This window comes from Mus musculus, chromosome 12, assembly GCF_000001635.26.
Source record: "Mus musculus strain C57BL/6J chromosome 12, GRCm38.p6 C57BL/6J".
Taxonomy (NCBI): Eukaryota; Metazoa; Chordata; class Mammalia; order Rodentia; family Muridae; genus Mus; species Mus musculus.
In genome coordinates this window covers 81,711,687-81,843,421 of record NC_000078.6, presented here as the reverse complement: position 1 = coordinate 81,843,421, position 131,735 = coordinate 81,711,687, and the positions used below count along the sequence as shown (strand labels likewise).

The following is a 131,735-nucleotide window of genomic DNA, read 5'->3' as shown; positions in this document are numbered from 1 at the left end:
TAAATCATAGAGGTTCCTACAGATCATTCACACAAACCATCTTATTTTGTTCCTAGTCTCGTTTACTACCCTACAATCATGCCTCTATTTAGAACTTACTAGCATAGGGGTTTTGCTAATGATGCCTTTGGTGAGGAATTCTCTGTCAGTAAATTGCCATGATGTCTTTATAGAAAGTTCCAGCTTAGTAATCAGATACCATCAAAATGCACTTATCCGTCGAAAGGCTGAGACAATTCCCTTTCTACACCCAGAAAGACTGAACACACACACACACACACACACACACGGGGGGGGGGGGAGGGGAGGGGGGAGGTAGAAGGAGGGGGGACAGTGTGATTAGCTAGCTCTGTCTGGAACATCAAAATGCCCCTAAGCTGGAATGACAGCATCATTTTATTGATGCTGAAATAGAAGGTGATAAGGCAAGTCTCTGCAGGCAGAGCAGCGATGTGTAGCTTTTTGTGATTCATATTTCAAAAATGACGCCATGGGACTAAAAATGCAAAGCAGAGCTTGTTTGTATTGGCAAAAAAAATATGTCGTGAAGGGCAGTCACTTTAGCTGTGCCTGTTAAGCTCTGATGGAAGCAACACTGCAAGCAATCCCCCTGCATACAACAGTACCCGCACCTCCAAGTTGCAACGGACACTTGGCTTTTGCTACCATAATGATTTCACCGCACTCTATGTGATGAGGGGCTAAGAAGACTGTGATTTCCCCCTGTGTCATAATCGTCCTATAGAGCTTTCGAGATACAAACAAAACTGCATATACTGGCAGGAGTGTGGGAAAGATGAGTCAGGCAGAGGTGGTATGGCTAACGACAACTAAGAAAATATGAGAGGCCTTATGGAAGGAGACCCACTACTTTGTAAGCTGATTTAAAACATAGTTTTCAGAAGGGGCATGTACTCTACATGGATGGTAGATGCTTTTCCCAGAAGACATGGGGAAATTAAACTAAAATCTTAGTGTCAGATATATGAAAACCTATGAGTCATTGGTCACAGAGACCTCAGAGGACCCTCAAACAACAGAAGCTATTGCCATTGCTCCAGCTTGCCCACCATAACTATGCAATAAGACTGTCTTGCTGAAGACACAGCCCACTCTGGTTGTAGGACACAGAGAAATCCAGTTAGAACTGAAAGGGAAACTTCCTCCCTGCTGGCTATAGTACTGAAGGGTGCAATTCAGGCTGCTCAGGGCGAAAAGCCATCCATCTTACCCAGAAGTAGACCCCTACGTGCTACAATACTGACCTTCCAAGTAAGGTCACAGGTGCAGTGCTAGCATGACAGTCACAGAGGTAAGCAACTGCCTTCTGGTTAGATTTAAAGCCAGCTACCTAGCAGGAATTCCTGTCTAATGTTGTAAACCTGGTCAAAAGCCATAGATGATAGGCCCTAGGGTGAACTGTTGTGCCTGTTTCGTGAACCGCAAAAGACCACCAAGGAGTCAGGTCTAATGTAATTGCACTAGGGTCTTTATTCAAGCTCAAGCTCGGACCACATCACCATCTCTGACACAGCAGGAAGAGGGGCAAAGCCCTGAGCTCTCAGCTGGACAAGGTTTTATAGGAAGTGGCAAGCAAGCGAGGGGTTTCTAGCCTGGCACACATCTGATTGGAGGACCATTATGGAATTTTGTTGCCCTTTAACATAATTGGTTGGTGCTGGGAGCCAACCCATAAACCTAACTTCTGCTTTCCTCCTGATTGGTGGTTGTTAGGAAGTGAAGTGTCAGGGGCGGGCTTGTCACCTGGAAACTAGTGCCAGGCACCAACTTGTTGGGAAGTGACCTGGAAACTTGTTAGTTAACTCGAGTTTAACTTTCAGTCAGGTTCTCTAAGATGAAGTCTGAACTCAAGATCTGGCCTCTCAGAACCACGTTGTCAAGCTGCCTCCTAAGTGTTTATGTTTATCCTCGTGGATCTGTGTAACAGAAACTTTTATTCGCTTGATGTAATTGTTGTCCCCGAGACTTACTGCCTCTGTCTGCTAACCTCGGCCCAGACATGGAAGCCTCTAGCCCAATCTAATCTAGGCCTAGAATGTTTTCAGCCTCTGAGACTTGCTGCTGAATGAGCTCAGCCCTTTCTTGTCCTTTCTGATCTCCGGCTGGATGACTCAACTTAACTGTTCTGGCTCAAACGCTTCTCCAAGCTGACTGATTCAATATGTCTTCTCCCCCAGCCTCTGACTGATTTGCTCTGATTGACCTCATACTAACTTTGGCAATATGTTCTAATCTTCCGGCTTTTCTCATTCCCTGACTCATTCTGTCTTCATCTCTGTCTAGCTTGTTCTCTCTCTACAACTTGTCTCTTTACAACTGTCCTGGTAAAATGGCCTCCTTCTTCTCTCCCTCTGCACTACTCCCTCTTATGTTGTCTCTCTTTCCTCTCTGTTCGCGTCAGAGTTGGACATGTCCTATTCATCACTTTGTCTGCCACTCAATTAGACATCACTTTGAAACATGGGTGCTTCCTTCTACAAACTAACTTTATCTTTATTGTTTGAGACTAAAGGTGTGTGCTAAGGGCTGGTCTGTATTCCTGCCAGAGGAATTAAAGTTGGGTGCTAAGGACTGAGCCACGCCCCAACTAAACAGTTTTGTTTGTTTGTTTTTTCAGTAAATAACACAATCTCTGGGTTCACAGTGTAATCAAATATCCTGAAACACATCTGTGTCGCTCTCAACCCTTGCCAGGGCAACAGTTAGTATAAAGACTCATAACTGGCCGGGCAGTGGTGGCACACGCCTTTAATCCCAGCACTTGGGAGGCAGAGGCAGACGGATTTCTGAGTTTGAGGCCAGCCTGGTCTACAAAGTGAGTTCCAGACAGCTAGGGCTATACAGAGAAACCCTGTCTCAAAAAAAAAAAAAAAAAAAAAAGACTCATAACTTGGTCAAGTACTGAGAATGGCCAGCTCTAAATGTGACCACTATACCATCTATACCAACATCTATACCAACCCCATGGAGTTTAGGGATCATTGCAGAAGAAGTGGGGGAGATGTAAGAGTCAGAGGCATGTAAAGTGCTACAGAATGCTGTCTTCTGGATGTGACATGGCTACTACATTCATGAGCTCACAGCAGCTGCAGTTATCTGCACACAATCAAGCCACTCGATAAATCCAGCACAGGAACAGGGCTGGAGGGGCTTACAAGGTTCTACCACTAACTGAAGAGCTATCGGCAATTGGTGGCCACTTGGGGAGGAGGAGTCTCAGAAGTTATGAAGGTGGGAGATGTCTGGAGATTATTGGAAGGGGATTGGATGGATATTATCAAGATGTAGTGGTGTGTGTGTGTGTGTGTGTGTGTGTGTTAGCTATTTTTCTGTTGCTGTGCTGAGACACCATGACTAGAAGCAACTTAGAGAAGGAAGATTTTGGGCTCATAATTCCAGAGGGAAAGGATTCCGTCATCGCAGGGAAACATGGTAGCAAGTAGCAGGCATGGTGGCGGGAGAGCCGAAGAGCTCACCTCTTCAAACACAAGCAGGAAGCAGAGAGAGAAACTGGAAGTGGCAATCTCAAAGCAGTGATGTAAGAGCTCACCTCTTCAAACACAAGCAGGAAGCAGAGAGAGAAACTGGAAGTGGCAATCTCAAAGCAGTGATGTACTTCTTCCCACAACCTCCCACATCTAAACCTCCCCAAATGCGTTTGGGACCAAGTGTTTTAATGTCTGAGGCCTATTGGGGGCATTTCCCAGGCATACTACCCTATGTATGGCATGCATGAAATCATCAAAGAATAAATAAAGAGCAGTTTTTGAAGAGAATGTAAGTGAAAAAGAAAATGATATTGAGCTACTATAACCACTACTGTATCCTACTTAGGTCTACCAGCTGGTGGACCACTGCAATGGGCTAGATGCCAGTCTCCCCAAATTCATATGTTGAAACCAAATTCTAAATGTGACAGTATTCAGAGTTTGGCCTTTTGAGGCGATGTTGATCATAAGGTTGGGGCTGTGCTTCACAAGATTAATGCCCGTATGAAAAAGACCCAGCCAGTTCCGCTGCCCTTTGGGCATGTGGAAAGAGTTGTCTGTTCTTCCAGGAGTTAGACCCTTGCCAGATGCTGTATTTATTGGCAGTTTGATCTTAGATGTCTCAGCCACCATAACCGTAAGAGATACATTTCTGTTGTTTATAACACAGTCTGCTACAGTGTAAGTGGACTAACATTACCTCCCTTCTGAAACCCAGCAGCAGTAGGGAGGGTGTATTGATTCTCCCTTGGCTCTTACTGGGCAGAAAAGAATTCTCCCCAAATATAAAAGTTCCTGGGAATGCCTCCCCTCCTCCACTGCCTCAGGTTTCCAGACTTCTTTATCTGACTTCTTTTGGAATCCAGGGACTAGAGGAGCTACAGTGGACTTTTGTTTACTGTTCTTGGTTTTTTTCTCTCTCTCTTTTTTTTGTTTGTTTTTTAATGTTTTGGGTTTTTTTGTTTTGTTTTGTTTTGTTTTGTTTTTTGAGACAGGGTCTTCTCTGTGTAGCCCTGGATGTCCTAGAACTTGCTCTGTAGACCAGGCTGGCCTCAAACTCACAGAGATTAAAGGCACAGACCACCACCACCGGCGTAATGCTGGGCTCTTTTAAAAACCACATAACCACAGGGTGCACTGGAAGAAAAGGGGCTACAAGTCAGAAGAGATGGATCCCATTCTTCTCGTCTTAGTTCAGTACTTGACATTAGGGTAGCTAAAGCTCTCTCTCTCTTCAGAACTCAAGCCCCGGTGTTTGTGGGGTCCTGTGATCTGTGAGCATCTGTGAATATAAAGAACTAGCTATATTTGAACATGCCTGCATCTGGACACTCTTTCCAAGGACCTAGCGAATGATTCCCTGAAGAGCCCCAGATGACCTATGGATCAGTTGCAGTTTTACACTTTCAATTTATACAACCAACAAGAAAAGGATGCACAGCTGGATTTGCTGGAAATTGACAGTCTGGTTTTATTTTGAAACCACGGCTGGTAAATTGTACACTGAAGGCTTGGCTTACAGCAAATGAGTGTATGTGAAAACAGAAGCGGGTCAGCCGATAGTCTCAGTTTCTACAACTCTAACAATACCGATCCGTGGATAACAGCTCAGCTGAGAAAAGCAGAATGCTTGGTGTAGGCAGAATTCTGGGAGAGGCTGAGATACCTTGCCTGGCAGCTCAGGAATCTCTTGTAAGTTTTCAGTCAAAAACCACTGTGGCATCTGTCGAGAAGACACTTGCGGTATAAATGAGCTCTCACATCTGTTAACATGGGGAGACTGGATGGACTTGACCTAACCAAGAGAGGAACTCAACAGAAGAAAGAGTCTCTATATCAAAGCTAGAAGAAACAAGACAAGAAACAGAGCTAAGAATGGGTACTCCATGGTGGAGTGTCGGCCAGGAAGTACACTTTGACACTAGCTTGGAGTTAAATTTGGGGCAGTCTGAAGAAATTTGGACAAAGGTTCCAGAAAGAGCACAGCCAAAGAGGTCGACACACATACCTGTATTTCTATCACCTGGGAGGTAGAGGTGGGACGCTCCTGAGTTTGAGGCCAGTCTGAGACTGTGTAACACACACACACACACACACACACACACACACACACACACAGAGCGAGAAAGAGAGAGAGAAAGAGAGAGAGAGAGGAAGAGAGAGAGAGAGAGACTGGCTGACACACACTTTCATTCAACCTTTGTGACGAACATGGAGCAGAGAGCTAGGTCTCTGGGTTGCCATGGTTTTTGTGGAAAAACTGTGAGAAAAATACATGGGTGTTATTGAAGGTGCTAAATGTGTGGTGATTTGTTACTCAGTGCGGAACTAGAATTCACGATTTATAAATGCCTTCTTCTCCTCCTCCCCCCCTTCCTCCTCTCCCTCCTCTCCCTCCTCCATCTCCTTTTTCTTTCTCTGTGCTTGGGGTCCAAGTACCCTACGACTGAACTGCATTCCTACACACCATAAGTGGTTTACAGAAAGCCCTTTTGTCTAAAAGACCAAACCATTCTTTAAAGAGAAGCCTACCAATTACTGTGGACGAAACCTACCAGGCAGGCCCCTTGCTACTCAAAGTATGGGCCATGGGGTCATCGGCATCCACCAGGCTCAGTGAATCATTAGAAATGGTGCATCTGGAGGGACTGAATCAAAGCCTTCATGCTAAGAGAGTTCCTGGTGGCCTGCGTACCGTGTTAACGCTCAGGAAAAGCAGTAAGCGTCTAAGTCACCTCCGAAGCTCTTGATTCAGTAGGACCCAAGCCTCACACCCAGGTTTTATCAGCTGTGTGACTCGAGACAAATCGCTGGGCCTCGCTGAGCTTCTACTAAAACAGAGCAAGCAATACTGACTGCAAAGGATTGGGGGATGGGCTCAACAGAGCAGCTTTTAACTTATCATTAGCCTAGCACTGACTGAGTGAAGGCTTAATATCATGTGGATATTACTAACGGAGATAACAATGCACGTGGATATTATTGGATTGGGCACTAATAACAAGGTCAATTAAACATTAAAGGAGTAGGCCAGCTATACCAATTGGAAACTGGTAGTCAGCCCCCTCATCTGGGGACATACTGATATTGACTCCTCAGGGACCATAGAAGGTTGTGACCTTAGAGTACTAGCCCTCAGAAGTCATCCCTTACACCAGACAGGGTCAGTCATGCATGGCCCTCAGAAGCACCCATACCCCGCACCCCCATGTCGCCTGTCAGCATTAACTCTACTGGGCTTGACCCCACTTAGCTAATGAGTTCTGTCCTCAGACCACAGAGAAGATTGTAAAGCTTGGGGCAGGTGGTATGTGTCCCTGCTCTCCAATGACAGCTTCCCCATAGAAAAGATGAAGGGATAAGCTGGGGCGGTCGAGCCATGTGGCTGGTTTCGCAGAAACCTGAGATTCCATTTTTTGTCTCGCTTGTTTGTTTTGTTTTAATGTTGGAGAAGGCAGTGACACGGGTATTTGTGTCACCAAGGATGAGAATAGGCACTGAGGCTGACAATTCCAAATGACTTATGCAATGGCATCTATGATCCTTTCTGGAGAGGTCCAGCTCCCCCTCCTGGCTTCCCTGTTCTCAGCAATGTTCCTGTGGCTTCTTCATCATCATCGTCTCTCTCTCTCCCTGAACCAGTGCGGTGATCTCTATGGCTCAATACAAATGACAAAGATGATGTGGGTAATGACAGCAGTTCTCCTTTACGGAATGTCCCCAAGTGCCAGGCACTGCTCATGCATTATTTAAGTCCTTGTAATAACTCCAGGAAAGAGACATTATGCTCCTTTTTAGTCATGGAAAACTGAGGGCCCAGAGAGGTTAAGTGGCTTGCCCAAGCTTACACAGCAGATAAAAGAGCCTTGGATTCAACTTGAGGCTCCTTGACTCTGAGGCCTGTGTTCCTCTCTGTTGTCCCTATCATTTTCCTCTCGATGCTTTTTTGTAGTAGGCCTTCCAGGCCACTGCCCAGTCAGCTTTTGAGTGATCTTCTCTCCTGCCCTTCCCAGGACTGCACTACCCACCTGTCTGGCTCCTGGATACATGTAGCACTCACCTTGTTCTGAGGCACAAGTTTCCCAGTCTCCCTGCCCACAGGAGTATCAATGCCATCTGGGTGACAGCGGTGCACGCCTTTAATCCCAGCACTCGGGAGGCAGAGGCCGGTGGATCTCTGTGAGTTTGAGGCCAGCCTGGTCTACAGAGTGAGTTCCAGACCAGCTAAGGCTACACAGAGAAATTATGTCTCAAAAAAAAAAAAAAAAAAAGAACGACAAAGTATCTGCTTCTAACCAGCAAGGCATAGCCTAGAGATTCCAGAGTCTGAGAAGGCCTGCTCTAGTCAAGGTTACACGGGTAGATGTTTTGAAAGGAAGCTTATTAGGGAATTGGCTAGTGCAGTTAGGGTGGCTGAGAGGTCCTGAAGGCTTACTCCCTGGCATGCTGGTAGTGTGGCTCAGTTCAAGCCCAAAAGTATCCAAAGAAGGGAAAGGGAAAGTGTAACTCTTGGTTTGAAGCCTAAAGGTTGAAGTCTAAAGTATCTGCAGAAGGGTCCTCAAGAATAAGCACTGAAGCCCAAAGGATGGCAAGCTTGGGTTCTAATGGCCAAAGCAGAGATGAGCGGGTCGCAGGCATTTGGGTAAGGTACCAGCTTACTTTCAGTGTTTGCTCTCCATGTGTCTACCTACACTGTCTATCTGTCCTCCCCTCCTTGACTATTCAAACTCACATGCTAATCTCCTCTGGAGACACCTCGACAACTGTACCCTTAACAGAGAGATTCCTGATATTTCTTAGCCTAGTTATGTGGAACCTAAAATTAACCATCTGCAGCAACTGCTGGGCTCAGGGCTGTGATGACATCATTGGCAGAGGCAGCTAAAGAGGTAAAAGGTGATTTGGGCTCATGGTGAGAGTAGGGTCCATATGGCCGGGAATGTGCAGCAGAGTTCACGGTGACCTCCTTCCACCCAGCCAACCCTCATATCTTAAACAATCTGTGCAGTGGTTCCCAGTCTTCCTCATGTAGTCCCTCATGTTGTGGTGACCCCCAACCATAAAATTATTTTTGTTGCTACTTCCTTACTATACTTTTGCTACTGTTATGAATCGTAATGCAAATATCTGTGTTTTCTGATGATCTTAGGTTACCTCAATGGCCAGAAGGGTCTCGACCCACAGGTTGCAAACCACCGTTCTAGTCGCCTCAAACAGCTGGAGGCTGTATGTGCAAACAGATGAGCTGAGGTGTCTGTGTGTCTGTCTGTCTGTCTGTCTGTCTCCTCCCCACCGTGGTGTGTGTGTGTTGGCTCTCTTTCTAGACCTACCTACCTCAAATTGAGGGTTATATGCATCTCCCGCCCTTGCTCATGGTTGCAGACCCCCTGCTCCAGGTGCTTCTCTGCTCCTGCTGTGTTCTCTTTTTATGCTTCTCTTTCTCTCAAAACTACCTGGTTGTCCAGACCTATCCTGCATCTCAGAGTGATGCTTTGACCTGCAATTATAACCATCCCCCTCCCCATCTGGCTTCTATGACCCTTTCAAATTCCAGCCCTAATTTCCAGCCAAAAAACTCTTCCACTCTTGGTGATATTTTGCTCAGCCTTAGCTTCTGCCCTGCTCTGCTAAGAATGTTAATTCTCCCATTTCTCTGCAATGGTTCTACAACATCCGAGAGAGGGGTTTCAAAATCCATCTTCTGTACAGAAATGGCCTTAATCTTTCCAAGTGACCTCATGCTTTGTTCTCCTGTGGTGCTTCATCCTAGTGACAATCACGCCATGCATTTCATCACAGAGAAAAATGTGCATATTTCTCTCTCCTCTCAGAGCTATATGTGTTTTGAATTTGGATGGTTTCTCCTCCCCACCCCCCTCCTTTGAGAACCTTACACTTTCAAACAAAATGGTTTCCTCTCATTAAGGGCTTGACATGAATCCATTGACCCATCATCAGCTGGCTGGGTGGCTGGACAGGAGGTCATAGGCACTGAATTGCTATCTAGGCTTTGACAGTCAGGGAACCATGGCAAGAGAAGGCTGAATCATTCAGGAGAGTAGCTGTCATAAGCACAGGGAGGAAGGATAGTCGGAGCAAGTGATCCAAGCTGGGGATCCTATCGGGCTGTTTGTACGCACACTTTATCAGTAGAACACCTGAAAACATAGGTAAGCGATAGATAATCCAGTATAATCTGAAAACTAGCTACCATCATAAATATATCCATTGGCTTAAATACAGAAAGCCGGGGTTTGGCATATCCAGTGTCCTTTCCGCGTATGTATTTTTTATTTATTTGAATGCCACACAATCTTGCCTATAGGGGATCTGATGGAGAAAATATATCAATTAAAGTCCCTCTTCCAAAGTGACTCTAGCTTGTTAAGCTGACAAAACAAAACCAAAACAAAACAAAACCAAAAATAAAAACAAAAAACCCCAACAAACCAGCAAAAAAAAACCAAACCAAAAAACAAAAAACAAAAAAACCCCACCAAAACCCAAAAACCAAACACACACACACACACACACACACACACACACACAAACAGCCCAAAATCTAGCAAGCATACAATGGACACTTCCCCCTCCTAATTTCATCTCCTCTCCTTCCTCTTTTTTTTTTTTTTAACCACTGAGTCCAAATTAGTGCTGCCTGTGTGCCTATATGTACATGGGTATGCGGTCATTCACTGGGACATGGACAACCTACCAGTGACATGACCCAGCAGCCATCAACTGCTAATAGCTCTTTAGCTACAGGTAGGGCCACATGAGGCCTTATCTGTCCATGTGAGGATACAGACTGGTTCGATCTTCCACCTGTCTCATGCAGACAGTCATAGCTGCTAGGAGTTCATGAGTACAGTGTCCATGCCAAGCCCATAAGATAGCATGACCTTCCTTCCCATCTCCTAGTCCTTTCTTACACTTTTTTTCTTCTACCCATCTTCCTTGATATTCCCTTGGCTTCAGGGAAGGGTTTGATACAGATGTCCTATTTAGAGCTGAGTATTCCGTCCCTTATTCCCAGTATTGATGACTTATGGGTCTCTGAGGCCTTAACCATTACCTATTGTAAAAATCGAGCTTCTCTGGGCATGGTTGTAAGCAGCACAAAGCTGTAGGTTTAAAATTAAATATTGAGAAGGCAGTTTGGCCGTTTCCCAGTTATTGTCATTGTTTGCTTGTTTGCTTTGTCAATTTGACCCAAGTTAGAGTTGTCTGGGAAGAGGGAACTTTAACTGAGAAAATGCCTCTATCATATTGCCTGTATGCAAGTTCATAGGACATTTTCTTGACTAATGTGTGATGTGGGAGAGGTCAGTCCACTGGGGCTGGTGCTACTCCTGAGCAGCTGGAAGGAGGCTTAGTCGCCCATGGGAGCAAGCCTGCAAGCACCGTCACTCCGTAGCTTCTGTTTGAGTTCCTGCCTCTAGGCTCCTCCCTTGATTCCTTGTCCTTGCTTCCCTTGGGGAACAAACATGACTTGAGAGTTTTAAGATAAAATCAACCCCTTTGTTGCTTTTTGGGCATAGTGTTTTATCACTGCAGTAGAAACCCTAAATAGAACAGAGAGCATGGCCATCTAGCAAAACAACTATACTGGGTCCCCTTCTACATCTACAGTCTCGCAGCTGCTGGCTTCTGTCAAGCTTACAGTAATGGGTATCAAATTCCTTCTGTGGCACAGGGCTCTAATCCTACAGAAAGTGATTGGTTCCTCCCAAATCACAAGAGCCAGTGGCCTTTCTAGCTCTCTGCTGTGTTAGTTGCAGTGCTGTCTTCATCCCCGGGAAAGCCTCCTGGGTTTGGAAGGCTTCTACTAGTGATCAGGCTAATAGTTTTTTTCCTCCTCTTCTACTGGAGCCCTGTGGCTTTTTCTTTGTTTTCCCATTCATCTTTTATCTGTTTGTATTAATAGCACAAAATAATTGTTTTTATCATGACATTTCTACCCATGCCTATATTTTGGTCACATTCACCCTCCCATTACCCTTCCTTGTTCCACCCTGCCTCCCGCTGATCCCTCTTCTATTCCTAAATATTCCCCCTTTTACATCATCTTAGGTTTTTTTTTTTGTTTTTTTTTTTAAATCTGGGCTCCACATCCAGAGAAGATATGTGATTTTTGCCTTTTAAAGACTCACTTATTTTGCTGTGATTATCTCTAGTTCCATATATGTCTATGCAAAGGAGACATTTTTGTTTGAAAAAATTCTTTACGGTTGAATAAACTTCTCCCATGGTTGCTTCTCATAGGCAGGTAAACGTATATTTTCCAGAAGTGTCTAGAAAAACTCATATGCTTTACTTTTTTCACATGTTGCTGTGACCAAGTACTGGACCAAAGCAACTTAGGGGAGAAAGGGTTTATTCTGGCGGACAGTTCCAAAGGGGATGCAGACCGTCATGACAGGGACGAGGTAGTGAAGGGAGCACAAGCCTGGCTGTTCATGCTGCAGTGACAGTTAGGAAAACAAGAGGACAAGAAACGGGACTGGGCTATAAAGCCTCAGGGCAACCCCCAGTGACGTGCTTCCCTCATCAGTCCTGCCGGCTTCTCAACCACCATCAGCCAAGTGTTTACCCGTGTGAGCCTTACGGGAGACACGTCACATTCAAACCACAACACCGTGTTTGTGACTCACTGATCCAGTCAGCCTAGGGCTGCCTAATCCAGACAGCCGGGATGGAGATGGGACTCAGACCATCAGATAGGCTTCCTTGGATTTGTGGCAGAGCCCATTCTGTGGATCCTACTGGACTCATGCCCTAGGAACCAGTGTATGGGGACTGTGCTTGTTCGGGGCTGGGTTTTGACACCTTACTGTTTGAGACAAGCAGTCAACAATAGAAAGCATGTCATCCAAAAAGTCTCAGCTCCACAGCTCTTGCAATCACCTGCTGGCCTGAGTGGTTCTTGTGCAAAGCTACTGCTTGGTCAGTAGAGCTTACTGAACACATGCCTGTTAGGTAGCATTGCAAAGATAAAGACAAGGAGACAATGCGGTGAGTTAAAAGTAAACAAACAGACAGGGCATGTGCTGGGCAGATGCTTTTCTTTAAAAAAAAAAAGATTTATTTATTTAGCATACAGTGTAGTACACTGTACTGTCTTCAGACACACCAGAAGAAGGCGTCAGGTCACATTACAGATGGTCGTGAGCCACCATGTGGTTGCTGGGGATTGAACTCAGGACTTCTGGAAGAGGAGTCAGTGCTCTTAACCACTGAGCCATCTCTCCAGCCCTGTGCTCCCCCTCTGAAGGCAGTATTCATCATATCAAGTTGCAGGACCAACTGGAGTCCTTTCCTTCTTACTCAGCTCTCCATTTTCTTACTCACTACTTTTCTCCTTTCTTATTCCTTACCCTTGTCTGAGTTCCAGAAAGCCACGTAATAGGAATTAAGAATCTAGTATCTGAAGGCTGTGTCATAGCTTTGTGGTAGAGCATGTGCTTAGCATACACAAGATTCTCTCTATGTTCAATCCCAAGTGCTAATAAATGAATAAAAATGAAGTACTTACATACATAAGAATGTAGAATCTAGAACTGAATTTCTTGTGTGGGAATTCTTATCTTGAGCCACAGCAGTGACTTTTTTTTATTTTATTTATTTATTTATTTATTTTGGTTTTTTGAGGCAGGGTTTCTCTGTGTAGCCCTGGCTGTCCTGGAACTCACTCTGTAGACCAGGCTGGCCTTGAACTCAGAAATCCACCTGCCTCTGCCTCCCAAGTGCTGGGATTAAAGGTGTGTGCCACCATGCCCGGCAGCAGTGACTTTTAAACCATTACTTCATTTTTCTTTAAAAGCTTCTGTTTCTCACCATAAGTCATACTAACAATCATGTCTATTTTCCTGAGAGTTTTAAAGTAGTGTGGATCAATATCAATAACAGCTGCTTAAACTTTCTTTGATGCTATTGCATGTGTAATACATGTGTGTGTGTCCATGTGTGCATGTTCATGTGTGTGTGCGTGCACATGCATGCGTGCATATCCTACTGTGTGTGGGGTCTCTTCATCAATTGCTCTCCATCTTGTCTATGGAGACAGGGCTTATCGCTGCGCCCAGAGCTTGCAGATTCTAGAGCGTCTGTATCCATTCTGTCCTGATAATCCCATCTTTGCCTGCCAAATGCTGGTTGGCAAGTTTCACAAGTGGCAGCCATGTTTGTCTGATTTTGAAGTGGGTTCTGGGAGTCCAAAGTTTGTGTTCATGGGGCAAGCATTTATCCCTAGAGCCACCTCCCCCACCCCATCTTTTCTTCTCTATTCATTCTCTTTTAATTGGGCCACGCCTTCATCCTCTTCTGTCTTGCCATATTCCAGAGTTAGAGGTGCTAGGAAGTAAGTGGAATTGAAATACGTGGATTAAACATTCCACTGGGGAATGGAACAGAACCATTTTAGTTCCTCTGCTTCTCTTCGTTTTAATTAAAGTATTTAAAGGATGCTATATGAATAGAATTAAGACAGAGATGGAAATGCACAAAACCAGTTGAGAGGCACACATATGTGGTACATATGCAAGAAGAGTGAATGTTCTGTTCTGGGTAAAGAAACTCTCAGCTATTTCTAACTTCATCTTGGCCTGGTGTGTTCAGTTAGTTAGTGTAGTTTCCGATGAGACCAAGACTATGGCTTCAGTTCCAGAAGGTGGCAACCCTACTTTCATTGTAGAGCTACAGCTGCTCTCCTGACTCTGGCCAGCCACCTGTAAGTCTCTCGGAAGATTATGAGTTGGAAGAAGTTGAAGCAGACCAAACCTATCACCTTTGGAGGGAACAGCACAACAGTAAATACATGCTGTTTTTCTGGATGGGTGTCAGCCATGCTTTTTGATTTGAAGAGCACATAGCCTATGGTGGTAACCAACTTGATTGAATTTGGAATTACCTAGGAAACCCACCTCTTGATGACTCTATGAGAACATTTCTGGGAGGATTACCTGAGAAGAAAAGACTTACCTTGAATATAGGTGTGTGGTTTGAATATGCTTGGCCCCAAGGAGTGGCACTATTAGGAGGTGTGGCCTTGTTTGAGGAAGTGTGTCACTGGGGAGGTGGGGGTTGCGGCTTTGAGACAACTTTCTCCTAGCTGCCTGGAAACCAGTCTTCTCATGTTTGCCTTTGGAACAAAATGTAGAACGTTCAGGTCCTTCTCTAGCACCATGTCTGCCTGGATGCTGCCATGCTTCCTACCTTAATGATAATGGACTGATCCACTGAACCTGTAAGCCAGTCCCAATTAAACATTTCCCTTTATAAGAGTTGCCCTGGTCATGCTGTCTCTTCACAGCAATGAATACCCTAACTAATGAATAGGTGATGTCATCCTTTGAGTTAGGGGCCCAGACAGCTGGGATAATGCCAGATGAACAATGGCATTCTTCACTCTCTGCTTCCCAATTAGTGTCAAGGACCAAGCTGCTGGCCACCATGCCTTCCTAGCCCTGGTGAATTATATATAGTTCTTACAATGAGGAGGCACAGAATCCTCTCTCTCCCTTAAGTTCCCTTCTGTTAGGTATTTGCACACAGCGATGAAAGGCCTACGACAGCATAGTAACAGCCTTTTTGCTATTTTGTGGGTTCTTTCTTCTTCCACCCTTCTCCACCCCTTTTCTACCCTCTCAACCCCCTAACAGTAGATAGGAGAGAAAAAAGGATTGAGAGCAAAGGGGGTGACATTATTATTAGACTACTTCCTGTTGATTAGGGGCCTCATGTTCCTTGGGGCTAGTTTGATCTTTGCTATCAGGATATCTAATTTCTTCTTCTTTCTTCTTTACATATGACTACTTAACAAACCATGATCAACAGCAACCAAACAACAACCAACAACCCACCTGCTTCTTGGGGCACTAGCATTTATATATTCTCTGAACTTCAGCTGGCAAGACCATGGCTGTCTTAGTCAGGGTTTCTATTCCTGCACAAACATCATGACCAAGAAGCAAGTTGGGGAGGAAAGGGTTTATTCGGCTTACACTTCCATGCTGCTGTTCATCACCAAAGGAAGTCAGGACTGGAACTCAAGCAGGTCAGGGAGCAGGAGCTGATGCAGAGGCCATGGAGGGATGTTCTTTACTGGCTTGCCTCACCTGGCTTGCTCAGCCTGCTTTCTTATAGAACCAAGACTACCAGCCCTGAGATGGTCCCACCCACAAGGGGCCTTTCCCCCTTGATCACTAATTGAGAAAATGCCTTACAATTGCATCTCATGGAGGCATTTCCTCAACTGAAGCTCCTTTCTCTGTGATAACTCCAGCTGTGTCAAGTTGACACAAAACTAGCCAGTACAATTGACCCCTTGTCAACTTGACACACAAAAACATCACTAGTAAGCCTCAACCCTTACAATCTTATTCATCCCCATTCTAAATAACTTTAAAAGTCCCACAGTCTTTACATATTCTTAAATTTTCAATCTCTTTAAAATATCCATCTCTTTTAAAATTCAAAGTCTTTTTACAATTAAAAGTCTCTTAACTGTGGGCTCCACTAAAACAGTTTCTTCCTTCAAGAGGGAAAATATCAGGGCACAGTCACAATCAAAAGCAAAAGTCAATCTCCAACTGTCCAATGTCTGGGATCCAACTCACAATCTTCTGGGCTCCTCCAAGGGCTTGGGTCACTTCTCCAGCCAGGCCCTTTGTAGCACACGCGTCATCCTCTAGGCTCCAGATGCCTGTACTCCACTGCTGCTGCTGTTCTTGGTGGTCATCTCATGGTACTGGCATCTCCAAAACACTGCATGACCCCTTCAGTCCTGGGCCATCAATTGCAAATGAGGCTGGACTTTCACCAATGGCCTTCCATGGCCTCTCACAGTGCCAAGCCTCAGCTGTTCTGCTCAACTCCTTCATGCCTTCAAAACCAGTACCACCTGGGTGACTCTTACACATTACCAAGTCCAGCCACAGCACAAGGTACAACTTTGGCTATATCTGGAACACAGCCACTGTGCTCTCAGAAAACACTTCCCAGAAGATGTCACCTCAATGATGCTGGTCTCTTCTTAATCACCGCTAATTTCTTAGCTCCAGCTAACCAGCATCAATAGTCCCAGTAATGCAAAGCTTTTGCTTCAGTAGTTCTGGTATCTTGTTAATCACAGCTGATTCTTCAGCCCCAGCTAACCAGAACTACAGAATCTTCACAATCAAAACAGAAATGGCCCTGAAAAGAGTCTTTAATTTTCCCTCTGAAATTTCACAAGCCAGGCCTCCATCTTCTGCACTGTTCTCAACATTATCTTCCAAGCTCCTACACAACATCCCACAGAGCTCTTAACAACAAATGGATCTTCAAGACCAAAGTTCCAAAGTCCTTCCACAGACCTCCCCAAAACATGGTCAGGTTGTCACAGGAATACCCCACTCTGCTGGTACCAATTTGTCTTAGTCAGGGTTTCTATTCCTGCACAAACATCATGACCAAGAAGCAAGTTGGGGAGGAAAGGGTTTATTCGGCTTACACTTCCATGCTGCTGTTCATCACCAAAGGAAGTCAGGACTGGAACTCAAGCAGGTCAGGGAGCAGGAGCTGATGCAGAGGCCATGGAGGGATGTTCTTTACTGGCTTGCCTCACCTGGCTTGCTCAGCCTGCTTTCTTATAGAACCAAGACTACCAGCCCTGAGATGGTCCCACCCACAAGGGGCCTTTCCCCCTTGATCACTAATTGAGAAAATGCCTTACAATTGCATCTCATGGAGGCATTTCCTCAACTGAAGCTCCTTTCTCTGTGATAACTCCAGCTGTGTCAAGTTGACACAAAACTAGCCAGTACAATGGCCCTGACAGAGCGTGAGGCAAATTATAGTCCGATACCGTGACAATCTGAAGCAGCACCACATCCCACATTTGGGATTAAAACGAAGATATATTCTTATAATATTTCTGTGTTTTTCGAAGAAACCAAAACTCAAAAATTCTCACTAAACATCATTACAGAATTAATGGAAAAAGCAGTAGGTACATGATAGGCTCCACAACACTTGACAAATTGTCAAAAAGATTGCTATACTCTCTGTCCTGTGTGTGTACAGGAGCCATTGGGATTCAAGGGCAGAACCTTGTATGTGGTAGACCAGTACTCTATCACAGAACTACATCTTAAGTTCTCTTGCTGTCTTTAATGCCTCAGTTCTGCCTAGAGTTCATATGGAGAATGTCCTCTATGGATTAGAACAATAGCCAGCAATGCTTCATACAGGAGCTTCCTCACTCCTGTTGTTTCTCCTTTTCCCAACATAGCTTTTCTCTAACAGCAATTAGACAGCTATGCAACTATCAAGTAGCCAGGGATCCAGAATCAGAGACTGACTGTGTTACTTTCAGACACTAAAATAGTTAGAAGAGTTGGGGTTAGAGGGAAGTGGTAGCTCTAATCCAGATGGATACAGGACATTTTCCACATGGTGTCTAGGAGAAAATGGATAGACTACTATGGAAGTCCTGTTGGTTTACATATGCATTTCACAGCCAGCTAATGCCTTCAGTGAACAAGGTGAGCTTTTCCAGATTTGTACAAAAAATCCTTATCTTTTGGGACTGCATGAGCCTCAAAAATAAACTAAGCCAGACATAGTAGGATATGCCTGTAATCTCAGCACTTGGGAGGTAGAGGCAGGGGGATCAAGAGTTTAAGTCCAGCTTCATCTTCATAGTTAGTCAAGCCCAGCCTGGGTTACCTTACGATCTTATCTCAAAAACAAAAACAAGGGCCGGGGAGATGGCTCAGAGCAAGTGAAGGAACTGGGTTCAGATCTACAATATCTTTGTGGACGCCCAGCTGTGGCTGTAAGTGCCTGCGGTACCAGCACTGGAGAGACAGAGAAGAGGAGCCCTAGGGTTTGCTGCACAGCTCTGTAGCCAATTGGTGACCTCTAGGTTCCGTGAGAGTCTGTCACAAGAAAAGAACTATGGAGAAGTTGTTAAGGAAAAACCCACTTCAATCTCAGTCCTGTCCACATGCCCATATATGGGAGCAAGAAAATGTGTACAAACACACACAAACACACACACACACACACACACACACAATGACTCATTTCATTAAGCATAATATCTTCGAGGTTTAGCCTTAGTAGAGCATGCTATAGGGTTTCCTACTTTTAAATCTGAATAATATTCCGTTATATGTATAGACCTCATTTAAGTTGCTTCAACCTCTTGGTATTTGTGCAGCTTTGAACATGGCTGTGAAACCTTTCAATCTCTTGCCTCTCTCTTTGCTCATTTGTAATATGTAAGCTTTTCCAAAGGGACAGATGAGCCACGCTGACATTGCCCAATCTAGAATGTTCCTCTTTGCAGAATATGTCATTGGCTTTCTCTAACTTAGTAGTCCTGGTCACAGAAGATACAAAGAGCCCTTTCTGAATCCAACCATCTGTGTCAACATCATTGGTTTTGATTTCTCCTGGAAGTTGAAATGGTACCCAGGCATCCTTTCCTTAAAATAGCAGCCATAAGGTGCAGACTTGGAGAGTGTCTGTATCAGTTTGTCTCGTGTAACTTACCTTTGGGTATGCTTTCCTCTCTTGGCTTCTTGGTCTCTTGTCGAGAGAAAACTGGGTCCAGCTTGCAGCACCTATGAAGCTGACAAGCATAAACAACAGTTGAGGTCCTCCTTGGCTCGGGTTGTATACAACCCTCTTCTAGTAAGAATGTATTTGGCAGAGCCCCCTTAACCTATGTGTGCTGTGTACATATCATCTTTAAACAATGTATTTAGCAAGACAAGATGCACACAGACACTCGAACTGAGCCACACACACACCCCTCTCTACATAATGGAGGAACTTTCTTCTCCCCTAATGACAGTTTAACTCTGACATATCCTGTTCAATCTTATTCTTGTCACATCTGGGTAGAAAGATGGAAAGACGTAGCTAGCCTGAACTGCTTTGAGATATGTGAGCAATAAGATGAAACTTTATTATTTAGTGAACTTTTAGGGAGAAATCCCTCTTTACCATCTTATATCTATGTGTATGTTACAGGAAGGGTCATGTAGAGAAATTATTGCATGGCCTATTAGTCAAAACAGAGAGCCACCCAAACTATTTCTATCCTTATAACCTGGGGGCCATTTACATGCCCACTATTCCTTTGTAGCTTTATTCTGGTGTGTGTATATGTATATATGTATATTCTGGTATATGTACATATACATCTCAGTATATACTTTCTGTGTTATTTCACAATCTATGTGGCTTTCATTTCACTATTGAATACAACATTAAGAATGTGGAAATACTCAGTCCAAATAGTGACCCCAACTACTGGTAGCACCTAGGTCTGCTCACGCTGGCTACATATGCTAGGGTGTCCAGCCAACCACAGCAGGAGCCTCTGAGTGAGGTTATAGAGACAAATAGATATTGCCAGAAACCATATCCAAATAGCTCTCAGGTTGAAAGGGGGTGAGTGTTTCATTTTTCTTTTCTTGTATTTTTAAGATGGTCCTGCCTTGTAGCTCCAGCTGACCTCAAAGTTGCAATTCTCTTGTCCCAGCCTCCCAGGTATGTGCCAGCATGCCCAGATGGGAGGGGCTATTTTCCCTGGCTAGCTGGGAAATGCCATGCTGAGCCTCCATCCTTGTTTAAGGCTGTCCTCCAAGCCTCTCCCTTGCTCAGCTCTCTGAGATGGTACATGTGACAAAGATCTTCGCTTACAGTAGATCCATAGGCAGACTGCATGAATGGCTGACCAGAGACACCACTTCAACGAAGCAAGGAAGAAGAGCAGGTAGGTGAGCATCACTGGGCTTCATCCTGTAACCTTCAACTTAAATGTCAGTTCCCTGAATCTTCCATCCAATTGAGTCGCCTGTGTCACACTCTCTTTGAACCCCAGGCCTTTCCAAGCAGAGCTTATGAAAACTTGGCCATTGATCAAGCTCTCCTTTCTGATGGACTCTTTATTCTTGGCTCTGAGGGAGTCTGGTGGTTTTATTTCTACCTTCGCCAGCTGATGCTTCTTGGCATCATCTCACTGCTTTCTCATCTACCCCTAGATCCCTAAGTGTTACCCACCCCCATTCAATCTTGGATTTTTCTCTCTGTGCCCTGCCTCTTGGGGTCTCACCCAGGTTCATATCTCTAAATACCACCTCTATTCTCATGGCCTTTCAGTCCACACCTCTGAACCCTACCCCACCTATGCCACAATCTGATAGACTGTCCACAGTATTAGTTCTGGCTAATAAGGGCCCAGCCCAGTTCATTCTGCTTCTGAGACCAGCTCCTTTATTCTTCAACGGCAGTGACATCTCCCCTATTTCTCAGAAACCATCTTGATGGTATCTGTGATCCTTCCACCCACCCCCTTATTCATTTTTAATTTATTAGCAAGGCCTGTCCACTCCAATTTCAAAATGTATCCATAACTCACCCACTTCTTACCACCCCATTGCTTGAGCCACTGTCACATTCTGCCCGAGTTATTGCGACAGCCTCCTTCTTGGACGCTTGACTTCTGCCCTTGGTTTCTGGCAGTCAGAGTGATGGGTTGAACACATGGGACAGATTATTTGATCCCTCACTTAAGCTCCCTCAGTGTTCTCCTTTTACAGCCCCAGAAGAGCTCTCTCTCTCTCTCTCTCTCTCTCTCTCTCTCTCTCTCTCTCTCTCTCTCTCTGAATCATCCGACCTTGGTTACACATTTCCTCCAAGCTAAGTACCCATGGGTTCCCACTGACTGCCTTCTTTTCCTGGATGTTTTAGGTAGCCACAGGGCTAAAGCAGTTCCTTCTTTCAGGCTTTTACTGGTAAGAGTGACTGTTTCTGGGAAATAGTAGTTCTTGCCTATAGTCCCAGCACTAGGAGGCAGGAAATAGGAAGATCATGAATCTAAGCCAGCCTGGGCTACATAGCAAGATTCTGTCTTAACAAGCAAATAAATAACAACAAAGCAAAACAAGGCAACAACAAGAAAAAACACAAACAACAACAAAACAAACAAAGCAGCAATAGCCACAATAAAACCAGCCTTCCTCAAGATAGGCTTTTGGGCCTTCCTATCCAAAATAAACTGTTCTTACACCATTTACAATCTCCTTTTTATTTTCATTTTGTGTGTATGCATGAGTGCCTACATGCATACACGGTCAACACATATATCTTATGTCTGGGAAGGCCAGAAAAAGATGTCAGGTCCCCTGGAACTAGACTTAGAGGCAGTTATGAGCCACCTCATGTGGGTGCTGGGAACTGAACCTGGGTCCTCTGGAAGGGCAGCCCGTGCTCTTAACAGCTGTGCCCTCTTTTCAGTGCCTAAAATATCCTTTTTGATCTAGTGTTCTCCCCTCAGGATTTGTATGTATCTACAATGTGGCTTACATATTCATCTGTCTTTCATAAGATCTCCTACAGTGTGGTTTTTAAATTTTTAATATGTCACCCCAACACTCTAATATGTCTCATCACATGACTGGCTTTTAATATTAATATTTATTGATTGGTGACTGTATACATTCTTGTGACCAACTGATCAATGTTTCCTATTACTTACGTGAGCTCCACAAGAAGACGCAATATCAAGCCTTGATCATTCTAGTATTCTAGATGAGCAGAGGTCCCAGTGGGTCCCAGAGAATCAGTAAGTGGTGTATTTTTTTAACTAAACAATTGGAAATAATTGGCAGATGGAATTGATTGGAATGGAGCAAGATTACACACAGATGACCTTACAGTTACAATGCTGTGCAAACAGCCCTTGCGTTAGCCTTAGTGTCACATAGGATTTTGCTGAAAGTCATTCCTCATAGACCCTCAGAGTCTGTTGAGTTGAACGACACACAGTAAAGTGTACAGGGACGGATGTGAAACTCAGCTTGGAGTTTGGCTTCTAAAGTCAATATGGATGGTGATACTTATGTATAGAAAGAGTCACTGGAAACCCTTTGAATCACCCACATGGTGCAGATCACACCGTTTTATGCATTCTGTGCCATCTCACTAAGTTCAGCACAGCCAGCTCTCCCTCTGAAGTCTAACAGATGGCCCAGGCTGTGTCTTTGGTTGAGAACCAGCTGAAGTCTTTGGCTTGAATTTAAGGGCCATATTGTAGGAATGGGGCGGGGGTTACAGCTACATGTATATTCATCTGGATTTTCTTTTGCTGAGCATATAGTTGAATTCAAACAACTTAAATGTTTCTGTACTGTAACTCCATTGTACCATTTGGTATAATTGTTGTCAGGTCCCCTTCACGTTTGTCATGGATGCAAGGCCTCACCCGGGGAGGGAGGTAGAAAACAACCCCCTTGGAGCCATTGACACAGTTGGTATGACAACTAGCAGAATGTCACCATAATGATTCTACAAATTAAAGAAAGAAGGGGGAAAAAAAAAACCAGTCTCAATTGTACACAGGCTGTAAATCCCTGAAAAGAAAGAAAATGTACACAATGCTAACACTATGCTGACTGCTAGGTATTCGCTCTCTGTCTCTGTCTCTGTCTCTGTCTCTGTCTCTGTCTCTCTCTCTCTCTCTCTCTCTCTCTCTCTCTCTCTCTGTGTGTGTGTGTGTGTGTGTGTGTGTGTGTGTGTGTGTGTGTGTGTGTGTGTTTGAAGAGGGTATCAGAATCCCAGCCATCCTGTGGTGATTCTTTAGAACATCCAACCAGGCAGGCATATAGGTTTGGCCCATTGACTGAACAAACACACTGAGCCACAACACAAAGAAGACACTCTGAGCCCAGCATCTGATGGGACACCCTTCTCTTCTTCCCTAGAAGTGTCTTTCAGGCCATACAAGTCTGCCTTGCTGGGATGCTGGAGACCTCTCTGTCTACCTCACTGAAATAACTAGTGTCTTTATCTAGGGAGAAAAAAAAAACAGTAAGAGTAAAGCAACTGAGCCAAGAGTTCTGCATTATGATTCTTGCTTTATTGGCAGGGTTGGGAAGATAAATTTCAATTTCAGCGGGGCTTACGAATTATCATGAACTACCCAGTCAAAGGGTAGAAGTAACTGTGGTCACCTCCTGTCTCTCTCTTGAATACATTCTTTACTTGGTGGCTTAGTTCCTACCTTTAATAACTGCTTTCCCTCAGCCAGTTTTCCCTGGGAGGACACCTTCATTTCCTGGGACAAGAAGACTGGAATATTCCATCTCTCTCACTGTGTACTCTTCCTCGTGTTTTATGTTTTCTTTTAGCTTCATTAGGTCTCTCTCTCCCCCCCCCCTCTCTCTCTCTCCCTCTCTCTCTCTTTCTTTCTCTTTCTCTCTGCTACTTCCACTCACCCCCAATCATATTTGACTATTGACCATACCACATGTAGCCAATATTTATGTTTTCTGGTATTTCCCCTTTGTCTAAGTTCCTTTTCTCTTGCTGTGAAGATCCATCATGACCAGGGGAAGTTAGAAAAAAGAACATTTAATTGACGGCTGGCTCACAGCCTCAGAGGAAGAGTCTATGACTGTCCTTGTGGCAGGGAGCATGGATGTAGGCAGGCATGGCGCTGGAGCAGTAGCTGAGAGCTTACAGCTCCTTGAAGCCTTGCATGGTTCTGTGTACAGACCAAGCATTTGTAATTCATACTGTTGATAATTTGGGGGAATGCAGAAATCTCAGAGTTGCACAGCGGAATGAGACAGTAAGGCTGGCACAGGCTTTTTAAACCTCCAAGGCAGACACATCTCCTCTGACATAGCCACACCTTCTAATCTCTCCCAAAATAGTACACCAGCTATTTTAATAGTACACACACTCAAATACATGAGTTTATGGGGGCCATTCTCATTCGGACCACCACACCGGACCTATCTTTTCTGTCTCCTTTTCCCAGGATCCTGGTTTATCCTACCACTGACATCTGTGTACACAAGGAACAAAGGACTCCAGGTTGACCACACTGATGGCAGAGAAAGAGGAAGAGGTGTGGCATTTCTGTAATTCACGGTTCTATGTAACAAAACTGGTTCTTGGGATCTCCCTTTAGCTTTCCTCTTGGGACTCAACTAGTAAGCAGCATCGCCAAGAGCTGCATCTGGGACAGGTAGGCTCCAAACCACCTACTGGTTCTGTTTCATCCCACCACGCACTGTGTACAGCAAAATGTCATTCAGAGGAGGTAGTGGGCAGCAGTAATGATCATCCATTGTTAAATGGTCTCATGTGTGAATAGATAGATCCCATGAATGAGTCCTCAAGATCTGTGTGAATGGATAGACTCCTGTATGATTCTCTATGTGGGTCTGGGAGTGTGACTTTGGAAAGAGGAGCCAGACCAAATAAAAGAGTCCCCCCCCCAAAAAAAAAAACAAACCATCAACGTATGAATTACAAATGCTTTTGTCTGTGCACAGAACCATGCAAGACTTCAAGGAGACCAGACCATCCAATCAGATGACACTTAAGAGACTACATGTGTTGTAACAGGCAGGACACCTCTTGGCAATACAGAGTACACTTACACTGGACAACTTATTAAGATGTTCAGGGACTAATCTTATAAAAGTGACAGAATGGATGGAAAACAAATGTGCAACTGTGTAAAAACCCAACATATGGGGTGAGCAGAAAGGCCAGGTTGCTGTTGCAAGAAGAGTAGGCTGCAAGAAGATGTTCCCCTCCCCTTACTGAAGTTGTGATCTTCAGTATGGAGAAGTAGCCAACCATGGTGACCCATCATCAGGAATGGCCACAAAGATAAGCATGTCATTCTTTGTATTTTCTCATCTCTTGAAGATGCTTGCAGCTAGCCCCAAGCAAAAGATATTTAACCCATAAAAACCAGCTGCCCAGACACAGCAGGGAATGAAGAAAGCCAGAGTGTCTCTCAAAGGGCAAAGGAAAGACCGTGTTGTAAACTGACACACTGTGGGCTGGAGAGATGGCTCAATGGTTAAGAGCACTGACTGCTCTTCCAGAGGTCCTGTGTTCAATTCCCAGCAACCACATGGTGGCTCACAACCATCTATAATGGGAACTGATGCCCTCTGAAGATAGCTACAGTGTACTCATAGAAATAACATAAATAAATTTTTAAGGAAAAAAGAAAGTCCAAAAAAAAAAAAAAAGAAAAGAAAAGAAAACAAACCAAAAAAACATAAAACCAAAACCAAAACAAAAGCTGGGTATGGTGGTGCATGCCTTTAATCCCAACACTTGGGAGGCAGAGGCAGGCGGATCTCTGAGTTCGAGGCCAGCCTGGTCTACAGAGTGAGTTCCAGGACAGCCAGGGCTACACAGAGAAACCCTGTCTCAAAAAACCAAAAACCAAACCAAACCAAACCAAAATAAAAAACAAGAGAGAAGGAGAGAGAGAGAGAGAGAGAGAGAGAGAGAGAGAGAGAAAGAGAAAGAGAGAAACAGCTTTATATATATATATATATATATATATATATATATATATAACCTGATGCACTCTTGTTTAGGTATATTTTAGCGGTCACAAATGGCAAGAGTAAATGATTTGTTTAGTAGTATTCTCACTACGCAGTAGCATGTTTATACGTCATGATCTCCTTTTATTAGGTTAGAGTCACATGAAGCATTGAACTAGCCTGGCTCACACTGGGTGAGCTGAGCAGGAGGGAGGAGCATTGCTTTCAGCCCGCCCCCTTTCTGCTGAGCAGGGGGAGGAGCATTGCTTTTTGTCCGCCCCCTTTCTGCTTTGGAGCTTTGCTCCACTGACCTGGATTTTTCTCCGTGCCCAGTTCCATCATTTTAAAAGACTCTTACTTTTCCTCTTTCCTTTCTTCCAACAAACAAACAAACAAACAAGCAAACAAACAAACCCAGAGCAACAGCAACAACAACAAAAGGCTGGACTCACACCTCCATTCACACACGCTTGGGAATACTGCATCTGGCGGTGTTTCAAGGATCCCTGCCCCCCACCCCCTTCCGCTCTCTAGAAAGAAAACCAAAAGGGTAAATGTGGGGGAGGGATTGGATAAGAACACTGTCTTCCTGGAATTTGAAGCTCTTTGTGGATCGCAGAAGTCACTGGGGAGAAACAATGAGCTCAGGGACTGAAGGAAATGGTTTGGCTCCCATCTGTCCCCAGTCATCCAGGGAGGAATGTTTGTTTTGTTTTGTTTTGTTTTTTTAATTTTGTTTCCATTGTTGTACAGGTCGCTACCAAAGATGTTGCTTTTCTCCTCAGAGATCATATGGGTAAGGCAGGGAGTCGTGACAAACTCACACCGCACTAAGCCAAGGAGGCAATGGTAAAACCCAGGGGAGAAAGGCAGAGGCAGAGAGAAACTGATCTTTGGTTAGGACCCAGCACATTCTCCGGGTTCTGACTTGAACAAACAGCTCACAAAAGGCTTTTCTGCTAGGAGTCTGTGGGATTGGGTGAGCCAATGGGATTTACATTTTCACTCAGTGGGCAAAATCAAGATGGGTTTTGTATAGACACAGGGAGCCGGTTAGTGAATGAACAAGACTTTGGCTTCTCTAGCCTGAAAGTGTGGGGTTACATGCTTGAGTATGGCTGCCTGACAAACAGACCCGTGTGTGTGTGTGTGTGTGTGTGTGTGAGTGTGTGTGTGTGTGTGTGTGTGTGTGTGTGTGTGTGTGTGTGTGTGTCTGAGCTCCTGAATTTGTATTCCTGGCATTGTAAAGAATCCCCAGGAACATTCTTTCTCTACTGCATTGGTTCTCAACCTTCCTAAGGCTGTGACCCTTTAATACAGTCATGCTGGGGTGACCTCCAACCATAAAACTATTTTGTTGCTACTTCATAACCGTAATTTTGCTACTGTTATAAATTGGAATATAAATACTTGATATGTGGGATGTCTGATATGCAGCTCCCATGAAAGGGTTTTTAAATCCTCAAGGAGGTCACGCCCATCAGGGTGAGAAACACTGCTTTGCTGGCTATTGTGTGCCGCACAAGAACAAGCTAGTGGGGTTCCTATCCATGGTCCTTCCTCCTCTTTTTTTTTTTTTAAAGATTTATTTATTATCATATCTAAGTACACTGTAGTTGTCTTCAGACACAGATGAAGATCTCATTACGGATGGTTGTGAGCCACCATGTGGTTGCTGGGATTTGAACTCAGACCTTCAGAAGAGCAGTCAGTGCTCTTAACCGCTGAGCCATCTCACCAGCCCTGCTCCTTCCTCTTACAGGTGGTTCAATGTACATGTTGTAAGGTCTTGTGTTCTCTCTCTCTTAAATTAATCTATGAATTGAATGTTGTTCCTACTAAAAGATGTTGACGTCTCACCAGGTGGTGATGGCATACAACTTTAATCCCAGCACTGGGGAGGATCTCTGAGTTCCAGGACATCCAGGTCTACCTACACAGGAAAAAAAACTCATCTCAAGGGAAAAAAAGATATTGAAGTCTTAATCTTCAGAACCTATGTGTCTTCATATTTATTTTGGGTCTGGAGAGATGGCTCAGTAGCTAAGAACACTGGCTGCTCTTCCAGAGAAACCAAGTTTGCTTCTCAGCACCCATATGGTGGCTCACAAACATTTGATATTCCTATTCCAAAAGATCTAACATCCTTTTATGGCCTCTGCACACACATGGTACATAGGCACACATGCAGCCAAAACCACCCATACACATAACATAAAAATGAGACAATAAAAATGGAATCTATATAGAAAATTACGTCATGATGAGATTGTCAGAGTTGCTCTTAATCCTATACAAATGGCATCTTTACAAAAAAAATTAAAAAGCAGAAATTTATACAGAGGGAGAGCAACATGAAGCCATAGGCAAAAAGGTGTCCATCTTTACAAGCTAAGGAATTCCCAAGGCTGTAGGAGCCAGGAAAGTACAAGAAACAGATTTTCAAGGCCCTCAAGAGAGAGCAAGCCTAACAGCATCTTGATTTCAGACTTGTAACCTCCAGAAGTACAAGGTACATAAAATATCTGCTGGCTAAGCCACGCACTTTATGAGTACTCCATGAAATAGACCTGGGAAGATAACACAATTGAAGTTGGCGAAACCCAACGTAGTCCTAATGTCTCCAAGTGCAGAGACCAAAGCTCAAACAGTAACATGACTCATGCAGTCATAGAACTAGTTGGAATTCCCAGATTACCCTTGACCCGTGGCTGGTCTTATTAATCTCAATAGACTTCCATCGTTGGGTGAAAAAGATGGAGAAATGCTACCCCTGCCTTGTCACCTACAGTCCCCTGCTAGATTTTAATCATTTAAAGCAAGGCTTGGCTGTTCAGATGGTGCTAGTGTGCTGTGCTCTGACTTTCAGAGAAAATGCACTTATTTGATTTGTGTTCAGTTCAAAAGGCCACCAGAACTTGGTGAGGTTTCAGTGGGTTATGTATCCAAGTTATTCCTTACATTTGGAAATGGGAGTACGGGGGGGGGGGGGATACTTCTTGAGAAGGCCAAGGGCCCATTTCATCTTCATAGGGTGCCTTCTCTTAGCAGAGTCTGACATTTTGGTGAAGTTGAGCTCCTGAGCCAAAGTTGTAAATAGTTACCTGCGATGGTAATTGTCAACTTGATTGCATCAAGACACACTTAGAGTGTTAGTGTTAAACTCCAAAGTGTTAAAAACACCTTTGGGTGTGTTTGAGTGTGATGGTGTCTCTTTCCAGCCTGGGAGGGGAGAACCTGCCCCTAATGTGGGCGACATCATCTCATGTGCTAGGATCCCAGGCTACCTGAAAAGGGAGAAGGAGGAAGCCAGCTGTCAGCATCCTCTGCCTCACGCCCCTGCTGCCACACTCTCCAGCAAACCTTCCCCTACACAAAGATCCAAAATGAGTCTTTCCCTCTACATCACTTCTGTATAGTATTTTGTCATAGCAACGAGAAGACTAATTGAACTAGTATCTCGCTTGCCCACTGTTGGTTCTCTATCAGGTCATGTGAAGTGTTGGGTGTGATGGGAGAGCATCTCTGATACAGTCTTCACAACTGTAGAATTACATCCTAAGCAGGAAAGAATTCAGTCTGCTTGCCTGGTTTTCCATCAGCTTCTCCCAGGACCCAACCTGCTGCCTGTCACTGACCTCCCTGTGGAAGGGGAGGGTCTAGTCATCTCTTCACACCTGACTTAGCTTTGACCCCGCCTTGAGTCTCTCCATCTGACATAGGAGAACCCTTCCTTCCTTCCTTCCTTCCTTCCTTCCTTCCTTCCTTCCTTCCTTCCTTCCTTCCTTCCTTCTCTCTCCCTTTCTCTCTCTCTCTCTCTCTCTCTCTCCCTTCCTTCCTTCCTTCCTTCCTTCCTTCCTTCCTTCCTTCCTTCCTTCCTTCCTTCTCTCTCTCTCTCTCTCTCTCTCTCCCCCTTCCTCCCTCCCTCCCTCCCTCCCTCCCTCCCTCCCTCCCTCCCTCCCTTCCTTCCTTCCTTCCTTCCTTCCTTCCTTCCTTCCTTCCTTCCTTTATTTTCTGTGGATGTTAGGACACCCAAGCTTCCCCCAGACTTCTCCATATACCTAAGAAGGTGGCTGGGTCAGGCTATGAGAAATGCTTAGTGCTTGGATTTGAATCAGGAGAGAAAGAGTGTAGATATTAACATCATTTTCTGAATTGGGCGAATCAAAGAAAAACACTGCACTAATTAAATTAATTAATTGTTATTTAATTTCTGCATTAGGCTTCAGGCTGAAAGGCCATCACAGCTAAAAGCAAGGACAGCTTGGAGAGGGTCATTTGTTTGCAGACTTGAGTTTTGCTTTAAAATCTGAGAAGTCTAGAGGGATCGTGGAGGAGGAGGGGTTATGGAGAGGCCAGAGCTGCACGTCTGATCTGGTTTGGCCCCTTCTGACTGAGTGGTAGACAGTTAAAAAGCTGACCTAGTTATTCCAGAGAGATTTTGTAAGCTCCCGACACACAGAAAGCTGCTTTGGGAAAAAGCTGCCTTATGATTTTAAAAGAACCTGGGGTACATTTGCCTTTTGGAGCCCTTCTTCCACATACAAACGTTGGGAAGTCCTGCTGCTAAGGTTGAAGTCTGACATGACCAGACAGCCCCTGAGCTGTACAAAGCTTCAGACTCCCTTTGTCAGCAGGGCTGCCTCTTCTCTGAGGGATCCCAGACACCACATTGTCTACCTGAGAAATGTCACGCAGTCCTGCACCTGAGATTTCTGGAATGTCTCCCCATACTCGGGAGACATCTCAGGAACCTTAAGACTTTAGCCAATGACCTCTGCCCACCCTGGATATTCTCACCACCTCCCCCACAACTACATAACCCTTGGGTCACCCCTAATACAGTATGCATACAAGCCCTCTTCAAATGAAGGTATATACACAAGCTGAGATTGTCTCTGAGAGCTGTTTTATTGAAGATCGGCAGAGAAGGGAAGAAGCCGTCTTCCCGCCTCCACTCGATCCCAGTCAGACTGGGATCCTGCCCTCTTTGGACCCTGCTTCATCCTTCCAGCCCGGTGTGCTCCAGTGTCTGGACACCCGGAGAAGGAGAAAGCAGATGACATGGAACCACAACACAAAATAATTTTAAGCATGCATTTTATAACTATATTTGTACAAAGGTGAATGTATTAATATCACATATTACTTTAGTCAACTTCCAGATACTATAACAAAGTGCACGGAGTCATCAAGTTGCAAAGATAAAAGGTCCACTTTGGGCTCACAGTTTGGGCATGCTTGAAATTAGACAGCACATAGAAGGGGTGTCTCAGGGTCACGACCAAAGCCAATTGGAGAGGAAACCTGGAGTCTGAACCTGAGGTATGGAGGGATGCTGTTTACTATTGACCAAGTCCTTGCTCAGCCTGCTTTCTTATATCATCCAAGACCAGAATCTACCCTGGGATGGCACAGCCCAGAGTGGGCTGGGCCTTCACAAATCAATCATCAATCAAAAGATGTCTTCAGCCTTTCCTACAGACTAGTTTTATATTAAGATTCCCTCTCCCCAGAAGTTTCAGTTTGTATCAAGTCAGCCAATGCAGTGGGAGTATTTGTATGGTGAAGCAAAACTGTCCGTGTCATGAACCACAGAATGGGCTGTGGTCCCGTTCTCCTCTCCAAGGACAAATTCCAGTGACCTAAGGACCTCCCGTCAGACCCCACATCTCAAAGGTGCCACCCCACTTCCATACCTCCAACTTGGGGAGTAAACCTTTAGCACTTAGGCCTGGGGAAACACTCAATATCTGAGGTATAGTACGTGGAAGTGGGTGTCTTTCTTCCGATATTAGAAGAAATTCAAAGTATTTCCTGGGTCCGCAAATGTGTAACAAGCTCTCGTGTAATATCACTGTAACTAATGGAGTCAGCCGAAGAGCAACATGGAGAGCTGCGCTGGACAGAGGCCTCTTACCCAGCTCTGCACAGAGCCAATTCTACTCTGACATCTTCATCATGAAGGATGTCACAGGTGCAACCACCGCACAGACCTTGACATCCTCGGCGTGAGTGACAGTGTAGATAAGAGGCTCAGCATGCTCAAACAAGTGGGGACTAAGGCAGGAGGGGACAATCAGGAGGGACAAATCACGAGACTGTAGTGACAGGTTGAGGTTGATGACGACGATGACGATGACAATATTTAATCAAAGCATTGTGATTTTTCAATTCTTCCTATCTTTACCCTTCCCTCGTGCTAACTAATACACATTGCTGCAGAGAACCAGTGTAGTGTTTCAGAGACCAGTGTCCCCCTGTCCTGAACTACTGTTTTGTTTTTAATTTGTGTGTGTGTGAGTGTATGAGCATGTGTGTGAGAGTGTATATGTCAGTGTGTGTGAATGTGTGTGTATGTGTGAGTATGTGTGTATGTATGAGTGTGTGTGTATGTGTGTGAGACAACAGTGCATGTGGGAAGGTCAGAGGACAAGGGGAGAGGAGAGTCTATTCTTTCCTTCCACTGTGAATCCAGAGACTGAGCTCAGATCATCAGGCTGTGCAGCAAGCATTTCAAATCACTGAACCATCTCCTATACACACACACACACACACACACACACACACACACACACACACACACACACAGAGAGAGAGAGAGAGAGAGAGAGAGAGAGAGAGAGAGGTTCTTTTTTTATTATTAAGGCTGATCACTTTTGCTATTGAATGTCCTCCTGTCCTAGTTTTATTTCTTTTGCTGTAATAGGGGAAAAAAAAAACTCAACAAAAAAGTAGCTTGTGAGAGAAAAGGGTTTATTTCAGCTTGCAAGTCCAGGTTATGGGTCATTGTTGTGACCCTGAAGTGAAAGCAGGGACTTCAAACAGCTCGTCACAGCACATCCACGGCCCAGAGCAGAGAGAAAGGAACGCACACATGCACACGCACTTGCTGCCTTGTGTTCAGCTCAGTTTGCCCATCTGTGTACAGTGAGGGGCCCCTTGTCTAGGAAACGATGCCACCCACAGTGGCCTGAATCTCCCCACATCAATTAACTGAGACACCTCCCCACAGACATGCCTTCAGTCGACAGTGTGATGATTGCTCTGAGGCTCCCTTTCCGTGTGGCTGGAGGTCCCTGTAAGTTGACAGTTAAAGCTCTCACACACCCCAACAGTGCATGCGTTTGCAGCCTGTACTCTTGGTGCAGCAGTGTTGGGAGGGAGGGAGGGAGGGCCTATGCAATGTGTTTGGGTCACAGAAATGGAGCCCACATGAATGGACCAGTGCTCTCCTCTCGCAGATGAGAGCTACCACCTCCTTCATAGCTTCTGGTCGTCTTTTCTCTTCTCACCATAAGCTAAAGCATCATGAGGCCCTTGCCAGAAGTCGAGGAGATATGACATCGTGTTCTTTGACTTCCAGCCTCCAGACTATAAGCCAAAAAATAAGCTTTCTAAATAAATAATCTATGCCTCGGGTCTTCTGCTATAGATATAGAAAATGGATAGCACAGATCTATTTATAGTAAAATTTATTCATAGTAAAAGTCACTTTATTTAATGTACAGTTATGAGGGGTGGTTTTTTATTCACTTTACATCTCAATATCAGCTTCTTCTCTCTTCCCAGTACTCCCTTACCCAAAACCTCTCCCCATTCCTCCCTCCCCTTCTCCTTTGAGAATGGTGATTCCCCCTCTAGGTAGGACCCTCCTGCCTCCCCCTGCCCCCAGCAAATCAGGTTTCTGCAGGACTAGGCACATCCTCTCCCACTGAGGCCAAACAAGGCTGTCCATTTAGGGGGATGTGATCCACAGGCAAGCAGACAACAGATTCAGGGAGAGCCTGCTCCTGTTGTTGGAGACCAAGCTGTGCCAGTTCTGGGCTTTAACAAATGTACACAGCCATGCGAGCTTTGCTACAGGCAAGTGTCATACTCCTCCTGACTCCCCAGTATCTTTTGATGGTCAGCCCTTGCCCAAGTACCAGTGCCATACAACTTATACTTGTGTAAGCATGCCATGCCTAGGACATCACACAACACATGGTCTTGTAACTGTCTTCTTTCACTCAGTAGGATGTATCTATGATTCATTCACATGTGCAGATCTTAGGTTTTTTTTTTAAATGTGGTATATATGTGTTCACAATTTTAAAGTATACAATTCAGTGGTACTAAGCACCACTGTTAGAGAATCTGGACTCTAATCTACGCACTCCAGACAGATGTAACATCCAGCTCACAGCAGTTGACTCTCAGCCAGGAAGTCCAACCAAGTGTCATTGTCAGAGTTCCTGCTATCTAAGCACTAACCAGGCCTGAGTGGCACTGCCCAGCTTCTGAGATCTGCGACTGCACCTTCAGGATGGCTTGGCTGGTTAGAGTGTCTCCTGTCTCACTTCATGGTCATAGAGGCATGAGGCACCAGTCCTGCAATCAAACTCAACTTCCACCCTCCTCCCTCTAACCTCCCCTCTCCACCCTTTTCCCTCCATCCTCCCCTCTCCACCCTCCTCCCTCCATCCTCCCCTCTCCACCCTCTTCAATCCATCCTCCCCTCTCCACCCTCCTCCCTCTAACCTCCTCTCTCCACCCTCTTCCCTCCATCCTCCCCTCTCCACCCTCCTCCCTCCATCCTCCCCTCTCCACCCTCCTCCCTCCATCCTCCCCTCTCCACCCTCCTCTCAAGCTCGATTGTTGACTCTCAGCACAAGCCCAAGGCTCCAGCTCTCTAACTGCATGGCTGGTCTTTCCTGTATGAACAAATGACATCTGTATCATGTCATTAATTCAACTCAAGCAAGGTCCCAGGGGCCTTTGTGAATGGCAGACACAATGGGATCACTGGGGAAATCCTGAAGACTTAATTTGCTCCCTAGGAAAGAGGTGGGGGAGAGGATGGAATGAATTCTTTGTAATGATATACCACCTAACAGGCTTGTTGAAAGAATAACAGATTTATGCAGGTAATCTTTTATGACATACAATCATTGGACATCGAGTTTGATTTTGAAAAGGCCTTTGTATCATGCGTGTCTAGGGTCACATGTAAAAGGACAGACACCTGATAGCACAGTCTGCTGAGGAGGTGGACACTCTCTTATTTTATAAACATCTCTTTTTGCTAAGGCTGAGAATTACATGTGAAATTGTCACTGGGGTCTCTTTTCAAATAAGATCTTTTAACTGTGAGAGAAATGATTAAATAGGAAGAGACTGCTGGGCATGGTGGTGCACGCCTTTGAACCCAGAGCTGGCAATCTGGACAAGGTTCACAGGAGGTATGGTAGAGAAACCATTCTGGCGGGGGGCGGGGGGGGGGCGACGGTAGCCTTTTGCTCCGGTTGAGCCATCAACAGACTGGGCAAGGCCTACTACAGGCTAGAGACTAATTGCTCTGTTCAAAGTCCACCAATTTAAATGGAAAGCTTATCCAAAACAACCCTCACAGAAATGCCCAGCTCGGCTCGTCCGAGTTGGCAGATTAACAAAATCGTTATCTCCAAAGCCTGCTCACCAGAGGCAATGGGATTGGCCCAGAGTGGTTCCAAGGAACAATAATTAAAAAACAAAAAGGGGGAGGAAATGTCCCAGATGCTCTGGGAGATTGCTCTGAGAGGGGAAATTAGGATCGTTTATTATCTTTCTTGCGCTCCTGGCTTGAGGAAAGACCTGGTTCGAAGAGGAACGGAGTGGGGGGGGGGGGGGGGGCGGGGGTATTGTGATCCACTTCAGACGCAGACAACTACTGGGACCAGAAAGAATATGTTGGGACTCTGGCAGAAAGATTTCTCTGAAAGGTACAGAGATAAGAACTCGGAGATCTGAGGCTTCTTCACCAGGAATTTAGCATCCATCAAACCTAAAACCGAAAAGACGGGAAGAAGAGAGACGTGGAACAGAATCAACTAAGCGGGACTCCCAGGGGTCTACAGAGGCTGAAGCAGCCACGGTGGAGCCTGCATTGGTCTGCGCTAGGTTGTTTAACTTGGGGGTGTTTGTGGGACTCAACAGTAAGAGTGGGGGGGTCTCTGACTCTTTGCCTGCTTTTGGAACCCCTTTTCTTCTCCTGGGTTGCCTTGTGTCCAGCCTTGACTTCAGGGTTTGTGCCTAGTCTTACCGCATCTTTGGGTTTCTGCTGTGTTCCGTTGGGAGGAAGCTGCTCTTCTCTGAAGGGAAAGGGAGGGGCAGTGGATGGGAGGGGCGCGGGGTGGAGCTGAGAGGAACTGGGAGGAGGAGAGGGAGGGGAGGCCACAGGTAGGGAGGACTGTAAGAGAAAAGAAAAAAAGAGGAGCGTGGAAGAGATTAGAAAAGTGTCACCTAGAGGCTTGTTACAACACAGAGAGACCTGTTCACATCAAAGCCTCTTAACGCAGAAAACATGGTCTAAAAAGTCAGCCCCGCCAGACAAGCTGACGTTTATGTCTGCTGTTCTCCTAGCTTTTATCTTTTACCAGTGTTTCCTTTTAGGCTCTGATGGAACATTAGCTTCAGCGACATTTTGCTAAATGGATGAGCTTCAGTGAACTCTATTAAATCAGCTTCATAACTCAGCCGCCTGGTCCTTTATCATTCTCCTGCTCTGGCCCGCACGGCTTCCCGCTTATCTCCCTCCAGCTTGCTGTTATCCACGGCTGAACACAGTGTCCTTGATGGCGCAGGCTGGCTCCTATCTCTCTTCATTCCTTCCTCCTCGCTCCTCCCTTCCAAGGTCCTCCCTAGACTGTTTCAGACACTGTTTGGTGCTCCCAGACAACGCTCTCAGCCAAATCTTATTTACCCACAGGCTTGGTGAATTTCCAGGAAGAGGGACTGAGGCCAGGGTACTCCTGGCCCAGGAAATTGTCAAAAGTGTCAAAAGGATGGGGATGTTGGAGGAGCTGGAGGAAGTTGGTGTTATCTCAGGGGTAAGTTTAGACAAAAGCATGAAGATGCTGGAAGCTATCTTCAGACCCACAAGTTCTCTTCACCCTCAGATCTCCTCCAAGGTTTTGATGCCTGCTGCCTCTTTTCTAGAAGGTCTGGTCTCCTGAGCCTGCTGAACCTGGAACTGACTTCCACGCTACCGTTTATTCAAACTTACATTTAATTAACTCGGAACCAATCACTAAAAGGCAAAAGATTTGAACAGATAGTTCACCAAAGAATATAGGAAGATGATTTTAAAAGTCATAAAAAGCTGACTGATGCCATGAGTCATTAGGAAAATGCAAATTAAGCCCACTACACAGTCACCAGCATGATCACAATGAAAAGGGAAGGTTGGCAAGGATACGAGGTCACAGCTTGTTCTCTGCTGGTGGCAACGCCAAATAGCTACCATGGAAGGTTGGAAGAATCCATTGGTTTCTTTAAAAGGTAAATGCACGTGGGCGATATAGCCTGGTCATCCCACTTTTTATGTAAGTAAGTATCCCAGAAGAAATGAAAGTTCATCTCCACACACACAAAACTTATTCTCAAATGTTTTAGCAGCTTCAGAGGCCTGGACTGTAGGAGCTTGATTAGGTTTCTGCCATAGCAAAATGCCACAGGTCACATGGCTTAAAAGACAGAAATTGCAGCTGAGCATGGTGGCACACCTTTGATTCCAGCACTTGGGGGTAGAGGCAGGCGAATCTCTGTGAGTTTGAAGCCAGCCTGGTCAACAGAGTGAGCCAGGGTAGCCTGGGCTATATACAGAGAGACCCTGTCTCAAACAACAACAAAACCAAAGAATAAAACCCAGAAATTAATGTTCTCAGTTTTAAGAGTCCAAAAGGTTGAAGAGTCTGACAAAGTCTTTGTTCCAGGCCTCCTCATGGCTCCACAGATGGCTTCCTTATAGGGCCATCCCTCTGAGTGTGTTCTAGAAGAGTGGCAGAGACCTGGTAGCTTCTGAAAGATTCCTCCTAGCTCACTCCTGCAACCACGTGAGACAGAACCAGGCTACCGAATGACGTCAGCTGAGAGGAACAGCTGATGGCAGCAGGCACAAAGACCTCAAGCCAGCAAGTCAGGGCATATTAGACAACCCTGATCCAGTAGCTCCAGAAGACAGCAGATTCATGAGGGATGCTGGGCAAGACTTGGGTGAGCCAAGAGTACAGAGCCCTAAGCAAATGCATGGTTATTGTTCTAAGTAGTGAGTGAGTTTTGGAAGGGCTAATACGCAGTGATGCATAGCTCCTATGGGCTTATCATTTATGAAGTCAACGTCAGGTTCCCAGGAAGACCCCGAAGAACCTGTGTCTAGTATTCACATCACCTCGCTCCAATAATGGGGAAACTGCTTGCCATCTGCATCTCAATTAGTTTGCTTAAAGAATGTATTTCTTAGCCAGGCGGTGGTGGCGCACGCCTTTAATCCCAGCACTTGGGAGGCAGAGGCAGGTGAATTTCTGGGTTTGAGGCCAGCCTGGTCTACAGAGTGAGTTCCAGTACAGCCAGGGCTATACAGAGAAACCCTGTCTCGAAAACAAAACAAACAAAACAAAACAAAACAAAACAGAATGTATTTCTTTGGGGCTGGAGAGATGGCTCAGCGGTTAAGAGCACTAATTGCTATTCCAGAGGTCCTGAGTTTCGCAGCAATCACATGGTGGCTCACAACCATCTATCTGTAATGGGGATCTGATGCCTTCTTCTGGTGTGTCTGAAGATAGCGACAGTATACCCACATACATGAAATAAATAAAATAAGTAAAAAATGTATTTCTTTATTTTAATTTTATTTTTATTTATTTTATTATTTTATGTGCATGCGTGTTTTGTCTGCATGTATGTCTGTGCACCACATGTGTAGTCACAGTGCAAGCAGAGGTCAGAAGACAGCATTGGGTGTCCTGGGACTGTACCTCCCAGATGGTTGTGAGTCACCATGTAGATCTGGAAATTGAACCAGGTTCCTCTTCAAGAACAAGTGCTCTTTTTTGTTTGTTTGTTTTTGTTTTGTTCTTTTTGGTTTTTTGAGACAGGGTTTCTTTGTGTAGCCCTGGCTGTCCTGGAACTCACTCTGTAGACCAGGCTGTCCTTGAACTCCGAAATCCGCCTGTCTCTGCCTCCCAAGTGCTGGGATTAAAGGCGTGCGCCACCACTGCCCCTGGCTGAGAACAAGTGCTCTTGAACACTGAGCTAACTCTCCACCCGTGTTCTTTCGTTTTGATAGGGCCTTACTATGACAATCCCCCTGCCTCAGCCTCCTGAAGGCTGTGGTGACTGTCATATGACACTTTATCTGCTGAGTTTATTTTTCAAACAGGAATGTCACTGTGTATCTCACAGTACATTAAAAAAAACATTATTTCTGTAGGATGTTTCTATATGGGGCTCAGTGGGAGTGAGAAGTCTGGCTACATATTTAGTAAGTGTGTCTATTTTGATAGCTTTGGCTAATAAGGTTTCTTTGTTGGGGCTGTCCTTAAATAGATTCCCTGTCAGGCTGTGCCGGTGTGACTTGCAGATACTTTCCAGACTTCTTGTGACTGCCTCCTCTTTCCTCACATGCCTGGTCCTCTCCAGCTTCCCCTCCCCATGCCCTTCCTGACATCTTGGGGCACCCTGTGATTAACATCTGTGTTGTCCTTTGTCCTTCTCACTTAGACTGTATTTGTTATTCTTGTCTTGGGCTCCTCGGAGGACGCTGCGTGGCACTGGGGCTGTGTGTGTGCTGAATGAATTAGACCGGTCAGCCAACTTGGAGTAGTAGGCCTCAAACAGGGTAAAGATTTAACTACTTCATTACAGGGAGCTTTCTGCTGGAGCTACTGTCTGGAACGGGCTCAGATTCTGTTTTGAAGAAGTGCGCCCATTGTTGACTGCCCACTGCCCTGGAGGAATACAGCAAGCAGGGCAAATTGTATGGCTAAGGTTGATTTCGTCTCTGGTATGTGATTAACTTGGGGAGAGGGAGAGAGAAATATTCACTGGGAACAAAGAATTCAAAATGAGTGAGGTGGACCTAGTGACAACCACACTACTTCCTACGTGAGGTTTAATACGAAGTGATCCTTTCTGATGCCTGAATTTGTCCTAGCAGGTAGCAAAGAATGTCTAGACTCCCCAAAAGGCAAGATAAGTCTACAGTAAGAAGTACCTGGGATGGGGATTTGGCTCAATGTACCTATTAGAAAGGCCAGTATGGTCAGAACTAAGGCTAGACACTCTCCTGACCAGCATCTAGTCCCTGGAGTGGGCTTTGGAGCAATAATCATCTGACCCAAGGTAGAGTTTCAGGAGCGCAGGAGTCTGGAGGTGTGATGCCCCACAGGGTAGCAGCCAGGAGCTGAAATCTGGCCCACTGGAATGGCTTGGTGAGTAGCCTTCTTCTTCATTCCTGTTATGGTTGAGACAAAGCTTCCTTCCAAATGGGTCATTGTGAAGCTTACTCTCTTGCTAACTAGTGGGTGGAGCCACTCACTGAGGGGTGATTGTGTTGTGGAGGCTCTGACCTCAGTAGGGTTCAGAATTTGTTGGTATTAATGTTAGGTGTGTCACCGCTGACAGGGTGTCTTGTCCTTAGCTTCTCCCCTGTCTCCTGTGAGGCTCCTGTGAGGTGGCGCTCTGCTCTACCAGGCCTTCCTGCTATCATGAGTCCCACACCAATGGAGAAATCCAATCAGAGACCAAGACCTCCAAGGCAGGGAGCCAAAGTAAACCTTTCTTACTTTATACCATTTTCCCCTCAGGTTATTTGTTGCAGCAACAGGAAACTGACCAACACCATCCTGTACACTGTGGCTCTTCCCTCTGATGAGAAGTGTGGGGTGTGGAGCTGAAGCCTCAATGTCTAAGACCACGTTCTACCAATTACCCACATATAGACACGCTCCAAGGCCTGATGGGAAGGGCCATCTGTGTATCTTGCTTAGAACAGCAGCTGGCACTGTGTGGAAGGTCAGTGAACATTGGTGATGGGGTGTTTGCTTGTCCTAGAGTCAGGCTCTTGTGCTGCAGTTCAGGCCAGCCTGGAACTTGTGGCAATTCTCCTACTTCAGCTTCCAGAATTCTGAGACTGTAGACCATGAGCCAAGACTCCTTGCTTGGTCATGACCCCCACCCACAGGATGTCCTACTGCCTAGGACACTGTGTCAGGGCATGTTCTATCCTGTGCTGTGACACTAGGTCTTTGTCAGCCTATCTTAAAACCATCAAAAGGGGGGGGGGTGGTGGGGAGACTTCAGGGGTGCTCTTCAACTTCAAGGTAGCTGTCTTTGTCACATGAGGATGATTTCTCACATGAGGCCGATTTGCCATGGTTTATCTTGGTTCTCTGCTTGACTAAGTCTGGAATTAACTAAACCCAGGCGGCTAGACACACCTGTGAAGGCGTCTTCTTGGTTGGATCATTTGAGGTTAGAAGATCCACCCTCTGGGGGCAGCCTCTATTAATGACACGGAAGGAGGAAGCTTCTGGGTTTTGCCTGCTTTTTGCCTTCACTCTCACTGTCAAGCTCTTCTCCCCTGTCCCTGGGGCATCCCTTTGCTGGTGTTAGAACCTACTTCTTAGCTAGTGAAATGTACACTGAAACCCATAGCTCTCTAGGACTTCGCTGGGACTCCAGCACCAGACTGGGACTGCCAAGACATCCGGTCCCATAGGCTGGATAACTACTAGACCCTTTCTACCAGCCATTGTTGGGCTACTTGGACCAGAGGCCAGAAACCATTCTAGAAAATTCCATGTGTTCATTCTGTCCATTGTTTCTTTAAAGAACAGTGACTCGGGCTGGAGAGATGGCTCAGCGGTTAAGAGCACTGACTGCTCTTCCAGAGGTCCTGAGTTCAATTCCCAGCATCCACATGGTGGCTCACAACCATCTGTAATGGGATCTGATGCCCTCTTCTGGTGTGAAGACAGCTACAGTGTACTCACATACATAAAATAATAAATTTTTTTTTTTTACAGAACAGTGACTCATACAATGACCTTGAACTTCTAATCTTCCTGCATCTACCTCCAAGTGCTAGGATCACAAGCATATACATATATATGTATATACATATACGCTTATACATATACATGTATAAGCATATAGAAGTAGCTGTGTGTGTGTGTGTGTGTGTGTGTGTGTGTGTGTGTGTGTGTGTCTGTCTCCCTCTCCCTTGCTTTCTCTCTCGAAGTCTCCAATGCTGTGAATGAGCTGTGAGTTCCTGTATTCAGCCCACCTTGTCCTTCTCCAGGACTGTGGGCGTACACCACCGCACCTGGCTTGGCTCTACCTTTCAAGTCCAGCTTTGCATTCTGGGTTCTGACGTTTTTTCCCTTTGGAGATAAGCACAGGTGGCCTGGCAGGAGAGAGAACAGGTGCAGAGGAGGCCGACGGGGGGCTTCCTACGAATACCAGACGCACTGTCCTGAAATAAGCTTCAGCCGTCAGCCAAATGACTTGTGTAAATCTCCATGAATAAAAATGTAAAAACAGTGTAAATATAGCTCCATTAAAGGGTCTTAAAATAGGAGCCTGGCTGTGGCAGCAACTTGGGTAGGGGATAAGATGCAACGTGGCGCTTCCACCCTTCCCTTCTTTCTCGTCATTTATGAGGGAGAATTTTTATTTAATGTGTAAAGGTTAAAAATAGCTTATTGGTGCTGGGCAGTGGTGACTCAAGCCTTTAATCCCAGCACTTGGGAGGCAGAGGCAGGTGGATTTCTGAGTTCGAGGCCAGACTGGTCTACAGAGTGAATTCCAGGACAGCCAGGGCTACACAGAGAAACCCTGTCTCGAAAAACCAAACCAAACCAAAACAAAAAATAAAATGAAAATAGCTCATTGGCTCATTTGTGTCAAATGATGTTTATCTTTCGTGTGATGACTATAGATTTAAAGGAACAACTAAGACCAGAAAAAGGGACTACTTTGTCTTAAGGGCCCAAGTCCAGAGGTCTCCATATTTGCTCCTCTGTTCAGCTTGATTCAGATTCCCTCGAAAGAGATTTTAGTTGACCAGTGTGGGGTCTTTTTTGGGGGAGGGGGGTACGGTTAAAGATTTATTTTTATTTTGTTTTATGTGGATGAGTGTTTTGCCTGCATGTATGGATGTGTACTGTGTGCATGCTTGGTGCCCTTGGAGGCTGGAAGAGGGTATTGTACTTAGAAGGCATGGCTGCTTTTGTTCTCACAGAGAAGCACCGGGGAAACCCGGGATGAGAAGCATACAGGGTTGTTCCTCCCTTGAAGGAACATGCTTTTTTAACCTGGTGGCCTTGGTGCTATGCGTGTGGCCAACTTTCCTGACACTGCATCCTCCCTCAGACCCTCATTATAAATTTGTTGTTCTCAGTCAATCTATAGAACCTATCTTTATGGACTTTACAAAGAATCTCAATGTAGTTACATCTGATCTTTATTTAGCTCACTTTGTTCCTCAAGGAGATCTACATGTCGTTTGTCTTGCGTGTAGGATTGAGTTAATTGTCACCAGGACCATTTTCACCAAATTGTGCTGTGCTTAAATATGCCTGAAATAAAACTACTCAGAGTAAGACTTTAGAAGACTGACCCAGTACAGCTGCTGAGTCATGTTGAGCTGAGTTGCCATTTTGCCCCCTGCAGTTCGTCCCTCTGCAGCCCATTACGGTTGCAGAGACCCCCACGGCCGGTGCGTGACGTGGGACATGCTCAATGTGGGACTTGACCCTTGGAAAAGGTAAGAAAATGTTTTCTTTAAGTAGAAGCAGAGGGTAGGGGTTCAATCCTCTCACAGAAGGGGTCACAGCTGTAAGTGAGACAGGGAAATAGCACAGGTTTTTCCCAGTCCTCTGAGGTAACGCATCTTATATGATTATCTGAGCTATCTGTTAAGACCCAGGGGAGCAAATATTTAAAAACAAAACAAAACAAAACAACAAACAAACAAATGAAAAACCAGTTCTGCAACTTTGTATAAGTGAGTGTAAAATTCCATCCTGGGTTTCCTGAACAAGGAACCATTGCTATCCACAGTTGGAGTCACATAGACACGAATGTGAAAAGACCCCATGAGAAGGAGGGTGAGAAGCCCTGTCTGTTGTTTTGCAGTCTGGACTGCAGTTATATATTGCTTGAATGCTCTTTAGAAGGACCATCGGGATCCTCTGGACACACCTTGGCAGGGTGAGTTGTTCCAAGGGGCCAGGTGGCTCGCAAAGCTGCCCTGAGGCTGCCCCCAGCACTCCCATCCCCCCCAACCCCCAGCCCCACCCAAGATTGTTTGCCTTTGCCTATGATGTAATAAGGGAAAACATAGAGCTAAGGAATATGAATCCAAATTTGACAGGGATGATAAGCTTTTAAACTCCCAATAGAGCAAACCTAACCCCAGGATCAAAGGGAAAATTGATCCAGTATGGATTGATCAGTGGCCCCTTCATAGAGAAAAATTAAGATAGACCCAATTCTATTAGAGGAACAATTGCAACCTGGACATATAGAACCTTCAGTGAGACCTTGGAATTCCCCTATTTTGGTAATTAATTACATTATAGTTTTGTAAATAAAAAGACAAAAAATAAATTTCAGCTGCTGTATGATTTCAGGGGCATAAATGTTCCTGTGAAAACAAATGGAGGCTCTGCAGCTGGGGCTCCCCATGCCTACTGTGGTTCCTCAAGGACACTCCACTATTTAGTATCAGTGGAACATTTTGCCACAAGCGATGAACACATTGTCAAACTATGTGACAATATTACGTATGTAGGCACTTAATGAAAACATTGCCCCACTGTGTGACAATATTATGTATGTAGGCACTTAAGCTGGCGCAGCCTAAAGCCCTTCAGGCATTGGTCACTCATTGTATGAATGTATTCTCTGCTCATGCTTTCCTAATCAATACTTAAATGGATGCTTAACTTTCATGGTAAATGAACTAAAAGAAGAAAATGTAGGGGCTGGAGAGATGGCTTAATGGTTAAGAGCACTAACTGCTCTTCCAAAGGTCCTGAGTTTAATTCCCAGCAACCACATGGTAGTTCACAACCACTCGTAATGGGTTCCAATTCCCTCTTCTGGTCTGTCTGAAGAGAGCAACAGTATACTTCTATACATAAAATAAATAAATCTTTAAAAAAAGAAGACTGGGCAAGGGTGGCATACACCTTTAATCCCAGCACTTGGGAGGCAGAGGCAGGCAGATTTCTGAGTTCGAGGCCAGCCTGGTTTACAGAGTGAGTTCCAGGACAGCCAGGGCTATACAGAGAAAACTTGTCTTGAAAAAGAAGAAGAAGAAGGAAGAGGAGGAGGAGGAGGAGGGGGAGGGGGAGGAGGAAGAAGAAAGAGGAGAAGAAGAAGAAGAAGAAGAAGAAGAAGAAGAAGAAGAAGAAGAAGAAGAAGAAGGAGAAGAAGAAGAAGAAGAAAATTTAAACTTAACTCCAGATAAGATACAAAGTGGTCACCATATAATTATTTAAAATATATTCTCACTCAACAACAAATTTGCCATTATCCCCTCTCAGTCTAAATTTTCCGAAGCAATGTACCCTCAAATACTTAGAAAAGATTTTGGGCCATGTCAATTGGATGTGTTCTTAAAGCCCATGTCCACAGTGACACATCTACTCCAACAAGGTCACACCTCCTAATAGTGGCACTCCCTGGGCCAAGCATATATGAGCCATCACAGCAACTTGTGCCACTTGTTAGTAGAGAGCCTACAGAAATCACTGTGCCATTAAATAGAATTCTGGCTGATTATTTTGTTCCACGATGATCACAATTGGCAGGTAGCAATCACATGTTACTTGGGATCTATAAGTATTAGTTATCCTAAAGATCCCTTTAAGAATTGTTTAAGATACCCCATGGGTGTTCCTTAAAATTACATCTAGAGATCCTATAGAGATCACTGTTAAAAATGGCTCTTCAAAAGCACGGGAGCTTATGTCTTATATACAAGTTCCACACCCTCCGCATACACCCAGCCCTGGTTGTGCAGCTCAACAGTCTGAACTTGCTGCAGCCAACCAACTTTTATTTGATGTTTCTCTGCATTGGATATTTTAGCACACTCTCCATTGGTGCTCAAATTGTTTCTGTTTTAGAAACTGTAAGACTAAGCCAGGCAGTAGTGGTGCACGTCTTAAATCCTAGCACTTCAAGACTTAAACTTAATCCCACCACCAATGCTAGTGCACAGTTAGTTCTGTCCCTATGGGCGCCTATACAACAACCACCTCAGCATTTTTTCTTTTCTTTTCTTTTTCTTCTTCTTTCTTTCTTTCTTTTTTTTTTTTATTAGGTATTTTCCTCATTTACATTTCCAATGCTATCCCAAAAGTCTCCCATACCCTCCCCCGCACTCCCCTACCCACCCACTCCCACTTTTTGGCCCTGGCGTTCCCCTGTACTGGGGCATATAAAGTTTGCAAGTCCAATGGGCCTCTCTTTCCAGTGATGGCCGACTAGGCCATCTTTTGATACATATGCAGCTAGAGTCAAGAGCTCCGGGTACTGGTTAAGTTCATAATGTTGTTCCACCTATAGGGTTGCAGACCCCTTTAGTTCCTTGGGTATTTTCTCTAGCTCCTCCATTGGGGGCCCTGTGATCCATCCAATAGCTGACTGTGAGCATCCATTTCTGTGTTTGCTAGGCCCTGGCATAGTCTCACTAGAGACAGCTATATCAGGGTCCTATCATCACAATCTTGCTAGTGTATGCAATGGTGTCAGTGTTTGGAGTCAGCATTTTTTCATAACTCACATTCACATGCATTCTCATATGCCAGACCTGGTAACATTCGCTAGTGCTCAAGCAGATGCCCTGGCCTCCTCCTCACCTCTAATACTTTCATTTCAGGCTGCTTAAAAGACTCATGAATTTCTTCATCAAAATGCAAAATTATTACAAGTGTAGTTCTCTACCTCATGAACAAGCGTGCCTGCCCTCTGTGTTCCTTGACCACCACTGCCCCCTGCTGGAGGAACTAATCCTTGCGCGTTAAACTCTAATGCCACTGGGGCAAACAGATACTACTCAAATCTCTGAATTTTGACATTATGCTCCTGTAACAGTTGATACTTGGAAAGAATACGATTGTTGCTTCTGTCTGCAGAACGATCTCGGATGCTGTCATTATTTATTATATACCTTTCCCTTTCCTGGACATCCATTGCAACTAAAAACTGGTAACGCTCCTGCTTATATTAGCAAACAACTTTTACAATGTATAAAATATTAATCATGTTGCCGGAACCCCTTTCAACTCACAGTGTCAAAGCTATTGTGGAATGACAGCGTTAACTACTTAAACAACAAATTTTAAAAATAAAATTGGGGACTATATCTTCACCTTAAATGCCTAGTGCTATGGGCATTTAAAATTTAAGCCATGGTTTTTAAAAAAATTTTTTTTTTACTTTAAAGGATAATGCTTTCTCCACTACCCAAAAGTGGAGGCACAGACATGGACACAGTATATGTTAAATGAAATATCTAGGAACCAATCAGTGGAAAGGGCCCCAAGTTCCTCTACCATCAGGGCAGGGTTACGCTCGAGTCTTTTCAGAAAATGAAAGAAGTCCCAGATGATGTCTGCTCCCATGACTAAGACAGCATCCCAGAGACACTGGACACATGAAGCATCTGAAGAAAGATAACAAGCACACCAAGAGGAGGCATCCCAAGAGGAAGAAGAAGTTGATGACTTGGGGGAGGCATCGAGACTTTAATTCATCAAGCTGAGACCTTGGAGAGACAAGGACCCAATGCTACTGACCCCCAAAATGATGATGCTATGTTTATTGACTATATTATAGGCTAATTCTCAGATTGTACAGAATCCAAATACTTTCCTTTCTGGAATGTGTTGTTTTAATGTGTCAAGATACTGCTCATATTCACATTGATGATCTGCATAAAGAGAAAGACACAATCTCTCAAGTGACCTTTGAAGGCCATCTCGATTAAGGTGGCTCTCCCTTTTCTTGGTCCTCTGCTGGCTAGTCCTATGGCTTTGTTAGACCAATTCTGCAGGCTATGCAGTCAAGCTTGGCTTATGCTATTACAGCCACAAAATTCTCTTTAAAAACTCAAAAGGGGGTGAGATAGGAAGTATGGCTGTCTTTTAAACACCAGAGAAACCCAGGATGTTAAGCACGCAGGGTTGTTCCTCCAAAAGAAGGAGTGTAGTGCCTGTTATCTGCCCAGAAGGCTAGAAATGGACATGGTTTCTGACCTAGTGACCTTTGCGCTATCTGTGACTTTTCTGGCACTGGATCACTCCCCTAGACCCTTATTGTAAAATTGTTTTTCCCAGTCAACCTATAGAACCTGTCTTTATGGACTGTACAAAGGGTTTCATATCTGATCTGTATTTAGCTTGTTTTGTTCCTGAAGGAGATTTGTGTGTGGTTTGTTGTACACATAGGATTGAGTTAATGATCACGAAAATAGTTTTCACCAAATGTGCTGTGTTTAAATATGTTTAAAGTAAACCACGTGGAATCTAACTCCAGTTTAAACCAACATCAGCGACTGAGTCATATGAGTCATGGTAAGCCAAACTGACTTCTTGTTTCTGGCAGCTCATATCTCTGCAGCCGGTTAAGGTCACAAAGACCCCTGTAATCGGGTCCCCCAGAACCAATGCTAACAACAGCGGTGAGCCACAATGTGGGTGCCAGGAATAGAACCTAGGTCCTCTGGAAGATCAGCAAGTGCTCCTAACCATTGAGCCATCTCTCCATCCCAGACCAGTATGAGTCTTACATCGACAATGCTTAGGGTGGGGACATTGCCTGAAGAACACAGAAAAGGATGAGGGAGCTCCCCAAAGTGTGTACGGTGGGAGTGGCTGTTACCCCGCTGATGAACGGAGCAGCAACATCATATGTAAGGCAACAGAAGTTCTCAGGGATGCTCACAAGTTACAGCTTCAAGTGTCAGCCAAGAGTCTCCCAGGGCAAAACTGGGTGGTTTGGGGAATCTTGAGAACAAGCTGGCCAGAAGGCTAACACCCAGCGACTAGCTTATACCACTGAGAGTGAATCTATCTCTTCTTCACGGAAGGCTTAGACACAGATGGCAGCAATGATAGTCTTTGACTGAGTAGCACAGCTCTTAGCATGAGCTCCATGTAAGCTTCAACGTGTTTGTTTAGAAACTGATTACAAACCTTCTGTTAGGACTGCACGAAGCACACCCCAGCTACCCTGAGCAAAAGATAGCCTCTTTGGGGATATTGTTGGTAGCAGGCAGGGGCAGACATGAGGCAGATCCGGGAAATCTGTGTGTGCTTCCTGTTTCTCTTCCTCTCTGAACCTTCCTGAGCTCCATCTTTCTCCTGATGTGGCTGCCTGGCATTTTTTAATTAATTAATTAATTTAAAAAATTTCATCCCACCCAGACCGAGACTGGATTCCCTCCATCCTGTTCCAAACCCAGAACAAGGACCCCCAAGGGGTTCAGTTTGATTCTGCACTCAGAATCCCTCCCCCCAACCCCCAGCACTCAGCTCAGTCAACCACGTGGCCAAGATGACACCCGGTGGGAGGTACTTCTGTTACCTTGTAGATTCAGTTGTGGGAGCTTTTTTCTTTGTAAAGAGATTCAGCCGAGTAAGGGGATAGTATTTGCTTACACCTGTATAGAGCTTTACATACAAGTATGTATCCTTTCTTTCATCTGATTCTTGGAGTAACCTCAAGGAGTGGGAAAGCAGGTATTCAATTAGTGAATGTGACTGGGCACTATGTTGCCCAGGCTGGCCTCAAATTCCCTGAGTCAAGCCTCGGACACTGGGATTAGAGGGGTACACACTGTGTCCAGCTAGGACAAGTCTTCCCTTCTAGGTCAGTCTTATTTCACCCCTTAGGTTCTACTTTTCTTTTAAACCCCCTCTCTCCTGTTCACTTGGAATTTGGGGGGGTGGGGAAGAGACCATCTCTCACCTTTGCCCCTGGATCTCTCTGCTACAGTCTCTGCATGAGTTAAGCTTTGATTAAATTGAATTTGTTTTCCAGGTGAATCCAGTAAGGCCTAGAGCACGAAGTGCTTTGCTTCAGGGGATCCGGCCAAAGAGACAAGGTGAGGTGGTTCCATAGCGGAGTCTCTAAGATTTCCAGGCAAGAAAGTGTCCCACAAGGTCTCTGACATCGCAGTAGGGTTGGGCGTGTTTTCAGGAAGCGGGGAAATTCTATGTAGATGATATGAGGGGATGAGGAGATGCAAGCCTTCCCGTGAAGGTGCTGCGGCTGCATTTGGCTGCATTTGCCCTGATCTCAGGGCTCCAGCAGGGCTCTCTTTACACCTCAGACTCTTAGGCTTCTTTTCCTTGGTAGCTGGCGGCGGCTACTTCACCGTACATCCCTGACTTTTTCTCAGAACTAGGCAAGACCTCGAGTGTGGATCTGATGCAGTCCTGTGCACCTCAGGTGTGGATGGGGGTCACCGTGCTACAGATGAGCCAGCCTCCCCAGAAAGCGGCTTCTCTTGCTACGGGGAACCACCTGAAGGAAAGAGATGCTTTCTCTGCTATGGGGATACAACTGTCTGCTGTCATAGCCCCAGGAACAACGAGAGAGGAAGCCTTAGCAGAACAGGACAGCAAACCCAGACCCAGCTGGGGCCTAGGAGCTACTGCAACTCCCCACTGTCTGTGGAAAGAGCTGGGGGGAGGGTGAGAGCCAGTGTGGAATTAGTTGGAGTGACAGGAGACAAGTGTGAGCAGTGTGGGTTATTAATAGGGACGAGGACATATATTTACAACCAGTGACCCCCAGTGAAGGTTAGAACAGTTACCTAGATGTATCTGAGACCCACACAGAAGACACCCCAAGCTTGCAAAGTGAGCTTTCTCATCCCAGAGTCCCTTAGGCCAAGGGGCTTGGGCAACAGAAGCAAGAACCTTGACTGTGTCTGTGTGTGTGTGTGTGTGTGTGTTTGCTCAGGCTGTGTGCTGCTGTTCTAGGGGAGGGAGGGAGAGAAGAGGAAGAGGAAGAAACCGAGGAAGAGGGGAGGGTGCTAAACGTAAGCTTAGCCAGCTGGCTCTGTGGTTTCCATTCTCCCTTCTACCTCCAGCTTCGTGGGGGAGTAAACTGTCCCCTTTAAGTGACATTTTTCTTGTTCCATCCTGGCTTGGAAGATTTGGGCCTTGAAACCTGAAGGCAAATAAAACACATACTCTGGTCTGCCTCCTAAGAGTGGGTACAGGGTGTTAGGGGCAGGTACGATCACTAGTCAGGGAGCATGAGGTGGGTCAGATCTGACAGGTGGCCCAGCTTGTCCCCACACTGGCAGAATTTAGTTGCTGAGGACCCTAAGGTGGGAGGGGAGGGCTGGGTCCGGGGTGTGCTGTCCTGTAGGTTTGGGGGGCAGGGAAGGGTGGGTTCTGGGATTAAGGCTGGTCGGAAGGTGTGACACCACAGTTGGCTTCTAGTCTGGCTGGGTTTGGGTTAAAAGGCTGCAGAGCAATTCAGTCCCTCCCATTCGTGTGACGTTCTGAAAGGGGCCTCTGGAGTACACGGTGATTTTCACAGAGCTCAGCTATGGCAGGTCAAGCTGCTTTTGTCGAAACCCTAGGACGGGTCAGAGGTTGCTGAGTTCCCGTTCTGATCCTGTTCATACCACTCCTTTTCCTGAACTGCTCTGTGTCTTAGTCAGGGTTTGACTGCTGTGAACAGATGCCATGACCAAGGCAAGTCTTATAAGGACAACATTTAATTGGGGCTGGCTTACAGGTTCAGAGGCTCAGTCCATTATCATCATGGTAGGAAGCATGGCAGCATCAGGCAGGCATGGTGCAGGCAGAGCTGAGAGTTCTACATCTTCATCTGAAGGCTGCCAGGACAAGACTCACATCCAGGCATCTAGGACAAGGGTATTAAAAAGCCCACGACCATAGTGACACACCCACTCCAACAAGGCCACACCTGTTGGCATCAGGACCTCCCAAACCTATGACATCACATAGGCGACAGCGTGACCTGCAGACCTGTTGCCAACAGGCACCGTAGTCCCAGAATCCACTTGGCTCACCTACTACCTTTACCTGTGTTACATCATTTTCCATATAAATAAGGGGAACGCCCCTCCCCCCTCTCTTTCCCCCTTCTCTTTCTTTTCTGCCACCACTTTCCCCCACCCCCACCCCTCCCAATAAACCTCTCACATGTGAAACGGTTTGGGCCCAGTGTGCTGTGTAGAGACATGAGCAGCTATTTTAACACATCAACACCCACTCCAACAAGGCCACACCTCCAAATAGTGCCACTCCCTGGGCCAATCATATACAAACCATCACACTCTGTGTCCCACTTTTAATTGGAGTTAATAAAAGTACTTCCTACATAGAGTTTTGGTGATCAGAAAAGTATGTGACATGTTTGGTACCGGCCTGACACACCGACTGGGTGCCCTCCAGAAGGTGAATTTTTCTATCATTCCTCACCAACTCCAGCAATTTTTTTTTCACCAAGACAAAGGCAGTAGGTAATAGCAGATAAAGTAGGTGATATTTGATAAAGCTCAGCTTAAGACAGAATGAGCACTCTCAAAGGGTGCTCACTTGCAAACTTGTTTTTGCTGCTGTAACCAAACACTATAAGCTGAGTAATTTGTAAAGAATGAAGGCCGAGTCAGCTCGAGCTTCTGAAGACTGAGCAACTCATGGTAAGTGAGCCACATTGGTGACTTTCTGACTTGTGGAGACTGTGCAGTGTCCCAAGGACATCACATGGGGAAGACAGTCAATGTGTCAGAGAGGGCGGGCTGGTCTTTACAGCAAAGCCTCTCCCTTGGTGGCCCATCGATGTCTGAGTGAACTAACCTACCCTTCGTCTCCAAATGCCAGCTAGCGTGTCACTCAGAGGGGTAAGTCTTAACATCTGAATCGGTGGGAGTGGGGGTGGAATTAAAACTACTGCACATTCTACGTGGGAAAAGCATGAGTCAGGGTGGGTTCCCCATGGCCCCACGTATGCTTCTAAAGCATATAAACAAGACCTAGAAAAGCAGGTCAATTCCAGCAACTGGGTCCCAGAGCCCAAGCTTCTGAGTAGCACCTATTTATGAAGGGGTTTTCTGAACTGAAGACACTGCTAGAATGCTGGTTGTTATTAGACTAGTGGGGGCTGAGAGGAGAGTGGCTTTGTCTTTTCAGACTAACTGAGGGGATGTAACTGCTGCCTGGTCCTCAGTAAGCTGGAGTTCACTGTGCTACCCTGGGTAATACACTAGGAGAGAGGACATTACACAAGTGGAAGCTATGGGCCTGACCTGGACATCAACAAAATGCAAAGGCAGAAGGAACAAGGGTCTTCAGGTCCGTACCTCTCCACCCTTAGTGAAACATAAGCCACAGGATCTATCCAGATGTCCAGGTGACAGAAAGCATCCTGAGAGGCCAGCCAGTGTTAGGAGATTCATGTCTGGGTAGTTTAAATAAGAACGGTCCCCGTAGACTCATATATTTGAATACTTGGTCTTCAGTTGGTGAAACTGTTTGGGAAGGACTAGGATGTGTGCCCTTTTGGAGCAGGTGTGTCACTGGGGTTGATGCTTTGAGGCTTAAAAGCCCAGGCCATTCCCAGATGGCATTCTCTCTCTCTCTCTCTCTCTCTCTCTCTCTCTCTCTCTCTGCCACATGCTGTGGATGTAAACTCTCAGCGACTGCTCCAGTGCCATGCCTGCCAGCAGCCATACCCCTTGCCACGATGGTCATGGACTCTGACCCTCTGAAACTGTGAGCCACACATAAATGCTTTCTTTTAGAAGTTGCCTTGGTCCTGGTGTCTTATCAGAGCAATAGAAAAGTAACTAAGATGAGTTTTAAGTCTTTCTGCCGAGAGAGGCAGAGACATTTAAAATCACTTCATTAGGGAGAAGGATGGAAAAGCACACACTAACATGCAAAGTTTTTTATTATTTGAGTCAGAAAATGTTCTAATCAGTATTGTGCCCATGGTAGCCAGTGTCTTCCCTGACTGCAGTGTTATGATTCATCAGTCCTTGCCTGAACTCCAGACCTACATAATCAACTACCTATCTGACATGCTCAGTTCTCTGGGGTCTGTATTAACGTTGCTTTGTCAAGAGGACTTTTATGGTCCCCCTGAAAGGTAATATGTTATGTTTTCCATCCCCACATTTTTGCTGCTTTTCACATACTCTCTCTAACACTTGTATGTCTCCCTTTGGAACATTGTAGGCTCTCCTCTGATGAGTTTTATGAATTGTTTGTGGTGTATGTGTGTGCGCGCGCGCATGTGACCCTTTTATTCGCTATTGTTAAAAACAAGTGCTTTTGTATCCACTGTATTCATGTGTATAAATATCTGGTAAGTGAATGAATGAGTACCATAAAAAATGAGAGACCTGGACCCAGCATGACAGGCAGTCGCCACCAAGCCAGAGGACTTGCACTGGGTCCCTGGAACCCACACAGTGGAGAGAGCTGACTCTTGCAGGATGTCCCCTGACCTCCACATGGGTGCCAGCACACATATAATAAATAGAAACAAAACTGGGAAGACTCGGCTAATTCCATGACAGGCTTCAAATCGGCAGTTCAGGAGAAGAGGCTTAAATCTCTGTTTCCAAGAACTGGGCAAGTCCAGGCAAGTCCAGGCCTCAGAAGTTGCTCTAAAGGTCCCTCCAGGCATACCCGAGTTAAGCTGAAAATCTGGGAGCAGTTGCCATAAAGGTGAAGTTTTGGTTCAAGCTCCGACAGTGTTTATTGCCTGTCTAGAACTTGATTTCTAACAAACCGAAAGGGTGCCACCTAGTGACTGCCAAGGTTACTGGTAGAACTTCAAATTGTAAAACCAGAAAACAAAAACCCCAGAGAGGTGCCATATCCTGTAACGCCACACGGCGGCGCTGTTGTCCACTGCTGTGGCTATCATGGTCTTGCTGTGCCAGGTCCGTTATGAAACAGCTGTGGCCACCCTAAAATGCGTACAGAGACAAGTGTGAGACTTGCTGATTCATCAGATTGTATTGGTTTGTTAAATAGCAAATAAAAAAAATCTTTAAAGTAATGTTGCAACCCTAAATCTCATAACCAAACAGTAAGTTGATGTTTAAAACTTGCCCTACACCCTACAAAACATCATGATTTAGAATCAAGGTAGGAAAAGCTGAAAACTCCAAGGAAGTTCTGTCAGTATCAAGTGATCAATGATACATCATGTTAAATTAGCCCACACATCTCTGCACACAACCAAGCGCGTTTGTTCCCTCTATGAGGCATGAGGTTTAGGTAAAGGGCTGGAATGGAGAGATGGCTCAGCGGTTAAGAGCACTGAGTGCTCTTCCAGAGGTCGTGAGTTCAAATCCCAGCAACCACATGGTGGCTCACAACCATCTGTAATAGGATCCGGTGCCCTCTTCTGGTGTGTCTGAAGACAGCTACAGGCTACTCAATTACATACATGTAATAAATGAATAAAATTTTAAAAGAAAAGTTCCAGGGCCATTTGTTCTCCTGTGAGACTGACTGATCAGTTAAAAAAAAACAAATAAAAAGATTGTGAAGACGTACATGACACCCAGTGAGCCTGCAGTCAGTAGTGGCTTTTGCCCACGATTTTATATTACTGCCATAGTGTTATTTATTGCTGATTTAATATTATTAGTGTCATTCTTAACTGGGCTGTTTTTCTTTCTCCACCTCTTCTCGAGCTGACAATGCTTTCTTTCAGTATATACAGACAACACTAAAAGTGATTTTGTGGCGCTTTATTCTACGTATACAAGTGTTACATGGTTATTTTAGCTATATGGAAAATTTGTAAAATTTTAAAAGTTAATTCAGAAATCTAAGGTTTTGTTACTACACATGTGGTCTTACACAGTATTTCTTCACTAGTCTTTAGTGATCATATTGTGCACATTGCCATGTCTTTTAAGTGGTTTATAATAATTAATAATATATTATTCCTTTTGGTGATAGTCTCTCTTTTCAAAGAGGGAAGGAAGGAAGGAAGGAAGGAAGGAAGGAAGGAAGGAAGGAAGGCAAGCAAACATTTATTTATTTGGGTTTCTATGTGCAACCCTTCCTGTCCTAGAACTTCTATGTAGACCTGGCTGGCCTTAAGCTCAGAGATCCAGCTGCCTCTGCCTTGTGAGTGAAGAGGTTAAAGGCGTGTGCCACTATGCCCAACATCTTTAAATTTTATTAGTGTTTAAGATTATGTAAGGGATATGATATATACAAGAGTGCAGTGCCTGCCATGTCCAGAAGAGGGCGTAAGAGCCGGAGTTACAGGCAGTCGCGAGTCTATGAGTCTTCCGGTGTAGGTTCTGGGACCCCGACTGGTTTTCTTTAACAGCAGATTAGCAGCCGCCTTAACCTCTGAGCTCCCTCGTCAGCCCCCATCTCTTTTAAATATTCAATTGACAAAAACGTCTATACTTAGGATGAGCAACATACGCTGCGCTTTGTAGAATTTGAGGACGGGGTAAATCGGATTAGCACATGTGTATTCTGCCACACACACACTTGCCACTGGTGAGAACATAACACAGTCAGCCATTTCAAGTATACAGTGTATTGTTATTAAGTAATATTCACCCGGCTTTATAGTAGATTGCCCGCTCTTTTGTGACAGAAACCGGACGTGCTCTGACCAGCCTCTCCCTGACTCTCCATGCTGTTTCACGAACGGAACTGAGTCCACATGGAATGAGATCATGGAGGTCTGTGTGTTTCAGAGTCCAACTTGCTTTTCTACTTAGAAAAGCTGCACATTTCAACGTAGAAACTACTAAATAAGGCAGGCCGAGGAAAACGGTCGCTTCCAACCCCCTTCTCTAGATGTCATTCGCAATCAGAAGGCAGCTGCAGTTCACTATCATTTTTTTTTTAAATTTTGTGATTATTTCTCCAGGCATTACATCTTCATTCTGATTAATTATGGGGTGTCTTCTGCACTGGGTCCTCCCTCCATTGGATTGAATCTATTTAACTGAAGGGCCTACATGAAGTTCTACCAAACCAAGTATTTCATTTCATAGAGAGCTATCCCAGGGGCTGGCTCCGTCATGAATCTGGACAGAGCATGCATTCGGTTTGATGACCACTCCCTGATAAAGGCTCTGATCGTTGGTAAGAAGGGGTTCTGGGCGGGAGAAGCGGCAAGTGAGCCCACTCTTGCAATCAGTTCCCTTTCTTTTCTTTTTTTTCTTTAAAGATTTATTTATTTTATGTATGCCCCTACACTGTTGCTGTCTTCAGACACAACAGAAGAGGGCATCAGATCCCATTACAGAGGGTTGTGAACCAGCACATGGATCCTGGGAATTGAACTCAGGATCTCTGGAAGAACAGTCAGTGCTTTTAACCACTTAGCCAATCTTTCCCTTTCCTAGACAAAGGTTTTTGGGGAAGAGAAAGGAGAAGAAAAGAAGGGAGATTTGTTACCAGTTGGAGATTCAAAGAGCATTAATTCTCAGCAGACAAAACAGAACACACTATCAACCTCAATGAGATCTCTGAGCACTGTCCCGAGACCCCTGCTTTGTCTACAGGAGCTGTTCTCAACCCTTTAGAGGGTCAGCCCTTTCACAGGAGTCACCTAAGACCATAGGAAAACACAAATACTTACATTATGATTCACAACGGTAGCAAAATTGCAGTTAAAAGTAGCAACAAAAACAATTAATTTTATGGTTGGGGTCAGCACAGCATGAGGAACTATTAAGGTTGCAGCATTAGGAAGGTTGAAAGCCGCTAATACAGAAATCCTATTTTATACACCTGCCAGTGAACAAAAGTGGGGGAGGTGCCTCACAGGACTCATTCCTGTTCAGCCAAGAGTCTGAGCCTGGGCCTGCATGACCCCAAACTTCTGTCCCATAACCCTGCTGTACTCTCTCTCAAAACATGTGCTTTAAGTCACACTCAGGACAAGTCATTTCTGAATTCAGAGCTAGGAACTCCTTCCCTCACGTGAGGGCACAGGGGGAGTGTTGTGGGCTGTGTAATGGATGGTCAATGTCGGCTTGAGGGATTTAAGCATCAAGATGCTCATTCAAAAACATTCTCCCAGCTGGGCGTGGTGGCACACGCCTTTAATCCCAGCACTTGGGAGGCAGAGGCAGGTGGATTTCTGAGTTCGAGGCCAGCCTGGTCTACAGAGTGAGTTCCAGGACAGCCAGGACTGCACAGAGAAACCTGGTCTCGGAAAAAACAACCAACCAAACAAACAAACAAACAAATAAATAAACAAAAAAAACGTTCTCCCAGCACACAGTGCTGGTGGGAATGTAAATTGGCCCAGCCCCCTATGGTAATCAGCATGGAAGCTTCTCACAGAACGGAGAGCAGAGCTGCTAATGCAAGCAGCTTGTACATCCTGTCTGTTGTAGCATTATTCGTCACAGTCAATTACCAATCAATTGTCATGTCCACCAAAAGGGGGACAGATAAACAAAGTGTGGGATATGCACACAGCAGAGTCCAATTTAACCATACACAGAACCAGGTCATTTTCAGGGCTGGTGAGATGGCTCAGTAGGTAAAGGCATCAGCTATGCAAATTCATGAACTGAGTTCGATTCCTGGAACCTGCATGAAGGTGAACAAAGAGAGCGGACTTCATAAAATTATCCTCTGACTTCCACGTGTGACTGCGAGCACACACACACACACACACACACACAGGACTTGAAGGCAGAAGGACGATTGGGAAAGACAAGAGGGGAGGGAAGAGTAAAGAGAGGGTGGGGTGACAGATATGGTCAAAGGTACATGGTATCCTTGAAAACAGAAGCCAAAGCCCACGAAGCCCATCACTATGTACAATGGGTATTTGCCAATTAAAGTAAGATGTCCCCAAAAAGACCTAGGGGGAAGGTGACAGTCACTTAGTAAACTGAATTTTAGGATCAATGGTGATAATTAGGTGCTGGATTCTGCACTAAGTATAAACCATACATCCTGTCCCTTAGTCTAGGAGGCCGGAGAAATCGTATTATTCTTTTCACAGGAGGGATCTAGGATACAGGGATTTAACTTGCCAATAAGCATCAATTAGAATTCGAATGCAATCCCTTGTTCCCTTATTGGCCTTCCTCTAACCTCCCCCCTCTTCTTTATCTCTTTCTTTATTCCTGCCTCCCTTATTTTTCAACTCTAGTTTAATTCTCATTTTTTGAGAGCGACCCTAGTTTCCAGTCAAGACCTACTACGTTCTAAGGTGCTGCTAAAGGGTGGAATCTGAGAAAAAGAAATACGGTCGCTGACGCTAAACAGCATGCTTTGAGAGGCTTGTCTTGTTTAACTCTATAACACCCACGGAAGGCATGTTCTGCTACCATACAATTGAGGAACCAGCACCAAAAACTTGTCTTGCTGTTTTCTTCAGTGAGGTAGCCAGGGAAAGGTGCTCGGACTTCTGTAAGTAGTCCTCATGTTCCTGTAAGCAACTCTAAGGAGACTGAATAGGTCACATACACACACACAAACACACATACCACACACAAACAAACACACACCACACATCATACACCCATACCACACACATGCACACATGCACACACACACACACACACAAAGATGAATATAGAAGCGAGACTAGTTGGGAATGGGGAGGGAACAAGAGAGGGTAATGGAGATTGATGATAAAAATATATACAAGTATGAAAGTGTCATAAGGAAACATATAAATATTTAATGGAACAAAATATAATTACTTAGTGAACATATATAATTAATGTATAATTAACAACAAGTAATAAAATCTTGTCTCGTACAGAGGTAGATTGTTTTTCGGGATACAGTCAGGATCTGATCTAAGTTTAATGCTATCACTGATGGACACCTGTCTTTTCCTGCTTGATGCTCTTCTTTCCAGTGTGGTAGAGAAAATGTTGCTTTTCTGGCTAACATTCCTCAACTCCCAGCTGAGGAACGCAAGGGTGGCAAACTCTCAGTTATTTTACCCCAAAGCCCTGCTCATAGCCTCCTAATGATTCAGCAAGGATGGCCAGACAGGGAGGTCTCAGCCTGTCTGCTCTACAGTGCTGGGGTTACAGGCACCCACAGCCACGGCTAGCTTCTTACACAGGTGCTAGGGATTTGAACTCAGGTACTCATGTTTGTGGAGCAGGCACTCCTACCCAGTGAACCATTTCCCTGGCCCTGTGATAACCTTGGTCTGCTAAACAAAACCCAGACTTCCTAGGCTTATAGCCAAGCCAGCCACCAGGTGTGACTGTCCAGAGAGGTGACTAGCTATGTGCCAGGCGTTCTGAGACGCCAGGAAAGCTATAAGGAACAAGTCAGACCGGTTGCTGCCCTTATGGCAAACACCTTTGTTATTAAATCATTTCAAATGATCAATTAAATAATTATTAATGTGAATCAAATAGCTACCAAGCCTTCTGCAACCCAACCTCAGTAGGTTTCCAGCATTCTTTCTTATCCTCTTCCCCCCCCCACCCCCCGTACCTCTCTGGGACCGGTTCTGTTTCTGCTTCTCTACCATGAAGCCCTGCTAGGCAACTGTGGTCTGAAGGATCTTCCCTAGTTTGAGTTCTTAGCACTTATCCATTCAACAAATATTTAGAGAGTGACTTTTTGGAATGTTTGGTGAGTGACTCTTCATGAGGCTCTAAGCACTTGCTGGAGCATTAAATATTTAAATTGAGCAGGGCATTCTTTTTTTTTTTTCTTTTACTCTTAGGGAGCCAGGACTATTCTCATCTGCTCCTCCAGGGAGAAGAGGTGTGTGGAAATGGCCACGCGTGAGTAGGGGAGAAAAATGACAATTCAAAAAGCTGCAATCCATCAATAATTGTACGACTTGAAGACCCAGTTAACATCCTCCTTTCCAGTTTTCATCTTTGTAAAACCATTCTCTGTGCTTGAGTGCTTTGCCTGTGTGCGCGCCATGTGCATTCCTAGTGCCCATAGAGACCAGTCAAGTATGTCATTTCCCCTGAAGTTACAGGAGGTGCCATAGTGGGGGATGGGAACGGAATCTGGGTCCTCTGGAGAAGTCAATGCTCTCAACCACCAAGCCATCTATCTCTACAGCCCCTCCAGGGTGTGTGTGTGTGTGTTATCTACTTTGTAAGACTCCTTTCTCACACACATGAAAATTTTATTAAATAAAATATTTGTTTAAACACTATTTTCCCTTTCCCATCCTCTTGTAGGCAGAGTGGCTTCTATCAAGAGAATCTATCCAGACTCACGCATGTATTTCCCAGTTTACTGACCCTCCCAGGAATTGAACATGTTAGACCCTCCTATAAACTTGACTGCGTTAGGGGATTTACTTCCGGATCTCCGTCCCCAGGACTGTCTGGATGCTCCTTGAACAGTACCATCTCATCCCTTTCCCAAGACCTTAAATGTGCACAGTGTCTCCCTTTACAATGTAGTCACAGCCCCTTGCAAATCACTGGATGTCCAAAACTAAAACACAGGAGGCTTTTCCCTCCACGGTCTTCACTTCAAGGATAAACAGATGGCACCTGCCCAAGGTCATGTAGCTGCCTCGCTATTTTTTCAAATTGCTCCAGTTTGCCTAATATTAAACTTCAAATTAAAATGAAACAAAAATGGTCTGGTGGGGCACATTGGCACACGCCTGTAATCCCAAGACTTGGGCAGTTGAGGCAGCGAGATAATGAGAGGCCAGTATGGCCTACCCAGTAAGATCTTGCTTCAAAACCACAAATGAGCAAATAAACAATGAAGTACTGACTCTTGTTACACAAATCACATCAATGCCTGTCTTGGAAATACAGTTTGGTAGTTACCATGGCTGAAATATGGAAGCCATTGCTATGACAGGCTTAAAAACATGTAAAAGAGGTTAAGGTCCTTGGGGGTGGTGGCGGCAGGTAACAAAAAGACATAGCATAGGTCAGCCCTTGCCCAAGAATGGCAGGCAGCACCCGCCTTTACTCCTTTAGTCTTTGGAAACTGGGTATCCAGTCACCAGGGTCCTAGATATAGCCAGTTTCACAAGGCAAGCGCAAACTAGCTGGTTCCGCATGACTTCCCGAGCCTGCGGAAGCCCCACTAGGAGACCTCCCCTTTCGGAATTCTAATAACAATGGCCAGGAACTTCTTCTTACAAAGATGAACACAGTCTTCATTAAGGCCAGCAGAGCAATCGAAAGAGTTCTTCCATCGCTAGCCATAAGGTTCCGGGGTGTGAGTGTGTGCGTAGCGGCGACAGTGGACGTAAGCTGGTCCCCGTGGCCAAATAGGGGAACAGCAGATCCATCTGAACCGGGAATTGGCGCAGCCCGTAGGACCAAACGGCGCGGACAAAAGACAGAGGGCTCCGCAGCCCGCTCGGACTGTCCGAACGCACGCTGGGTCTCACCTTCGGGAGCCACCCAATGAGGTCTCAGCCACCCTCAGGAGACGGACAGCCGCGGCGGGCCAATGGGAGGATGGGTTGGCTGTGGAGGCGGGCCCATCCTGGAGGCCCCGCCCCCGGGTCCGCAGGGCTGGGGCGGAGCCAGGCTCGCGTCAGGTGGTCCCGGGCGTGCGGGAGGCGGGGCGCACGGGGCGGGGAGGGGAGGGAGCGGCCAGCGGGCGGCGGGCACGGGCGGCACGAGCAGGTGGGAGCCGCCGAGGGGCGAGGCCGCCCGCGGGGGCGCCAGGCGGCCGGGACTGCGCCGCGCCCCTGTCCGCGGTGCGCGCTCGCGGTGCGCACCGGGCGTCCTCGACTCTCGCGCGCCCAGCCTGCTCGGGCCCTACCTGCGGCGGCCGTCGGGGGCGCGGAGCCCCCAGCGCTGCCGAGCCGCATGAACAATAGGCGGCGGCGGCTCCCGCGGGCGGCCGCCCCGCACCCTATGGACCAGCCGCTCCATGGAGTCCTCCAGATCGCTTCTCGGCTGCCTGGCGAGTGCCACTGCCGCCCCGCCGGGGGACGATGCCACGGGCGCTGGGGCCGAAGAGGAGGAGGACGAGGAGGAGGCGGCGGCCGAGCTGGGATCTCACGCCGCGCTGCCCTACTGGACGGCTGTGTTCGAGTACGAGGCGGCGGGCGAGGACGAGCTGACCCTGCGGCTGGGCGATGTGGTAGAGGTGCTGTCCAAGGACTCGCAGGTGTCCGGCGATGAGGGCTGGTGGACCGGACAGCTGAACCAGCGGGTGGGCATCTTCCCCAGCAACTACGTGACCCCGCGTAGCGCCTTCTCCAGCCGCTGCCAGCCGGGCGCCGAGGACCCCAGCTGCTACCCGCCCATTCAGCGTAAGAAGGCGGGCACCGGTGCCCGGTGGGGACGGGGGGCTGAGGCCTAAGGATGGGCGAAGAGCAGTCCCGAGTGGGGAGCGACTGGCCCGGGCATGGGTGGGCACTTTGGCTGCAGGGGCTTTAGCTGGTGCTACCCAGAAGCTCCAGAGTCGCAGGCCCTGCCTGGAACACCGGGCTTCTTCACCGTCATCTGACTCGCTCAAGTAGCAACTCTTGAAACCCTAGCAGGAGTCTCCTTACGTCCCAACCCCTTACCCCCCCCCGCCCCCCCCGCCCCTTGTGCCCCTCCAGATCTGGAAGGGTTTTGGAGAGCAGGTGGTTACTGTCACCAGTAACCTTAGTTCCCTAATCAAGGACCCGGCGGACCTTTTCTGTTTCTTGTCTCCGCCTCTTAAAGGTATTTGTCTAGAGAGGAGTGGAGGTGCCTCCCGCCTGCCTGGGCAGGTTCACAAGTCCCGGAAGCGTGTGTGAACTCAGGAGTCAGGTGCCTTTGAAATCTCGTGTTGGTTTCTTGGGTTCTCGTACTGTATTTCAAAGTTGTACCCTGAGGAATCTTGCCGAATATTATGTTAGGAAAGGTGTGTACAAGGGGAGGGGGCAAAGTTATGAGTGGAGAAATAATTAGAGGGAGAAAGTATGTCTGTCCCTCGTGGGAGTTCAGGATCAGCAGGTACAGTGGCTAAGTCCTTGTCCCATACAGCCATACTGTTCACACAACACATTTTTTTTTTCCACCCTAGATCCTTGCCTATATTTGGCATTGGCCAAATCTCAGGGGCCAGGACCAGGGTTCCCTCCCAGGGCCTTTCTCCCTGTGTCCTGGTTTTCACCAATTTCCCAGGAACCGTTCCATGTTCCTAGCAAAACCCACCCACTCTCTCTCTCTCTCTCTCTCTCTCTCTCTCTCTTTCTTTCTTTCTTCCTTTCTTTCTCTTTCTTTCTTTCGAGTTAAATTGCCATTGTAATTTCTTAATCACTTGTATATTCTTGATTGGTTTAGAAGATGGCAGTCTCTCTAAGTGCAGTTTATAGCGTTTAAGAATTTCCATAATTCCAGTTAGAAGGCATTCTTACATATATGGTAGCAGTTTGTTCCTTGTCTTATGTACTTGATTTAAAAAAGAGAAGCCATTACAAAGGGCTAACTTTGAGTGTTTAGTTTTAAATTTTCATCTATGATAGTTATCTGTTACTTATTTTTACATGAACAATTATTTTAATGAATAATTACATTACTTTAAGATGATTTTGAAATAGAATGGCAGCTTCTTGTTTTCTTCTTTTCCCTTTGGCCTTTTGACTGTCAAGCGATTCAGGTCTTTAGTTTTCCTTAGACATATCCCCTTTCATTCAGTTTCTTGTTTATACATTTTGATGTTTATAATGCCCAAAAATGGCAGGCAAGTTGTTTTAGATTGCTTTTGAGTGCTACAGATTTTTGGCAATGCTGGTAAGACAGAGACCAATGAAGGGGCCCAACATGGTGTTTGGAATTAGTGCTGGAGATGAGCTTGACCATATGTTGAAAGACATGAATAATCTGATATATTAGGAAACACAGTGTGTTGGTTTGTTTAGTTTTGGTTTTCTGAGACAGAGTTTCTCTGCCTAGTACTGGCTGTCCTGGAACTCGCTCTGTAGACCATGCTGGCCTCAAACTCAGAGATGTACCTCCTTCTCTGCCTTCTGAGCGCTGGGATTAAAGGCGTGCACCACTACCTGGCTACAGCATCCTCCAGCTGAGAGTGGGTGGAGTTCAGTGATGCTGTTTTAGGGACAGCTAACATGAGAATGTACAAGTTACGTGACGTTCATGAACAACAGCCTGTGTGGTTTCCTCAGCGTCTTGTGCTCCTGGCTGTCACAGCAGTCAGGAGCCAACATGACTTAGGTTAAAAGAACCTTTCCACGGAGTGCCAGACATGTCAACAGTGTGCTTCATTCAGAGATGAATCCCTGTAATGTGGCCAGGACTTACCTGTCATATGTCAGTGCATAGGGTGGATTCCTGAATCTGGATCCCAGATGGGAGGACCTTGTGCTTGTGGAAGGAATTCACTTGAGGAGCTTGGCGTGGAAAGCTCTGGTGAGGGTTCTACCTTCAGCTTACTTGTGACTGGCCTGCTTGAGAGCTCATGAAGCTCCAGTCCAAAGCTCTTTCCTCAGTAGTTGCTGAGTGGTGGCTACTAAGTATCAAGGATGGAAGGAGTAAAGGGAGGCTAGGAGTGAGGCTAGTCAAGGAACCATAACATCACAGTGGTGCTTTGAGAAGGCAGGAGTGTCTCACCTGCTTGCTCTTCCCACCAGTTGAGTTTGTGTCACTCAGAAAACAAAGATGATTGACAAGCTTGTCCCCCGGGATCAGGAGTAGAAAAGCCTGATGACAGGAACACGTCCCCAGAGCTGCCCTTTTGAACTTCCCCTCTGGGGCTTACAGCCTGTGGTAGGTTCAGAACTGTGAATGGAATACCTAAGTCTAGTCAAGCAGGGAGAGTCAGGCTTGGTTTTATGGTATTGTTTTCACGTGAAACTTTTGCTTCAAGCTTTATTCAGAATAGAAGGGGAAATTAATCTTTGGTCAAAGAAAAAAATATTCTCATGATACCTAAGCTATTTTACATTCTACTTTTAACCCCCACCTGGTGTAGGTACCAGGGGTTGGCTGTCCATGGATGACAAATCTATATAACCTGGGTGCCCTCTCATCTCTCAAACTTTGTAATACAAGGTGAAAAATATAAAGTCCTAGTTAGTCACCCATGGAGATACATAACTCTTAACATGTTTCATCTACTCTAGTGTTAGTCTATTTGCAACACAGAATTAAGGCCACTTAATTTACATTTGTTTTTCCTGAATTCCCTACAAATGTAAGGATGTATTTTTAGATATGTCTAAGGCTTGTGTGTTTATGTGTTTGTGCATATATATATGTATATATATATATATATGAATGGTGTGTGTACATGTGTTTGTGCATATTCATATATATATATGAATGGTATGTTCATATATTATGCTTTTATATATATATTATATGGTATGTGTACATATGTTTGTTCATATTCATATATATGAATGGTATATGTACATGTGTTTGTGCTTTTTCATATATATGAATGGTGTGTGTGTACATGTGCTTGTAATATCCATATATAGATGAATGGTATGTGTGTATGTGTTGTACTTATTCACATATATATGCATGGTGTGTGTATGTGTGTGTACATTGTCTGTACAGATGCATGCGTGCATGGAGGATGCTGGGTGTCCTCTAATGATCTCTGCCCTGTCACCTTGTGAAGGTCTCGCACTGAATCTGGAGATTTTCAGCAAGGCCCCAGTGATCCTCCCATCTCTGTTCCCTACCCTAGCACTGAGGTTACAGGTCTTTTGGCCATGTCAGACTTTTCCTGTGGGTGCTGGGGCTCTAAAATCAGGTCCTCAGGCATGCACAGCAAGCTCTCTTACCCCTGAACCATCTCCCTAGACTAGGTACTTTATTAATCTACTTTACTTTTTGAAACAGGAACTCAGTGCATCCCAAGCTGCCGTTGAACTTGTAATGCTCCTGCATCTAGCTCCTGAGTGCTGGGCTTACAGCTGAGTATCACACGCCTGGGTCTTTATATAACACTTTGAAATGAACAAAGTAAATCATTGCCGTGCCCCCAAGTCCTCAGGATGGTCCTGGCATATAACTCTATGCCCCAAGCATACAGTCTGCAGGAAATAATGTCTTCACTCCAACATGATATTCCTGGAAATAGCCTACCACAGAAACATTTTCAGAAAATGTGCTGCATGCAAGTTGACCTGATTCTTGCTTAAAACCAGGTCTTTTTTGGAGCAGAGAAGGACAGGAGAGCTGCATGCTTTCTGCTTTGCGGCTGAAGGTCTAGTCCCTGTAAGTCCATCCAAAGGACTTCTTAGCAGGGAAAGAAAAAGAAAGTTGTTGCTCCCCCTTCCAGGTTGTTCTGTCTATGGTAAAGCTGTTTTGCCGGCCGGCTTAGTTATGTTTCTTAACTTAGCAGGAAAAAGCTGAGATCATAGCTTCTACACTGAAAGTCACCACTTTCCCTTCTGCTCCAAGCCTTTGTCTCTGGACAGCTGCTGCTGAAGGAGCTGTCCTTTTCAGCACCGAGACCAGAGTCCTTGCAGAGCCTTCTATAACCTCAGGCAGTTAGGTAAACATTGGAACCCTACTGTGTGTTGACCACTATGCTTCAGAGCTGAGAAACAGAAAGTGAGTATAAGAAATATTATAGTTAAATAATTCAAAGACTTAGTCAAAGAAATAGAGTGACCAAAACAATTAATTGAAGAGGCACGGAGCTTTTCATTTGTGTAAGGGCTGGTAGAAAACAGTAAAAAGAACATTCCTTGCCTCCAAAGACCAAGTAGACCTGTATTTTTCAAAGGGGTTTCTAATTCCTCTTTACTGTGGGCATGTTTCCTCATTCATGTGGATGACATCAGGCAAAAGTTAGTAATTAGTCAGGATTCATTTTTAGGACTCAGAAACATTGAAGCTATTTTAAGTAAGAAATGGATTCAGCACAGGAAATTGGGTGCTTACAGACTTGTTGGCTTGGAGAAGAGGCTCTTATGAGGAGCGTTCTGGGCAATGCAGAGCTGAGCCACCAAGAAGTTGGCATTGTTCTCACAGAGGAGGCCCAGCTTTTGGAGCCGCTGTTGAAGATGGCAGCTTCAGGAACATCCTGTTTTGTCTGCAGGCTGGAGAATAGGCTGCACAGCTACAGAGCTGGTGACTGGACAGTGCCATGCCACTGCAGACAGCCATACTTGCCAGGAGAGGCAGCCAGAAAATAGTTTCCATCTCTATTTTGCAAATCTGTGTGTCCTTTTGCCATAAGGGATCCTGGGATTTGTGGTTTCGTAGTTCTCAAGCCTCTCTGGTACTAAAAGGTGAGGTGCTAGAAGGGTGGGTGCTATTGGGGTGGGTGCTGATTGCTGTCCTACAGCTTCTCCCAGGTCCTTGGCTTTTTAGGAGGCTCCTCCCCCTCCAAGAGACAATAACACCCCCCCAGGCCATCTTTATTTCATGATATCAGGGACTAGAGCCAGGACTTTGCAAATACTAAGCGCGTACCTTTCCTGCTGCCCTTTGAGCTGCACTGCATCCTCCAGGGCTTACATAGCCTTATGGGACTTTGGGAGTCAAGATGGACTCTGCTTCTTGTGTACATGAAGACAGTTCACCTGAATTTTCCTGAGCGTTTCTTTGGTACAGATCGACAGTCCCGTTGTGAAATACAAACAAAGGCCAGTCCTGGAGAAGATTGGAAGTGCTGTAATCAAGCAAGAACAAAAATGTGACTCCCATCAGGGGCTAAATGAAGAGCAGGGTGTGATGGGGCTGGCCCAGAAGGAAGAACAGCCATCCAGTTTGTTCTTGCCAAAATCTAGAAATACATCTTTGTTTTCTTAGGTTTGCTTGCCTGCTTGCCTGCCTGTCTGCCTGCCTGCCTTCCTGCCTGCCTGCCTGCCTTCCTTCCTTCCTTCCTTCCTTCCTTCCTTCCTTCCTTCCATTCTTCCTTTCCCTGATAGTGTGACTCTCTCTTCCAGAAGTCCTACCCACTCCTTTTAAACAGATCTAAATTTGTTTATGCCTTACTGAGGTATATTCCTTTTGCTGGTCACCCACTAAATATTAGGCACAGCGAGCACAGTGGTGGCGGCAGACAGAATCTCCGTTCTGTGGTTGTCATGGTGTCACAGGTGATAGGCAGTGAATGAGTGATGGATAGCCTCTGTGAGTCTTGGAGTTAGCTGCTAAGGCGTTTGATGGGAGCTTGCCCTCATTTGGTCTTGAGGTTAGGAGAAGTTTCTGTATGGAATTGGCTTTAAATCTAATCAGTCAAAGGGGAACAGAGAGCAGGGCTTTAGGAGAGACACATGAATCAGCACTGTGCTCTTAACATCCTGTCTAGCCTGAGAGCTAGAATCACTGGTAGCCACTGTCGTCTCTCTGTGAGTGGTTTTTGCAAATGCTGCTGAGAGTATACCAGATACCTCAGGCTCAGATTCTTGCTCTCAGCAGCAGAGTGAAGGCTGAGGTGACTGTCAGGGCACCTGAGGCACTGAGGTACACTGGAGTGAGATGTTCCCCACAAGACTCCTTTCCTCTACTTCTCGGGAACCAGGTCCTGGTAGAACCAAGTTCTGGGAGCCTTTCACATTGACTAAGTAAGTTCTTTCCATGTTAGGTACCTCTGAGGCGGTGCAGGCCTGGATCACTGTAAGGGCCTCCTTAGCGGTTCTTTCTTTTGAGATGGTGTCTCCTTTTAGACCAGGATGCTCTCAAACTTGCTTTGGAACTTAGGTTGACCTTGAACTTATGATTCTCCTGTCTCTGTCTCCTTCCTTTGGGGGGTTGAGTTGCCTTTCACGGGAGTCACATGTCAGATACGCTGCGTATCAGCTAGTTGCATTGCAATTCATAGCAACAGCAAAATTACAGTTATGAAGTAGCAGTGAAAATAGTCTTATGATTGGCGGTTAGTCTGCATTAAAGGGTCATAGCATTGGGAAGGCCGAGAATCACTGCTCTGGACTTTCTTTCCATTATATCCTGTATGGCTGTCAGAGTAGGTGTCCTTTCTAAACCACACAACTCCCCTTCTAAAGGGTACATAAATGGCCTCTCTTGCTTATAGGGTAACTTTAAGCCCTTCAGAATTGCTCACAAGTTATTACCACCTGGTCACAAGTCTCATCTCTTATCCCGTGCATGCAGTCCAGCGGCTGTGGGCTTCCTGATGTCCTTCAGGTGTCATGTGCCCTGACGCCCATGTCACTTCTCACACCGTCTCTCTGCCTAGATTGTCCTTCACCCCATCCCTTTCATTGTCAGATAAGATTCCCCTCTATTCTTCTCTAGGGCCCTTCTCACATGTCTGTTCTCCACTTATCGCCCCTCCGCCCCCCATCCTGCTGAGGGAGTTAGTACTGATCCACTGATCATATTTCTGTGGACGCTGTTTGCACACCAGACTGTAGCTGCTGTGTGTGCTTCCCCTGGGTTGTTGTTTCTTACCACCAAGAACAAATAAACCTAAGAAATTTTCAAAAAAGATTGTCCTAGTATTCCCTAGAATTCAAATGGGGTAGCCTTGGTACAAGATTCTAGGATAATCCAATTAGGATCTACTTTATAGACTCATGGAGTGTCTGCTACTTGCTAATCACTAAGAATAATGCACATGAAGTTAACCACAGTCTCTACTTCTGTGGAGTTTACTTTAGTAGTGGGGAGCCAGGGAGGTCCCGTTTACCTACCATGGCTTGTCTGCCCATCCGGGGGAAGCATGCTCAGTTTTATGGTGTTCCCAGTAGATTGCTGATATGCTGCTCTGTTTTCTTCTTTCAGTGTTAGAGATTGATTTTGCGGAGCTAACCCTGGAGGAGATCATCGGCATTGGGGGCTTTGGGAAAGTTTATCGTGCTTTCTGGGCGGGCGATGAGGTGGCCGTGAAGGCAGCTCGTCACGACCCTGATGAGGACATCAGCCAGACCATAGAGAACGTTCGCCAAGAGGCCAAGCTCTTTGCCATGCTGAAGCACCCGAACATCATTGCGCTCAGAGGGGTGTGCCTGAAGGAACCCAACCTCTGCTTGGTCATGGAGTTTGCTCGTGGAGGGCCTCTGAACAGAGTATTGTCTGGGAAGAGGATTCCCCCGGACATCCTGGTGAACTGGGCCGTGCAGATCGCCAGAGGGATGAACTATCTACATGATGAGGCGATCGTACCCATCATCCACCGAGACCTTAAGTCCAGCAACAGTACGTATAGCGAGCTGGGCTGGGCTGTGAAGAACAGCCATAGCCCCTGGCTGAGGCTTTGGTAGGGGTAGTCATGGATTCCCGGTGGAGCCTTGCATCAATGCGTTTGACCATTGTTGAGTGGCGACGTGGGGAAAGAGGAATGAGACACTTGAGCGGTCGGGGTAACTGTGAACTGCATAAGTGGGCAGAGTCATCAGTGTATGAGTCTGATAGATTTATTTCCTACGTGTGGGAAATGTATGTGTAATCACCAAAAGCAGACACCCCTTTTCTGGAGCAGTGGAGAAGGTAGGCCTCTCGTTTTACCCCCACACCTCGGCTCACTGGAGACAGAGCACTGGGAGAAGGGCTGTGTGCTTAACTGGGACCCCATGGAGAGCATGACCTGCCTAGTGCTTTAGACCTCCTGTTAGCTCAGGGCTGCTATTAATGAATTCTATAACTAGTGTGTAATTGCAGGGAATGGAGAAGTAACTGTGTATTAAATACATGGAATCCATAAACTGGGCTGTAAAGTCGGTGTTAGGTATAATTAAATGGTGAGTTGGTAGAGACTTCTCGCCTTACACGTGGGCAGAACAGCTAGGGATATACTTCCTGGTGCTCTCGCTGGTCCAAACTAACTGCAGAGAGGACCCAAGTGATTAAAGGTGTGTGTTTAAGATTATTTTGAGGACCCTGAGAGAAGGGTATTTCAGGTGAAGGACGTGGGTTTGTGTGTGTGTGTGTGTGTGTGTGTGCGCGTGCGTGCGTGTGTGTGTGTGTGTGTGCGTGCGTGCGCGTGTGCGTGTGTGTGTGCGTGTGTGTGTGTGTGTGAGTGTGTGCGTGCGTGCGTGCGTGCGTGCGTGTGTGTGTGTGTGTGCGTGTGTGACTTAGGCCTTGGGGCTACTCTCTGTATCTGTCTACTTTGAGTCCAGAAGTTCTTCAGATTTTGACTTTCATCTGAGTGGTTCCTAACATGGCGTATTTTTCTGTGGGTGCTGTTGTGAGTCCACTTTCCAAAATGCATTTGTAATTGTCTATGTAGACTTTTTGTAGAAAATGCAAAAGAAGAGAGGCAAGTATTTTTAATTCTTTTCCTTAGTGAGAATGGGTACTTCTTTTCTTTTCTTTCTTTTTCTCTTTCTTCCTTCCTTCCTTCCTTTCTTTCTTTCTTTCTTTCTTTCTTTCTTTCTTTCTTTCTTTCTTCCTTCCTTCCTTCCTTCCTTCCTTCCTTCCTTCCTTCCTTTCTCTTTCTTCCTCCCTTTCTCCCTCCCTCCCTCCTTCTCTTCTCCTTCCTTCCTTCCTCCCTTCCCCTCTCTCTCTCTCTCTCTCTCTCTCTCCCCCTCCCTCTCTCTCTCTCTCTCTCTCTTTCTTTCTTTCTTGAGACAGGGTTTCTCTTCTCTGTGTAGCCCCGACTGTCCTAGGACTTGCTTTGTAGCCCAGATTGACCTCAAGATCAGCCTGCCTCTCCCTTCAGTGTGCTGGCATTAAAGGTGTATGTACCACTGCTCAGCTGAGGACAGGTGTGTCATTTGACCTATTCTACCAGACATTTAAGAAGCATGTGTACGTGTGTGTGTGTATATATGTGTGTGTGTGTGTATATATATGTATATATATATAGAGATAGATAGATATAGAGAGAGAGACTTTGCAATTGCTTTAAAATGGCCTTTATTTCCTTTATCCTTTTGGTCTGTACTCTCTTCCCCCTTAATAATAGAAAACTTTCTTTTCTGAGAATATGAACAATTAGGTATAGATTTCAATGGTGAGTATGAAAGATTTGATTTATACGAGGTAAAAATCTCATTTCTCCCTCTTTGCTGTGATTTTATGTTTTTATCATCCCTTCTCCAAAATTTTGTTCTTTAAATGCATCAACCAAATTGAAACTTTTGATGATTGATTTCGGCCCAGAGGTTGGTTGCTTTGCGTGGCGGGATAAGAGGCAGCAGATGCATTGGGAGAAAGTGTGATGTAGAGACTGAGTTCTCTTTAACTTCTCTTACATCCTTACCATTCTGCGAGAGCCAGGCAGGGCACAGTAGTGCTATAAAATTTGTCCCATGGAGAAATCTGGGCCAGGATGGTGGAAGTGTAAAAGCTTACAAATTTTTTGGTCAAGTTTAAACTTTGACCATGATCTGAAGCTAGACGTATAAGGTTTTACCTTCTACACAGTTACTGTTGTGAATACAGCCTCCTGGGAAGGAGACCTTGCCTTGCTAATAAGTCAGGCTGTTTGCATGAGAGGGCAGGAGACTGCATGTCTGCTTTCCAGAAGCCAGGGTACTGGTTCTGTCTGTCCTTGAAAGTGGAGAGCTCTCAGGGTTTCTCTTCTCTGTGTAGTATTTTAAAGGACTTTGTCAAGGTATAACATGGTATCTCCCTGTCGGTGCTGATGTCGGTATAGGCTGAAGATCTTAGACGTGAGCAGGAATTGTGTGTGTGTGGTGTTTGCCTGGGATTGTGATGGCATCATGAGCCGATGGCAACATCATTGTCCCCCCCAACCCCCAACTGCAGTCCTTTCAGAAATAGGATGCCACCATTTGGCTCATTGCCGCCATCTTGGGAATTGTGACCGTTTGTTCTGTAGACATGGGGGCACTCTTCTGTTTTCTTTTGCTAAGGGTTACAGAGGGTTGGGTTTTTGGTCATGCTCACATGAGGTCAGAATACCAAAAAGTGTATGTTAGCCGAGTTTGATCTACTCAAGAACAGACTATGGCTGTCTGTGTGGGAGCCGTCACATTGTTAGGAAGTCTCAGGAGAAGGTGGCTGACTAGGATGTTTTGCTCTCTTGGTCACCTGTTTCAGTCATTTGCCATCACTGGCAGTGGGATGTGTCTGGGGTAGAGTATTCTTTGCTAGTATGTAGTTGGCATTGGGTGTAGGTTGGGCTCTGAATGACAGCAACTGAGAGACACCCTCACTTGCCTTTGAAAAGAAGTCTGAGGATTCCAGGGCAGCTGCACAGTGCGTGCAGAGCTCCAGGCTCCTATTTCTTATTGGTACCATTCCAGCACCTGGCTTCCATCCTCTCTGGCTGCTCTGGTCCAAGATAGCCATGAAGGGCATCCATTATTTGATCCAGATACAGGCCCGAAGGAGGAGGAAAGGCGGAAGCACAAAAAATCTGCCTCCCTCAGCTGAGTCCATGCCCAGTAGCTTCCCAGAGGCCCTTGTTAAACCCACTTTCTTACGTTAATTGGCCAGAATGTGCTAGCTGAAGAAGGGGCTTGGAAATAGAAAGGTTGCCCACTAATAATCAGGCTCTGTTAGCACAGATGAGCATAGGTTATTGAAGCAGCATCCAGCAGCCTTCACTATGGAGATGTTGTATCGGAAACACCCCTTATCTTAGCTGTTTAGTATCATGTCAAGGAAGTTAGCCGGGCCCTGAGATGGGAGACAGACATCTTTTCAAGTTAATGACTTGTGCTTCTAGTACTTGTAAAAAGCCACTGGCTATAACCGTGGGTCTGTGTCACTGGGGAAGACCAGCTACTTGTTACCAGAGGTACCGGAGAATGGTGATCTGTTAATGGTGTCCTGTCTTTTGGGGTAGGTAGATGGGTTCGAGGATTTTGTGTGGTAGGTGATTTGGCATGAAGGCATTCAGCAAAATCACAGTCGACTGGTTCCATAAAAAGTAAGCTAGAGGGTGTGGCTGGTAAGGTGGTCCAGCAGGTAGTGACACCTGGTACAACACTTGATGATCTGAGTTCAAGTCCTGGGACCCACATGGTGAAGGGAGAGAAATGACTCCCAGAGAGACAGACAGATACACACACACACACACACACACACACACACACACACACACAGAGAGAGAGAGAGAGAGAGAGAGAGATCGAGAGAGAGAGGAGAGAGAAACAGAGAGACAGACACAGAGATACAAATGAACACAGGATTGGGGCTGTGTGCATGGACTTTGAGTTGCAAGAGAAGAAGCCAGTCAAATTACACAATGTAAACAGGGCTGACAGTATGAGGAGCTTGATAAGTATTTCAAAGTCCCTACATACATACACACACAGACACACACACACACACACACACTCCTGTGTTCATGTGTGTTTCATACTGCTTCTCTTAGCGTTCAAAAGCTCAGGAAGCTGAAGAGTTTTCTTACAGCATGGGAACTCAACAGCTGTCTTCTCCGTGGCCTCACCCTGGAGTGGACCTGGGCTAGACATTAGTCAAAATCTCTGCCTGAATTTGTGTAGGACTTTCTATGGCTGAGAGTTTGCTGGCTGATCCACTATACTTGACTCCAGCATTTTCCTATATTTCTGATAGGTAACATTCGTACCTGTAGATGGAGCAGGTAAGGCTCAGGCACCCTGGACAGGTTCAGTGTGGCCTCACACTTGCCTGTAAGAGGATGGGGACTAAATGCCTGGTGATGGTGGCACATGCCTTTAATCCCAGCACTTGGGGGGCAGAAGCAAGTGGATCTCTGAGTTCAAGGCCAGCCTAGTTTACTAGAGAGAGTTCCAGGACAGCCAAGGCTACACAGAGAAACTGTGTCTTGAAAAAAAACAATATCAAACAAAGCAGAATTCCTGTAGCTGAGTAAATAAGAAACCACACTCTCTTGGGAGTGGCTATGGGGTGCAGCAAAGTGTCGTGTGCCGAGGCCTCGTCTTCCTGGAGAGGTGGGCAGGTACCCCTTGTATAGGGGATTTGCCTCAAGAATGTATATATACATGCAGGCAAGATAGCTTAGCATGTAAATGTTCTTGTGACCCAAGCCTAACCTGAGTTCTACCATGTGAAGGTAGGAAAAAAAGGAGCTGACTCTGTGCACTTTGTCCATGCATAGGGGGTATGCACACGTGTGTGCACATACATATACACATATGGAATACATACTAATACATAATAAATCTTAAACAAAGCAAAAGAGCACATCCACACTGAGGTGCCTCAGTGCCACTGCGCACATGTGCCTGGGGACCTCTCTCTGTTCCTCTCATTGGGGTTCATTGCTACACTGAACGCCCTTTCAAGGAGTCAGAAAATACCAGATTTTTATGATTTTACTGGGAAAAAGTATACAAATAGTAAGAAAACTTGGACTTGTCTTTTGGTCACAGGGAATTGTATTGAAGTTTAGCTAGTCGCTACCAGGCATATTCCAGGGTATTGTGTTTGGTTGATGGGAGGTACTTTCTGCAGCCAAACTAGGTATGTAATCAAATAAAGCCACGTGAAGCGAGTGGCACGCCAGGTGAACATGACTGTGCAGAAGAAAGAAGTGTGGCCAGTGGCCCAGTCCTTCCTGACTCTCTCCTCCACAGAGCTGCCTGCTTCCCTGCTTCCCATCCATCCACCCTTCTCCCTCTCTCCCTCCTCTTTTGCTTTGGTAGCTCTGGAGACTGAACCCAGGACCTTGGGTAGTACTTTACCACTGAGCCTCACCTGTAGGCCCCGGCTTTCTTCGGGTGTCAGGGATATATTAGTAAGCTGGAACACAGGCTTAGGCTCTGCCCTCAAGGAGTTCCCTGTGGGGGCAGAGAGAAGGACCTTGATTAAACCAAACTCACACAGAAGTTTAAAGTCAAAGCTAGTGGGTGACAAGAAGGGCGGTGGGTACAATGAGAAAGATGATCCAGACGCATGCCTCAACAGGGGCTTTGTGGGATTTCCTGGGCACCTTTTCCTCAGGAAAGTGATCTGAGGAGGAAAGAGCAGTTGACTAGAAAGTGGGGGGTGGGTGGGTGTGAGAAGGTTCTGGAAGGAGAGACCCCCATACCCATGAGAGGTTGTAGCTTGGGAAGTTGAGTGGTGCCATTGGCAATCCCTTTGGATTCTTTAGTCCTTAACTGTGACCAACAGAGCTGAGGCCAATGGGGCCTCAGTGGGGACATTGAACTCTTGGGACCCTCGCCCTCTAGAACCCTGCTTGTTTTCCTTTTCTGGTTCATTCTTCAGAGGCTTCTTTGCAGGTTTCACAGAGAGCAGGGAGTAGTTTTAGGTGTTGGGCATCAGTTAGGCACTAGTAAAGCCTGCACTGGAGGTGGGGTGGAAGGTGGCCTTGTGAGGAGGATGGTGGAAGGGATTTCTGGGCATCTATTGGAGACTCTGATTTCAGGGGACTTTTAAAACTCTTTCCCTTGCCTCTCTGTCTTTAGATTTAAGCCACTACTGCCTTGAGTGGTAAAGATACTATTTCCATCCCATCCCTATATTCTTTATAAGTAGAACAAGCAGTAACTAATAGTGACCGCCATTTTCTAATGACCTATGGGCTTGTCGTCGCTCAAAGTCAAGATTGATTATAAAAAAGGAGCCTGCCCCTTTCTCTCCTTTCCTTCACATTTCCTGGGTAATTTCCAATCCGTAACTTGGTGCTCCAGTGTATTCTCTCTGTGATGTAGTTAGTTCACTGTTGCTTGTGGACACAAAGCCATGAGATCATCTGTCTGGTGCAATCAGAAAAATAGAGCCTCTTCCATAGGCCCAGGGATTACATGGAGCCTCCAGTGGGACTCTAGAAGTGATTTTCCTGTAGAACTATACTCTGTTCTTCCCACTAAGTTAGGATTGTTAACCTAGGACCGATTTACTTTGGAACCTGTGTAGTTTTAGGCCGAGAAGGTTTAGGTTTTATTAATACAAGTATCACAGAAGGTCACAAGTGATCATTATTAGAGAGACCTTAAAGTTGGCATCTGTTTTAGAGGTGGCCTGGGACAGTGGAGGAAATGTGAGTGCTAGTAGCATCCTTGAGCTAACAGGCCAGGTAAGTGTTGTTGAATGCATCTTGCCATGTACCTGGAGACCTCAAACTCCTCTGTAACCTGAGAGGTTTGGCCGAGATAGTGTCTGAGGTCCTTCCCAGGATTAGAGTGAATGTCAGTGTTGTGGGAGCAGGTAGTGACTATGTGGCTTACCAGCATTCACACAGCAGTCTGCAGTGTGCCCAGGTTTGCCCGTTTCAGGACTCCTTAGCAGGGTCTGGGTCCCCTTTGCTGAATAGTTTAATAGATAAACAGTTGACAGGAGCCCCCATCTGCTCCTCTGTCCCCATTGCTGCTCAGGCTGTGACAGATGGCCTTGCTGAGGCCGAAGATGTTCTCGTCACATGAATCATGGTGGGATTTACAACAGACCAAGGACAGTTGTCATCCTAAAAGCAGGACGCAGTGAGTTGACTGCCACTTCTGTCCTTGGAGCAAAGCAAGGGCCGTCGGTAGCTCAGGTTAGCTTTGCTGTGACTTACATTTGCCTCTTGCACTCTGAGTCAACTCTGGCCTTCCCTGACCCAGCTCAGGATCATACACATGTTTTAATGTGTTTTTCTGTATTTTTCATCACCATAAGTTCTGGAGGACCTGGGGCCCTGTGCGGGGCACTGTGGGAGTAACAGGAGTTAGATGTATTATAAACTGATGTGTGGCTTCCTTCCTTTTCTTGCCTTCCCAGGTTTTACTTTCTTTGTGGGAGATGGAGGTTCAGATGGAAAGACCAGTGGCTTGGGAGTCCGATAGATTTGGAATTATCTTGATTAAATTTTTTTTTTTTTTTTTTTTTTTTTTTTTTTTTTTTGTCAGCTTGACACAAGTCAGGGCTGTCTGGGAATTTCAATTTAGAAAATGCCTCCAACAGATTGGCCCTTAGGCACATCTGTGGGCATTTTCTTAATTAATGACTGGTGTTCTAGGTGCCAGGCCTCGGCAGGCGGTCCCGGGTTATGTAGGAAAGCAGGCTGAGTAAGCTGAATGTAGAACAAGCCGGTAAGCGCTGCTTCTCCGTGGTCTCAGCCTCAGCCCCTGCCTTCAGGTCCCTGCTTTGAGTTCCTGCTCGATGTTCTCTTGAGGATGGACTGCAGCATGAATGTGTAGCAAACATAAGTACTGATGCGGTCCAGGAATCTTACCTCTAAACTGTGGGCAATGTAGAAGACAGTAGCGATGTGGAATATGATGGCTGAACCCAGCACGGGCACCATGCTCAGTAAAGTGTTTTTTTCCCCCAAGAAGTAGGAGAAACTCGCCTCCACCTGTGCTCCTTTTAGGCTGACCCAGCCTGTAGTTGGACCCAGGACATAGTTTTGCATCATATAACCACAAGAAGGTTTGTTTTCTCAGAAGCCGCAGGAAGTGCTAGTTCTCACTGCCTCCTGGTGATGGTGCAAGGTCCTCTTGGGGAAGGGCCCATGATTCTTGTTTCTTCTGGACTCAGCCTTAACCTGAGTTCTTGGTCACTCAGGTCTTGTCTGTTAGGACCTTTGGTTTATGGAGCGGGATGGCTGGCCACTTTCTGGCTCTGCTGGACCCTCATCTGATTATTACATTCACTCCAGGACAAAGGCAGGGTCTTTGCTGCTGTAGTCTACTGCTGAGGTCCAAGAGAAGGCCTATTTTCACATCTGGCACTCCCACCTATTTTCACATCTGGCAGTCCCGTATAGAGCGGGTTCTACAGTCTCTGAAGACTTGGAAATAGCCAGGGTGGCTGAAGCTCTGTTGCTTTCATTATTTTTGTGGTCTTATTCTGGAAGGGAAGGGTAGTGTGTTTGGCTGTTTTCCTTCCATGTGTGTGACAGCTCTGTGTCATACAGTCCTCCCCAAGTCTGTGTGTGGCACAGTATCTACAGGCTCCTCCAGTAGTGTTCGTAGTTGTGAGCACTGCAGAGTCCAGTCCTGTGTGTTTTCCCCTGTGTGCTCCACACAGGGACATTCTTCAAATTTGCTGTTTTTCTTAGAGCCCCGTCTTACACTGTGAACCCCCTTTTCCTGTGGAGATGACTCACATGAGCTGTAGCTGAGTCTGACTTTGTATTCCCTCTGGCTCTGCTAGCTGAGGACCTTGTACGGAGGACGTAGCCTGTGTGGCTTTGTTTTTGCAAATGTGGAATAGGGCTAATTATAACATCACCTGTGTGATTGTACTGGGTGGAGGTGAGGATGAGCTAGGGCTGCCTAGTGAGTTTATGGAGTGCCTGACACCCAGTGAGCTCTGCCTCGCCTCCCGTGGACCATCAGGCCTGCCCCTCAGCTGTGGCCTCTGCTTCCCAGCAGCTGGATCTCACTTCCTGCAGGTGCCTTTGGAATTCTGTCTTGGTCTTTGACTTTCCTGTTCTTTGGTGTGCTCTCTCCAAGACAGCACAAAAATTGACAAGCAAAGAAATCAGTCACTATCCCTCCTAAACCCCAAGTTTACTTCTAAGAAATAAATTGGAGTCAAATTTTCCATCTCTTTTTGATAAACTTTTTTTTTTTGGTTTTTCGAGACAGGGTTTCTCTTTATAGCCCTGGCTGTCCTGGAACTCACTTTGTAGACCAGGCTGGCCTCGAACTCAGAAATCTGCCTACCTCTGCCTCCCGAGTGCTGGGATTAAAGGCGTGAGCCACCATGCCCGGCCTGATAAACTTTTTAAATGAAAATGTAAGTAAGAATTTTAGTAGGATTTGTTTTTGTTTTTTGTTTTTTGTTTTTGTTTTTGTTTTTTCGAGACAGGGTTTCTCTGTGTATCCCTGGCTGTCCTGGAACTCACTTTGTAGACCAGGCTGGCCTTGAACTCAGAAATCTGCCTGCCCCTGCCTCCCGAGTGCTGGAATTAAAGGCATGCGCCACCACGCCCGGCTAGGATTTGTTTTATCATCTTTGTTATTTTCTTCTTTTAAGAATTTCTAAATCCGAATTCTTGACAACAAATGCATTCCCCCTTCCCTAGTATTGTGTATATTGTGTAGCAGCTGGCACACAGCTGTCCTGCTGTTTAGCATCATCTATCCAGTGTCCTTAAGAAATCTTACTCCTACCTCTTTCCCTAGTTCCTTTCTAGCTTTGTCTGTCTGTCTGTCTGTCTGCTGTCTGTCTGTCTCCCTCCCTCTCTTTCTCCCCCTTTTTCTCCCTTCCTTTCTCGCCCTCCCCCTATAGTCTCTGTAGTCCTGGCTAGCCTGGAACTTACTATGTTTCAGGCTAGCCCAGTCACAGGCATCCCCCAGCCTCTGCCTCCTGAGTGCTGGGATTAAAGGCTTGCCACTGTGCCTGGCTTGAACCTTTCATAAACTTTTCGGGAGCCTGGGACGCTGAGGAATGTGTTTCTTGGATTGCCTTGTGTAGTCATAAGCCTTAGTGCTCACCTCTTGTCTTGCCCACAGGGCAAGGTTGTTCACACATCCCTTAGGGCCTTCTGGGTAGCAGGGCACGGTACCTCCAATGACTAATCCTGAGAACCTTCATCTGTGAGACTTTGTGATGTCTTGCAAGTGAACGTGCCATAACGCAATGAAACAGCCAAAAATGTCCATAGGAATCCAGAGGGCAGACCCTACTGTCTGCATCTTTACATGAGGTTCTCCTGTTCCTGTGTGTATGTCTCATCTCCTGTCAAATCATAGGACACTTGCTATCTGAATATTCAGTTTCTGGTTTCTGCATCCTGTTAATTTTAGGAAGAAGAAGAAGAAAAGGACTATGGGTAGGGGAAATAGTGATAATTCTTAGTTTTCAGTCATTCTTCTGTTTATTGATATGAGTAGTTTATAGAGCCTGATGGTGGTGATCAGAAGATGAGTGACTTGCCAAGGTCATTCAGGTGGCAGTTTTCAGTCTCATGGTGTTACTTTAGATTTTCTAATTAATTGATTAATTAAATGTGTGTGTTTGTGTGTGTGCCTTGCCTGCACACGTAGCTGCCTGCAGAGGTCAGAGAAGTTGTTGGAGTAACCGATGTCTGTGAGCCTTGGCGTGGGTACGGGAACTATACCTGAGACCTCTGCAAGAGCAACAGGTGCTTTTCCCACTGAGCATCCCTCCAGCCCCGTCCTTTCAGTCCTGTTGTGCTGTCTGGGGCACAGCTAGGTCCAAAGTGTTGCTGCTGACAGTGGAAAGAGGGTCCATGCCCCACTGAAAGTGTAAGGCCTCATAAGGCCAAGGTCGGCTTGGGGAATGAAGTGTCTGTGTCCTTGGTTGTGAACACAAAGCTCGTTGCTTTCTTTACTGAGCTCTGTGGAAGGTCAAATGTTCATTGCTCTTGTGGGCAGTATGATGCTTATGAAGAAAGGTTTTAATTGTTCAGGCAGTAGACTCCTGGCTACCTATACACAGGGACAGGAATGCAGGGGCAGAGGAGTAATTGTCTCTCAGCTGTTGGCTCAGTTGTATAAAGAGCTGCTTCCCCTCTTAAGTGCCATAGACGGCCTGCGCTTCCAATTACAGTTAATAATAAGGCCAGTTTGCCTTTCCCCCTGCACAGCTGCTGGCGAAAGGGAAAAGATACAACACATTGAGAGGGCGGCAGTGGAACTCCTGCTGCAGAGGCAGGTTTTCCCCAGAGATGTTCCCTTCAGATAGTGTGACATTATTTCGATTCTCCTTAGCTTACCAGGCAGACAGACGATATTAAGCAGGATAGTCTGGAGACGGGGGTGAAGAATAACTATATTTTGTATTTGGTTCTTTAGGATTTTACCAGAACAGTTAGGTGTGGTGGCACATGCATGAAATCTCAGTACTTAAGAGGTAAAGGCAGGAGTTCAAGACCATCCTCAGCTTCCTAGTGAGTTCTAGGTCAGCCTGGACTACATGAGACCACATCTCAAAGCAACAGTAACAATAAAACCTAAACAAACAAACAAACAAACAAAAAACATTCTTATTTGAAACAGTATCGACCTGAGATACTTCACACTAAGACAGCTGGTAGTTTCCTCATTTTAGATCAGAGAAAACTGAGGTTCACTGGCTTTGAATACTTTGCCTAAGAGCATACAGCGAGATAATGGCAAAGCCTGAGTCTGGAGCTCTTACCTGCCTGGATAGAGTTCCTCTATGCTCTGGAGCAAGGCGTAATAGGAGGCTGTGTAGGCGTAGAACACACTTCTGACCCAGAATCCAGTGTGATGTAGTTTGACCTGGGCCTTAAAACCTAGTCTTGGGGCCTCTGTGGTGTTGTTTGTTCTTACATTAGGAACTACAGGAGTGCCCCTCTCCTCCCCAGAGACTTCTGTCACTTTCAGATCATGGTCCCAAAATACAAACCCTCACATCCCCTTCTGCCCAGGCCCCTTGCCCCTGGCCCCTCCAAAAGCACAATAATGAATCTCAGTTTTGATTTTGTTTATATTTCTTCTGGACCAAAGTTGCTCGTACAAATGGCTCTCCAAAAGCTAGGCTAACGTTTCTATGTTATGTCACTTCTGTCCTTACTCTACTGGGCTCTTGTTTTCACTTGAGTTTCTGTGGATTTTTATTTTTATTTAAACCAAGAAGGTATAGCTAGGTTTCAGATAATTGTTTATGGAATTAAAAAAACAATAACCGGAAAAGAAAATGTAAACTCTGAGCTGAGTTTGGCCACCCTTGTTAGAGACTGGGGTCATTCAGACGTCTGCGGTGGGGAGGCAGCCTCCTGGGAGCAGTGTCTTCTCAGGCCAGTGTGGCTGTGCTTCAGAGAGGAGAGCCAATGGAGTGTGCCCTGCGGTGCCCACTCACATGTTTGGTTTAATGCTGTGAGAGAAAACTTTGACTTCAGCATTCATTCCTAATGCTTCCATTTGGACTGTTGCTGGTGAGACAGCACCCTGCTGTCAGCAGAGACATCCTCAGCTGACAGCCGAGGCTCATGGGGAGAATCTTGGCCTCGATGCTCTGCAACTTTTGAACTTCTGTGGTGGAAGGAAAAGACTGGGAACAGAGACTAGAATCCTGTGAAATTGGCGTGGCAGAGGCTCTGCGTGTGTAAGTGTAAGCATCCATGTCTGGGCTTTGAACTTAGGGCCTCTCAGGTGCTGTGTCCATAGCCAGCCCTGGAGACAGTCTTTCAAGGACTTTGAGCTGGCAGTGGAGGACACTGAGTGGGGTTTAAAGGGAGCATCGGAAGCCATGTTTCTCTGGATGCTGAGGAAAAATGAGAGTCAGACAAACTTAATTTAAAATGCCTTCCCTTTCCTCCTGAGTGGACACAGCTCTGCCCTGGGGTTCTTGCGTGTGAGTTTTTAGTTTAGGTGAGACTAGGTTATACGAGCCATGAATCTGTCCAACTGTAGGCTCCTTACAAGCTTTTTGGTGCTGTATTTGGTGTGCAGTTGGAGAAGAGGCTGACTTTCCTGAAGAGTAAAGTTCAGCCTCTGAAGAATAAAGTTTTTCTTGGGGGAAGGGGGACAGTCATCCACTTTTATTTTCCAGCTAATTACATAGCTAATTACATGTATTCATCAGCAGTTTCCTAATGTATTTTATCCCCCACCCATCACTATGCAGATTCATATATTTTTTTTTAATTTTGTGCCCCACTGATTTTAACCAGGACTGTGTGTGTGGCCATCCACTAGGAGCTATGCCTCACTGGTCGGTACACAGCTGAAGGCAGTAAATGCCCGTATCCCAGAATCTGTTCTTAGCCAGTCGTTCATCCTTAAGGGGCTAAGCTTTTTGAGCTCCTCGTGGACCCACACCTGCCTGTCAGTGAGCCCAGTCTGGTGCAGACCGGATGACACAACAGCAGCTGGTGTCAGTTCGTGATTGCACATGTTGTGGCTTACCCAGAAGATAGAGTCTTACTGTCCTTCTCCATGTCTTCCGTTCTTTAGATTCTGTGTGCCCTCTCTTCTGCAGTGTTCCCTAGCCTTAGAAGGGATGGCATAGCTGTGCTGCTTAGGCCTGGGCAGTCAGCACTGCCTGCTGCGCTCCATCTTTGCAGTCACTGTAAATCTTCTGGAGAGAAGAGTTCCCTGATTAAGGCTGAGAGCAGCACTTGTCTGCGAGCATAAACAAATAGCTAGAGGGCAGCTCTTGTTGGTTTGCTTTTTACTGGGTTTATAAATCCAAGCTTGGGTTTATAGCCCACAGCCAGGCCTTAAGTCCAGCCAGAGAGGGATTGGTTACACTGAGAACGCCTGTTGCCAGTGTTGTTGAGTTGTGTATGCTTTGCTGTCAGTTTGCTACCGTGGTTTGTAAGGTTCACAGCTGGTCCGACTGCTGATACCTTTTCTCTCTCAGCAACTGCTGATAGCTTCTGCCACCATGACAGCCAGCAGGGAGAAGCTTCCGTGTCTTCCAGCTGGACTTCTTTATTCTTAATCTCAAGGTGAATAGTGTCCGAGGGAATGGAGTCTAACTGTCTAGTCTGGTGGGTAACCAAGAAGGGTGGCAGGAGCCTCTAAGACTTCTTTAGCCGTACCTGGAACTGAAATTTTTGTTTAATTATCAATGGCTTCTAGATGCAGCATTATTAATAGAGCCTTTCAGGGTATCTATATGTGCCTGTTTGTGTATGTATCTTTTAAAATTGGGTCATAAGATACTACATTTTACTAAATTAAATAAAAATTCATCTGCTGAAGAGACCCTGATATAGCTGTCTCGTATGAGGCTATGCCAGTGCCTGGCAAATACAGAAGTGAATGCTCACAGTCATCTATAGGATGGAACACAGGGCCCCAATGGAGGAGCTAGAGAAAGCACCCAAGGAGCTGAAGGGAACTGCAACCCTATAGGTGGAACAACAATATGAACTAACCAGTACCCCGGAGTTCTTGACTCTAGCTGCATATGTATCAGAAGATGGCCTAGTCAGCCATCATTGGGAAGAGAGGCCCCTTGGTATTACAAACTTTATATGCCCCAGTACAGGGGAACGCCAGGGCCAAGAAGTGGGAGTGGGTAGGTAGGGGAGCAGGGTGGGGAGAGGTTTTGGGGGACTTTCGGGATAGCATTTGAAATGTAAATAAAGAAAATATCTAATAAAAAAAATCATCATTCCCTGCTCCCTGTTCTCCCTTCAGCTTCTCTCACGCTCCACCTCAAAGTTTTTGCCTTATACATATGTGTACACACGTATGTATACGCCCATAAATATATAAATAAAGCCTTCTGAGTCTGTATAGTGTTGCTTGCATGTGTATTTCAGGGACAGCTTGGTATTGGATAACCAACTGGGGGCTTATCCTGGGGAAAATCCATATTCTCTCTCTCTCCCTCCCCCATTTCCCTCTTCTCCTTCCCTCCCCCTCCCCCTTCCTCCTCTCCCTTACACACACACACACACACACACACACACGCACACACACACACACACGCACACACACTCGCGCACACGCGGAGCAGTCACTGGTTGCCTGTAGTTCTTTTGTTTGGAATGGGAGCCTGTGAGATTTCTGCTTTCCACATTGGCATGTCCATTGGTGGTGTCCTTGTTTGGGTCTTGTTTAGGCAGCCATATTACTTAGATATTAAAGGTACAGCTTCCCTGTTATTTCTAGGAGGCATAGTCTCACAGCAGATTTCTTGGTCCTCTGGCTCTTAAAATCTTCCCCTTTTTCCTAGACATCCTGAGCTGTAGGTGCCAGTGTTGTGTTGTGTTGTAGTTGCATCACTGGGGCTGGGCACCCCATGGTCAGTTAGTTGTTCTCTCTGCTTTGAGCAGTTATGGCTTTCTGAAGTGCTTTCTCTCCATATTACTGTAAAGAAAACCTTCTTGATGACTGCTGGGAGCTTTCCTTGCCTGTGAGCATGGGATAGATATGCAGACTGCAGTTACACATCGTGCTGGGTTGGTAAAGTGGTAACAGGAGTTTCTCCTCAAAGATCCATGACCTTACTAGCCCTGGGTAGTAAACCGGATTTCTAGTACCAGGCTAAACCGGATTTCTAGTATCAGGCATAACATATTTCCCTTTTGTTGAGTGGGCCTTAAGTCCAGTTAACTTCTGTTGCTTGCTGCCAAGTTAAGGGTTCCACTACTACCTTTAGGAATCTCTTGCTATGCTGTTATTGTCCCTGTGCCCTTTATATCCTCCCTCCCTCCCTCCCTCCCTCCCTTCTTTCCTTCCTTCCTTCCTTCCTTTCTTATTTTTGTGACCTTCATCCATGATTCATCCCCTTACCACTAAGAGAAATATTTTAAGACTCCTCTCTTCACCTGGGAGTTCATTATGGACAGGGAGTGAGGCATTAGAACCCTTCCTTAGCAGTTTGTTAGGCCTAGTGCATTCCCACAGGAGTAAAACACAGACCGTCCTTCCTCTGCCCCGGACACTCCACCTAAAGAATCCATATGGTTCTGAGTTTGCCCAACCACACAAGTTGGACATTCTGGTTACTTATGGTATGTCTCCAATAAGGAAGCAGATTGCTCCTCTGGAGCTGAGCTAAGCCAAAACACTCAATGCCTCCTGACCTGCCCACATCCAGGGACTGCCTCTTGAGAAACAGGGCTTGCCATGGAGATGTCATGGAGATTCCACAGCATAATGTGAAGGACAGTGAGTGAGAAAAGACTGAAACTGGCCTCCTTGCTCTTGGACAGAGAAGATAAGGAGAATTCATAGGAACACTTACTCTGTATCTCACATCCTTCCACAGCCATTAAAGACACATAGTGGTTCAGAATGGTACCTCCCAATGTTTCGAGCCTTTGGGCCTCCTTGCCCCCAAGGTCTGTGGTATCTGTGGTATATGGTGCCGCTTCTGCGGCCTTCAGATCCTTTCTCTTCTCCATATCCTGGGTGTTGTGCAGGTGACAGCCTGGAGCGTTTGCATTGTGCATGAGTTATGGTTCTTAACCAGTTTGATTACCTGGCAAGTTTTAATGAACATGGGGTGTGCTTGCTATTGTGTTGCTGTTGTAGGAATTTCAGTGTGTCACCTGTCTTCTGCATAGCGTAGGCATTCCTTCCATCCCACTCTTTTAGTCCTCTGGAGGCCGACTGTGTAAACACACTCAGACAACCAGAACTATGTGGCACAGTACAAAACAGTTTGCTAAAGATATATGGCTTTAGAGATGGCAGAAGGAGAGTTCAGAGCAAGGCCTTGATGGGACAAGTAGGTCTTTGCAAACTATGGGGTAAGATTTAGGAGGTATTGGTAATAGGGTGGGTAGGTAACAGGGAAGGGGACTTGCCCCATCAGTGGTAGGGCTGTGTTCTTTGATGTTATGCTGCAAAACAGGAAATTCCCAAACAGGAAATATTGAGCGAGAACATATTCTTCCACATAGATAAGTCTTTTATGTAGACAACTTGTCTTCGTGTAGCCCGTTTCAGTGCTGTGGGGTCTCAATTAAGTAGTCTGGCCTTGAGCAAAGCTCTCGATCTCTGAACTCTTTTTTTTTTTGTTTTTTTTTTTTTTTTGTTTTTCTGTAATGAGGACAACCCTACTATTGTGGCTGTAAGCTATTAACGTAGTACCTGGCACCAAGCTAATGCCGCTTTCCTACACTACAGATCGTGTTTCTAAGAGCACCCGCTTCTCTAGTGGCAGCAGCTAGAACTAAACTTTCCAGTTGCCATCCACTGTTTTCATTCCTGCTGCCAGCCAGAATGAGAGCCTTTCATTATGCTGGCGGGAACTTGGGTCAGGAATCTGTAAAGGCTCAGGAGGATGTCTTATCCCTACTTCTTGGTGGCCTAGGCTTTAGCCGCAGAGACTCAGAGTGAGGCCACAGGTAGAGAAACTGTTTCCTGTCAGTCTGGTGCCTGGGCCAGGAGGCTTTGAAGGCTAGGATCATGGCGTGGCCCTCTCAGGGCCCTCCACCTTCTGTGGTAGCTCAAGGCTGCCAGCAAAAGTACTCAGAACAAGGTAGGAACTGCACTGTCTTTTCTGTACAGAACTTAGAAGCTGTACAGAACCATTTCTTCAAACTCCATAGTTATGAGGAGCCTCAGGCCCAAGGAGAGTCCAGCCTGCAGCAGAAATGCTGAAATCATCCTGCAGAAAAGCACAGGTGGTGGGGGGCTCATGTGAGCACGAACCATGCATTCTTCTGTGCTCACCAAGGAAGCAGAGCTTAGAGTTGCTGGGGAGTCTGTGCAGCAGCCACACACCGTGTCATCGTGCCAGGAAAGAGGAACGTGCTGACAAAACCAGCAAGGGTCCAGTTTGCTTCCTCTTTCATAGTTATTCTTATCCTGTTTATAGCTGGGTGTGCCAGGGCCGAAGAATCAGGCTGGCCCTGCTCAGTCCGAGCTCAGAAAGTGGGAGAAGGAAGCAGGGCAGGAAGGTGTGTGAGCTGATTCTTCACCCATCCCTGCCCTCCATTAAGACAGCGGCTGTTGGAAGCCCTGCTTCTGTTTCCCACTAGTGATGCTTGTATCCAGCTGGGCTCAGGGCTCAAGCCCCAGCTGAGTTATCTGGACTTAATTTACACAAAATAGCAATGGCTGTAGATGTCTAAACTGACATCTTTTGGACCAGTTATATTTTGGGATGAGAGAGGGAGAGGAGACGTGCTGGGAGACTTGAGCTGGGAGCTGGCACTACCTTTTCTGTTTGGATCACAAGCAGCTTTTTCTCAGCAAGGGTGGGAGCGATGGGAAGGGCTTCAGAGGCCAGGGAGATGAAAGTAAAGTCCCCATGGGAAGCTGGGACTGGCCAGGCCCCTTTTCAAGGCTGATGAATTTCGACCTATAAATACATCAGTTCCCTATCTTGTCTCCTCTTGAGAGGAGAGGGGGGAGGGAGAGCAAGAGAGGAGCCACCAACCAAGAGAGGCAACCTGGGGCCAAGAGGCCAAGAGGGCTGCATAGCCAAAATGGCTGGCTTACACAGGGTCAGTAGGGAATGAGAGATGGGTCAGTCTTGTCTTGAAGCCTAGGGTCTGAAGAACTGATGGGAGAAGATTCTGGAAGTCAAGATGGAGGAGGTCCTGGATTGATGATGTATGTTTGATCCTTAGCTGTGTGAGGCTTGCAGGTTGCACATTCTCATTGTGTGAGTGACCTTCTCGTGGAAGAAGACGGCTTTCAGGGTCCTAGGATCCTCTGCGTTGTTCCATCTTATGCTTGCCTTTGTCAGCATCTCAGGTTTGGCAGCCAGTACAACACTGATGTTCCGATGGTTTGCATGCATTTGACAGTAGAGCAGGTCATGTAGAGTTTGCAGGATCTGGCATACCACTCACAGCCAACCTCAGACCTCTCTAATGGCTTCACCGCTGGTGTGAGAGCCTTGTTTGACCTGCCCACCAGCACTGTTGTTCTTATTCAAGCTAATGTCTTGCCTTGACCCTACTGCTTTTAGTGCATACTTGTCCTGAATAGCGCCTGGATGACTGGAGAAATGTCTGCCAGCAAGCGTTCACCACTGCACCTGGACAGATTGTCCTTATGAGACTTACAATGAACCTAGGTAGAAAAGGCTGACACCAAAAGTATTCTACTAGTTTGCTTTTAGGCTAAGATCCCTAGAGTTCCGATAGAAGGAGATCTGCCCTGAGGAGCAGAATCAGGGTCAGTAATAACTTCGGTAGTGTCTTAGTCAGGGTTTCTATTCCTGCACAAACATCATGACCAAGAGGCAAGTTGGGGAGGAAAGGGTTTATTCGGCTTACACTTCCATGCTGCTGTTCATCACCAAAGGAAGTCAGGACTGGAACTCAAGCAGGTCAGGTAGCAGGAGCTGATGCAGAGGCCATGGAGGGATGTTCTTTACTGGCTTGCCTCACCTGGCTTGCTCAGCCTGCTCTCTTATAGAACCCAAGACTACCAGCCCAGAGATGGCCCCACCCACAAGGGGCCTTTCCCCCTTGATCACTAATTGAGAAAATGCCTTACAGTTGGATCTCATGGAGGCATTTCCTCAACTGAAGCTCCTTTCTCTGTGATAACTCCAGCTGTGTCAAGTTGACACAAAACTAGCCAGTACAGGTAGTTTCTCTGATACTTTTCTTCCTTTCTAAATGCAGGTTTTCTTTCTTTACCACATCAATGAGAATCACCTGTCACCTGGACAGTGCTATGCAGAAAGCTATCTGTAGGGGTGGTGTGTCCAGCAGGGGTGGTGTGTGTGTCCAGCAGGGGTGGTGTGTTCTGTGGGGGTGGTGTATGTATCCAGCAGGGGTGGTGTGTCTCACAGGATTGGTGTGTGTGTCCAGTGTGGGTACTGTGTGTGTCCAGCAGGGGTATAGTGTGTGCCCAGCAGGGTTGCAAGCACCAGTTTGTTTAGATTCGAAACTTCAGGATTAGAGGAGGTTTCTGCCCAGTTTTATATAATCTGAGACTATCCCATGCCAAGAGGATGGTCCCAGTGCTGTACATAGACAGAGGGTATTGTAGAGACATAACTGCTCGGTATTGACCTGTGTGGGAGGAGCACTGTAGGGTGCTAGGGGAGCACGGCCTGAGGCGCCAGAGTGACATTCCAGGCCTGGCTCTCAGATGTGGAAAAGATACTTTACTTTGAGTCCCAGCTTTCTCATGGGTGAAATGGTGATGCTATGCAGCTTGCAGGGATGCCAAAAAGAGTGATCCAGCACTACGTACAGGAAGCTGTGTAGTGTCCCTGGGATACTGAAGGTGTGCAAGAAATAGTAGCCACTGCGATTATTATGTGACTTAACACTTGATGGTAATATAACTACATGTAGAAATGTGATGAGTTAGACAGTATGGATAAACATAGAGAAAACCTGTCACCTGGACTCCATTACACAGAGATCTCGTGTTAGCATTTAGCTATATGTCTTTCAGATGCTTTTCCTGTGACAGAAGACAGACAGACAGAATAGTCAAAATTTAAATTGAACTTTATTTTTTGCATACCACTGTTTTATAATGTAGTTATAATTAGTATTAAATTGCCGACTATATTGTGTGTGTGTGTCTGTCTGTTTTCATTTGTATATGTGGATGCACATGCTTGTCGTGGTGCACGTGTGTGTCAGAGGATAACCTCGGGTGTCAGTCTTCGCCTTCCACATTATTTGAGATAGAGTCTCTTGTTTTTCTACTGTATGGGCCAGGTGAGATGGCTGTGAGCTTGGGGTCCTCCTGGCTCTGCCTCCCATCTTCCCATAGGAGCCCTGGGGTTACACATGCTCGGGCTCTGTGTCTCCCCTTGGCATGAGTTCTCCGGATTCAGACTCAGACCCTCTTAATTTCATGGCAAGTACATTCACCCACAAGCCACCTCCCCAGCCCCTACTACATCTTTTGGACATATTTTTTATTGTTGCTGTATTGGGGTTGAAATTAGGGCCTTGTGCACAGTAAACAAGTGCTGTATCTATCCCCAATAAAAGAATTTTAAGTAGCACGTGATGATCTAAATTAAAGAAACAAAGCAGGTCACTGATGCTTAGGTATCTGTTTCACATCAATAGCATAATTAATTAAATGTAAAGCTTAATATCGCAAAGTCTCTTTAAGGCAAAACAGAACTGTAGGCAGGCACAGTGGCATGCACCTGTATTCTCAGCTGCTTGGGAGTCTGAGGCAGGAGGATTTCAAGAGCTGAGGAGTTAAAGGCTAGCTAGTGTTCCCTGGTTGACAGTAAATAGCCTTCTCCAAAAAGGACGAAGGAGACTGAGCATATCAATTCATGTCTGTAATCCCAGTACTTCAGAGGCAGGAACAGAAGGATCTGGAGGTCAAGGCCGTCCTTGGCTCATAGTGTGAGTTAGAGGCCAGCCAGGGGCACACTGGGTTCCTGTTTAAACCAAAACCAAAACCAAACCACACCACACACACAAACAGAAGGAAAGTTAGAAAGAACCAAAGCACATATGTGGCTTATACGAGATAGCGAAGGTCTCTGGCTTTCTCCTGCTGGTTAAACATCTTTATGAATTCTAGTTTAGTTTCCTTTTCAACTCCCAGGGCTTAGCATGGTGCCTGATTCATTTGTATTTTCAGTATACAGACTTTTTCATGCAAAAAGGTTTATACCAAAACTTATTATAGATTGTGACATAATGCTTTAAAAATATACACTGCAGCATATGTTTCAGGTTGGTTCACTTCACGGCAGCACGGGGGGGGGGGGGGGTGGCTCTGCACATCTCTGTACTAAGATCTTGTGTTCCAGGATGTTGCTTTTGTTTAGACGTGGAGCTTTAATCCACATACACAGTGGTTTGAATGTGAAATGCCTCTCACAGGCTCGTGTGTTAGAACATTCAGTCTTCAGCTGGGGTGCGGATACTGGACCACAGGGCTAGGGCTAGAGACGTATATCCTAGTCCTGGTTCCTGCCTACTAGGGGTGGGTAAACATCAAGGGCCAAAGGCCCTCAGCTGCATACCAGTGTTAGTTAACACCGATAGTTAACTGGCTATCTTTGGACCGACTGCATTATGCTGTAAGTCGCCATACCCTTCTGGAACTGTGTATCAGTGGATCCTGTTACTCTGCAGGGAGAGAGGACACTGAGATGACAGCAGTGGGTCATAGATGTTCAGGCTTTTCCTGTCATTACTCCCGGCCTTCCAGCATAGGCTGCCAGACCACTGGTGCCTCAGTGCATTTCTGCTTTGGTTTCAGTTTGGCTTCTTTCACTGACAGTGCTGACTCTAACCCTTCAACCCTTACTTAGAGCTCACTCTCATCTGTTAGTGCTGCTAAAGTTGGAGGCCTAGGGACACCCGTTGATGGGAAAAGGCCTGAGTAGACAGGTCACTGCCTCAGGGGCTGTGATGCGCTGCTCAATGGCTGTATGTCTGTAGAAAGCACGGCTAGTTCTCCTGTTTTTCACGTGTGCATAGGTGCTGGTGTATTGATGGATTGTGAACTCTGCTTACCTGTTCTCTTAGGGGCTGGGCATGGTGTCACACATGGTTAATCCCAGCAATCTGGAGACGAGGCAAGCAGAGCTCTATATGAGTTCCAGGCCAGCCTGATCTACAGAGTGAGCTCCAAGATGCCCAGGGCTACACTGAAAAACCCTGTCTCTAAAAACCAAAACCAAAACCAACAACTACAAAAGAGTGCCCTATTGCGGCTGCACACTGTAGCATGGTAACCTGGAGCCTGGACTGAGGACTTGGTTATATCTGGCTTCTGCTTTTCCTGTAGACCAGCCTGTGTGAATCCCAGGCTCCATATTTGAAAGTCGGCTTAGTGATACACCTGCCTTTCTGTTTGTTGAGAGGATTAAAGATGATGATGAGTGTAAATCACTCAGTGCAGAACCTGGCACTGAGGCCCCGGAACCCTTAGCTGTGACTGCTTTCTCTAAGTCAGTGTACACTCTAAGTTAAGTAGCATCATAAAGACATTTTTCTAAATTGTCTAGAAAGGACATAGTTTATATAAAAAATTAGAAACCACTAGTATAGCTTCTCGGGGACTAGTGGAGGGCCCTAGAACAAGTATTTGCAGCTCAGTGCCTGAGGAGATTTAAAAGAAACATTTCATGATCCCTTGATTGTGTTTGACTCAGTCAAGACATGCTTTCATCAAGTACCCTGTGGTCCATGCAGGAGAGGCCATTCCACTTCAGCTTTGCTCCATCTGAGCCCCCGGGAAATTATTGCATCAAGTACTCCCGGCTTTGTACTTATTATCTGTTTGCCTGTCCGTTCCAAGAAGGGGCCGATCCTTAGTGCCCAAAGACTCCATTTTCTCCACCCCTCCACAGGTGAATGCTTATGGGGAAGCCTAGCTTTGCTGGCTATGCAGGTGGAACTTGGTGAGACTCTGCTGACAGGAGCTCAGCCAGGGCCTCCTGCTGCTATCTCCCTGCTTTGTTCAGGCAGCACCACACCTCTGCTGGAGCCTGGAGTCAGGGAGTCTAGGCAGTGAATCATTGCCCAGTAAGCAAGTCTGGTCTCTCTTGGCCATGCCTAAAGGGTTAGAGTGGGCAGAGGGCCAGGACCGGGAGGGGCTGGGGGATGTGTCCTGGCTGTGCCGTGTGCCTGGTAGTGGGCCCTGACCAGGCTCTCTTGTTGCTGAGTCAGTGCCAACAGGTCCCTCCACGTTAGCAGCTGCTCTGTGGGTACCCATGGCTTCTGGGTGTGGCTGGGGCTCTAGCTTACCCCTCTTCTTCCCTTGGAGACATTGTGGTGCAGGAATGAAATGTCTCAAATGTCAGCTTGGGTGCCCTAAAGGCTGCAGAGGTGAGGGCATGGGCGTTTTGCTTCTCTCCGGCATAGAGTCCTCACCCACGCCCACCACACCCGCACCCCCAACTCATCTTTACCCTTGAGTTTGGGTTTTACCTTTCTTACCTCAAGACAGTTGGCAGAGCTTGCCTGAGTCCTGGAAGACTGATGAAGCTTTCAGGGAATTACAGACTTTGAGAATGTCAGGTAGAGAAATGGAGTTGTAGAGAGGATATCACAGGGGGCACTAGGACCCACATCCTGGCTCATGCCTGGTGCTGTTTTCTTTTTTCTGCCTTGCTAAGACTCAGAGATTGTTCTCCTGTGGGTAGAAGAGGCATTGATGCTGTGGTGTGTCCTCCTCCCTCCTTCTCTTTCGTCCTGTCCCTCCCTATGCCTCCCTGTCCCTCCTTCCCCCCTCTCTCCCTCCTTCTCCCTCTCTCTCCCTCCCTCTTCCCTTCTTCCTCTTCCTATGGAAGACATATGCCCACATGAGGAGAATGGCATCATGGATCCTCTTCTGCCTCGTCAGGTCCCAGCCCACAGCTCTCCTTCCTCTGTAACTGGATCATTCCCACCATTTATTTTGAAGGAAATCACCAACACCCTATCACTGTCCGTGTAAATATTTCAGTGTGTTTCAGTATTTAAAACTTGAGCAGTGCACCTCTGAACTCAAGCATAGCTTTGTGCTGAATCACAGCAGATGAGCCTGACTCAGCAAAGTACCCTAGAGACTATAAAGCACGGGCTGAAAAAGCCCTTCAGGAAAAAAGAAAGTGGCAGAAAAGAAACAAGAACAGAAGCAGCTGCTGCCCAGGATCTTGTACTTCTTACCCCCAAAACAAAGGAAAAGATGAGGAGGAGCTTTTAGAACTTAGAAAACTATGGCAGGGAGTAAACAACCTGCACTGGGTCAGAAGACTCAGCCAGGAAGCTCAGCAAGGAAGAACAAAGAGTAGGAAAGAGCAAGTGAGGAAAGAGAAGGGGCTGCAGCCGCTGTGGAGAGGGCTCAGAGCCTGCAGGAGCCTGTCAGGAGGACGGAAGGCCAAGCTTGATCCCCAGGAACTACGTGGAAGGAGCTGGAACCTTTAACTTGTTCTTGCATGCTGTAGCATGAGTACATCTACACACACGTGCACACAAATGCACACACATACACACACAAACACACACACTGAGCACATCTACACACACACACACACACACACACACACAGATAAATACAAATTTTTTTTAAGCTGGAGAACTAGCCCATGAAGCCCATTATAAAGTAATAGGTCATAGACCTTTGGGCTTTGGGGCGTGAGGCCTGAGTGTCGTATGTAGGTGCTAAGAGCAGGGTTTGAAAAGTTGTGGCTCAGTTTCAGGGCTGTAATGTGAAGACTTATTTCCTCTTGATCCTCTGCAGTGAGCATCATGCCATCCTTACTGTGGTAGGCTGGGGTGGATCCTCTGACGTAGAGAACCTGAATAATTATTTTTCTTCCTTAGGTGGATTCTGTCAGGTATTATGGCCACAGGATGCTTAAGTAACTGGTGCAGGCATGCAGGCTGAATCTCCAGATTACCCCTTCTGTAGCCCACAGTCCATATTGCACCGGTACATCAATCACTGGGGAACCCCTGGCCGAGGTCTAAAATGAACATTTTAAAAATATAGTCAGGAAAATGCACAGGTACACCTCAGTCAATAACTGGCCAGGCACGAGGGAGTTCTTGCCAAGAGCCTGGCCCCTGTGCAAGGTTCCTGGACCAAGATGTCATGGATTCTAGAAGGGAATGAGGGTTTTATTCTCCAGGGGTCGGATTCCGCATCATTCTAGAAAAGATGATAGACACTCATACACCCCAGCAGGGAGTGCTTAGACGTACAAGCGGTTGGATTGTGTGCAGTTGGGTTTAGCTGCTGAAGAAGAACTAGCAATGGGGCAGCAGAGAGGGAGAGCTAATTAGCTGTAGCACTGAGGAAACGGAGTTGAGCCTGAAAGCCAGAATGTCTTTCAGGCTCGGGATCACATAGCACGGAGATGGAGAACAAGGCTGTGGCTGAGAGATGTGGACTCTGCTCCCTTCCCCTTTACATCTCCTTTGACGTGGACGAAACAGGGAGTGTCATCTTTCTACTTCTTAGAGACAACTAAAGGACTCAGAAAGATGATGTCAGCGAGCAGCCAAGTTCAGTTACACAGTGTTTGATCCTAACTGAGCAGCTGTCCTGCTATGTAGTGTACAGTAGGAATGTATTACAGTGGAATAGTATTAGCCATGAAGAGGAACATGGTACTAACAAACGTTATAATGTGGCAACCCTGAAAACACTGAGGAAGTGAGGCAGACATCATACTGTAGCTTTCTATTTCGTGAAGTCTTCACCATGGGGTCACAGCAGATTGGGCCTGGGAGGAGAGAAGAATGGGGGGATATTTGCTTAAAGGTTACAGGACTTCCTTGTGGGTGATGAAAATGGCCCGGAACAGGTTGTTTCATATTTCATCTCAACTAACAGCCCTGTACAGGAAAGCTTTCACGAGCCCTGCTGCTGGGAAGACCAGTGCTTCAGAACACTATGACCTGCTACTGCCTGCTCAGGTAGTGACTGGTTTCAGATTATAGTCCCTCTCTGTTGATGAGAGTCGGTCTCTAGGTCATGGAGTACACAAAGGGCAAGGTCAGCTGAGTCTGAGGTGGGTGGGACAGTGGCGAGCAGATGAGACTGGCCTGTAGCTAGCTGTATACCCAATGCTGACAGAGGGTTTGTGGCTGATTCTTACCCCATCAATCTTGCATCTCGTTTAAGCATCCAGATCAACTAATACGAAACATCTGGTTGCACCCTATCCCAGCCACCTAGGGCTTTGGGAGACTGATCTCACACAGTGTATATTCAGGAAGGGGGAGGGGGATTTCCTTAGTGTCACTTGCCTAACTCTTTGAATGTCTGCTGTCCTGTTGTTTTGCCTCAGAAAGTCTGGAAGGGTTTTTGTTGTTGTGGGTTTGTTTGTTTATTTGTTTTTGTCACTAAAGAAGAAGGGTTTGTTTTTTTTTTCCTTCTCCTGTTTTGTATCTGCGTAGGCACCTGGGTGGGGGAAGCCAGGATGGGGAGGGATGTGTCTGGAGTAGAGAGTGTGGAGGAGGAGGGAGGGTTCATCCATTAGGTCTAGGGTGGGGTTGTTTGCTTTCTAGACTCCAACTCTGAAGCTGCCGGTAATCCTGGGGCACACTGCTGTTTTTCTAAGAAGCACATAGGACCTGGAGCTCCTTGGGCCACTCCCCTTCAGTATGTGACAGTTCAGTGGATGGGAGTAGAAGTGGAGAGAAGGGTGTGGCTGTGTCATGGATGAAGCACCTGCTCTCTCACTGCAGAAGGTCTTTACTGTCAGGGTCTGCAATGTAAGGCATCTTAGGTAGGTAAGTGCAAGGAGAGCGGGAAGGCTCTAGGTTGTCTTGGCACACAGGACTAAGAGTTAACTTGTATTGTTTTTACTGGTTTCCCGGGCCCAACTGAATCACTTTTATAATTTAATTGCTACACTGTCTGTAGACGTTTCTTCCTCACAGGGGCGAAGAGGAAACCTTTCTTCTTGCTCTGAAGTCTGTCTCACTAACACAAATTCAGGCAAGGCTGTGTCGGGCTATAGAGGCTATGCCCAGCTATAGAGGCTATGCCCGGCTATAGAGGCTATGCCCAGCTATAGAGGCTATGCCCGGCTATAGAGGCTATGCTCACATAACCGGCTACAGAGGCTATGCTCACACAAAGCCTTTCGAACCATCCCACTTTGGATAAGGAGGTGTGTCTTGCCTTTATCTGGACAGCTTCTTAGTCCCCCACTCAGCAGAGTTCTGTGGTTTACAGTATGGCATCTTAGTCAGCAAGATTTGGGGGTGATTTTTAGCCTGATTATCTCTTACCAGGTTACATGGCTGGAACCACCATATGGGTGTTGGGGCCACCGTGACTAGGAAAGCCAGTGCTTTGGAGTCATCCCTGCACCAACTCCTTTTCCTTGACCATGCTCACTGAGGATGTCATGAGTGTGTGCATGTGTGTGTCTCTGATCCCCCAAACTCCAGTTTGCCAGACATTTATCAACTGGTTAGGGGACTTGCCTGAATTATGACAAAAATCTTAAGAGCCCAAAAGACAGGCTTTCTTAAGAATGTCAGTGGATCTGGGCGTGGTGGCACACACCTTTAATCCCAACACTTGGGAGGCAGAGGCAGGCCTCTGTGAGTTCCAGGCTAGTCTGGTTTAGGAGTTAAGCCCAGCCAGAGAGACCCTATCTCAAAAAACAAAACAACACAAAATAAAGCAAAAGAATGTCAGTGGTGTCCAACCCACAGCATGTGGCCTCATGCGTCTAAGGTAGCTATGAATGTGTGTAGATGCTATCAGTGTCGTGGTGTCACAAGGTGGGTAGGATGTGCCTGTAAGAAGTCACAGAGCTGGCTAGACACTGAACATTTTGATGATCCAGCCTGCATCTCCAGTCCCTGTGATCTGTGGGTGCGTATAACCTAGGTGTGCTTTGATGCAGGGAGCTCGGGTGGCTGCTCCTCAGGAGGGCGTGCATGTCTCACAGATCCTCTGTCACTCTGCAGTAGCTTCCTGGGGTCCAGCCCTGCTCTGTGCAGGTCGAGTACCCTGTATCCCGCATGTGTGGGGCCAGCAGAGTTTCACCTTTATAGATTTGGCCTCTGAATAGTTTTTGGATAGGGATGCTGAGCCTGAAATGTCTACCTTGAAATGCATTGGAGGGACTTGAGATGATGCTAACAAAGAGATGCTGCAGAATAAACATGTTGGGGGCTAAAATTGTGTTTCTGCCATCACTGCACAGTGGCAGCACCTGCAGGAGATGGCAGTGGACATGAGGCCCTGTGACTAATGCTTATCTGGTTTCTTCTGTATTGTTTTCTTCGCTCAGTATTGATCCTGCAGAAAGTGGAGAATGGAGACCTGAGTAACAAGATTCTGAAGATCACCGACTTTGGGCTGGCGCGGGAATGGCACCGGACCACCAAGATGAGTGCGGCGGGAACATACGCTTGGATGGCACCTGAAGTCATCCGTGCTTCCATGTTTTCCAAAGGCAGCGATGTGTGGAGGTAAGGTGCAGCCTCCAAGTTCCAGGTCTGTTTTGTCTGCACATTTCAAGTCTTGGAGTTGAGGTTACAGGACCCAAAGCACTCCAATTAGATCTGTGTGGCCTCTCAGAGCAATCTACTGACTTCCGTGTTGCTAGGGGATGCTGTGCTCATTGCACGTAGTAGATGGCTCCTCAGGAAAGCTCTGCAGATTCTGGGACCACCTGGTACTTCCATCTCTGACCTGCAGGATGAGGAATCACTCTTCATCAAGCAGCAGCTTGATGGTTCAGAGGTTGGGTTTCAGGGGCCGCTGCTGCCCCCCTGGGAGGACTCGCCCAGTGTCCCCCCTGTAAACTCCTGAGCTAACAGGGACCCTCTGTGCTGTCTTTCTGCTGATTATTTGGAAATCATCCTTTCCAGTTACTCTTTTACTCAGGGCTCTGTGTGCTGGGTATTTATCAGGAAAGGGGATAGATGAGTCCTCAGAAGGCCGTAGGAACTTTGAAGGTACAGACTAGACATGGCCAGCCATCTCTACTAGCAAGTATCAGTCCAAGAGGTCACAAGGACATAGATCTAAAAAAAAATCATGTTGCTATTGAAGGAAGATGAGCCACTATAGGATAGACTTTGTCCTGGCTGAAGGGCAACAGTGACACCTTCACATACAGAAGAAAGATCATCATTGCCCCTCAGTCTAGGGTCAGAGTGAGCTGCGTGTGTGTGTGTGTGTGTGTGTGTGTGTGTGTGTGTGTGAGAGAGAGAGAGAGAGAGAGAGAGAGAGAGAGAGAGAGATTGTGTGTGTGTGAGAGAAAGTGTGTGTGAGAGTGTGTGTGTCTGAGAGAGAGAGAGAGAGAGAAAGAGAGAGAATGTGTGTGTGAGAGGGAGAGAGAATGTGTGTGAGAGGGAGAGAGAGAATGTGTGAGAGAGAGAGAATGTGTGTGTGAGAGAGAGTGAGTGTGTGTGTGAGAGAGAGAGATTGTGTGTGTGAGAGAGAGAGTGTGTGAGAGTGTGTGTGTCTGAGAGAGAGAGAGAGAATGTGTGTGTGTGTGAGAGAGAGATTGTGTGTTTGTGTGAGAGAGAAAGAGAGAGAGAATGTGTGTGAGTGAGAGAGTGTGTGTGTGTGTGTGAGAGAGAGAGAGTGTGTGTGTGTGTGAGAGAGAGTGTATGCTTCTGTATTTGTGTACTACCTTTAAGGTAACTTCCTTGAGATACTAGTCACATATCATAAAGTACACCCTTTACAATATGTAAGTCAGTGCTTTTTAGACTCTATAAAACTGACTTTAGGATTGGAATGTGGATCAGTGGGTAGATTACCTGCCCAGTGTACACAGGACCCTAGATGCAGAAAATTAGGTATGATGGTGTGGGTATATAATCCTGGTATTCTAGAGGAAGAGGCAGGGGGATCAGAGGTTCAGCTGGCCAAAGCCAGCCTGGTATGCATGAGACCGTATCTCATAAAAACAAAAACAAAACCCAACTAAAACCAAATGTCAGTAAATTAGTGAGTGACTTGAATGTCGTTCACCACATTTACTGGCTTCCTGCACTGCTGTAACACATTTCCACACACCAGAGGCTTGAAAGCGATAGAGCTTTATTCTTTCATAGCTCTGGGGGCCAAAAGTATGAGATAGGTACAGCAGGGCCTCATGCTAGAGATTCTAGAGGAGCCCCAGTCCACATGTGGATTCTGAATTCTAGAACGTTGGCAGGTATCTTTAGGGCCATCATTGAACCCCCTGCAACCACTATTTCTAAAGGACGTTTGTAACCTCAGAGAAAGTCCATGCCTTCTGCTTGTCACTCTCCCAGCCTGACCTTCTCTGCCTCTGGAGCAGCTGCTCATTGCCACCATGTCAGTGGAACCACACGATGCCTGTTCCTCTGTCACTCACACCTTACATTTAACAGAATGGTTACAGGTCCATCCATGTTGTAGCTTCATTAGAAATTCATTCTTTTTATGGCTTTTTAGTATTCCATGATTCTAAAGTCAGGTGGGCCATGCTTATTCAGTCAGTCATTCACCATGATAGATAGTGAGTGGCTTTCACTTTGGGGAATGTTATGAACAAGGCTGCCGTGGACATGGACACACAGATTCTTTTGTGACCATACTTTTTCCATTTACCCGGGCATGTACCTTAATTGCATGAAGTCAAGCAACTAAGTATATGTGTAACTTTTTGAGGTCCTAGAAAACTGTCACAGATGCTCCGTGTAAATTCCATTGGTCTAAGACTAACTCCGCTACTTCCATGTAACCACTTGGTGCTGCTGTTTCAGTTACGCTGACCTCATCTGTGAGGGAGGGTTTCACTGTGCTGCCAATCTGAATTTTCTGAATGACTGTTCATCATGAATTGCATGTCTCCCCAGGAGATGTGTTGTGTCTATGCAACTCTTTTGCCAATTAAAAACTAGATTATCTCTTGTTATTTTTGAGTTTTAAAATATTTCAATATCACATATTTTTCTACTCTGTGTTTTTTTGATAACTCTCAGTAGTATTCTTTGAACTCCTCATGTTTCTTGGCTTCTTCTTATCACCTGACTTTTGGTGTTATAAGAATGCATGACCTCAGCCAAGGCTGTGAAGAGTCTTAGCTGTGTTTCCTTCTAAGAATTTTGTAATATTGATTCTTACCTTTGGGTTTCTGATCCATGCTGATTTGATTTTCCATGTGGTGTGAAGCAGAGACCAAACTTTATATTTTCATGTCTGTTCATTTGTATTGGTACTATGCATTGACTGTTCTCTTCCCATTGAAACACTCGGTCATCTCTGCCAGAAACAGCTCATGAGGAATGCAAGGGTTTATTCCGGGTTCACAGTTCTCTGCTAACATGTCTATGTCCGCACATAAGGCAATATCACCCTTTCTTGATTAAAATGCAGCTTTGTAGTAAGTTTTAACATTAGGATATGAGAGTCCTCCAGTTTTGCCTTTTTAAAATTGTTTTGGTCATTCTGAGTTCACTGCCATTTTTTATAAGTCTTAACATCATTTTGCTAGTTTTGCAAAATAAGCAACTGAGATTTTTTTTTCTTGTTTTAAAACTGGCTTCAGGGGTTGGGGATTTAGCTCAGTGGTAGAGCACTTGCCTAGCAAGCGCAAGGCCCTGGGTTTGGTCCTCAGCTCTGGAGAAAAAAAAAAGATAAAACTGGTTTCAAACAGCTCAGGCTGGCTTCAGAGTACACATTCAGGCCAGGATGCTTTGACCTCCTGGTCCTCCTGCTTTCGTGTCTGCCACCATCTGGGATAACGCCTGAGATTTTCAGAAGAACTATGGTTACTCTTTGAATTATTGGAGTGCGGACATTGTAGTATCTGGGTTTTCCAATCCATAAATGTGAGACACTCCCATTCTCTAATTTCCTTCAGAACCGCTTTGAACTGTGTCCACTTGCATCTCATATGTTAGTGCAGAATGAAGTGCTACTGGGGAGTGCGTTTTCCTCCGTGTAAAGTATTTGGCCTGACAGGCAGCTGCTATAGATCTCAATGTTGTACCACACACTAGTGAGGCTAATGCCAATTAGGCCTTGTTTGATGTATTAATTCACCTGGTATCACAAGGAGGCCAATTGATGGGGACACTTACCAAAAGAACTGTATTTCTGCTTCAAGGAGTAGTCGAGGCAGCCCAAGCTGGCAGGATGGCTTTGCCCATGAGACTCAGGTTCTTCAAGGTCCCTCCCTGTCCTTGTCCCAGTGCTTTAACGTGAGCTGCGGTGAGTTCTGCATTACAGTCTGCAGGAAAGGAGACCAGGCCTCTTCAAGCCCACACGCTGGCCTTGGCTTTGGAGACAGTCTGCACGTTTACACAGCTCCTCTGTCCACTTGCTTATTGTCCACTTGGCCCTGAAGAGACACCAAATGTGACTTTAGCTACTGTGTGTCCAACTAAAATTCTCTCGGAGAAAGTGATTGGAAGAGATACCCCTGCCGCACCCCTCAGTCACAGCCATTGGGAGCTCTTGGTTCCTTTACCTCTCCTCAGAGGATGGCATGTTTACTGTCCTGTCTCGCTTCTCTCAGGTTCTGTTCTTTGCTTCTGCGGTGATAGGATGTGTCCAGACCTTACCAGCTTCCATGCCTGTTCTTAGTAGGAAGGGATGTGAACACCTAATTTAGGGCACTGCAGGGGCTTTTCTTCAGTGGGGGAATAGACAAAACTCTTTCAACTTTTACCCTGTTACTGAATACCCTATTACAAGTGTAAGGTTAGTGTTTTGTTTTAAAATCACAGCTATTAAAAACTATTTGTAGGAGCTGTAGTGAGAGGCAGCTGATGAAATCTCTCAGTTCCCTAACAGGGAGAGCTTATTGTTAGAGTCTACCAGTGTCTTAGTGAGGGTCACTATTGCTGATGACATACCATGACCAAAGCAACTTGGGGAGGAAAGGGTTTATTTGGCTTAAATTCCCACATCACTGTTCATCACTGAAGGAAGTCAGGACAGGAACTCAAACAGGGCAGGAACCTGGAGGCAGGAGCTGATGCAGAGGACATGGGGGGGGGGGTGCTGCTTCCTGGCCTGGCTTGCTCAGTCTGCTTTCTTAAAGAACCCAGGACCACCCACTCAAGGATGGCACTACCCACGATGGGCTGGGCCCCCCTGTCAGTCACTAATTAAGAAATGTCCTACAGCTTACTTACGGCTGGATCTCATGGAGGCATTGTGTCAGTTCAGGCTCCCTCCTCTCAAATGACTCTAGCTTGTGTCAAGTTGACACAAAACTGTCCAGCACAGTTAGTGACTCTCTAGCTTCGATTGTTCCCTGGGAGGCTGGAGAGAGACGCTCAGTGACTAAGAGTACATATTGCTTTTGTGGAGGACCCAACTTTAGTTTGCAGCATCAACACTGGGCAACTTACAACTGCCAGGAACTCTAACTGGGTCCGATGCTGCCCTGCGCCTCCCCCTGTAGTTAAACAGATTAATTATAAATCCTTTTAAATAATAAAATTGTTCCTAGGATGTAAGCCCCTTGTCCCTAGTTGGTTGGTGACTGCTTGGAAACGTACTGTGCCTGCCTGTCCCAGCATTCTTAGCTCCTTGCTGTGAGAGTTTCTTAAAGACGTGGCTTACTAACTCCTTTATATGGGGTTCACCCAGCTCCATTAAAGCATACTTTGGTTCCAGAAGATCTCTCATCTTTCCTGGAGGGAAATACCCATTCATGACTATTAGTACAACACTTCTACACTGGGAACCCACAGACAGCTTTGCTCCTGTGCTTTGGGGAGCCTCTTTTCGAAGGATTGGCTCACCACAGCTCAGACCCAGCAGGGCTTCCAGAGAGGGCAGACACCTGACTAGGGGCTTGCAGAAGGCTGGCCCTAAGCTGGTCTGTTATTCCTTTACAACACTAAGTGCCAATTATTGAACCTTTACCGTGTGCCATGCACAGGCCTCGGTCCTCCTCTTCCTCTCCTTTCTCCTCTTCCTCCTCTTCTTCTTCCTCCTCCTCAACTCTTAAGCCTCAGGTGGAGTGATCACAGATGGACCAGCAAGTCCCGTGTGGCCCAGCTTCCCTCACTGATGCTCTGAAGCTAGAGCCCTGACTCCTCCCTCTTGCAGGTGGCCTGAGACATCTTCATGGGCCTAGTGGGAAACCATTAGAGAAGGGATGCCAGGACAGAAACAGAGCACTACTTAGGGCTGAGATCATCATTGCCTAGATGGAGGACAGGGTCTGTGGGACCACTAGGTTTTGTTACCCGTATAGAAATGGGCATTGTACAGAAGGCAGTTGACTGAGGATGGGAGCGGCTCTAACCCAGGAGTCTGGCTAGGGGTGCCGAGGGCTCTTTGAGTTGCTTGGTAAAAACTTCCAAGTGTGACTGCTGTCTAGGTAGGTCACAATCAAGGTCTGGTAGAAGTACAGTTTCTCTTTATTTCCCAGCCTGTCCTGTTCCTCCTTCATCCACACTTTCCCTGCTGGGCGTGGAAGCCAAAGCCACAGCCTGCATATGCTAGGCAGATGCTTTACCACGGACCCACATCCTCAATCTAGTAGTGTAATTCTTGGCAGTGTTCAGGGATGACGGGAGCACGCTCAGTGTAGCCTATGGGAGCATCTGACTGCGCGTGCACTCACTCCCACAGTGGCCAACCACTCACGTGCCTTTTTCCTGTGAGTTTCAGGCATGAGTGCTGTAGTTACATCCTTTCCACCCCTCTCCCCCCCACACCCCTCCCCCCCAAGCCCCTCCCACTCCCTCTCAAATTTATGACCTCCTTTAAAATGATTACTGTCTTATACACACTGCCTACTGCGTTCATTAGCGTTGCTAATACGTACACGTGCTTAGGACTGACCACTGGGACTGGAGAACCGACCTGGGGACTCAGAGCTGAAGAAAACCAGTTTTCCCTCCTTCGGCAGACACTGGCTGCAGCTCTTCGTCCAGGAGTGGGGCCCAGAAGGTCCTCGTCTACTTAGGCACAGCAACTGGTGTCATTGTGCACGTCTTGTTTAGGCAACCGTCTTGTTGGGACTTCACAGGGGTGGCTTCCCAGCCGTGTCTAGAACACACTGTCTAATAGGGGTTCCTCATCCTTTGACTTAAAACGTTTCTGTCTCCTTCTTCACAGTTCCCTCTAAGTCTTAGGTGCAGGGCTGTATGGGATGCACGTGGGGCTGGACCTTCCACAGTTGCTACTCTGCATTTTGACCAGATCTCTGTAATAGTCTCCATCTGTTGCAAAAACAAGATTCTTTGATGAAAGGTGAGCGCTGCAGTCATCCGTCTCTGGACACCTATTAACCTGAGCAAGAAGCCCTGAGAATGTGAGGATTAAAAGCCATATTACTCTGATTCCCCCTCTTCAGAATCCAGCAACCACAGTGCATGGCAGTCAAGGCTCAGGAGGCCCTGGCAGGGTTACCAGCTATCAGTGTTCTCACCAGCTACCAGCTAATTTCTAGCTCCTAGAGAGATAAAACAAGTCCTAAAGCTGGCGTGCCCTCTCACGATTCATAAAGAAAGTGACGGCATCTAGATGCCTTAAGAGAGTAAAGCCAGGATGGCTGGATTACCCCCAGGGGCCATCTGTAGGCCCCCACGCCCAGTGCCCTGGCACATAGGCTGGTGCATTGTTTGCAGGCGTGCAGGGCGATTAGGAGTGTACTTGAGAGCAGGCTGCTCACTCGTCTGTGTGTGCTGGCCCTTAGGCTCTGAGCTCCAATTCCTCTTTCCCATAGTGGTCAGGAATTAACTCAAAGACCACTGGCTTTCCCACTCTGGTCTGCTTAGGGTTCTTTGTGCTCTAATACGTCTGTCGTGGCTCATTCTGTAGCCTAGTCTTGTCTTTTCTGTGTCTCTCACTAATTTCTGTGTGGAAGATCTGTCCTTTACCCTGTTTTCCAGTGTCTGGAGCTTGGGGTTTATATAGACCACCAAACCCATCCAAGTCTTCACTTCCTGTACTTGCCAAGACTTGCTCACACTTGCCTGCATCCTCGTGTGGATTCGGGATGATGGAAAGTGCTGTACTCCCTGCACATTCAAAGTATCCTGAAAGGGTCTGGGTGTGGTGATAAGGCCCTTGTAGCTGGACACTGCTGAGGGTGTTACAATAAGTTTGAGGTCTTTGTGGCAAGACCCTCTTCCTTCTGGATGATTGGAGCTTGTGTTTTCTTGGCCTAACTTATTCCTGGAAGGACAGAGTGCTGTGTGGTCGTTCCTGGTTTTGATTGCAGACCCATAGACTAATTCTTCATTAGGCTTTGTGCTTCATGTTCCCTGTCTCGGAGGACATGAAGAATTGTTTTTATGAACCTGGTAGGTAGGGACACAGAAGTTCTCAGAGCTTGTGTGCTGTTCTTCTCTGCTGACGTAGTCTGCCCTGTGGAACTTCCCCCACAGAGCTAGACAGAGGCCTCTGTGAAAGTCCCACTTGTGCCATCTAGAGTCAGACATTTATTTAACCTAGCAGACACTTAAATCTTTTGCAGGAGTGAAATCCATGTTGAGTGGTGCTCACTGATTTTTCTAAAGCCAAAAAAAAAAATGTATCTGTGACAAAAGTAGTCTAGAAATAGATTCTATTTCGGAGAGTCTCTTCTACATGTTTATCTCATTCACAGTAGCAGTCAGTCATGGTGGTGCGTGCCTGGAATCCTAGCTCTGGGGAGGCGAAGACAGGGGGATTAGGAGGTTCAGGCCAAGGCTAAGCTACAGAGTGAGGCCTTGTTTTAAAACAATAAAGGTGCTGTGGCCACTGAGTGCTTATTTTCTCTCCTAAAGACTCATTGGATTTCATGACAACTTCTGAGACTAACGGTGTTGCTCTCTACAGAGGAGGGATTAGAGGCTCAGAGCAATGTAGCGATTTGCCCATGGATTCATATGCAAGGCATGATGGGGCAGGCGTGACACCAGATGTGCCTGGCTCCAGAGCCTTGCTTTTGCCTAGTAGGCGTTGCGGCTTCCCTTTATATCAATGTGTCTATTTCACTCGTTTTTCTATAGTTTGTAGGGATTGTGGGATGTCTGGAAAAACCTTAGTAGCTACTTTGGTGAGGAAGTGTCTGTTATTTCTTACAGACTTTCTGTCCTCTTTCTCTCTCCAGCTACGGTGTACTGCTTTGGGAGCTGTTGACTGGCGAGGTGCCCTTCCGGGGCATTGATGGCTTAGCAGTGGCTTACGGTGTGGCCATGAACAAACTCGCCCTTCCTATCCCCTCTACATGTCCAGAGCCTTTTGCCAAACTCATGGAAGGTAAGTAACTCCTGGGCCGAGGAAAGCTGGTGGCTGTTAACCTTTACCCAGCACTTGGAAGACGTGAGATCAGCTGCAGGAAGAGGAGATGAGTATTAGCCACCGGGGGAAGAGTTGAGAGAGCTGTTGGTAGACAGTGGCCACACCCTGCTAAAGCAGGTTCCTTTTTGCAGTGACTATAGAAATTAGTAACTGAAACCTGCTATCTCACATTCCAGAATTGTCTTATGTATTACAAAATAAGCTACAGTGGCAGTTCTTCCCAGACCTGAGTGTCTTGTGTGTAGGACTGAAGGTTGTTTGGGGAGAAAGGGACTCTAACATCACCGAGTCGAAAACATGATTTTGTGAGAAATGCAAAGCTAGGCAAAGTGATGAAGGAAAGGGCCTACTGTGTGGTGGTAACTGGTAGGCTCACTCCTCCTGCCTCTCCCTGATGCTCTCCTCTTTGTCTTCTCCCATTGAGGTGTGGGGATGGTAGCTTGTGTTCATGTAGGAATTTGGGGCACAGTCACCCATGGTCCACTTGAACCGTACGTACATACGTCGTAAGCTGGTAGCAGTGGCAAGCATAGGAAATTTTGTTCTTATGCATGCTCAAGGGTGTACAGGGCAGTGTGTCTGACTTCTGGTTTCCCCTTTTCATGTTATCATGGTGGATGGTATGCTTTCCTGCGGGGGTTCCCTAAATTCAGGGCTCTATTTTCTAGGAGAAATTGAGGCTTTTTTTCTGATGAGGAGGGTATTCAGTACGAAATGAAGCTTCCGTTTGCCTCTGCCTACCCCACTCTTCCTCTTCTTATTTTCAATTCAGACTGCTGGAATCCCGACCCCCACTCGCGCCCATCTTTCACGAGTATCCTGGACCAGCTAACGACTATAGAGGAGTCCGGTTTCTTTGAGATGCCCAAGGACTCCTTCCACTGCCTGCAGGACGACTGGAAACATGAGATTCAGGAGATGTTTGACCAACTCAGGGCCAAAGAAAAGGTAGAGAGGAGGGGACGGCAGGCCTTGTCTTGGCAGGGATGCTTCACTGGAGCGTCTGGACTCAGGGTACCAACCACTGACACCAGTACCTTCTTGGGGTCTGCTTGATGGTCCACACCACAGGATAGGAACCTGAAACTGACATTTTCATGATTTTGTGGAAAGCGTTCTAAGCTCAGATCATCTGGCGATGCCAGCATCTCTTGGCTTGCTGGAGTCTGCTTTTGAGTTTGGTAGTCATTCCCCCAGTGGCCCTCCCTGTTTCTGTGGTATGACCCTAGCAATCAGTGTCCACACAGATGAAACCAATTATATACAGTTTTATGCCCTGCGATGTCTGGACAGAGCCAAATCTGGGGACCTGAGAGATGGACATATAGTCTTGGGGAGTTAATAGTGTGTGATAGCCAGGCATGGTGGCACATGCATGTACTCTCAGCCCTCAGAAGGCTGAGGGAGGAGGGTTGCAAGTTTGAGATCAGGGCTATAAAGTGATTTCAAGACTAGCTTGGGCTATAGTGTGAAACCCTGACTGAAAGAGTTAAATGAATGAGTAAATAGCAATATGATAATTGTTTCATTTTTTTGTTTCCACTTGAAAAGTGTAAGAAAGCCTTTTTGTCCTGTTGGTATGACAGCGGGGGGGGGGGGGGGGGGCGGCGGGGGAGAGGTTTGGGGGGGGGCAGTGTGATTGATTGTTCTTCTCTCACAGCTGAGGGCCAAGGGCGTCCACCTTCTTGGAGCTAGGAAGGGGGAAGTAGGACTGAGCCTGGGCCACTGGATTCTAAGCCCTTTTCCTCAATGCCTTTGTTGTCCCCTACACAAATGGTTTAAAAATAATTTCTGAATCTAATTAAGAGAGATTAGTCTCCTTTGGAGCACAGTGATCCTGAGCTGTTGGGAGGTCACTGACGGCCCGTAGTGACTGGGGTGGCAGAGTGGGGAGGCTGACAGTGGGTGGATCTCTGGGGGTCCCTCTGGGAGAACCATTGACCGTTGATATCATTCCATTACTGCTACTCTTCCACGGAGGACCTCCACCGTGGCTGGCTTTTGTCAAGATTGCTCAGTCACCAACTCCCGGCCACCGTTCTTTACAGTCATAATGCAATTTATAAATTACACAAGCCAGTAGGAAAAATGAAGATTGGATCTTGTCAATAAGTAGTTAGAGTCAACCCCCTTCCCCAGGTATAGTTTTGCTTTCTGTGGCTTGACTTAACCACTGTCAACCACAGTCTGAAAATATTAAATGAAACATTGAAGACGTGAACAGAGTCATGCTTTAAATGGCATGCTGTTCTAAGTATCGTGAGACTGTCTTGCTCTGTCCTTCCTAGGGACAGTCATTCTCCTCACACTGGCACATTACCCAAGCCACATAGTATTGATCTTGGGTTTCTCATCTGCTATTGTGATAAGGCAACTTTGTGTTTAGGTAACCCTTATTTTATTTAATAAATATTCCAAAGGACAAGAGTAGTAATGCTGGTGACTTTAGTGCAATATATTGTTGTTGTTATTATTATTATCATTGTACTATACATATGAATATACTATATATTAATCTCTTGTAGCGCCTAACATAGATTCAATTTTATGGTGGAGGTATTTTAGAGGAAGACACATAATACACGCAGAGTTCAGAGGAATCCATGGTTTCAAACATTCCCTGTTGGTCTTGACGTACTGTACAAGGATAAGGAGGCACTGCTGTTGTAGGAAGAGTCAGCCTCTGTAGTTGTCGTCACAGAATGGCTGTGTTACACTTTCCTCTCAGAGCTCTCCAGGTCGCCTCCTTTCTGCACTGAGACCCACCCTTCTCTCTACCGTCCCCCTGTCTGTAGGAGCTCCGAACCTGGGAAGAGGAGCTGACCCGGGCTGCGCTCCAGCAGAAGAACCAGGAGGAGCTGCTCCGGCGTAGGGAGCAGGAGCTGGCGGAGCGGGAGATCGACATCCTGGAGCGAGAGCTCAATATCATCATCCACCAGCTGTGCCAGGAAAAGCCCCGGGTGAAGAAACGCAAGGGCAAGTTCAGGAAGAGCCGGCTGAAGCTCAAGGACGGCAACCGCATCAGCCTCCCCTCCGGTCAGTGGCAGAGCGAGCAAGCGCGAGAGCGCGCAGGACCAGGAGCTGGTGTGGCGGGGGTTGGCAGGAGTTAGACTGTGCTTGGAAACACAGACCACGGCTCCTGAAGTAAAGCATGTTGGGCTGTGCCATCTTGCTCAGTGGCTGCCAGGCCTTTCGGGGAACGTCCATTGGGGAAGGATGTGCGCCATTGGGGTGAAGGGGTTCTCAGGTGTTCCTAGATGAGAAATCTTAATCCTGAAAAGGAACTTGCCATCTCAAGTTTCTTCTCATGGTTCTCAGTGCATTTAATATTAGGTTAACAAGTAAACGTTCCTAATATAAGATTTACGTACAGCCTCTCAGAAGCACAGTGGCCCCATAAAAGTACATTTTCAGTACTGTTACCTGGGGAAATGTAAAGAGATAAGAAACCATCCGTTAGAACCTTGGTGGAGTATAATGTGCCCAAGGGGGCATGTGAGTATCTCTATAGATTAAAAAAAATTGTTTGTGTTCTAAATCTATAAGGCCTTGGGAAGCAAGCTTATTAGAATTTAAGGAAATAAAGAATGAGGTAGTCAGAGTGGCTTGGGATGATGGCTTAGACACCAACAAGAGAATTAAGCCATCGAATCGGAGAATGTGTTTATGGATGTGTGCTCAGCTGTCCTTGTCACATTTGATGTGGTTGGTTTTTTTTGTTTGTTTGTTTGTTTTGTTTATTGCAAGTCGTATGGTATCTTTGCGTACATGTGGAGCACCTAGACTGTACCAGGACATTTCTATGCACTAACAACAGATGCGAAGCTCTGGTCCCATTTGCAGGGAGAGGTTAGTGTAGTGGGGGAGGGCCCAGTGTCTCTGACAGATGAGGAGGAGACTGAAACTCAGAACTCAAGAGCTGAACATTCCATGTTCTTCATGCTGTATTAAAACTACCATTATGGTGTGTAAGACGTGGGTCAGTTCCCCATTTCTGTTGAATCCTTGTGTTCCCATCATGATCTGATTCTTAATACAACTGCAATTTGTGAGGAGCATTGAACACTCTTTATTTGGTACATAAAAGGACATGCATGGTGATAGATCATCTATTCTTATTCCTAGAATAATCCACAAAGTGACATGCACTAGAAAGCAGCACTTAAGGTTGTAATTGCACTACCTGTGTCCATTACATAGAGAGTGCTATGAAGATCACTATCTGTGTGTTCATCTTGTCATGTGACCATTCTGGAGAAAACAGGAGATGAAGGCCTACCCCTCAGGCCTTCCAGGAGACATCAGATTTCTTAAATGAGTTTGGCTGTGTGGTAATCCTGACGCACACGTGTTTGTCTCTCCAAGCAGATTTCCAGCACAAGTTCACGGTGCAGGCCTCCCCGACCATGGATAAAAGGAAGAGTCTGATCAGCAACCGGTCGAGTCCTCCTGCAAGCCCCACCATCATCCCTCGCCTTCGAGCCATCCAGTGTGAGACAGTAGTTTCCAAAACTGAGGCCAGACATCCCAGGGACTCTTGTCCCCTGCTCTGCTCAGCCACTGACGAATCCAGGCTTGTTCCAGCTGTAACTTCTGCCACCTTCCCCAACCATGTTTGCACACATGGATATACATTTGCAGAGCCTCAGCCTTCCTGTTCCTCGTCCCGTTGTTCACTTCTATGCTGTTTCCTCCACCTTTCCCACACAGTCAGACAGCAGCATGGGGGTGGGGTGGGGGGTGGATATGGGAAACTCTTTAGGGACTTGCAAAGCAATTTGGAAGCTGGAGTGATAGCGATATAGATTTGTGTCTGCCTGAGGACCTCCATACTGTCTGCCCTCCTGGGCACCACCACTTTCCTTCCATCTGTATTTCCCAGGCTGAGGCTTTCCAAAGCCTAGGTCTTAAGAAAACTAGTCAAAGTTTTAGTGTAGGCCAAAACCTGGACTAGTGTTATTTTTTACTATAGCAATTGCTCTAAATAAATTGTGTGTGTGTGTGTGTGTGTGTGTGTGTGTGTGTGTGGTGTGTGTGTGGTGTGTGTGTGTGTGTGTGTGTGTGTGTGTGTGTGTGTGTGTGGTGTGTGTGTGTGTGGTGTGTGTGGTGTGGTGTGTGTGTGTGTGGGGGGTGTGGTCTGTCTGCGGTTTTTTGGAGATACTTTATCTTACTCAACCTTTGCTATTCACAGTGACACCTGGTGAAAGCAGTAAAACCTGGGGCCGGAGCTCAGTTGTTCCAAAAGAGGAAGGGGAGGAGGAGGAGAAGAGGGCCCCAAAGAAGAAGGGCCGGACATGGGGACCAGGAACACTTGGGCAGAAAGAGCTCACATCAGGAGATGAAGGGTAAGAGGCAGATGATGTAACTGTCTCTCTCACTCACAGACTGACACAACATTTTAAAGTATGATAGGAAATACTTTTGTTTCTCTTGTTTATTTTAATATGTTTGGAAAAGTATACAGGTTTATTGTTTTATTTTCTAAGATGGGCTGGGCTAGCCCAAGCTGTGTTCAAGCTCTCTGTCTTCCTGCCTCCACCTCCTGAGTGCCGGGACTACAGATGGATCACACTGCTACTTCTAAGCTCTTCCTGACCCTTCTAGAGAGTTGTCCAGTCTCCTGATCCTGGGTTTCCTTGTAGTCAGGAATTGTCAAGCTCTTTCTATAAAAGGCCAGATGACATTTTAGGCTTCTGGGTCTTCATGGTGACAAAGAAATAAAAAAGCTGTCCCAGATTCTGCGTGACACATAAGTGAAGGAGCACATGTGGCTGTGTTCCTCTCAAACCTCACAAAGACAAGCGGCAGGTGGGATCGGATTCAGTCTGCTGGTTTGCGCTCCTGCAGGTGTTCTCAAAGCAGCAAGTAGCCCAAATAGGATGGGGATGCAGGAGGCTGGGCTGAGTGGGCTAAGACCTGAGGCTTCCCCATAAACTGTCTGTTCAGAGGAAGGGGAGGAAGAGCAGGGTCCAAAAGGGCTTTATCCTGAAGCAGAGGCTGGCACAGGACCTCAGCTCTGGCACTGCCCTGGGATGTACTGTGCCCTACTGGACTGCCTTGCTACTCCCCAACTAACCACATGTTAATGCCCTTCTAGGCAACAGGTGCCTTAGGTGTGCTGCATCCTCACTTGTAGGCTGGAGGCCTGGGAAGCAAATTCTTTGCATCTCTGTTTTTCATAGGCCAGGGCTCCTGATGGCACAGAGAGGGTCTTGGACAAGAACTCAGCTCCACAGGTAGCTGTAGAGCTCATGTTTTCTCAGCTACAAAATGGGCATAAGACTAGTACCTAGCTTAAGGGTTAGCTGAGTTCCTTTTGTGAAGTGCATCAATTAGCTGGCTCATGGTGAACACACCTAATTACCATGCTGGGATGATGGTTCGCTGCCTTCCACGTCATCTACTTAATCCTCTAAGAGTGAGCATCACGGTTTGTATTTCTTCTAGAGTACTTCCTGCTCTTCTGAGTGTGAGGATAGCAATCGCAGCATCATTTCCAGTGACTTCCTGTTGCTCACTGAATGGGGCCTCCAAACCTGTACTAACATTTTATGTTCAAACTCTCCATTCTTCATGTCTGAGCTCAAGGGGAAAAAATAACAATTAGATTTATTAAAAAAAAGAATGGATGTATACTAACTGTCAAGTAAGGCTTTGAAAGCCTAAGTTGCTTTAAATAGAAAATGTAGACTTGTAGGACAAGCTGTCTGCCGTGTGAGTACAGCACTTACGTCCTTGGGGTCACAGGCTTACAGAGCTCAGGAGAGGAGATCGGATAAGAACTTGCAGTCTGCCCTTCATGGCCTGGCTCTGAGGAACCCAGTCACCCTGAGTCACTGGCTACCTCTGACATTAGTATAAATTCTAAGGTTAACCAGGCTCGTGGTGGTGTCTGCTAATTAAATTTTTCACTCCATTTTCAGTGAGTGTGCACAGTAGTTTTTCTTCCTTCCTGCAGGTCCTTCCTCTCCTCAGAGAGGACTCTAATGATTTTGCTGCTTCTGCTTCACTTAAAGGTTCTTGTGTTTGTCTTGATAGTAAATTAACCTTCTTCTTCTACTACGAGAGAGTGTTAACTTTGTACTTTTCTTTCTTCTTACATAGATCTGTCCTTGCAGACTTTTGAGACAATTAAGAAGCACATGCCTTGGTTTTTCATTATTCCCAACTCTCACTGAAGAAATGAAAGTGTATTCTAACAAGCTTGAGTCCCGCTGCCTTTGATGTCAGAAATGTTAGCGATATCTCCATCATAATGTTATTAATTGTAGTGCCTGTTGACTGAAGACAATTGTAACAGCAAAGCCCTTGAATTCAGTAAAGTGAATTCCCCCTCCCCATTCATCTAACAGTACATGTCTGTAGGGAACAGCAGCTCACTGATGGCAGCTTGGGTGTTTTTGACTCACAGCCCCTTGCAGTTACCCTGGGGCTGTCCGGGGACCTTTGTCCCTTACACTGGAAGAGCCTAGGCCTGAAACAGCTCCAACATGGAGTAGGTTTGCTGATTGGACGGGCAGAGCACAGCTGGCCACCTCGCTGGTCCAGCCTGGGCAGTTTGAGTATGGGAGAGGGTGAGCTGGCTGTGGTCTCCACTACATATTGCTGACTCTCTTTATTCATTGAAGCTCCCCCCAGAGACGGGAAAAAGCTAATGGCTTAAGTACCCCATCAGAGTCTCCACACTTCCACTTGGGGTGAGTCTGGTCTTGACCCATCCACAGCTGTGTTGGTAGCAACTGCCCTTCCATTTTCCTGTTCTCATTCCTCATTGCTGCAAGTGACGAGCTGGTTATTTTTGTAAGAGCAGCGCACCTTGGGAAAACTGCTCTGTTGTCTCACCCAGGTTGCTGGACTGCTCCTTGCACACTGTGCCTGGAGAAGGCCTTGTGCTATGCACGCTTGAGCCTGGCTTTGATTGGCTAACCTGGGCTTCGTCAGGCCCAGTACTAGAGGAGCTATACCATCACAGTGTAGTGGGAAGTCCCAGGCTGTGGTGTTGGCCGCTTCTCTCCAGCTCTGTGTTGTTGTTTTGTTGTAGTTGTTGTTTGTTTGTTTGTTTGTTTGTTTGTTTTTGAGACAGGGTTTCTCTGTATAGCCCTGGCTGTCCTGGAACTCACTTTGTAGACCAGGCTGGCCTTGAACTCAGAAATCCACCTGCCTCTGCCTCCCGAGTGCTGGGATTAAAGGCGTGTGCCACCACCGCCCAGCTTTAGCTCTGTGTTTTGTGCTTCAGTTCACCAGTGTTTCTGCCCGCACAGTTCTGAGGCCTAGGAGAAAGTTGAGCCTTCTCTCTCCCGCTGTGGCTTCAGACCCTGAGAGAGTAGGCTTTGATGTATGGGTCTTTGGCATTAAAAACCAAGAGTCCTCTCTGGCTGATGGGTTTTCAGTGCCACCATATCAAGCAGATTTTTCAATGCTCCCTTTTACTGCCCTCTAGGGGCAAGGCCCGTGCTTCCAGAACCAGATCCCACTTTGTAAGGAAAAGGAAGGGGGTCCATCTGTCTCTGGAGAATTGCTAAGTTTGCCGAATGAGTTGATGGCAGGGAGTTGAAATCAAGCCGCTGTCTTTTGTCTCCATGCCCAGACAAACTGCGGCTTGAGTACCACATGGTGTGTCCCCCATATGGGTCTGTCCCACATGCACTGGCTGGATGCAGCTTTCTTGCTTGATTTTTTTTTTTTTTCCTTTTGAAGAGTGAATGGCTTTGGAAGCTTAAGCATGCGAAATAGAAGCTTGGAAGGAGAAGCTGAGAAACATTATGAGTGGAGTGGCCGGGGCCATTTCTGCTGGTTCATCTGCCCCATGCTTGCCTTGCACTGCAGGTGTTTGCATTGAAATCCTTGTGATGTTCTGAGTGTGTTGTTTGGTTTCTGTGGGGTGATTGCCTTTCCATTAAGAATGGCTCAGACACGGCCTTCCACAAGCTCAGCCCTTACTCCTTCTGTCTGCTTGCCCACCCGCTCACTCACTCTTTCCATGATTCCATAGCATGTGAGGGGCTCGGTGAAACCACCACTTTTCATCTCCTAGAGCATGTGCACTTGTCTGTGAACTAGGAGGGCTCAGGAAGAGTTGTCTGACCCCCGAGGTTTTCAGTGTGATTAAGGAGACAGACACTTTCTGAACGCCCATGAAAAAGGCCGTAAGGGAAATAGCCAGTGCTAACGAGTCTCCTCCTCCTTCCTTCAGCCTCAAGTCCCTGGTAGATGGATACAAGCAGTGGTCATCCAGTGCCCCCAACCTGGGGAAGGGCCCAAGGAGTAGCCCCGCCCTACCTGGGTTCACCAGCCTTATGGAGATAGGTAAGTAGAGCATTGGTTTTCTCCTGGTTTCCTTAGAGAATTCTTGGCTAGACTTCCAGTGTTGTTTAAGGATTCCAGTACTACTTACTATCCATAGGGTTTGTCTCATCTTTGTCCTCTACTCTGTCGTCTCCATTTTACCAGGTTTTCTAAACCCCAGTTTCCATGTATTGTAGCCATGGAACCTGTCTTTTGCCTCTGGCCCCAAGAATCCAACAATAATGTCCCTAGGACAGTGTGCAAGGATGAGGGCTTGAACTGGGCATACTTCCCCTTTCCGAGCCTTTCGGGTGTTACTCTGGTAACACTGTGGGGGCTGAGCTCTCTGGATGCTTTTCTTTGTAGATTTCCAAGTCATAACAGGCCTTCAAACATGAAGAGGATTCTGATTTCTTCTGAAGACCAACCTTAAGACATTTTGCAAAGAATTGTGCTAGAAATCCAAAGCCTTTCTAGTTTTAAGGTGCAAAAATATTAGCAATGTTTCTGGTTCTAGGAACTCATTGTGCCTGTTCTTGTAGGAGTCCGAATGAGGTAAAGGCGCTGCACAGTTGCACAGTGGTAGTACACTTGCCTAACAGCTGTGAGGTTGGTGCAGCATTTTATACACACTCGGCAGAGTCCCTAAGAGGGAGACAGCAAAGTAGCTGATACTCCTTTTTTGCAAGTAGAGAAATGGGCTCTGGAATGCCGGTGAATTTCCCATGTTGGTCTCAGTTGGGTGTACAGAAAACAGTTCCCATGGGCTCAGTGCCCAGTTTCATGTCCTGCTTTTCTGACACTGAGCTGGAAGAAGGACCAGACTCTTCACTCCATTTTCTCTGCCATTTCTCCTGTTTGCACAGAGGATGAGGATAGCGAAGGCCCAGGAAGCGGAGAGAATCATCAACAGCATTCACCCAACCAGTCCTACCTCTGTATCCCGTTTCCTCGTGGAGAGGATGGGGATGGCCCCTCTAGTGATGGAGTTCATGAGGAACCTACCCCAGTCAACTCAGCTACCAGTACCCCTCAGCTGACGCCAACCAACAGCCTCAAGCGCGGTGGGACCCACCACCGGCGCTGTGAGGTGGCTCTGCTCGGATGTGGAGCTGTTCTGGCAGCCACAGGCCTAGGGTTTGACTTGCTGGAAGCTGGCAAGTGCCAGCTGCTTCCCCCAGAGGAACCTGAGCCACCAGCCCGGGAGGAGAAGAAGAGGCGTGAAGGTCTTTTCCAAAGGGCCAGCCGCCCTCGTCGGAGTACCAGCCCCCCCTCCCGAAAGCTCTTCAAGAAGGAAGAGCCAATGACGTTGCTAGGAGACCCCTCTGCCTCCTTGACACTGCTGTCTCTCTCCTCCATCTCTGAATGCAACTCTACCCGCTCCCTACTGCGCTCTGACAGTGATGAGATCGTGGTGTATGAAATGCCAGTCAGCCCAGTTGAAGCTCCACCCCTAACCCAATGTACCCACAACCCCCTGGTTAATGTCCGAGTGGAGCGCTTCAAGAGAGACCCCAACCAGTCCTTGACTCCCACCCATGTCACCCTCACAGCCCCCACGCAGCCTAGTGGTCACAGGCGGACTCCTTCTGATGGGGCTCTTAAGCCAACAGCAGCCCCTGCAGTACTAGGCAGCAGGAGCCCCTCCAGCAATGGAATGAGTCCCAGTCCTGGAACAGGTGAGTTCTGGCCACTTCCCCTTTTCTCTTTGCTTCTTTTATGGCCCCCAGGAGTAAAGATGTTTGTAGGTGGCTCATTTTCTCTCCTTTTACTTCTGGATTCGAATAAGCTCCAGTTCTTCTTCTCTTGTTCAACCATGCAAGAAATATGATATGGAATTGGCAGGGTGTCCAGAGCTGGCTGGCTTCTCTCTGCCCTGTACTATGGTCATCTTCTCCTGACTGATGAAAGGAGTCGGGCTGCTTAGGAAGAGACAGAAGAGACAGACAAGGGCATCAATGACATGCTGAAACCCTGCTCTGGGGCAGGGCGGAGGTTCCCCATCCGAGGGCAGCTGTCAAGCTTCTTGTTCCCTAAAGATTCTGCAGCCACAGTGAAGGAGTCTTCACCACACCCAGGGAGGGTGTTTTCTGCCACATACTTGGGCCCCTGCCATTATAGCATTAGTTCAGACACACACCTAAGGTCAGCTGCCACCCATCCGTCACGTTCTCTGTCACTAATTCCTGAGTCACACCTGCCCCTTCACAGCTGGAGACATGTCTAGTAGGTGGCTATCCACATGTATAAGCTTGCCTCTAGCAGTTGACCCCAGAAACTCTTGTGAATGTGCAATTTCTACTTCGGACTTCCCTGTCACCAATCCTTGCTCCCTAAAAGGCCGGAGGCTGGCTAAGAAACATCCGCTACTTAGAACATGGAGAGAAGCAGAGATGCTCGCGCCCTTTTGGCGAGATTGAGATTGCCGTGTGTGCAACAGTTGTCTCACACCTTTGTGGGAGTCTTCCCCCTGTAGGCCTGTCTCTTACATGGTCTGTGACCTGTCTGGGAATAGAGATGGCAGGAATCGTTTCCTGCCACATGGCTATTATGTAGATGAACACTGAACAACAGTCATCCCCTTAAATCAAGGGTCAGCAAACTGTTTTAGGAAAGGACAAGATGGTGAATACTTTGGGATCTTTCTTTCTTTCTTTCTTTCTTTCTTTCTTTCTTTCTTTCTTTCTTTCTTTCTTTCTTTCTTCCTTCCTTCCTTCCTTCCTTCCTTCCTTCCTTCCTCCCTTTCTTTCTTCCTCCCCTCCCCTCCCCTCCCCTCCCTCCTTCCCTCCCTCCCTCCCTTCTCTCTCTCTCTCTCTCTCTCTCTCCCCCCTGTGTGTGTCTCTCTCTGTGTATCTGTGTTTGTCTGTCTCTGTCTCTCTTCTCTCTAACTACTCAGCTATACTGCTGGAGATACAAAGCAGCTACAGAGTGTATCAAAAATGTGTCTCAGTAAAACTTTATTTACAAACATAAGGGACCACCTTAAGGATCCTTTCCCAACATCTGCTTTAAATTAGTTACTATTACTTCACCCAAGGCCACTTTGTTTCTATTCACTGCTATATCCCCAGCACCTCCCTGCACACTACTTGACACAGTGTGAGTTCTGTAAACATTTGTCCCACGTGCCTAGGCATATGGAAGTATGGGGAAGGTCGTGTCTCAGCTGGAAATAATGGTGCCATCATCTGATGTCTTTCCCATTGTCTCTCTGACCAGGCATGTTGAAAACTCCCAGTCCCAGCCGAGACCCAGGTGAATTTCCCCGTCTCCCTGACCCCAATGTGGTCTTTCCCCCAACTCCAAGGCGCTGGAACACCCAGCGAGACTCTACCTTAGAGAGACCCAAGACCCTGGAGTTTCTGCCTCGACCGCGTCCTTCTGCCAACCGGCAGCGACTGGACCCTTGGTGGTTTGTGTCTCCCAGCCATGCCCGCAGCGCCTCCCCAGCTAACAGCTCCAGCACAGAAACACCCAGCAACCTGGACTCCTGCTTTGCCAGCAGCAGCAGCACTGTGGAAGAGCGGCCTGGACTTCCAGCCCTGCTCCCTTTACAGGCAGGACCACTGCTCCCTGCTGAACGGACACTTTTGGACCTGGATGCTGAGGGGCAGAGCCAGGATAGCACTGTGCCCCTATGCAGAGCTGAGCTGAATGCACACGGGCCTTCCCCATATGAGATCCAACAGGAGTTCTGGTCTTAGTATAAAAAAGGCCAGGGTGGGCAAGGGAGAAGACGGAGGAGGCCGAGGGAGCTGGCTGGCACAGCCCGGTCTCAGGCCCCCTGGGATCCAGACCTCCTCCTTGCACTGAGAATGCACTTTGAAGATGGAAGGGGTGGGAGCAGGGCCACTTCGGAGGGTCTCCTGCCCTGCAGGATTTTTTCTCCATGTTCACTAGAGGGGCTGTGTCAGCTCTGACTGTATAGAGAGGGGTGTGCACATATGTCCCCACCCTCCGGTCTTCCTTTCCTTTTAGGGTGACACTACAGAGTCATTCAGCCAAATCCGTCTACTGCCTCTCCTCCTCAGCCAGCCATAGCTGTCCTGGGTTCCCTTTGTCAGCCCTGAGTCCTACCTGTTCACACATCTGTACTGATGTTCTGTGATCTGACTTATCGTCCACTCTTCCCACAACTCAGTGTCACCTTTGGTATTTGATGAGTGTCTCGTGTCCTAAGTCGTCCCGTGCCAGCTGATGGGGATAGGCTGGCCTTATGAAGGCCAGAGGGCTTGACAGATCAGGTACTGCCTACCTGTGCAAATCTCAGTGGGAACTGAGAGTTCAGAGGAGGAGGAGAGGAGAGGAGGCAGTCAGGAACGGTTTAGTCAGGCTGCGTGGGGAGGTAGAGTCAGGCCTTGGTTTGGTTTGGGTTTAAGTTTTAGAAACAAAGGCAGAAATCAGCACCTATGGCGTGGCGTGGGTTCAGATCATGCTTACACCAGATTTGAATATAAGCAGATTCATCTCAGGACTATCTGTTTGAAAGACACACTCACTGACCCCAGTTCTGAAGTCAGGAACAATGCCTGCATTTCTCTGTCTTGTTGAGCTTCCATTCCTCCCTCCGGTTCCTGGGCTTTAGGTCATATGTGATTCGCAGAGACACCTGAATTATGTCAATAGCATATGGGGCTGGGTCCTGGACCATGAGGTATGGAACTATGGGGATTTCTTCATTGGACTGTCCATTTTGTGATGTCCCTGAAGTAAACGGAACCCTTAGTAATGTTTGGGTGCCGTGAGGCAGTAGCATGATACAGTTCCTGAGGCGCTCACACCATCTCTGTCTCTATACACAGAGAGCCTTTGTGTTGGGTCCTGCACCATGAGCTGGGTAGCAAGAGACCAGAGAGGCTAGTGCTGACGTATTTAATATTTGTTTCTTAAACTTGAATATGGAGCTTCAAAGTGTTTTCACCCATTTTCTTTGCTGTCCATTCCCTCTGAGCCCCCGGTGTTGTGGGTGACAGTAACAACTTGGTTGAGGTTACAGTCCCCAGTGGTGTTGGAGTCTGTCTACTGGCTCTCTTGTGTTTGCCGCCTGGATGCCCAGAGGGTTAGAGCGGTCGGTACTCATGGTGCAGGTGACAGATTTCATCAGTGCTGTTTCTCTGTGAAGAACATATGAGATGACGTTGGTTCCCACAAGTTCTTTATGAGTTCATTTGCCCTTTGTCTCCACCCTGCACCCCCAGTTTCAGACAGGGGATCGGTGCTGACCATGTCAGCCAGAGTTTTGCTATAATATCTGATCTTCCCTCTTGGTTCTGTGAAGTGAGAATGGAAGAGGTTAACTTTGCCCCCCATACTCTAACCCCTCAGATTGAAGAGGGGAGCTCGTGAACCCCATTGTCCCAGCCAACCCAGTGATGATGCTCCACTGCTCCATCTGCACACCTTGCCTGCATTAAAGCTTTAGGGTAGGCTGCAGCTGGCTCCAGCCTGTGCTCCAGCCCCAAGCAGGGCTTGACTGTAGCCATCTCTCCAGGAAAGGCATAGTTACAGATGCAGTGTACACTGAGTGGCTGCTACAGGCCATTGAGTGACAGGTGGGATCTAGCCCATCTCCACCCAACATTCCGACAGAGGAAGGCCTTGCTAAAGAGATGATCGTACCTGAGAGACATGTATACTGCTGCAGTGAGTTAGCGTGGGTTAGTGTGGGGGGAGGGGTCTTGTTGAGCTCCGACAAACCTGTGCAGTGCTGGCCCACTGCCTGCCACTCTTCCGTGCGAGCGAGCCTAGAGATGGGGCAAGTGTTAAGAAGTTACCATTTGTGTGACATAGGTTCCCATATCTGTGGTCATGGTTAGGACGAGGCTTGGTAGCTGTGAATATACCCACTTAAGTGACAGTAGCTTCCCCCTTTCACTTCCCTTTCCTCAAAGACATGGCTGTCTGCTCGGAACATGTGTCCGCTACCTTCAGGCTGCTAGCAGGATTGGATACTGCTCTTTTCTGTGAGTCTTCTCATGCCTTCACTTGCCAGTGCTTATCCTTAGAGACCCAGGCTGTTGCTGGGAACTGAGGAGATGCCTCCATCGCCACTTCCAGCTATTTCCGGGAAGCTGTCGTGGATGCTCTTCACGTGGTGTTCTTTGACATCCCTGTGACCTTGTAGGCATCATAATAACGATCACCTACATTTGAACAACTCAGAACAGGGATGTTTTCCCTTCTGACCTTAAAAGAAAAGTGACATTATTTTCCTCACATTCAATACACTTGTCTCAAAAACAGGAAGACAGACAGACAGACAGATGCTGTTTGGATGGTTGTGTCTGGCCAGAGCTCTGAGCCCGGCCCGCCTCCTCGGTTCCTCTTTTCTTGCATGACTCTTGTCCTGTGTCTTGATCCCTCTCAGGTTTCCTTCTAAAAGCCTTTATCATACACTTCCCTTGCAAGGGCATTGAGACATTGTGGCTCCCTGCCAGCTCGAGGGCCAGCTCCTTCCCCTGCACGATGAATGTGCTGAAGCTGACAGCATGGCTCACCATCTTTGCCTCAGGGCATCTTGCCTTAGTTTTATCCTTTGGCTTCTGGAAGATGAGTGATGTGGAATTGGTTGAACATGATTAATGGGCACCCAGGCCAGGCGCATGCTCTCCCACCACTTCATGTAGCCCAGGTGACTACATGATCATTTCCTAACTCCCTCCCCCACTTAACCTGGTCAGCTGGATGTCCTTACCATTGGTGTCTTACTGAGGAAACGGGGGCTGGGTGGCCTCTGGTTTTTGAGGATCATCCCTAGGGTCATAACTTGCTAGGAATCGAAATCAGGTCAGTTCTGGAATAATTGTTAGGAAAAGGGTCCCTAGGCATGGAACATCATGTGACAAAGGGTAATACTCCTAATAGAATCCCTTTACCCTCAGGCTGTTGCTCAGGGACACAAGACTTTGCAGGGTGTCTAGACCCAATCCTGGCTCCATGCTGTTGCCCCATGAGAAGGACCATTCTTAACTCATGAAGTTCATGTCTTCTGTGCATTCTCTTCTTTCCTCTGCTACCCCACCCCAACCCCCATAGCTGCATCTCCCACTTGCTAAGCAAGGGCCTACCAATATCAAGCTCTGAACAGAGTAAAGAACAATGGGCCCTAAAGGCTGTGGCTGTGAGTGGACACCTCCGGATGTAAGTGTCCAGGGGTGCTCCACCACGGGTGTAGAGCCCCCGACTTTTAATCATGTTTATTTGATCATGTGCCTTTGGATGGGTGTGTAATTGCGAGATCCGACAGGTCAGAAGCACACATGTCTGCCTCTAGAAGGCCTGGGAAAGAGGCATGTCCTAGTGTTGGTGAAGTACTGAACTTCCTCTAAGGACTTGTGTAGACTGGAATTGAGGTAGAGGTAAGAGTGGCCCTCAGGGAGTTGTGGTGGCAAGAACCTGGCGACTTCACCTGTCCATTTTCAAGCCGAAGTTTGCCGATGTGTGACCCTCAGAAGGCCTCCCGTGAGCTGGGGGTGATGTCCACTTCTCTGCTTAAGGCCCTAACTTTAAAACCTACCATCTTAGCTAGGTTCCGGGGTGCATTCCTAGAAGCCCAGCTACACAGGAGGCTGAGGCAGGGCAATTGCTTTAGCCTGGGGTGTGATGTCAGTCTGGGGCAACATAACAAGGTCCTGTCTCTTAAATGTGTGGAGCCAGAGCCCCAGCTCCAACACAGATGGCTTCACCTTGCAACACTGCTTCCCTTGGTGGAGAAAAGTGAGAATGTGAAAGATGAAAAGTGAGGTCAAAGGCTAAAGTTGCCTATTCCATATGGCTCAGTCATATAGCACTTGTCCTTGGCTTGACCTGAGAATGACTTCCTGTTATGACACAGTTGTTGAAAACACATTTCTAGATGGCAAAACAGTATTTTCCTAGTTCAAAAATTGCAATAAAATCCGCATATAGAAGGAGAAAGACCCTTCTCCTTGGACTCTCCCCTGGCATGGATACCTGGAGGCTCACCATCTCTGGTACTTAGTTGGAGGGCAGGAACCAGGAGCTGGAATCTTGTTTGATTAAGGGTAGTCAATCCATATCTAATTAGCCAAACCCAGACCCGGCTTCCTGGTTAGGTCTGCAGGCCAAGTGTGTTTCTTTTATTTTTTTTCATGAGCTGCTTCTAGGTATTCCCACCCACTGCCTTCTCTGTCCGTTTCTGGTTGCGGACCCTGGAGGCACCTGGGCCTCCCTAAGCTGCTGGAGAAGCGCTGGACTGACTGCAGAGTTCGGGGTTCTCCTGAGCTCTGCACTCAGGTCCTTGATTTCTTTGCTGCCTTTGTCCCTGCATCCTCTCCAAGTCTCAAGATGGGAAAGAGAAGATCCTGGGATTGAGAGTACTGACCTGAGCTGGGAGCGACTTTGGAAACAGGCCTGCCCTGCCCTGCCCTGCCCTGCTCTGACTGACCCGCTAACTGCTCTCCGGGGCATTTGGGTTGTCAGGTGTGAAGGTAGCAGCAAGATGGCATCCCAGGATGGAAATAAGAACACAGACTTAGTGTTCAGAGAGCAGCCTTTCCTACCAGGACAGGAGGGGAGAAGCCCTCAGGTCAGAATGGCTGTAAGGGAAACCCTGACATGTGAAGACCCCTGAGAAGTGATACAGCATGCTTTGTACTCGCTCAAGACCAAATTTCAAAAGTTCTGTGTTGCCCTCGCTCCTGCCATCTTTCACACCACCATACCTACACAGACAACCTTAGGGCTGAGCACCAACCATGCCATGGATGTTTTTATTAATTTTGGCATTTTAGAAAGTTATATTGAAGTATGGTTTAGCCTTTGATTACTAATTTTTTTTTTGACCTCCCATTGACATTTGTATCCAATGCAAGTGCCTTCCCAGCCTGGTATGGGATAGGCCCTGCCTAACGTCTGCAGGGGCTCCAGATGGAGCTGTGCTGTTTGACATAGGGCTTTGTGTTTTATCCTCATCACCACCTCATACCACAAGTTCTAAGTGCTGCTTGTCACCCCCTGGGAGCCCTGGCATTCAGAGACGACAGGGCAGCACCCTATTCCTATCCTTGGCCCTGTAGCTAGGGTGACGTGTCCTGCCTTCATGTTCTCTGGCTGCCTTTTAGGCTCTCAGAAGCATTCCAGGAGAAAGTGGTCCTATAGAGAGAAGCCTGGAGATTCTCAACTTTAAATTCTCTGCGAATTCTAGAAGTAAACGGACCTCATTCATCCGTCCCGGGTCTCAGGACTCTTCTGCTTCCCTGTGTGCTAAGCTTTGCAACCATTGTCCTGTCCTGTCCCCCCCCAACCACCCCCCCCCCCCCCGCACAGCAAACCTTCACACTATCCCCTAGGGTCAGGCTCCCTGCCATTTCCTGCCTTCATGGTCACATCACTCACGCCATTTATTCTACCTCCAGTTCCAAGGCCATGTCTGCTATGGCTTTTATTTATTATTTTTATTATCATTGTTACTTTGGACAGGGTCTCATGTAACCCAGACAGGCTTCAAACTTGCTATATAGCTAAGGATGACCTTGGATGATCCTCCACTTCCCAGATGCTAAGATTATAGGCGTATAGTTTAGTTTATTCCTGTTGGAATAAGATAAGGGTTTATCCTGGCCCAGATGTGGAGCTGAACGACAGATTTTAAGAAAAGTTACTATATCTTCCACATAAGAAGGTTCTGTCCAGAAATTTATGTGCATATATTTTGTGACTCCTTATACACTACTCCCCAGAGTTGGTGGGTATTACCTGCACCCAAGAATGTGTGGTCAGACTTGGGGGTGTTCGTACTGCGTGCCTAGAGTCACAGACCTGGTAAGCAAGTTGCTGATCTCTCTGCTCTAGCCTGTGAGCACATTCTTAGACCACGGTTGAAAAGCCTTAAGGTGAAATTCATCCATCTCGGGTCCATGTAGGTTCTGAAATCACCGCTTTCCCAGGGAGTTGTGTCCTCTGGCTGACCTGTGATCTCCCCGAGCCCAGCAGACTTCATCATTGCAGAGGGTAGCGTTCTCCTTCACCTTTCTCAGTTCGGCAGGGATTCCAACCTCACTGGATGACGGTCTGCCCTGTAGCTCCCCTCCTCCCAGCACCGAGAAGGCCCTGGGTCTCTGCCGTCCGACTTGGAGCTTCCTGATACAGCTCCTCCACTCTCCTCCATTCCTAGTCCTTGGAGGTTGGAAGCCTGTTTCAGCTCCTGTCTTCTAGGGAGATCAGAATGTTGTCCTTTTGTCGCCGTGAGCCTTGGCACCCAGCTAGCAAAGCAGGAAGGTGTTGAACTCACTAATGCTCTGCTTCCCCTGGTCCCTCCTGTATTTCACCTTAGTCCACAGCCAGGCCTCCACAGACAGCGGTCTGAGGCTCTGTTCAAGGTCTCAAGGAGAGGCACTGGACAGGCTCTAGTTTTCTGAAAAAGTTGTCTTTGGGGCTTTCTCCTGTTAGGTCCCTTGAGTCTAGAAGGTACAGTGAAAGTTGTTTTATTGTTCAGTATTTAACTACAAGCGTCCTTCCCTGCACCAGTGTCTCCTCTGTGTCCTGAGTCCCTCCTTGAGCCCCTATTTGCTTTGGAATTTAAATTATTGTGTATTGTCGGAAATATTTAAAGGCTTTTGGAAAAGTCCTGAAGGAAGCGTATTACCAGGTTCTTTCCTTTGGCCTTTTCTCTTCGTGTCTTTCAAGGTACTGTACATTGTTGACGGGATGCCAAGCGGGCTGGGTTCAGTGGCTAAGCCTCCCACTATTATAGTGTCATGCTGATCTCAGCCTGGTCCCCACACCAGAGCTCTCAGAGACTTGAATAAAACTGTCATACTGGTTACTCCCGGTTCCTTGTGGTGGTCCTATGTAGCTTGTCCTAACCCATTCTCATGTTAATTAAACCAGAAATCCAAGTAGCCAGGCTGTACCCAGAGAAGTGTTACCTATAGGAAAAGAGTATGGAGAGATGAGATTGTGTAGAAAAAAAAAAGCCAAGGGTGAGAGGCCTCTGAGGGTCCTTGAGACTCTAAGCTGATGGCGGGACTATTAAAAAAGGGGATAGAGAGGGATGGTGTTTGCTCTGCAGGGGCAGGGGAAGAGTTCGCTCACACGGGGGTGGGGGTGGGGTGGGTGGGGTGGGTGGGGTGGAGCAGAAAAGTCTCCACTGACTGGTACCACCAGGTGCGTTCCGAGGAATCAAAGTTAGATCATCAGGCTGGGCAATAAGTACCCTAATTATCGGAGCCATCTCACCAGCCCAAAGAAATCCATTTACTGAAATATAGTTCGTGCTGGGATGGCATGCTGTGGGGTACTAGAAACTGGATGGAGCCTGAGGTGGTGCCTCACAGACAACTTCATAGACATGTCCCTGAGAACCCTGAAGGATGGAAGGGAGGCTGACAAAAGCCTAGCTGGTGCCTTACAAGCATTAGGACCTTAGTTTGATCCGCAGACTTCACAGATGAAAAGGTGAACATGGTGGGGTGTGCTTGCGCTGGGGAGGCAGGGAAAGGCAGGGCTCCCTAGCCAGTCAGGCTAGCCAGATCCAAGCCAGTGAGAGATCCTGTCCCACAGCAGTGGAAGAGCAATGGCACTGGCACCTGGAAAATAATACCCAGGCTCCTCTGGCCTCCACATGCCTACACACACACACACACACACACACACACACACACACACACACACACACGAGGGAGGGAGGGAGGGAGGGAGGAAGGGAGGGAGGGAGGGAGAGATGATGAGGTAGCCTCCTTTCATATTAATCTCTTTGTTTCCTTTGTTCGTTTTGTTTTGAGGTTGAGTGTGTAGCCCACGCTGCTTCAGACGCCTGCCCCCACCCACCTCTTCAGTGATGGGATTACAAGCACGCCATGCTTGAACTAAGCTCTGCTTCACCCCAGGCTCAAAAGTCTAGTGTTATCATTGATTGGACTGTGATATAACCACTAAGATTATTCTAGACTAATAGAGGAAATAGGGAAGTGTCCACGAGAAGTTAGAAGGCAGGGTATAAAAACCACCAAGGACAAAAGCCAGGTGTGGTAATGCATGTTCATAATCCCAGGAAATGGGGTGGGGTCGGGAGGCTTAGACAGGAGGTGCACAAGTTGGAGGCCAATCTGAGCTACATGGCAAAACTCTGTCTCAAATAAGTGAAACAGAAACATTAAAAAATGGTCCCAATTTATATACATGTACATACATCCATATATCCATTCAGATCTTTTAAAAATACACTTTTATAGGCATATCAGAAAGACTGGGAAAGAACCAATTATGATATTTGTGGAAAGGTAACGTGGGTAATTTTAGAATGCTGTTAGGGTTTTCTCAACTTTTTTTTACAATAAATATAGGCTATTTTATGTTCAACAGAGCAATTACAAAGAAAATAGCTCTCTTTAAGCCCTCACCATTCTTACTCTCTAGCCCTCCTTCTCTCTTCTCTCTTTCCTTTTTCCTCCCTCTCTCCACATGGTCATGGCCAGCCTCTCTCTCTCCCTTCTCTCTTTCTCCCTGCCTTTCTACAGTAAAGCTCTAAAACCATTAAAAAAAATAGCTTGGAGATAATTTTCCTGATAATTTCCCAGATATTCCAGAGAGCCAGACCGTCAAGGCTTCATCTTGTCTTGTGTAGTAAGCTACTGAGTTAGAAGTCACAGCCCATGGGAGGCAAGGAGCGCCCCCATACTGACGGAATCCCTCCTCTCCTTCTTTTAGTCCTTCCTCCCAAAGTAGAGATGGCTAAAATGTAAGTCACCAGCAAACTGTAAGCAGGACCTAGAGAGCAGAGAAAGTTCTAGAAGGGGAGGGGAGGTACTGGACAAGTCTAGAGACCTCGGCTGGGTAGGAATGTCAGGGCCTGGATGGACCTACAACCAGCTCTTAACAACAGACCTAAGCACACAGCCCTCCAGAGCTCAGCTGGGCTGGGCCCACCTCTACCACACCCTGTTTACCTGACTATGGAATGTGTTTCATTCAAGAGTGATGTCTAATCCTATGAGCCCTCAGTCCCTGCCCGATCTAGTCCAACCAGCTGAAGTTGGAGAACACGTTTTGGCACAGGGGCGTGAGGTGGTATGCAGGGTAGATGTCATTGGCTCTGACAAGTCCTCCTCTGCCACCCAATCAGAGGAACCTGTTGTAGGGGGCACTGGGCACTCCTTTGGAAGAGAGGAGTGGGACATAACATCAGCCCCAGGAAACATGGGACAGGTCGTATCTAATGGCATGACACCCAAAGTCTGTAGGAATGGATCTGTATTCGTGACCTATGGGGCTTTCCCAACCCACCTTCCCCAGTTCCCACCACAAATTTTCTGTCCCTAGCCCTTTTCCCATATCTAAAACTTACTTATGTTTTTTTTTCTGGCCCCCACTAGCTCTGGCCATATTTCACATATGTGTGTACACTGTCACTGTCTTCAGACACACCAGAAGAGGGCATCAAATCCCCATTACAGATGGTTGTAAGCCACCATGTGGTGGCTGGGAATTGAACTCAGGACCTCTGAAAGAGCAGTCGGTGCTCTGAACCACTGAGCCATCTCTCCAGCCCTTACATATGCTTCTCATAACTTGATTTTCTTGCTTGAGACTATCTGATGTGCATGTGTGTGTTTGGGTGCAGATGGAATCCAGAGACTCTTGTTCAGGCATCATCCTTGAGGATCTACTGCCATGTCCCTGCACCGACTCATCCGGAAAAACCCTGATTAGAAGTGGGAGGGAATAAAGGAAGGACAGACTTGTACACAGGGAATCTGGGATTAGATGGTCTGAGATGGTCTCCTGAGATGGAGAAGCCCAAGCACCTTGGAAACACAGCTGAGCAGGGAGATAGGACTATTACATACAGATAAACCAGAAGGGAAGGTTATTATGTGCAGCTGGAGGAGGAGGAGGAGGAGGAGGAGGAGGAGGAGGAGGAGGAGGAGGAGGAGGGTTTAGCTAATCTCTGTAGGGGATCAGTCTTCAGACCATGAACATGTGGGTGGGGGTGGATAGTGGGCATTTTCTTCACACACTGTCAACATTCGTACTCAGTCCAGAGAAAGGTTTTCTTGGTCCTTCTGAGCCTCCCCTGGGAGTAAGGCTTGGCCGT

General features: G+C 46.7%; 1 protein-coding gene and 2 long non-coding RNA genes across 10 annotated transcripts; all 3 read left to right on the top strand.

The window, feature by feature from the left end:
• The first annotated feature begins 36,073 nt into the window (after nucleotides 1-36,073).
• Gm30706 lies at nucleotides 36,074-50,992 on the top strand. Of its 3 annotated transcripts, XR_001780652.1 has the most exons (7): nucleotides 36,074-37,171; nucleotides 39,539-40,104; nucleotides 40,480-40,687; nucleotides 43,349-43,442; nucleotides 43,814-43,888; nucleotides 49,733-49,796; nucleotides 50,094-50,992. It is a non-coding gene; the product is annotated as a predicted gene, 30706 (long non-coding RNA). The 3 variants fall into 3 exon arrangements; XR_001780650.1 differs by having other exon boundaries at nucleotides 36,074-36,720; nucleotides 39,539-40,687; XR_001780651.1 differs by lacking the exons at nucleotides 43,349-43,442; nucleotides 43,814-43,888; nucleotides 49,733-49,796; nucleotides 50,094-50,992 and adding an exon at nucleotides 41,507-41,551 and having other exon boundaries at nucleotides 39,539-40,687.
• Nucleotides 50,993-52,331: 1,339 nt separating this feature from the next.
• Gm46366 lies at nucleotides 52,332-61,402 on the top strand. 2 transcript variants are annotated; one of them, XR_001780649.2, is made up of 3 exons: nucleotides 52,332-52,580; nucleotides 60,398-60,458; nucleotides 60,873-61,402. It is a non-coding gene; the product is annotated as a predicted gene, 46366 (long non-coding RNA). The 2 variants fall into 2 exon arrangements; XR_001780648.2 differs by having other exon boundaries at nucleotides 60,398-60,510.
• An 849-nt stretch (nucleotides 61,403-62,251) lies between these two features.
• Map3k9 (mitogen-activated protein kinase kinase kinase 9) lies at nucleotides 62,252-128,472 on the top strand. 5 transcript variants are annotated; one of them, XM_017315122.2, is made up of 12 exons: nucleotides 62,257-62,932; nucleotides 70,329-70,742; nucleotides 99,444-99,624; nucleotides 108,204-108,352; nucleotides 109,167-109,342; nucleotides 111,190-111,430; nucleotides 112,763-112,885; nucleotides 113,586-113,739; nucleotides 117,092-117,220; nucleotides 117,588-117,700; nucleotides 118,546-119,358; nucleotides 120,899-128,465. In XM_017315122.2, exons 1-12 carry the CDS (start codon nucleotides 62,548-62,550, stop codon nucleotides 121,381-121,383), a joined length of 3,363 nt encoding a protein of 1,120 aa, XP_017170611.1. In that variant the 5' UTR covers nucleotides 62,257-62,547; the 3' UTR covers nucleotides 121,384-128,465. The 5 variants fall into 5 exon arrangements, with proteins under 5 accessions (NP_001167578.1, NP_796369.2, XP_017170611.1 ...); XM_006516036.4 differs by lacking the exon at nucleotides 117,092-117,220 and adding an exon at nucleotides 116,023-116,091; NM_001174107.1 differs by lacking the exon at nucleotides 117,092-117,220 and having other exon boundaries at nucleotides 62,252-62,932; nucleotides 120,899-128,472.
• The last annotated feature ends 3,263 nt before the right edge of the window (nucleotides 128,473-131,735 follow it).

Bases quoted from the DNA above. Each gene is read 5' to 3' on its own strand.
- Map3k9 (XM_017315122.2), top strand. From the start codon at position 62,548: ATGGAGTCCTCCAGATCGCTTCTCGGCTGCCTGGCGAGTGCCACTGCC. The intron at 99,625-108,203 runs GTAAGGTGCAGC...TTCTCTCTCCAG, and splicing joins AAAGGCAGCGATGTGTGGAG to CTACGGTGTACTGCTTTGGG. The intron at 112,886-113,585 runs GTGAGACAGTAG...TGCTATTCACAG, and splicing joins TCGCCTTCGAGCCATCCAGT to TGACACCTGGTGAAAGCAGT.